Below are 144,179 nucleotides of genomic sequence, written 5' to 3'. Positions count from 1 at the left end.
AGTTATCATCCGGAAACCATTCAATGGACGGAAGGATGGACCGACATATGCAAAACAATATACCCCCTCTTTTTCGAAGGGGGGCATAAAAAGCAGAAGTAAATGCCCTGAAATGCATCTTACCGATTTCACAGTTCTTTCCAGACCAGCCTCGAGCACACTGGCAGGAGTATGTGCCTGCTCCATTGTAGCAGATGCCATTATGGAGGCAAGGGGCGAACAGTCTGCATTCGTTGATGTCTAAAATAGACATCATACAGTGTTATCTACACAGCATGCGTCTGTATTGAAACGCAAGAATATTATGAAAAATCCATGCAATTTAATTGAGAATACACATTTGTTTAAATTGACACATATATATATCAGAGTTAAACGTTAACTCACATTAATAACTTCATCCCAAAATTAACAGCTGAAAGCTTAACTGGGCGTTAAATTGTTATTTTCATTATAATTGTAGCATGCAACTAAAAATTACAAGTTTGGGCTATCACTTTTGTTTTTATTTATTGATTTAACAACTACTAACAGGTCCTCATGGCTCAGTGGATATGGTTTCCATCTTGAGTCCAGGACTACATAGATTCAATACCCAAAGTGGGAGTCTTCTTTGCATTTTCCCAAAAAACACCAAGTACTGGTTCTACCCAGGAAACAGACTCAAGAACATTTCCTTTGGCTTTCGATGCAATCAAGCTAACATAAATAGGTTTTAATTTAAAAGACTACGCACCAATTTGACAGTTGGTTCCCTCCCAACCCTCAGCACATATACACTTGAATGTTCCAGGTAGATTCTGGCATATGGCTCCATTCTGGCACGGGAACCGATCACACTGGTAGGGTTGCCACCAACCTGATGAAATAAAATTCTCTGACTTTTCACTGACTTTTCCCTGACCAAATCTTGGTTTTCACTGACTTGTTTAATTTTGCAACAAATTCGGCCTCCTTCTCCCAATACAGCCGACCAAATCCACCCATTTTATGTTTATTTTAAAGAAGAGAAAATCAATTTGTGATCTGTGATATATGGTAGGTTAATACATGAAAATCGTGCAGTTAGGAGTAGAAGCAGGTCTTCTTGATAACTGAAATAAATAAGTAAAGATAGTATTGCTCTTTCATGCTGTCATCTCTGATTATCCTGCAAAGCATAAAATATAGAATTAATCAGCTCTGGGGGCGAGCGTTGCAGAGCCTTCCTACCTTCAAGGATACAAAAAATTAATCAAAGATAAAAAAAAGAAGATAAACTTACATTTTTGAACATGCTTTACACATGTTAATGTTCTATGTCCATAGAAATAGTCAAAACATTTCAAATAAAAAATATACTGTTGAATCCACTTAAACAAATGATACCCGAAGAATGCCATAGCCACTAAATAACTTATGCGTTGACCCAAAATTTTATTTTTCCTGACTTCAGAAATTTCATTTTTCACTGACCAATTTTTTTTTTAAATATCCTGATTTTTTTCTGACCTTGAAAAAAAATCACATTTTCCCGACTTTTCAAGATAAGTGGCAACCCTGCACACTCATTCACATATGCAATGAAGCCAAATTATAATGACAAACAGCTTTAGATCCTTAAAATAAAACCTGAAAAACCTATTTAAGTACTGTAAAATCCTCACTATTAGAGAGACATAAATTTTCATGAATTTCGTAAGTTGACCGATGCAAATTACTTATATCTTTTGCAAAAATCTAAAATCCACAAATTTACGTGTCCACAAAAAAAGGATTTTTTAAAAACCATGAAATTTCATGCTGATAAGTATCAATGATTTGACAGTATCATAACAAACAAAAAGTGGATAAGTATAGCATCAAAAGCTAAGTATTATTACAACCAAACTAGTGATAAAGGCTATTGTTCACCCTTGACCACTAGAGCTGTAACGATTCACAAATCATTAGATTCGATTCGATTTTGATACCAAATGGTCCGATTCTATTATTTTCAATTTGATTCAAATTAAACTATTTGCAGCTTATTTTGCAAACTATTTCATGTTTGGTTTGTCCAGGGCATGAATAAATATTTTTGGTATTTGTTATTAACTTATTAAGTCATAATGTTGTACATTTAAAGTGTTTAATTTTTTAAATAAAGCTTAAAAACGCACATTGTTTTATAAGAAACAAATTTATTGAACAAAACTACTTGATGAGTTATTTTTAAATAACATAAAATGCACAATCTATCACATGTGTTTAACAGAAAAACCAAACAAAAACAAACATGCAAGTATATAAACAACTTCCAGTTGACTTCTTAACAGAATGAACACAGTTAAGTAAAAACATCAACTGACTGATTTCAACTAACGTCAACAAAACACGTTTTGCAAGTTGCCTTTGCATCAGAACCTCGCGAAACCCATAATGTCCCCATACTTTTTATTTTTATTTTGGCAGTGCGTCTTTCAGCGTGGTTTAAGAAGCCATTTTACCGGCTGATGTAATGCTAAGCATGTTATTCATTCATTCATTGGATGCCATATTGGCTACTGACCAATCACAAGAGGTATTACAAATGATAAGAAAGTTTAGACGACGGATTTGGAAAGTAAGGTTTAAAATGCTGATCAATCAGGATTGCAGTGAATTGAAATTGGCCGTATTGATATCAAAATCGAATCGGCAGCGTTGAACCAGTTTTTTGATGCATCGAACCGAATGGTTTCAGCTCTATTGACCACTCAAATACGCACTATGAAGCCTTGTAGTCCTTTAGAAAACCAAATTAAAAACAAGAGGGCCTGAAAAGCCCAAAGTCGCTCACCTGAGATTCAAAGGAACTGACCTGTTCTGTGCATCCCAAGATGTCATTAGAACAAATGTTCTAACCAACTTTCATGAATAGTCAACACCCTGACGGCCGCGTTTTTCAACACACCAGGACTATTTTTGTACACATCGAGGTAATATTCTGACCAAGTTTCATGAAGATTGGACAATAAATGTGACTTTTAATAGTGTTAACAAGTTTTTACAATAGCCAAATAAGGAAAAATGCCCCGCCCCCTGATGGCCATGTTTTCCAACCAACTGGAACAATTTATGAACTCGTCCAAGATATCATTGGGGCAAATCTTCTGACCAAGTTTAGAAGATCAGACAATAAATGTGGCCTCTAGAGTGTAAACAAGGTTTTACTATAGCCATATAAGGAAATATGCCCCACCCCATGTGTTTTTTAACCAACCAAAACGACTTTTAAACTCATCTAAGATATAATTGGGACAAATCTTCTGACCAAGTTTTATTATGATCGGACAATAAATGTGGCCTCTAGAGCGTTAACAAGGTTTTACTATAGCCATATAAGGAAAAATGCCCCGCCCCCTGGCGGCCATGTTTTTCAACCAACGGGCAATATCATTTTTTTAACTTGTTCAAGGTATTATTAGGATGAATCTTCTGACCAAGTTTCATTAAGATCAGACAATAAATGTGGTCTCTAGAGTGTTAACAAGATTTTACTATAGCCATATATAGCCATAAAAGGAAAAATGCCCCACCCGTTGGCAGCCATGTTTTTCAAGCAAACGTAACCATTTTTCAACTCATCCAAGATATCATTGAGACCAATCTTCTGACAAAATTTCATAAAGATTGAACAATAAATGTAAACTCTAGAGTGTTCACAAGGTTTTACTATAGCCATATATAGCCATATAAGGAAAAATGCCCGCCCCTTTGCAGCCATGTTTTTCAAGCAAACGTATCCATTTTCGAACTCATCCAAGATATCATACAGACCTGCAATCTTCTGACCAAATTTCATGAAGATTGGACAAAAATGTGGCCTCTAGAGTGTTAACAAGGTTTTACTATAGCCATATAAGGAAAACTGCCCCGCCCCCTGGGGGCCATGTTTTTTCACCGATCTGGACCATTTTCGAACTCGTCCGAGATGTCATTTAGACAAACATTTTGACAAAGTTACATGAAGATTGGGCATCAAATGTGACGTCTACAGTGTTCACAAGGTTTTCTTTTTTTTGACCTAGTGACCTAGTTCTTGACCCGGCATGACCCAGTTTCGATCTCAGTTGAGGTATCAATGGGACAAATGTTCTGACCAAATTTCATGAAGATCAGACAAAAAATGTTGCCTCTAGAGTGTTCACAAGGCAAAATGTTGACGACGCACGACGGACAAAAGGCGATCACAAAAGCTCACCATGAGCATGTTGTGCTCAGGTGAGCTAAAAACTAGGATCACTCTGAGATGTGTATTGATTTGTACTGTTATGCATGTGGCTAAATGGGTCAGTGGGAGAAATTAAGAGTGCATTCATGATAGGAGGTCAGAAAATTTAAGTTATAAACAGTTTTTTCTCCCCTTAGTTATCTTCTGCCAAATAATTATTACTACATAAAACTTTTTTTTTTAATTAATAAAGACTACATGTATTCAGATAGCATAAAACATGTTTGTTGCTGTAAATCACCAACCGATCATCCTCAGAAAGGAAAAAACATCACCAATGTTTTTGTCGAAATTGTACTATATTATAATCAGAATTAATTTAAATGCATGAAGATAATGAATGTCATAATATGCATACATTTGATTCGAAGCGTATATTGGTTGTACTTGAGCCATATAAGGAAAACTGCCCTGCCCCCTGGCTGCCATGTTTTTCAACCAACCTCAACTATTTTCGAACTCATCCAAGATATCATTGGGACAAATCTTCTGACCAAAATTCATGAGATTGGACTGTTGTTAAAAACCAACCAATCATCATCAGAATTAAATGTGGCCTCTATAGTGTTAACAAGGTTTTACTATACATATAACGATAAATTCCCCACCCCCGGGGGCCATGTTTTTCAACCAACCGGAATCATTTTCAAACTCATCCAAAATAATATTAGGCAAAATCTTCTGACCAAGTTTCATGAAGATAGGACAATAAATGTGGCCTTTAGAGTGTTAACAAGTTTTACTAAAGCAATGTATAGCCAAATACAGTACAGCTCACGCAAAACCAACAAATTCCGCGATCCGCGGAGTTTGACAACATCAATTGTTCGCGGAGTCGACTGGGCATCGACCATCTGGTCGCCGAGTCGCCGTGTCTGTTCGCCGAGACACGCCGCGGCACGCCTCGGCATGATGCCGAGGAAATTGTTGGTGATATGAAGCTGAGTCACTCGGCGAACAATCTTATAAACTATAATTTACCTGGGATAGAAACTGATTACAAGTTCTGAAATCATGATGTTTATTAAATGTAGATTAACTACGTTCGGACAATTCCTCAAAATAAAATATAATTTAAACACACTGTATCGTTACCGTTACGCTGTTTCAGTTCCTTCATTACTGAAACAATTAGTGTATTGTATACTGACTGCAGCTTCTTGGGAAAACAGGGCTTAATGCATATGCATAAATTGTCAACCCAGTACCAGAGACTGTCTTTAAACGAAAAACACCATAGAATCAGAAAGTGTCGTCCTTGATTAGCTTGTGCGAACTGCACTGGCTAATTAGTGTGCACAGGACACCACTTATTGGACATACATAAGGCCCCGTTTTCCCTGAACGCAGCCAATATGTACAGATTTCAATGACAAACTGGCCAATGTCGGCGCACAGGCTGTTAAACACTATTGATTACATACACACACTCACTGTCTGCAGTGTACCAGTGGTAAAGCATAAACAGGCTAATCAGTGTGCACAAGCAGATGCGGTGGTCATCGTTCTTAGGGTAGTTAAGAGCAGACCGACTTGCAAAACTAGCTCTTAACCTTAATTGTTCGCAAGCGAACAACTAACAAGAGAGGTGTTTGTCAGAAACACAATGCCCCCTTCTGCGCCGCTTTGAAGCCATATATTTGATCTTTGACCTTGGAGGATGACCTTGACCTTTGACCACACAAAAAGTGCAGCTCCATGAGATACACATGCATGCCAAATATCAAGTTTCTATCTTCAATATTGCAAAAGTTATGACCAATGATTAAGTGTTATTACGGACGGACGGACTGACGGACAGACAGACAGACAGACGGACGGCTTGACGGACAGTTAAAAAACTTCATGCCACTCTTCGGGGGGCATAAAAAAAAAGTACGTATGCCAAATACTGCTGTTCACAGAACATTATTGTATTTCAGCTAATGGAACCACATATATCTCAGACACGTGAAGTATCATATGCAAATGATGATGATGATGGTGATGAAAATGACGACGACGACCACGACGCCGCCGCCGCCCCGTCACCGCCGCCGATGCTGCTGCTGCTGATGATGATGATGATGCTGATTATGTTCAATATCACGACCGCATTTGAACATAGATGTAGAAGTGGACCGCTAAACATTAGAACTGACGTGTATACATGTACATCGAACAAGCATAATAGGCTTCAATTTAACCCTTTACCACTTAGATACGTATTTTCACGCATTTGTAGTCCCTTGGAAAGTTATATTTAATTTAAGACCTTTCTTACTCGATTCAAGTTCTTAAGCCTTCATCTACAAACATTAGATACTGATGAGCAGCAAACAGCATTAAACCTGAACAGACTGCGAGTTACTCGCAGGCTGTTCTGGTTTTATGCTGTTTGCACATAGCCATTTCCACTTTGCTGATAGGGAAAGGGTTAAACAAGTGTTCTGATTAAAAATAAGTAGCTTTTCTTCACATGGACTGGGTATTAAAGATAAAGACCGCAGGAGCACATTGGCAATCGAATAGCGCGAATTCTGTACCCCGCAAATTCATGTGTTGAACATTACGTTAAGAAAATAAGAACACTGTCATTACATTATTCTTACAAAATTCCTTGCGTGTCATGAATTACCAAAAGGTTGTAATCGTAACACCATTATACGTTTGCCTTACATATACGTATCGAAGGCAATGATACGTGAAGTTCCGAAAATTGGAATAACAAATATATATCAAGCATTTGCGTTACACACGGAAGTTTTATACATAAAAGTAGTTAATAAGATATCAGCTATGTCTGCCCGACTTAAGTTATTCATTGAAAATAATTGGCATTGCAAATATGTTCTTCCCGTTTCACAAAATCTTAAAACAGCAAGCCCAAAAATTAAAGGACGTACTTGCAAACCTATTTTATCATATACAAAAACAAGCTTTGCAGGGGTATCGATTGCAACAGACCGGGATTTTTCAAAGCCGTATCAGATTTCACAAGTACAATTTAAACTTATGAGGCGTTCGCCATGGGTCTTATAAATATTGGGTGTATTAACATTAACGAAATATCAAGCGCACAAGCCCTCCCGTTCATCATGTTTAAGGTACACGATCTTCAACAATAGACAAATACATACTAGTAATACCCCGGGTGTACTTTGTCCAGGGTTTTCCATGGAAATCCATGGAAAATATGAGGCTGGAGTATTCGGACTAAGTTTCCAGCCTTTTCCAGCGTCAATGTTTAAAAAAAAAGGGTGGAAAATTGTCCATGGTATGTGGAAATAGCCTGGAATAGTTTCCATGGTTTTCCAGGCTCCCTGGAATAATTACCATGGAACAATTTCCAGGGTTTTCCAGCCAGCATGGAATAAATACCGTCCGAATACTCCATGTAATCTGGAAAACCATGGAAAACCATGGATTTTTTTCCAGGGTTTTCCAGATTACATGGAGTATTCGGACGGTATTTTTTCCATGCTGGCTGGAAAACCCTGGAAAATGTTCCAGGGTTTTTCTTTGTTTAATATTCCATGGATGCCTGGTATAACATGGAAAATTGTCCAGCGTTTACCATGGTCACTGAATAGAAAAAGAAATTTCTGGTCTAAAAACAATATTCATGTATTAAATGAATACAATACTCACAGCTTAAATAAATCATAATTTAAGGTTAGATTAAAACAAAACAAAAAATCAACATAATGCCTTAGTTTCTTCGATGTATTATTTTGTTCACAATTCATCAAAATATAACATCAGATTACAAATTGTGTTACATTTATTTAACAAATTATTCAGATCAAACAAGTGTTGTTTAATACATGCTTACAAAGCCTCTAGGTCCATTATCATAAATCAAGCCCTTACATAACAGAACAGGCGCTACTTTAAAAGTTAAAAAGTATAATGCAACCTTAACAACATGTATTCAAAGTAACAAAATACAAGCAAGTCAAGTAATATACAGTAACAATTCACGAACCCTGTACAAACGATATACAAGAAACAAAATGAAAAATTTAAGTTATTTTAGCTACTTTATGTTTGTCACAATATATGTAGCTGCCCATGAGCACAAGGATACTATTTTTCTCAGCTACTTTCACTTTAATGCAATTTAGGTGCTCAATTTCATTAAAATACTTTTATATAATTTTATTGTTCAAAGAAATTCAGAACATAATGCATGTACATGTATTACTTTCCAAGTGACAGTTTAAAATATAATTTTAAGTCTAAAACTTGTGAAGGCAGCTTAGTAAATTATAAGTACCCAGGTGGGATAAAATTACAGTTTTTAAAAACTTTTTTGTTAATTAGCTGGGCTTCAGTAGGTCGTGGATCTTTTATAGAACTTGTACTGCTGTTATACTGTACGGCTCCTGCATGATCTCTGAAAGAAAAACAAAGCAAACAATATTACAAGAAAGTCATAAGTTTTTTACATTCATCTGTAAAAGTAAATGTGCAGCAATCATATGATTGAATATCTATACTTCAATGCTCATTCATATTTTAATCTATTTTAGATATTTCATATCACTGCTCAATTCGGTACATCTGGCTTTTTTGTATTTGAGCGAACATTTACGATCCTAAGTAGTTAGCAATTATTTCTTTTTCATTTACTGAAATTTATTCTCTTAAAGTTTGCAAGCGGGCTTTAATCTACTTGCAAACAGGCAACCACACAGGAAAACTGAGACTTTCAAGTGAATAAATTGGTGATTTAACTTATATTTTTATATGACTCTCTTTTATTTTGAAATTTATATTGTTGTTTTCTTAAATGCCCCAAAACGGGGTACACTAGCATGTATCTGGAAACTCAAACATATATAGGAATTTTATATTCAGATATTGCTATATGAAAGATATGCTAATTTGCTAATTCATATAAAAATAACCTGTAATTGAAACTAGACCAAAATATTGGATACCAAAAAGACAAAATACTTTCAGGTGGTTAAAACTTAATTACTTAATGAGCCCGGGGCATAACAATATTTACCATGAATTTGTGGCCATGTTAGTCCTCTTGGTAAATGCGCCAAAAGAGCCGCTTTGCTGTCTTGGGTTATTTCCCTGCCAAACTCTGCAGTATCTTCCATCAACTGGTCAGCTACAGTTAAAGCACATAATGAAAATGTATATAGAAAATAATTCAAGTATTGTTTTAAATATTTAGTAAAATTGTCTTTAAATAATAACTTACAATGAAGTTAATACATCACAAAGCATAGCATAACAAAATTTGTAGGTATGATTAGTACAAATTTATTATTGCTATAATTAGAATGATGTGTAATTCTATTGGTATGAAAATGCACAGTGAAACCTAAAAAACAATGCTATTGGTTTAATTAATTTATTTATAAACATTAACAGCATTAATGAGCATTGAGTTCTCATCATGCACAGCACATAACTCCCTTAGCCTCAGTTCCCTAGCCATGCATTATAAACTTCCGATACTACATTCAAGCTTATTAATATCTCCACATAGGACTTCCTTAATCAAGCTGCAAACTGCACTTAGTGAAAATGTGTGTGACAGCTGCTTTTAAACTTCTATATTTGCCATACTTTTACCTAAAATGTCACATAAAAAAGGTCTACAATGATGACATAAGAAGAATAAATTTAAAGGAATATTTAGAAATAATGAAAAGCACAAACCTTCAGTTGTTGTTCTATTCCTAGACAGACTTCTGAAACACTTGTATGCATCACTTTTTAACAACATTTCATGTCACTTTCCAAATGATATCCATACATTATTATTTTAAGAAATTCTTGTTAATGGAAAAACTCATTAACTCTACTGTTTGTGAAATTACATTAACTTCATTTTAACAACAAGTTTAACCTGCAAAACGCCTTCTCCAGAATTTCAATCTAACAGGTAAACTTTCTGTATTTGAACTCAGCCAATCAGAAAAGGCTGTGATATTTTATAACCAATAGATTAGCAGCAGACATATCTGACTCACACACAGGTTTATCAGATAGTTTGTTAATTGCAAACCTGGACTGTAGTTAAATATTGAGTGTGTATACACCTTGAACAGGGTTAAAGAATTTAAACTTGTAGACATTGCTTTGAAAGTTACTACTATTACTTCTACTACTAGTACTACTACTACTACTACTACTTCTGCAAAACTACTACTACTATTACAACAGCCACAACAACAACAACAACAACTACTATTACTACTACTACTACTACTACTACTACTACTACTACTACTACTGCTACTTCTACTTCTACTACTACTACTACTACTACTACTACTACTACTACTACTACTATTACTACTACTACTACTGCTGCTACTACTACTACTACTGCTTCAACTACTACTAGTGCTTCAACTTCTACTACTACTACTGCTGCTACTGCTGCTACTACTCCTGCTGCTGCTGCTACTACTACTGCTACTGCTGCTGCTACTACTACTACAACTCCTGCTGCAGCGACTACAACTACTTCTACTGCTGCTGCTGCTGCTGCTGCTGCTGCTGTTACTACTACTACTACTACTACTACTACCACCACTACTACTACTACTACTACTACTACTACTACTACTACTACTACTACTACTAGTACTTCAACTACTATTGCTACTACTACTGCTACTGATGCTGATGCTGCTACTGCTACTACTGCTGCTGCTGCTACTTCTACTACTACTTCTTCTACTACTACTACTTCTACTACTACTGCTGCTGCTAATGCTACTTCCTTAACTACTACTACTACTGCTGCTACTAGTATTGTTATTATTATTTATACTACTATTGCTACCGTTACTGCTACTATTCCTGTAAATGCTAAAACAACAACACAATAATAACTGCTACTACTGCTACTGTCACTTAAATTTGCACCAATAGTATAATTATCAGTAGTTTAACTGCTTAAACAACTTATACAACAACCACTTTTACTTCTACTCCTACAACATATTCTACTGCCAGCCTCAGCATTACTACTTCTACCACTACTACTACTACTATAACTACTACTATTTCTGCCCAAACTATGCACATTGTTTTATGTTGTATTCATATGTTGTGTAAATTGTTGAACTCTGATTTACTTTGAATAAAATGTGTTGCATTTTTATCAATTATTTTCTCCTCTTATAAAGTCTAAGTTTTTTCCAGGGTCAGCTGAAAATGTTAGAGTCTTTTCCATGCTTAAAAAATTCAATGTTCCACTTTCCATGCTATCTGGAAATATTTTCCATGGTTATCCAGCCTAAATCCAGCGTTTTCCATTCCTTTTCCATGCTTTTCCATCCAAGGCTGGAAAATGCTTGGAAAAAAAGTCCACGTTTCATGGACATTTCTAGAACAAAACCCTGGAAAACCCTGGAAACTGTTTCAAATTCCAGGGATTTCCATGGAATTCCATGTTATACCATGGATTTCCAGCCTAAGTTCCATGATTACCCTGGACAATGTACACCCGGGACATGCCATGGCCAATGCGTCCCAACATTATATACCAGAGTGCAAGCTTCATTTTTATATTATAACGGGTATTTGAACATAACATACATACTTTGGACTTTTTACAAGTTTAAGATTTATAAAAATAGGTTATGTTAAAGGTTTTATAATCGTACGGTCAAATAAAACATTATATCAAATCGCTGAAGGCACTGAAGTTGTTCGCTATTGCATAATCTTAGTTTTCAAAATTATGTTATAGCTTTTTATACCGCAAGTTTGAAATGCACACAACCCATTCAAATTTATAAAGAGTGTGTCGCAAAGCACAGGTTGAGATATGGGTGCACTTTTTATCCTCATATTAATGTTATAGAGATAACTTAGACAAAGCAACAACAATATATCTTTCTTTTTTCGCAGATGGTTGCTGCACTGGCAGCCATCTTTAGAATTTTGGTTGCCTTGCTAAAGAATAATAGGCCTAGAATCATGTACATGTTGTAAAATGTGTATCTAATACTACATTTATTTTCTTTAAATTATTAAGCAACAATTTTCGTTCCCGAAATAATCTACGTGATTTAACAGTGTAAACTTTAACTCAATATAGATCTAGTTATCGACATACACAATAATTGTTTTGACAGATGACATCCGATTGATAATTTAATTAAATGTATGCAGATATAGAGAAATGTTAACAATCGCACAGCGTATTTTCTGTGTATGTTTCTATATTTCGATAACACGTGTTATAGATTCGTATACAATCAATATTTGTAAATAGTTATACTCGGCGAATCGCCGCATCTACGCGGCGTTACTCCGCGAATCGATGCCGAGGCAAAAACAGACGCGGCGTCACTCCGCGAAATTTCGCCGAGTGCCTCGGCATCATGCCGAGTAAATACGCGGCGAAAATACGTTAACAGAAGAATCTTTGTTGGTTTTGCATGAGCTGTACTGTAAGGAAAAATGCCCCTGGTGGCCATGATTTTCAAGCGACTGGAACCATTTTCGAACTCTTCTGACCAAGTTTCATGATGGTCAGACAATAAATGTGGCATCTAGAGAGTGCCCTGCCCCCTGGGCCCTTAGTTGTACATGTTTTTCAACCAACCCGAACCATTTTCAACTCGTCCAACATATAATTAGGATGAATCTTTTGACCAAGTTTCATGAAGATCGGACTATAACTGTGGCCTTTAGAATTTTACTAAAGCCATATAAAGCCATAAAAGGAAAAATGCCCCGCCCCTGGTGGCCATGTTTTTCAAGAAACGGGAACCATTTTCGAACTTGTCCAAGATATTATTTCGACAAATCTTCTGACCAAGTTTCATAAATGAGGCCTCTAGAGAGTTAACAAGGTTTTACTATAGCTATATAAGGAAAAATGCCCCTCCCCCATGGCAGCCATGTTTTTCAACCAATCAGAACCATTTTGGAACTAATCCAAGATATCATTGGAAAAAATCTCCTGACCAAGTTTCATGAAGATCGGACAATAAATGTGGCCACTGGAATGTTAACAAGGTTTTACAAAAGCCATATGTAGCCATATTAGGAAAAATGCTACGCCCCCTGGTGGCCATGTTTTTATAACAACCGGAACCATTTTCAAACTCCTCCAAGATATCATTGGGAGAAATCTTCTGACCATGTTTCACGATTATCTGAAAATAAATGTGGCCTCTAGAGTGTTAACAAGGTTTTACTATAGCAATATAGGGAAAAATGCCCTGCCCCCTGGTGGCCATATTTTTCAACAGACTGGCTTCATTTTCGTACTCGTCCAAGAAATTATTAGGATGACCAAGTTTCAAGAAGATCCGACAATAAAGGCTTTACTATAGCCATATATAGCCATAATAAGGAAAAATGCTCCGGCCCCTTGGCAGCCATGTTTTTCAAGCAAATGTAACCATTATCGAACTCTTGCACGATATCATTAAGACCATTATCTTCTGACCATATTCCATGAAGATTGGACAATAAATGTGGCCTCAAGAGTGTTAACAAAGTTTAACTAAAGCTATATAAGGAAAAATTCCCCGCCCCCTTGGTGGCCATGTTTTTCAACCAACCGAAACCATTTTCGAACTCATTTAAGATATCATTGGGACAAATCTTCTGACCAAGTTTCATGAAGATCGGACAATAAATGTGGCCTCTAGAGTATTAACAAGGTTTTACTTAAGCCATTTATAGCCGTTTTAGGAAAAATGCCCCGCACCCTGGTGGCCATGTTTTTTAAGCAACTGGAACCATTTTTCTGACCAAGTTTCATGATGATCGAACAATAAATGTGGCCTCTAGAGTGTTAACAAGGTTTTACTACAGCCATATAAGGAAATATGCCCCGCCCCTTGGCGGCCATGTTTTTCAACCAACTGGCATCATTTTCGAACTCGTCTAAGATATTAATTGGATGAATCTTTTGACCAAGTTTCATACAGATCTGACAATAAATGTTGCCTCTAGAGTGTTAACAAGGTTTTACTATAGCCAGATATAGCCATATAAGGAAAAATGCCCCGCCACTTTGCAGCCATGTTTTTCAAGCAAACGTATCCATTTTGGAAATCATCAAGATATCATAGAGACCAATCTTCTGTCCAAATTTCATTAAGATTGGACAATAAAAGTGGCCTCTAAGGTGTTAACAAGGCAAATGTTGACGCTGCACTACGGACAAAAGGCGATCACAAAAGCTCACCATGAGCACATTGTGCTCAGGTGAGCTAAAAATGTGGCCTCTAGAGTGTTAACAAGGCAAAATGTTGACAACGGACGACGCACGACGCACACAAATTGATTCCAAAAGCTCACCATGTGCACGATGTGCTCAGGTGAGCTAAAAATAATAAAATTAAAGTTAACAAGAAACAAGAGCTGTGTTTGTTAAACAATTGGGACAAATCTTTGGACCCAGTTTCATGAGATCAGACAAAAAATGTGGCCTCTAGAGTGTAGAGGCAAAATGTTGACGACGGATGACGCACGACAGACGACGCACAAAAAGTGATCCCAAAAGCTCGCCATGAGCATGTTGTGCTCAGGTGAGCTAAAAATAACAAAATTAAAGTTAACAAGAAACAACAGCTGTGTTTATGAAACACAATGCCACCTACTGTGCCGCTTTGAAGCCATATATTTGACCTTCGACCTTGAAGGATGACCTTAACCTTGACCTATCACCACTCAAAATGTGCAGCTCCATGAGATACATATGCATGCCAACTATCAAGTTGCTATCTTCAATATTGCAAAAGATATGACCAAGGTTAATGTTTTGGGACAGAATGACAGACAGACAGGCCAAAAACAATATACCCCCGATCATTCGATCCGGGGGCATAAACCCTAACCCTATCTGAATTTTTCCAGAAAACAGCTCAAATGTATGCATGCACTTGCTGTAAAAATGGATTTAGATTGTATCATTAAACATTCTATCAATCTGTCAGTCCTATTCCATGTTAAACTAACAAAGCAGTACTCATAACGTTGAAGTTTGCTAATCCTTGTATAGGATTGGATTATCTACCAAAATAGTTAGCAATGATTATATGGCAATTTACAGCCATAAATGTGAAGCATTTTTTTCATAGACCTTATTACTTTTGCAACCAAAATATAAATTATTAATTACCAGTCAAGAAATAATAAAAACAAGATGTGTTTGTGAAACACTATGTCCCCCCCCCCATATATTTGACCTTTGACCTTGAAGGATAACCTTGACCTTTCACCACTCAAATTGTGCAGCATCATGAGATACACATGCATGCCAAATATCAAGTTGCTATCTTCAATATTGCCAATGTTAAAGTTTGACGCAAACAAACAAACAAACAGATAGTTGAGGGCAAAAACAATATGTCCCCCAGTATAGACTAGGGGACATACAAATAAGTTTGTTGATGGTGTGTTTTTTTCTGAAAAAAAGTAGTATTTAACAAGTTTATATATTGCAGAAGTTGTTGCTGGTTTGGGTTTATATATTCTAAAATATTCCAATGTAATAGGAATTGTTTTACACTTGTAAAAAGGTGTAACAAACTCGTGTAAAATGAAAATTGTTAAATTTAAATCTATTATGAATTTTAGATGTAAAATCTGACAGGTTTTTACACTTTAATAATAAGAAAATTATCACACGCGTTATTAAGAGGTATAAAAAAGATGAACTGAATAAATTGATAATGTTTTAAATTATAAACAAGAGCTGTCTCGATAGGATGACATATTGCCCCCGAAAAAAGCATTGATAGTGCATACCAAATATGAAGGTTAAATGCGGACTCTAAGTTCAAGGTCAAGGTAGAAGGGGTCAAAATTTGGGTTCGTATGGAAAGGCCTTGTCCATATACACATGCATACCAAATATGAAGGTTACATCTGAAGCGACATAGAAGTTATGAGCATTTTTCGAAACCTAAACGCAGATTTTGAAACCTTAACGCGGACCCTAATGTCAAGGTCAAAGTCAAAGGGGTCCAAATTTGTGTGCGTACGGAAAGGCCTTGTCTACACATGCATACCAAATATGAAGGTTACATCTGAAGCGACATAGAAATTATGAGCATTTTTCAAAAAAGTGTGACGGACGGACAGACAGACGGAAATGCGATCACTATATGCCCACCTTCTTGGCATAAAAATTGCGAGCACTTTTGCGAGCAGAGACAGTGTTTTGACAGTCCTCCACTGAAATTACAAATGGAAACAATTTACAAGAAACATATGAATTCCACTAAAAAGCAAATTGTTTAAATGAGTTTGCAATTTTATGACGGAGAAGAGCATTGTCACTTAGAAAACAGCAGTCCTTTATCTGGTGAATGTTGAATTACTTCTGTATCCATAGCAGCCCAAACTATGCATTTCACCATATGGCACTTTAAGTACACAAAGTGTTTCAGCAACCTTGCTAAACGTCTTTTTGATTTGTTACAAGATCCAACTTTAGTTTTCATTTATTTTTGTAGCAACAAAACTTTATTTTTGACAAAGACAATTAAATGATGTCACTAATTCCCAATATTGCCCTATATCCACCTATTGGGTTTGATCAACCTCTCAACACTTTTTTAGTTACTCAGGGATCGAGACGCCAACCCTTTCTATGTCACTTTGCCTATTGGCCTAGTTTAATAGCACAATCAAACAGAAACATGCTCTATTAATACCTTTGGGTGGATTAAAGCACTGTTCAAAATCTCAATTTAATCCATTAACCATAGACAATTCCAATAAAACCCTGCACAGTCCAAAAACTACTAGTAAAGTATATACTTTCTTTTATACCTAATGATAAAATATGACATTTCTGCAGTGAAATAACAGCAGTGAAAAGAACAAATTGTTATTTTCACCGATAAAAAGAACAAATGTTCAGAACTCCTTTTTCTATTTTTAGATTATCATAAAAATGTTATGTATATTTTCGATCATCACAAGTGAATTAAAATCGACATTTCACTGAATCCAACAAATTTTGTTTTTATTTAATGCTTTTTCACCGTTTATTTACATTGTAAATGAGTTTAACTGGAGAATTTCAATAGTATAATGACGTCATTTCGTCACACTTATCACGCCATTTTGTGTATTAAATGTATTGAGGCACGCCACTGGAGAAACTCCGAGAAAGGGTAACTGTTCAGCGAAAGGGAAACAGCTGTTTATTATTTCCTTGAAAAGGGGGCATAAAAGAAACAGAAAATTTGTTCATATCAGTGTAAGATCGTTTGTTATTTCACGAGTGATCATAGAAAAATAATATTTTCACTCGTGGCTGCGCCAGTTGTGAAAATATATTTTCTATGATCACTCGTGAAATAACAAACGATCTTACACTGACATGAACAAGTATCCTCTATGTTATAACCAGTGTTATTTGTGGGACATTATTTTATGTTAATTTCATGGGTTGACAGATCCAATAATTTAACACAAATAAATAACCTTTTGACAGACCATTTTGTTCCATCAAAATCCCAATTCCACACATGTACGTGTTCAAAAAAAGTCCTTTTTTAAAAATGACAACATTTCATGTCAATGAATATTACTGCTTTTACAGTAGCTGATTTTGGCGGGCCTTTTTAACTTTTTCTAAGTAGGACTTTCAAGACTACAGAGACTAGAAGACCGTGATATCAGTCATAAATTGAGTCATATTCTGAGAAAACTTGGCTTAATGCATGTGCATAGTATCAAACAAGATTAGCCAGTGCAACACTTTTTGCGTTAACTGGATTTTTACTAGGAAGAGACTTTTTTCACAAAAATACCATCAACGCAAAAAGTTACCTCCCCTGATGAGCCTGCGCAGACTAATCTGGCTAAACTGGGAAAACACTTTACGCAAACACATTTAGCCATAGTTGCCACAGAACGCGGCTCAATGTATGACTGGGAAAACACTTTACGCAAACGCATTTAGCCATAGTTGTCACAGAACGCGGCTCAATGTATGACTGGGAAAACACTTTACGCAAACGCATTTAGCCATAGTTGTCACAGAACGCGGCTCAATGTATGACTGGGAAAACACTTTACGCAAACGCATTTAGCCATAGTTGTCACAGAACGCGGCTCAATGTATGACTGGGAAAACACTTTACGCAAACGCATTTAGCCATAGTTGTGACATAACACTTTACGCAAATGCATTTAGCCATAGTTGTCACAAAACACCTTACGCAAACGCATTTAGCCATAGTTGTCACATAACACTTTACAAAAACGCATTTAGCCATAGTTGTCACATAAAACTTTACGCAAACGCATTTACTCCCAGCTAGCACATAACGCGACTCAATGTATGACTGCCACAGAGACTGAAAACACTATACGCAAACGCATTTAGCCCCAGCTGTCACAGAACGCGGCTCAATGTATGACTGCCACAGAGACTTAAAACACTTTACGCAAACGTATTTAGCCATAGTTGTCACAGTACACAGCTCAATGTATGACTGGGAAAACACTTTACGCAAACGCATTTAGCCATAGTTGTCACATAACGCGGCTCAATGTATGACTGCCACAGAGACTGAAAGCACTTTACGCAAACGCATTTAGCCATAGTTGTCACATTACGCGGCTCAATGTATGACTGGGAAAACACTTTACGCAAACGCATTTAGTCATAGTTGTCACATAACGCGGCTCAATGTATGACTGGGAAAACACTTTACGCAAACACATTTAGCCATAGTTATCACATAACGCAGCTCAATGTATGACTGCCACTGGGAAAACACTTTACGCAAACGCATGTAGCCATAGTTGTCACATTACGGGGCTCAATGTATGACTGCCACTGGGCAAACACTTTACGCAAACGCATTTAGCCATAGTTGTCACATAACGCGGCTCAATGTATGACTGCCACAGAGACTGGTTTACCTACACTGGCAAAACACTTTAGGCAAACGCATTTAGCCATAGTAGTCACATAACGCAGCTCAATGTATGACTGCCACAGAGACTGGTTCACCTATTTCACATACCAGTTTTGGGTTTAGCCTCTTCGTCCGAGTCTGAACTGGAACTCGAGTCATCGCTGCTGTCCCCACCACCTAGTATATAACAAGTTAACATTAGCTAAAGGAAAATAAGCCTTGCTCTTGGAAAATAGGCCTAAATGTGTTAAGAGTCCCAGATTAGCCTGTGCATTGTGCATTCAGGAACAACACTTTTGGCTTTTATGCACAGGCATTAAACCCTGTTTTCCAGGAGCAAGAAACACAAATAAAATGACATTTAAATGTTTACACATTGTGCAAATTAAGGAATTAAAGAGTAAAACAAGAGCTGTCTCCATAGGATGACATATGCCCCCGAAAAACGCTTTGATCCTGCATACCAAATATGAAGGATTAACGCGGACTCTTAAGTTCAAGGTCAAGGAGAATGCGGTCAAAATTTGTGTGCGTATGGAAAGGCCTTGTCCATATACACATGCATACCAAATATGAAGGTTACATCTGAAACGATATTGAAGTTATGAGCATTTTTTGAAACCTAAACGCTGATTTTGAAACATAAACGCGGACCCTAAGTTCAAGGTCAAGGTGAAAGGTGTCAAAATTTGTGTGCATATGGAAAGGCTTTGTCCATGAACACATGCATACCAAATATGAAGGTTACATCTGCAGATTTTGAAACCTAAACGCTGACCCTAAGTTCAAGGTCAAGGTGAAAGGGGTTAAAACTTGTGTGAGTATGGAAAGGCCTTGTCCATGATACACATGCATACCAAATATGAAGGTTACATCTGAAGCGACATAGAAGTTATGAACATTTTTCGAAACCTTCACGCAGATTTCGAAACCTAAACGCGGACGCTAAGTTCAAGGTCAAGGTGAAAGGGGTCAAAATTTATGTGTGTATCAACCTTTTATTGACAATTTACAAAGATGTCTTAACACTTTTCATTTTGATTATAAATATCATAATGGTCCAATTAGATGATAATGTTTACTAACTGATAAACAAGGATAAATAAAAAATTTGTAAAATGAACAATTTTATGACAAGTCACTTATCAACTATATGTCATCTGATAATTACAAACAATAAACCAACAGGGATACATGTATACAGATATCTTCATGATAAATTGCTTTATGATTAGAAAATAATCAGTGAAAATGACAAGTATATATGAAATATGTTTTTATAATGGAGCCCAAAACCAAGCAAGCCAATAACCTATGATTTACAAAACACCCGCACTAATTTTCTTTGAGGATTAGATAACCTGCATTTGCTGTCAAATGTACAACCTCAGTTTCTGGAATTATCCCCACGCTTTTTTCTCAACTAAAAAAATGGCCCCATTACCAACCCTAGGGCGCCCCGCCCACATAGACCACACCCACCCAAAATTGCCTTTTACTATAATTTCTTCCTTTCTACACCGATTTACTTCTAATTGATACTGAACTTCTATAATGACAATACTGTCAATCTCAATTATGCATGGCCCCATTACCAACCCTGGGGCGCCCCTGGGTCAAACATGCGGTGTGGGGATACGCGTCGGCCTCTGCCGTGCCATTTCTAGTTATGCTTTTTGGGGGCTGTTAAGTCAAAACACTTGATTTGAGCCTCGCTCTGTGAAAAAGAGGTTAAATGCATGTGCCCAAAGTGCACTCTACAGGCTAATCAGGGACGACACTTTCTGCTTTAATGATTTTTTCATTTAAAGAAAGTCTCTCCTTAGCAAAATTCCAGTTTAGGCGGAAATAGTCGTCCCTTATTAGCCTGTGTGAACTGCACAGGCTTATCTGGGACAACACTTTACCCACATTCATCAAACCCCCTTTTCATAGAGCACAGCTCAATAATGTTTATATAATCCAATTGTTTACTGAATCACTGGCAGCCATCATGTGGGACATTAATTAAAAAGACTAATGTCCAAGTGGTATACATGTATGCTATGATTTAGCTTCCGAGAGATTTGGGTTCAAATCTGGTCTAAGTGAGAGAAAATTATCATATTGATTTTCTTGATACTTTAATGTCCTCAGATCAAATCAAATGTTTAATTTTGTCCATAAATCATACTTTCAATGACTGAAAACATGCAACTGTAGTGCAATAAAAACTGAAAATAACAGGGCTACATCAATTTGAAAAGCATGCACACATTTTTGAAAATTATATTTTAAAAGGAAGATATACATTGTGACACATGTTCATGCATTATCATTTTCTAAAACCTAAATGAGGCCGACGAGTATCCCCACGCCGCATGTTTGACCCAAGGGGTGCCTCAGGATTGGTAATGGGGCCATGCATAGTTGAGATTGACTGTATTGTCATAAGAGATGTTCAGTATCAATTTGAAGTAAATCCGTGTAGAAATGAAGAAGTTAATGTAAAATAACATAAAAAAATGAGTGAAAATCTCTGACCCGGCCCCACCCCAACCCCCATAACTGTTGACCCAGGGGTCAGATCAAAGTTCCAAATAGTGCAGGGTCGCACATATGCTCATAGCTACCATGTGTGTAAGTTTCAAGGTTCTAGTGGTTATAGTGTAGGAGAAGATAGTGGTCAGGACAGACGAACGGACAGACGGCGGAGATAACCACAATATCCCCATGCTTTTCTACATTTCCGTGTAGAAATGACGAAGTTAATGGAATATAACATAAAAAAATGAGTGAAAATCTCTGATGCGGCCCCACCCCAACCCCCATAACTTTTGACCCAGGAGTCAGATCAAAATTCCAAATAGAGCAGGGTCGCACATAAGCTCATGGCTTCCATGTGTGTAAGTTTCAAGGTTCTAATGCTTATAGTGTAGAAGGAGATAGTGGCAAGGACGGACGGACAGACGGACGGACGGACAGACGGCGGAGATAACCACAATATCCCCACGCTTTTCAAAAAGCGTGGGGATAATGAATAAATACAGGGTGAGTCATTTTTTTGTTGTAAACCTCAAAACCAGGAAGTGTGAAAAGAAACAATGGTGTAGACTTGTTCCATATTTCAAGAGTCACTTGTTGACAAGTGAGGTTGAGGACTTAAACAAACATAATGACTGTTATTACAATGGAGCCTCAATTGTTATAGGAAAACTTTTGTTAAAGCATGTGTGTCAAGCATCATCCCAGTCAATCAGCAATAAGTGACGACAATTTCTGACAACACTTGATTTTCCTAAGAAACTTCCTGTAAAAAAATCCATTAAAACAGAAAGTCTTCCCTCAGGGATTTCAATTGAAGCAGAATCCTGCATTTTGAAGCAAATTTTGTCACTTTTGACTCCTCCAAATTATCTTCCTTGCATCATTTTGATGCAAATGTTACCATGAAACTAACATAAAATGTATGTTTTATTATACAAAAAGTTGGCTTTAGTTAAGCAAGATAAACTAAAAGTTATACAAAGCAATATTTGTAGAGCTATAAAATAACTAATATCTATAAACAAATTATCTAGATTTAAGTATTTTGACCCCTGAAAAGTTAATTTGACCCCTGAAATTTTCAATCACAGGGTCATTTGACTCCTCGTTTTCAAAAACTATTAAAATCCCTGTTCCCTGATTAGACTGTCTGGACTGTAAGGCTTATCTGGGATGACACTTTCCATGAACACAGCTTGATGGTACATGTAGGTAGAGTGTGGGATTTTTTATGCACTTTTTGACAATATTAAAAACCACTGAAAACTTGTTATTTCTCTTTTCTCAAATTAACTCAATGTGGAGGATACCAGGGCTCACGCTGCTGCCAGACATTATATATTATCCAACTGGCTATTATTTCTTAAAATTGTCGAGAAAAAATGGCTATTATTTTATCCGCCTACATCAAAAAAAAATTGCCTCTGCAAGTTTTCCGAGTGCGAAACGCGTGTAAATCTGGCCATGAAGCAGGAAAAATCGATAACCAGATTACCTGTGTACACACTCGACCCTGTGTCATACACGCATAAATTAACTTTTGCGACATCGTGGCCAGTAGAGCGTTTTTCTTGATCAGTGTCCGACAGAAGTGATATATAATTCGGAAAACTTCTTTAATCTCCCCTTGCGTTACCAATTATCGGTAACTGTAGATCTTCTTTATTTTCTTTACAGTTATTATTTAATTGTCATTATTGAAAATCGCCGCGAATATTGTCGGCTGTTTTTGTTTTTCACGGCAATTTTGTTTCTGCAATTATTTTACGTTGAACATTGATGTTATGATCAGCGGTCTGGCAACGCCTACTGATAAGCCCCGCATACAGCCAGACTCGGCCAATAAGATTTCTCGCTGTATTTCATATGCTTGTTTCGTTAGTAGTTCCTCTTAGATAGTCATTATAAGCAAATAAACGTGTTAAAAACCTATCCCTTTTGGGTCTTGTATAAACTTATCCCTTTACGGGTCCAGGCAATAAATACATACTTAACATTAAGAACAATAGAACATTACAATCGCTTGATGAAATAATTATTTAATCGCCATCAATTAATTATCCCCGTAAATACCGCTATTTGACGTCTGCTTCAACATTTCTTGATGTGTGATAATGATTTCAATTTTTTTGTAATTATTTTGTTAACGTTGCTCAAATGATACCGTAATTGTCGTCTGCTTTAATGTTTCTGTATAATAAAGAAGCCCATTTTGTTATTTCCTATAATTAATGTGTTTTTGTTGCTCAAAATACTAATTAACCTTAAAAACATTCGAAATTCTCAAAGGTAAGTAGTATAGTACATGTACATGACTGTAAGTAACTGTAGCTGAAGTCTAGTTTGTTAAGTCACACCCACAACCTTGGTTGTATTCTTTAGTGTAAAGTCATGATAATATTTTCTAAGAAAATGACATTGATATTATGCTTGTATGTATGTAACTGTAGCTGATGTCTGGTTTGTTAAGTCACACCCACAACCTTGGTTGTATTCTTTCTTGTAAAGTCATGATAATATTTTCTAAGAAAATGACACTGATATAGTTCATGTTTTAAAGTGATATTATGCTTGTTTTAAAGTATATATGTATGTTACTGTTGCTGATGTCTGGTTTGTTAAGTCACACCCACAACCTTGATTGTATTCTTCATTGTAAAGCTATGATAATATTTTATAAGACAAGAGCACCGCATAACGGGTGCCACGCTCCGCAGCGAAAGCTTGTCAGAATTTTTTTTTTTTTTTTTTTTAGAGGTCACAGTGACCTTGACCTTTAACCTAGTGACCCAAAATGGGTGTGGTGTGTAGAACTCATCAAGGTACATTTACATATGAAGTTTCAAAGTTGTGGGTGGAAGCACTTTGATTTTAGAGCAAAGGTATTAGCACGAAGCCAGCGGACGGCGGAAGACGAGCAGGCTATGACAATACCTCGGGTTTTCTCCAAAAACAGCCTCGCTAAAAATGACACTGATATTATGCTTGTTTTTACATATATATTATAACTTAAATCCAATAGATATACATTTAACAAGAGATTGCCAAGCAATATGGTCCCCTATCGTTGAAACTCCACCATTATCAGTATTTTTTATATATATCTGTTGCCAAAGTAACCAGAATTCTTGACGTAGGAAAAAAATGAAATGAAGTGCATCATCTCCATATTGCCATCTATCCATGTTTCAAGTTTCATGAAAAAATATGAAGAACTTTTAAAGTTATCGCAGGATCCAGAAAAGTGTGAAAGACTGACAGACTGACAGACAGAAAGACAGACAGACAGACAGACGGAGTGCAAACCATAAGTCCTCTCCGGTTTCACCGGTAGGGGACAATAAAACAGATAAAATGAGATTCATTGTTTTTTTTCTTTTTGCCTTCAGTACCGTTATGTTGAAAAGTAAATGATGGCTATTATTTTCTGAAGGCCAGTGTGAGCCCAGCTCAGAGGATACACTTTGTTAACTTTGCAAAAAACAAGAAAACATTAACTTATTCTATTAAAGATGTCGACCGTGAAGAGGACAGTTACAGGCTTAATTTGGAAAAACTTATACTTTTTGTTATTGAGCATATGACTTCATACCCTTAATAATTATGAGGAGTTTTATTTTTCATTTACAAATAAACTTTGAAAGGTTTTATCTGCATTAATAATATCTGGAGTATAAAAGATAAACCAAAAGCTATTGAAGAAAATATTGGCTTCATTGAAAGAAAGACAAACAAATTACACAACAGTAACCCATAATGGGAATTAATGTCAACAGATTTCGGCACTTTTAATGTTTGTCCTTAAATGCTAAAAAATTTATAAACATAGAGATTGCAACTAAAGATCTCCAGACCATAAATAAAAAAATAAGATTTCAGAAAATAAACACAGAAAGAAAATTCTGTTCCCACCTGTACATGAAACACTCCTTTGAATTAAAAAAAGAAAAGGATGTCAGCAAAACTGATGGATGCTCCCCGATGATGCTTTGTCGATATATATGGGTTAATTGTGTGGAAAAAAGTGTGACCTTGAGAAAATCTTTTATAAGCCTCTGTGACCTTGACCTTGACCCCAGTGACCTCAAACCTAATCAACAGGTAGATGTCCATGCAAGGTACCTACATGCCAAATATATAAGAGATCGGTCAATTACTGAAGGCGCTATGAGAAACTGTAACCAAAGTATGACCTTCTATCTATTATTAGCCTAGGTGACCTTGACCTTGACCCCAGTGACCTCAAACCTCAGCAAAAGGTAAAATATTGAAGGCGCTATGAGAAACTGTAACAAAAGTGTGACAAAAGTGTGAAATTCAGTTCCAGAACTCATGCCACATCGATACAAATTGTGAACAATTTTTCGAACGAACAAAAAATAGGTTTAGTACACAAAGAAACTGCACTTTCGTTTTGACAATGAAAAATGACGTCAAGGGCACAGTAAAAATAATTCTCGAAATCAGCTGCGCTCTTTTCGTAGGTGTCAGTGCTCTTAGCTAATCGATTAAAAGGGAAAAAAAACAGTTAAATATATTGATCATTCCGTGAATAATAAAATTTCATTTTAATGTAAATATCAATAAACAAGAAGCCCATGAGGGCCTGAATCGCTCTACTGGCTGGAATCAATAGGGCTCAAAATGTGCAGCTCCATTAGATACACATGCATGCCAAATATGAAGTTGCTATCTTCAATATTGCAAAAGTAATGGCAAATTGTTAAAGATTTTCATTCTTTTCTCAAATTCAAGGGGAGATAATTCTGGACTTATAACTCCGATATTGCTCGTTTTCAATAGGGTTTGACTCATCATTCAGATAAAGACACTGTGAAAGTTGGGAAATGATTGGTTGAAAACTGTTGACTTTATTGCGTAAACAAGCCTTATTTCACAATTTTCTCAAATTCAAGGGGAGATAATTCTGGACTTTTTACTCTGATGTAACTAAGGGTAACACGTTTAAAGGGTCGCGTTTCTTGTTTTGCTGAAAAACGTTTACCAAAACAGTAAACATTTAAACGACAGTCAACATCAATAGAATAAATATTGGGGTGAAAATAACGTAGCTGACCAGACGTACGAAGTATATCGATGAAGAACTGCGAAATCCAGGTACTTGCGGTAAATCCGGGCTATTGAATTCGGAAGTAATTTATTTCTGATTGGTTAGCGGATGGCACAAAAATGAACGGAAACTAACGGAAAATCTTCACTACTTTCCGAAAATCATACAACTTGGCAACGAAACAGTGCATATGCCGCCATCTTGAAATATTTAAATTGATTGATTAGAAAAGTAAAACAGAGCGGTAGCATGTTGAAAAGCAAAATTTTAACCAAATAATATATTGTTAACGTTTTTGCTAGTTAACTGGTCGATCATTTTCTGCGGTCAAACAATATGCACATGGTATTTCATGTGCAAAATACGTGTCGTTTTTGGAAACAGTTTTTTTTCATCGACTTTACATTATTTTCGACGTTCTTTAAATTATGTTTATAGAATGACGAATACACATGTGGTGATACGGATGGTCTGTTTTATAATGGTTATGGTTTAAAATTTAAATGACGCGATTGCACGAATGGGATATGCACGGAATATTACTGCCGGAAATAACTATTTTCAGTTTGGAAATGCGATGGTACTGTTGTTTTTTATATGGACATAGGGATTCCATTTAAACAGTACTGTTTCGTTTCTTTCAATTCGTTTAAACGTTTAGAAAAATCTGTAAACGTGACACCCTTAGATGTAACCCATTTTCAATAGGGTTCCAGTCCTTATTAATATAAAGACACTGAACAAGTTTGAAAAGAATCGGATGAAAACTGTGGACTTAATTGCGTAAACAAGCCTTATTTCACAATTTTCTCAAATTCAAGGGGAGATAATTCTGGACTTTTTACTTTGATGTAACCCATTTTCAATAGGGTTCGAGTCCTCATTAATATAAAGACACTAAACAAGTTTGAAAAGAATCGGATGAAAACTGTGCACTTAATCGCGTAAACAAGAAAAAGTCTAACGCATGCACTGACGGACGGACGACGGAAACCACGCCATGACATAAGCTCTTCAGGCCTTCAGCCAGTAGAGCTAAAAAATAATACATAACTGGTTAATTATAATACTTCTTAAATTTAATTTAAAATAAACAGAAAAAATAATTATTAATAAACCGAAAGTTTACAAAAAGGTTCTGGTTGATCATAACTATAAATATAGATATATATATTTTTTAAATGCAGGGCCAGTAAATTAAAGTGAAGTGAAGTGTGACGGAAAATCTATTATTAGCCTCAGTGACCTTGACCTTGACCCCATTAACGTCAAACCACATCAAAAGGTAGAGGTCCGTGCAAGATAACTACATGCCAAATATGTAAGACATCGGTAAAATATTGAAGGCGCTATGAGAAACTGTAACAAAAATGTGACGGGAAAATCTATTATTAGCCTTGTCAACCTTGACCTTGACCCCAGTGACCTCAAACCTCATCAAAAGGTAGAGGTCCATGCAAGGTACCTACATGCCAAATATGTAAGAGATCGGTAAAATATTGAAGGCGCTATGAGAAACTGTAACAAAAGTGTGACGGAAGGAAGTACTGAAGTACAAACTGGCAACTATATGCTTAAAAACTGCCTCAACCATGGAGTCATTACAGCTGTTATATCACATAATGCATGTTCACTTGTACAAGCATCTTCATGCAGTTACATGTACATCATAGAACAAAAACAAAACAAATTCTCAAACTTATTCAAATGCTTTGCATTTGTAATGCTTGATAATTTTATAAATTACTCATAAACCAAAATGTCTCTCAAGTATTAGTATAGGTTAAATTGTTCCCTATTGTACATTGCTCTCTTCTTTTTTAACCCTTTGCATGCTGGGAAATAAGTCGTCTGCAATAATGTCGTCTGCTGAATTTCTAAAATTAGCATTTTCTTTGATTTTTTTTCAAAGAATACTATCAGAATAGCAACCAGTTTGGATCCTGATGAGACGCCATGGAAGAGTTAAAATCTGAGACAAAATGTTAGACATTTATCATTTCAACAATATGTGGAACAGTGACCTTTAAGCACACTGCCTAGTAGAAATGTTATGGTACTGTGGGGCTGATAAATGTACATGTACACAAAAAAAAGTTCCACAATGCACAACAGACTGTAAACAGCTGCAGGGAAATACGACTGCAGACAAGCCTCTGCAGACAAACATCTTGACATTTGGAGGCAGTCAACTTTTCTCCATCTTTCGTCAAGCTCAAAAACCTAAATGTCAGAATGAATGTCACACAACAGAATTCAAACGAAGGCGTTTCATGTATTACCTGATCCACATGATCACTGATCAGATGAATTATATATTGTTTTTTTATGTTTAAACTACATGTAAATGGAGCATTTTATTCTTTAAATCCAATCATGTTTAATGTTTAACAAAAACTAGCTGTCTAATTAATTTAAACAAAAACAGAAACTTATGTCTGTTGCGGTTATGCTTAAGATATAACAAGACTATTGCCAAGCAATATGTGTCCCCTACCGGCTCCACCATTGTCAGAAATAATTTTTATCCCCACGCTTGATATTGTGGTTATCTCTGCTGTCAGTCCGGTTGTTCGTCTGTCTGTCCGCCCTGGCGACTATCTCCTCCTACACTTTTAGCACCAAAACTTTAAAACTTACACACATGGTAGCTATGAGCATATGGACGACCCTGCACTATTTGGAATTTTGATCTGACCCCTGGGCAAAAAGTTATGGGAGTTCGGGTGGGGCCGGGTCAGAGATTTTCACTCGTTCTTTCGGCGTAAGCTGCATAAGCCAGCTTTTCACCTTAGCCTGACCTTTGTAAGTGTCCAATAAAATTCCAATAAAATTTCCCGCGGCTAGGTACGAATGAATACACTTCATTTATTCCATTGGCTGATTTGAGTATACCACCAGAACATTGGAAACATATCCGCCTCTTTGTAACACTGTTTTACTGTATGAAACAATTTTATCTCGAATGAAAAGGCTTAATAGATAGAACAGTTTTACACTCAATTCTCGACATCAATACAGTTTGTGCGTACACCTTTTATTTTCAGAGTATTACCAGCGCAAGAGCGTTTATACTTAAAAGGCTATGTTCTCATATTTAGTACTTACTTCCTTATTCCTGTCAACATGTTAACATGTAAAAGTATAAAGAGCAATGGAAGCGAGGCCTCACTTTAAAGCATTGCATTTCAACCCGCGAGGTATATCGGGTCAATTCGCGAACATTCAGAGTTTATATACAGGTCATCACCGGAGTTGGCGGCCAGTAAAATAATCGTTATATAATAAAGACGCTATCCGTGAACTAGGTGACCTGGAATTTTCTTTAGACCAGAAATATGTTAAATGAAGATATTCAGCAATATAATTATGGTATGTAAATAATAGATTCTTAATGTGTTTTCAACAATACAATGATAAATATTATTGTTGATAAATTTAACAATAATTATTCGTCCATATTGCCTAATGTACTAAAGTGATATTATGAGAATGTAACAGTTTATAGGTGTCTATCGCAACCGTTGATTATTTTTGATGTTTCTACTTCATATACACTTATATTAATTAATGCAGCATCATCATACTAAAACAATATACCAGAAAGAGAAAAATAATGCATTTGAATATCAACCGTACTTTCGTTTGACAACTGATCATGCGTTTACGAGTTGAACCTAAATTTAGTTTTAGTGCAGATTTGTTCATACGACACAAAGACACAAAATTGTTTTACGGATCATTTCAGCTTACAGGACTGGGTGGGTCACGTAAGAATATCGAATATAAAATATATTTTTATAAACAACTGGTAGCAAGGTGAGTTGAAGATAATTAATCAGTAACCACATTTTAACTAACTATTTTGACCTGTTAATTCTTTTCAGCTCAATTCAACAGTGCAAAATGCCCATAATATCACTTTAAGCATTAGCACGATGATAATTGATACTGTTAATAATCGAATCAAATAGCAATGCCCGACAAACCACTAAAACACGTTTGTTCGAAGAACGCGCCTATAAATACGGATACTTCTCGTGTGGCCGGTTGACTCATATGTTTAAATTTCACTTCCATTCTTCTTTTGGTTTTCTGTTTTGTATCTATAGGTTTATGACCAGCAATATGTTATAATGTAAAATAAGCCGCGAAAACTCCCCGTAACATCCCGTACTGCGTGTGATGCAGCTAAGAACTGCACAGAAAAAGACATTCGCTATACTTGATCTCATTCATTAAACTATTTACGCCGTATATCTTTTTTAAAGATATTTCTTGTTTAGGTTATTTTACATTAACTTCTTCATTTCTACACCGATTTACTTCAAATTGATACTGAACCTCTCTTATGACAAAACGGCCAATCTCAAGTATGCATGGCCCCATTACCAACCCTGGGGCGCCACGCCAACATAGACCACATCCACCCAAAATTGCCTTTTACTATAATTTCTTCCTTTCTACACTGATTCACTTCTAATCGATACTGAACTTCTATAATAACCAGGGGTTTTTTTTGCCCAATTTTATAGCCGAAATTCGGCTATGTTCCCAATCCCAAAAAGTATACTTTTTTCCCAAAATATGGCAAAAAATTCCCAATTTCCAAAAAAAAAAAAAAATTTTTTTTTTTTTTTTTTTTTAATAAGAAGTGTCTTATGCGTATTTTATCTCAATTATAGTTCAATTACATCTAACAAAGTATTATATGATTTTCTCCTTTTAATTTGATTGATTATAAAGAGTTATTAAATTTAGTATTTCCCTAATCAGTGGACTTTTCGTTTGGAATAAAAAGGCTTATGAATTTATTTTCCCAATTTCATGAAAATGCCGATAAAATTCCCAATTCCAAAGCCATGGGCTATCGTCCCAAAAAGTGGAAAAAAAACCTGATAACAATATGACAATACGGTCAATCTCAATTATGCATGGCCCCATTACCAACCCTGGGCGCCCCTGGGTCAAACATGCAGCGTAGGGATACGCGTCGGCCTCTGCCGCGCCATTTCTAGTTTTACATTTGTTGCCATAGCAACCAGAATTTTTGACGTAGGAAAAAAATGAAATGACGTGCAGGATCCAGAAAAGTGTGACTGACTCACGGACTGACGGACCAACTGACACACAGAGCGAAAACCATAAGTCCCCTCCGGTGAAACCAGTAGGGGACAATTACAATTTATTGGAGTCAAACGTTTCATTTGATTGCTTCCGCCAACTTAAAATTTATTAACACTTTTTACTAAACTGTGACTATAAATTAACAGCACCAACTTTTAATGTGTTCACATCCAATAGTTTCTTTTATCTTTACCGAATACGCTATATACCTGCAACAAATGTTTATTATAAAGTAATTGTGCATAACAGAATGATAAGATCTAGGAAACGACCAACCCAACAACCTAGCGCATCAAGCAGCGTGCCAGTTGGTTCGACATTAGTTGGTATGATATGCTCTTTTGGAATTTGTCACATGTGCAGACCAGTGCATTCAGCAGTCGGTACCCTTCCGTGGGTAGATGTGGGTAGATGTAGATGTGCCTTGCAAATGGATGCCATCAGAGAACAGAGACCTACTCACAGGCCAAACTACTGGAGGCAAACGGCCTGGCTCCAAGAAATATGGTAGGGCAGCTTTGAGAGATGGGCTCTCTGAAGAAGAGTGCCAGGACCGCAACCTTGAAGAATCTGTACTAGTTGATGAATCAGGAATTTCCTACAAAAAACAGCATCTGGCAGGAAATCCTGACCCCGGAAAACGAGTGAATAATTTACAAAATGTGTGCATTTAAGACAAGAGAGGCTTAAGCATAACGAAAAGGGTAAAAACTGACCATTGTGATCGACTGAAGTCTGCTGTTCTCAATGCTCTGACGATGGTTACCATAGAGGGACCAGATATTGGGTCAGTGGACTTCTTATGAACGGTGTATGCCTGGCTCTAGGAGAAGCCACGTTTTTCTTTATTGACATTGTATATCTGTATTCTTTTGTGAAAGTATGTAACTGAATGATGTTTTATTGAGGATAATAATTAGTGTAGATTTTAATTAAGATTTAGAAAATATAACAATTCAACACGCCGCTGTGCCTGACCAAAATCCTGGGGAAATGCCTGATACATGTACAGTGTTTATTAATTTAATTAAATATATATTTGTCAATGTATTGTGAAATGTATAATACTGTAAATATTTCTTAAACATATGTACAGTGATTCTTGCATTTATCATTATATGTCTCAATGTAAACCATGAATAACATAAACGTTAAAAAATTTCTCTATATTGAAATGTGTTAACAACATGTATCATAAATAAACATCTTCAAATAGGCTGAAATCTGGTATTATCGTTGTACTAAATGAATATCGATTTGTGTATAAACATCAGGTTTTTAAATCAGATGCAAGATTTAAAAGACAATACTATTTGAGTTTTATTCATTTCAGAACTGCTTTTTTATTACGAAAAACCATAAATTTTAATTATGGTCACAACAAATACAACATCACAGTCTGGCATTCTTATTTTATTATCACATCAGTTTTTCCCGCAGTGATAAGGATGGATAACACTTAAAGAAAATCAAACCTAATTTAACAAAGGTCTGACATACCATCAAAAGCAACAATCAATTAAGTTAATATGATTTTAAATAATTTGAATTTAAGACACAAACATATAAATGTAAATTATGTTCACCCACTGTCAATAGTTTCATAAACAAGGGCTGTTTGTAAAACATGCATGCCCCCCATATGGGCTGTCAGTTGTAGTGGAAGCCATTGTGTGAATACGTTTTTTGTCACTGTGACAGTCACCTTGACCTTTGACCTAGTGACCTGAAAATCAATAGGGGTCATCTGCCAGTCATGATCAATGTACCTATAGAGTTTCATCATCCTAGGCCTAATTATTCTTGAGTTATCATCAGGAAACCATTTGACTGTTTCGAGTCACTGTGACCTTGACATTTGACCTAGTCATGTTCAATGCACCTATGAAGTTTCATCATCCTAGGCGTAAGCATTCTTGAGTTATCATCCGGAAACCATTTTACTATTTCCAGTCACTGTTACCTTGACCTTTGACCTAGTGACCTGAAAATCAATAGGGGTCATCTGCCAGTAATTATCAATGTACCTATGAAGTTTCATGATCCTAGGCGTAAGCATTCTTGAGTTATCATCCGGAAACCATTTTACTGTTTCGAGTCATTGTGACCTTGACCTTTGACCTAGTGACCTGAAAATCAATAGGGGTCATCTGCCAGTCATGATCAATGTTCCTATGAAGTTTCATGATTCTAGGCGCAAGCATTCTTAAGTTATCATCCGGAAACCATTTTACTGTTTCGAGTCACTGTGACCTTGACCTTTGACCTAGTGACCAGAAAATCAATAGGGGTCATCTGCCAGTCATGACCAATTTACCTATGAAGTTTCATGATCCTAGGCCTTAGTGTTCTTGAGTTATCATCCGGAAACCATTTTACTATTTTGAGTCACTGTGACCTTGACCTTTGACCTAGTGACCTGAAAATCAATAGGGGTTACAGCACAGAGGTCACAATCAAACGTGCTCAATATGCCTAATATTATTCCCATTATTATTATAGTTCATGCTATTTATTATATTCTTCAGTGAGAAACCCAGAACCCTTTTTTTACGGTATACAGAAAACTAAGTCATGTGACCACACTGCATTTTTTACAAAACATCAATAGTTGCAACAATTCAACTCTCAGATATTGACCCTCAGGGTCGCTGGGAGCCAAACGCTTGTATACTCAAACCCGTTAAATTCTGGGGTCGGGTTAACTCGCTGTATTTCATTAGATCCCACTGGATTTTGCTTATAAACAAAACTGCGTGACCTACTTGTCAAATCTGACAGAAAACATCTCTCGCTGCCAGCATGATCTATTTTTGGAAATAAAGTGTTGAAAAACTCAGACTTAAACAATAATTGAATTTGTATACAGGGTTTTTCTATCTAATTTTGGGGAAAGGGCCTGGCCTTTTTTGAGGGGAAAAAAATCACGCTAAATGCCGGATTTTGGGGAAAAATAAGGAAAGTCAGAAATAAACACTTTAACATATTTTACTGTTTTGAAAACAAATTCAAGGCAACAGATAATTTAATTAAGCAATATTTTTCTATTTTCTACACTGGATCAGGTTAACTTATATAATTAAAGGTTTGTTTTTTTGTTGTTTTTTTTATTTCATTGTTTTGGGGAAAATCTCTTTCAGAGGGGAAAAAATGTCTATGGGAAAGGGCCGATATTCGGCGTGTCTCAAAGAAGGAAAAAAAGCCCTGGTATAGTTAAATTGATAGTCTTAACAAAAAATCCGACAGTGCTTCAAAATAACTGTGATATTTATTTTATTTGATGTCTTAAATTCCATATATTTAAATTGTTCTATGCCTTATGTATTGTTACTTTAAATGGTATGTTAGATCTTTGTTTATTCATGTTTGATTTAATATTAGTGCTGTTAAACCTATTTACCACGAATCTACCGGGCGAAAAAAATAACAACAATGGCGGAAAGTGAAGTTGTTTTTGTTTCTACTGCAGTTATTATTAAAGGATTGTTCTCATATTTAGGGCAATTATCGAATAAAATTAAGTTGAATATGATTGTCATTAAAATCATTTATCTGATATATGAAGATGGTTTCTAGACGCAAGTGAAGTTAAACCTAGCACGAGACTACCGTGATGCAGTTTTCTCATAAAAGCTCAAGAAGAACCATAGCTAAAGAAACTTCAGCGAACAGTTGATTTATGGAGCTTTCGGTCACCAAATAACAAGTGGCGGTAAATTGTATTTATATATTAAATGCCGGGAGGTTTCGGTAAATTGGTATTAATAGGGTTTTTCAAATTTTCACACCTTTAATCGATAAATGTGTACACTAATTGAGTTGTTTGGCAATAATTGAATTATCTGATTAAAAGGTACGGAGCTGATGTAATCAAACACTGTTTGATCTCAAGTTTTGAAATTGTGTATTAGTGATATTATATTTAGTCCAAGCATCTCTATCCTATATAACCGGTCATACTAAATACTATTAAGGACCATTAAGGACCACTAAGGATCGCTAAGTACCGCTAAGTACCACTAAGGACATTTGTGTAATTTGTAGTGATAATTAAGGCCTCAAGGGGCTAATTAGGATATATATTTGTGTTTCTCTTGGCCAGTAACTTCAAATATTAATAATTGAAAAATAAAATTAGTTGGAAAAAAAATGTTTTATTCTGAAAAAAATAATATATATATATATAAACTGTTGCGTTATTAAGTCTAATATGTTTGTATTTCCTATTGTATAATTGAAATGTGATTCTTTGAATGAAGAAAAGAGAGACTCATGACCTTCATTTTCAAACTGTGAATAAAATCACACATCTGAAGTGAGGAATTCAATAACAATTATTAAGGTCATTTAAAAGCAAGACCTCATTTGGGTAGTATTTATTTTTTTAATCAACATTATCTGTAATACGATTTTTAAAGATTTGGTACATTTATTTTTACATTTATTTTTAGATAAAATAATAGTTAAAATATTTAATTAAACACTGAATTTATCTTAGAATCGCAAATTCATAAAAAAAAAAATCAGTGCTACAAGACTTTGAACATTTTTTAATAGCATTAAACATAATAAAGATCTTTTATTAATTCAGTCTTTAAATCAACATTCTTTACTGTAGGCATAGCATTTATTAATCAATTCAAAATTAATCACCAGTTTGCAACTATATGCCCCTGATGTTATTGTAAGTCAATAATAGGTGTCATTAACACCTCATTGTAGGTATACTTCTATAAAGATCCATTTTATCGAAACCTCCACAACATTCACTATATAAATACAATTTACCGAACTTGTTATTTACCGAAACCTCTAGTCCAAATTTTTGACGCTCTTAAATATTAAGCTACTTTTTATATGGGTAATATTTAGTTCCAAAGAATTTAGCCCATATAAAAAGTATCTCTAAATTCTTTGCGCGTCTTATAAATGAAACTACCGAAACCTCCTGTACCCGAACAGTAAATGTATTAACAGACCTGTTGCGCCAGTCAAAAACCATAAAAAGCGACATTACTAAAAGAACCAGAAACACACCCACAACGACTGTCGATGATTCATGTGTTTAAACTGTTATCCAACTGCCAAGACATTTACGTTTTTTAAGACGTTTTTTTAACTCCATACCATAACTATAGAATTTATTAATGCTTACCAGTTGTTTGAAATCCGTTACAAATAAGAATTAAGAATACAAAGTTGTATTTAATCAACAACACCATTTTCTTGTTGATTTGTTGTCCTCTATATTTTAAAACTCGTTTCCTAAGGTATGTTACAATTTCCTTTACTCAACAACACTTATCTCGCGGTATCATTTTGTTTCGCGGTATTTAGTTGTGCGCCACCTAGCCGATGTTTACATTGTAAACAAGCTGACCTACTTTCGTTTTTCATTGGAATACTATTTTCTGGGTGAAAATGAGTGGAATACTGGTAAGTTTGTTCATTTTCTTTGTTATGTGTATGTTTTTAATTAAAATGAAGTAACAAAAAAAGAAAAAATCGGTACTTGTCAACCTTTTCATCAATGTTTACAAGTTCGTCTGCTGTATCAATTAGGTCAGACAACACACTTTATAAAACGGTTAACATTAACTAATTCGTATCAGATTCGTTCATAGGTCAGGCTCAACACTTTCATTTAAATTATGAACAAGATAAGTATTGATGCAAAGCATCAAACGGCGTCGGGAATTTCAGTGTAAAAGGCACTCAATTAAGTTACATGGAACGATTTTTTTCTACTGTAAATATTAATATCTGGCCGATTATTTTAAACAAAATAGAAAAAGATACTGGTATAACCATTTTCTATGATTTTGTGTTATAACCCCCAAATAACCATTATCTATGATGTTGTGTTATAACTCACAAATAACCATTACCGTGTATCTATGATTTTGTGTTGTAACCCCCAAATATTTCATAGTTCATTTTATTTACATTGGTTTCTTTTTTTACTGGCATCCGTGTGCAGTTTTCATTAATGGAACAGAACTGTGTAGGTTTTAAAAAATCTGCTTCATCTTGTAAGCGTAATTTCATATTTTTCTCAACTTCAAGGGGAGATGATTCTGAACTTATTCTTACGTTGCTCATTTACGATAGGGGTTGAGTACTCATTGATATGAAAACACTGTAAAAGTTTTAATGTGTTTACGAACTCCCCCTCCCCCCCCTCTCACACATATATTTCATGGGCATAATAAAAACAAAAAATGGTTACAATAAAACAGCATATTTATTAACACTAAAATGACTACATCAAAACAAAAAGTTAAAATAGAACACAAATAAAATAATTTCAATCTACTGGGGCTCGAACCTTGGACCTCTCACATGTGAAGCGAGCGTGTAACCACTACACTACGGAACCGCTTGAAAAATCACCTTCTAACTAAGATATTAATAAGCTATTAATAGTCGGTTTAAATGTAAACCCGGAAGTTTAAACGCTGGATAGTGAGCGGGGTTAAAGGTCCATACCAAATGGTCCATACCACTGGCAAGATACGGGTCAGGCCTGCGGCCTTCTAAATGTGGTTCTTAAAAAAACAACCCTGTAGGAGCACTTTATAGTAATGAGACTGGGGTGCTGTGATGGTGCTCCTCATTGATAAGCGGCTGCTTGCTTTATCAAGACTCATTATTACAATTAATAATACGTGTCGAGCTTCCCGCTCTATAGCGCCTTTATAAGTAACTAGATGGTTGCTAGGATAGTGGAACAAAGAAGTTTTGTTTTTATACAAAACCAGAAAGTTTCACCGGTTCGCGTATTTGCCCAGTCCCTGTGATCTTTTATTATTGCCCAGTCCCTGTGATCAATTATTAATTAAAAGAATAAGCTATGTTTTATCATTGTGTACACACCGGTCTTACTGACGTGACAATAACGTAGTGACGTCACCATCTATGTATAGAATGATGTTTTATTGGCAATAAATGTTGTAGTAAATGTAATAGGCACAAATGCAGTACTTATTTACACTAATTTACACAAAAAAATCACCACTATGCAAGATGTTCTTAAAACAAAAATATATACATTGATCCGTATAATAACTTCTACCATAAGCGAAAAAAAACGTATTACATACTAGTCGCCGCACTTTAGTGCGACGCCAATAAAAAGTATTAACAATGTTAACAATGAAAGATAATTAACCAGATCTGTTTGATTATTTTCAGAAATTGAAACAATTCATAGACAAGCAGCCATATGACAGAAATAATCTGCAAAGGGCATATGCTGCTACATTGTCCGGGATGTCCGTGTATCGTGCAGCCAGGGTGTATCAGGTGCCTGAATCAACACTGAGGGACAGAACCAGACAAAATGTGTCGATTGACTGCCATTATGAGGCAAACACACTATTCACAGAAGATGAAGAAAGGAAGTCGGTTGACCATATTGTATACATGGCAGACATTAGGTATGGCCACTCACTAATGGACATCCAGTACATGGCATGGGACTATGCAATGTCTCTTCACAAGCCTGTAAAGGCAAAGAACATCTAAGCCAGGGTTGGGTGTATTCTTTTCTCTCCAGGTGGGATGAGCTTAAAGTTGTTAAGCCCCAATGTCTCTCTTTATCAAGGGCTAAGTCTGCAATCAAGGGGAAAATTGACAAGTACTTTCAAGAGTTAAATCTATTCTCACTGAACATGATCTGAAGCAATCTCCACAAATAATTTTTAACATTGATGAGTCTGGATTCTCAACTGAACATAAACCACCCCAAATAGTATGCGGCAACAAGACCAAACCTCAAGCAGTAACGTCAGCCCGAACGAAAAAAGTCACTTTCATTGGGGCTGTGAATGCTCTTGGCAACTACATACCACCCTTTTACATTTTTCATGGGAAAAGGTGGTGTGATGAATTGCTGGAAGGTGCTGCCCCTTGATCACATGGAGGCATGACTGAAAGTGGGTTTGTGAATAGGGACCTGTGAAAGATACATGAAAGGCCATTTTAACAACCATGCGGGACTGGTAAAGGGCACAGGCAAGCCAAAAACATTGATCCTGTATGACGGTCACAAATCACATGTGTCATTGACCCTGACTGATTGGGCTAAGGAACATTCAGCGGTATTGTTTGTATTACCAACCCATTTTAGCCATCTCACCCATCCCCTTGATATTGGTGTGTTTGGACCTCGAAACACCATAACAATAATGAGTGCAAAGCGTACATGCATGCAAACACCGGGGTGACCATCACAAGGTATGAAGTGGCTCGGTTGATTGCAAGACCATACGGTAGAGCTTTTTCCCCAGACAACATCACAAGTGCTTTCAGAAAGGCTGGTATATAACCCTTCAATCCCGATGTGATCACATCAACAGCTACAGCACCATCGTCCATCTACAAACATCCACCAGAAATGCTAAGAGATGATGCAGAAATTACAAGTGCTGAAAACTCAGACAACAAGGCCAATACATCAACTTGTAAAATAATTTAAAATTCTTTGAGTAGAGAACAATAACAAAAATGTGACTGTAAAACCAAGAAAAAAATTCACACCACCATATAAATTTTAAGGAAGTCTTATGCCTGATGAAAACATGGAACAAATAAAACTCCAACATCAAAAGAAAATTCAACTGGAAGAAAACGCCAAGAAAAAGGAGAAAATGCCTAAATCAAAGGAACCAAATAATCAAACAACATGTAAATCCACAAAGGCAACAACATCTGGACTGCAAATCAACCGGGTCAACCAGCATGGGAAAGATGCTAAACCTGAAACTGATGGTGATCATGAGGATCAATCGGATCTATGCTGTGTATGTGGCAGGTCGTCCCCTCCACAGCTGAAGGACATACACACACTGGTCATCATTAAATGGGGCCAGTGTGAAAAATGCCAACACTGGGTCCACTTGACATACTGCTGTGATGTAAGGGTCCTGAGAAGAGACAGCACATTTTTGTGCATTCACTGTTCTGCTGAAGAATGAACGACAAACACTGTTTTATCAAATAAAACAATAAAATGTATGCATAAACGTGAAAAACTATAACATATAAACATTGATATCCCTTTGCAATGAATATGGTAATGAATTGAAAGTTTAGTTTAAGATAACCTCAATTATGTTATAGTGAACATGTTTTACCTAATTACCGCGACTCAAGCGATGTCGTAAACTAGGACAAAATGGTCGATATGTGGCGGTGTTGAATGGTTTCCACATTTTATGATTTTTATGACTTTTTTAAATGCAATGTTTAGACTTTTTATGGTGTAAGTGCTTTTGGTTACAGGTGAACGATAACTGTGGACAACAAACGTATGACGGAACCAAAAACAGTGTGATTCCCCCATACCATTAGGATTTTTTTGATATTTTAATCCTTGTCCTTTGTTCGTCGGTTGTGTTGAAAAACTGTGAAGAAAAAATTTGATATTTTACTGTGTTTTATTGTCTTCCTTTGTGTCTTAATGTGGGCAAACTGTGTTTTATGTAGTCTTTTATACGTGTGCAACGTGTTTATAGACAGATTTTAGAGCACTAGCGTTAATTTAAATAAAATCCTGGAAACAAAAAAAGTTATAGGAAGCAGCCATATTGAAATTGAATGTCGCAAATTTTAACTAAAATCTTTAAGAAACTTTTAAGTCCGTCTGTCTGTCTGACATTTGTTGTGCGTCCCGTGTTGTGTTTTACTAGAGATTTTGTTTTAACTAGCCACTTACTCGTGCTTATCTTAAGACTTAAAATTGTACGAAACGGTTTTAGAAGATTTTACGTTCTTATGACTACTCTAGACTACTCAGCAAAGCTCACGGTGCGCAATTAGGTAGGAGGCACGCTATTAATTAGGAAGCAGCCAAAAAGTCCCCGGTTTCACAAGAAAAACTGAACAATTTGTTCTTATTATTCCCTGTGGCCGTTATATCATGGCTACACTTGTTCCAGTAGGGCCCTCAGTGGGCCTAACCATAGATACGGAAGCACGGCCCTATACCCTCAATGTTGATTCTGCCATTATTAAGAAACTGAAGGCAGCAAGAAGAAATATATCACTTGAAGTCCACTATAAGCAAGAAAGTCTTGTCATTGAGGCAGATCTTGCAACATTCGAACTGTTAAAACGTGTCATGCTTCAATATTACTCTGTTAAAAAACCGAACCGCTCAATAGACATTAAAGAAGAATATGAAAGAGTGTCGCTATCCGTGTACAGTGTGCTGAACATTCCTACACATTAAATATCTACCCCACAACTAGTAGGTATATGGTCAATGGAAAAGGTGTGCTGGGTTTCATTGATACTGACCTCCCTGAACCTCACACCATGGTACAAGATGCACTATCTACATGCGGTTATAGCTTCGAATATATTAACAGAATATTGCAGTTAGAAATAGAGAAGGCCCTGAACAAGAAATCCGAGAAAGCATATGTTATTTGTCTGGGCGGTAATAGGAACTGGAAAACGAAAGGTACCTTCTGCACGTTTGGTAACCACTGGATTCATAACAAATGCGAAAAACTCTCAAAATCTGAAATAGAATATAATGAAGACAAGAACAATCAGGATAAACCATTCAAATACAAGTGTTGTACACTTTCCCAACCTGCATTATGTCCTCCTCCTCCCCGTGTCACAACAAGTGCGCAAGATATCCTCGAAGAGGAATTACACGCTGGTGATCGTTGTGTAGCCTGTGACACCCTTATTGTAGATGATGGTGAGGTATGCGATAGCTGTCTGGGTCCGTGTCACAAATCATGTGTGTACAGAAATGGTGGTGGTGTTGCTTGTAATCTTTTTGCTGCATACCAATCGCAGATTAATGCAACAACAAACATAACTGACAATATCCCTGCTATGTCCGATATCGATAATGATACCTCCGGTGCCATGCCGACTACCTCCAGCAAACAGCAAGTTAGTCCTGCTCACAACGCCATTGCTATCACCAACTTACATCAGGATGGTTCCCCACCCCCTAGTATCCCTGATCCTCTGACGGGCTGGAAATCAGTTTTGAACACAGGTGATCAGCAAACTCCCGTTCAGAGTTGTGAAAAGTGTCTGAGGTCTGATGAAATCCGTGTAAATGAGCTTACCTTAGTAAATGGGTCACTGAACTCAAATCTAAACAACAAAAGTTGGATGCAATTCAGAAAGTTAACTCCAAGCTTGAAGCATTAATATAAAAAAACTTGAAAATAGAAATAATGAAATGAATCTGACTATTAAAACGTTTAACACTAGAATTTCCATGCTTGAAAAGGAAAATCACCCATGTACTCCACGAACGTCTGAAAATCACCCAATGACAAGAGAAACTGTGACACCATCTCTTACATGAACAAGTAATCTCGATAAGTTAAGAGGTGCTAGTAGCAAGTTTGTAGCAAGCTGTCAGACTCTTGATAAAATAAAATCTCAGATATTGTGTTCAGTGAAATACAAAAGAAAGTCGACTTTGTTGCCAGTATATTAACAACAACTAGCAAACAAGCTCTCGAGACGACTCTTGTACATCCAGAACTAGTTCCGCATATACACGGACTCCTGGAACTACTACCTCAAATTCAGGACTGCTAACAGGAGACCCCCTCTTTCATGTCATGTAAAATCCCAATGCCAACTTACCTTATTTCCCCGCAAACCCAGAAATGGCCACCTCCACTACACATGCCTCCACCTGGTTACCCGGTGAGTGGAAGCATCCCAGTGTATCCTCATACAAAGGTACAAACCCAATCAGTAACCAGTGCTGCTCGTACCGTACGAACTGATAACGGTCCAATGCGTCCCCTGGAAGCGTTCATCCGGTTAGCATTTACCCAAGCAAGCTGCCGATTGATAACCGTGGTCATTCTTCACCAGGTAGTGTCCTGCCGGCAAGCAGTGACAGATATGAGCTGCCGGTAGATAATCATATTCATCCTACACCAGGAAGTGTTCAGCCGGTTAGCAGTGCTCTATGTAAGTTGTCGGTTGATGGTCATTCTGTACCTGGAAGTTTTCAGCCGGTAAGCAGTGCCCCATGTAAGCTGCCATTTGATAACAGCCATCATTCCCTGCCTGAAAGTGGTCAGTCGGTAAGCAGTATCCCATGTAAGCTGCCGGTTGATAATCATCAGCATTCCTTATCTCACAGTGTTAAGCCGGTGAGAAGTGCTCCATGTAAGCTGCTTGTTGATGGTCATTCTGTACTTGGAAGTGTTCAGCCGGTAAGCAGTGTCCCATGTAAGCTGCCGGTTGATAATCACCAGCATTCCTTACCTGACAGTGTTCAGCCGGTAAGCAGTGCTCCATGTAAGCTGCCGACTGATAACCGTGATCGTACTCCATTAAGATGTGTTCCGATGGTAGAAAGTCCTCAATGTAGGCAAGCTCAGACAACAGTAAATCGTATGTGGGACAGCATGTGATCGATACTGCTACTTCTGGACCCCAAAATTTTCTGCGATCAGCCTCAAACGACCTGAAATTTTAACAAACAAAGACCACATGTTATTGAGGGTGAGCTCCTTTAACTGTAAAGATGTGAAGGCGTCAACACATGCTATCATATAAATGTCTAAAAAGTGTTAAATAATATTGCTACAAGAACACTGGCTTTTCCAAATACATATTGCACTTCTTGGTGAAATTTCTAATACATGTAAATTGGACTACATAGGTAAAGGAACAGACTTTTGAAGACCCCTTGTTATTAGCAATTCAATTACCCCGCGGCTACGGTGGTGTGGCCATACTATGGGACAAATCGTTATGTAGTTTCGTTAAACCCCTCCAAAAATGAACAGAACGAATTCAGTGTGTGGAAATCTGTGACAGGAACTCTTGTAAGATGAAAACACTTATTGTGTGTGTCTACATGCCCTGTCGGGGATACAGTACTAGTACTGATGATTTCTGTGGAATTGTTGTAGAACTGTTTGAAATTGCCTCCAAGTATAGAAACTCTCATTTTGATAGGGGGGGGATCTAAATATTGACCTTATTGTGCAAGCTTCTGACAGGAAACGCCCCTACTTTAACAATTTCGTTGATGAGTTCGAGTTAGAGTTTTCGTGTGTAGGATCCACTTTTTTCACCCAAGTGGGGAATCTGAATCAGTAATAGACTACTTCTTAACAACAAAGTCAGACAGTTTTCTGTATAAGAAAAAAGAAATCTTCCCAGTAGTGTCAAATGTGTCTGACCATGTGCCAATCTTAGTTACCATAAAACTCTAACTGACAGATAAACTATCAAGTGATACTAAAAGTACCAAAATTTCTACCGTGGCAAGAGTAAAATGGGACAAGTTGGACAAACAAGCCTACGCTGAACTGGTCGCCTCTAAGCTTGATAAAGCGGTCACTGATACGACTATTTCGATAGAGAAGGCATCTACTGAAATTAGTAACATAATACGTGATGCAGCAATAGAAGTACAAGGTGAAAAGAAACGTCCTAGAAATACAAAGCCCAAATTAGCTGTCTCGAAGTCCCTTAAGAATTTGAGAGCAATAAATAAAAGTGGACAGAAACTGGAAGTAAAATCACCCACATGACCCAACATTTGCTGAAAGAAAGCAGGCTAAAAAGGAATTTAGACGTGTGTGTAGAGTTAGTACAGCCAAGAAACTAACTGATTAAAAGCAAGAGGTCATAGACTCTAGATCAACTGATAAGAAACTCTTTTATAAGTTGATAAATAGGCAAAGAGGATCGCTAAAACAGGATGTCGAAGACTTATATGTAGGTGAGACACGATATTTCGGAACAGAGGGCATCTTAAAGGGTTTTAAAGAGCATTTCAAGCAATAAGCAAACAACTCAGAGAATATAGAATTTGATGAAACCTACCAAAATCAGGTGAAAGATGAAATAGCAGCCATAGCCAGCATTGTATCAAACTGCCCAGTGAATCCTGTGACAAAAGATAAATTTGAAAAGGCCTTGAAAACTATACATAAAGGCAAGGCGGCAGACATCTTCGGTGTAAACATTGAGCATATTTCATTTGGCCCAGATACTTTAAAAACTCGTATACTCGCAATCATTAACACTATCTTCAAGAGAAAAGATATACCTACCTGTTTACAAAGAGGTATTCTATCCCCGGTGGTGAAGACGAAGGGTGTTCCTTCGGAGATGGGCAATTATAGGGGAATAACAGTTCTTCCTACTCTGTGTAAAGAAATTGAGACTATCATAAGGAACAGAATTCAAGACTGTATTTTGAATGTGCAAAACCGGATGCAACGAGGTTTAACATATGAGTCCTCACCACTAAATGCTGCCTTTATTCTTGAGGAGTATTACCTCAAGTGTACCGACATGAAAACACCAGCCCATGTTGTGTTCTGGACGCTAAGTCTGCATTCGACGTGGTAGACCACTCTCAACTTTTGCGAAGACTCTACCACGCAGGTATAAGTGACGGACACTGGCTCCTCATGAAATCCCTACACGAAAACTCGTCCAGTGTTAAGTACCAAATTAGCGAACCCTTAAATATATCCCAAGGTGTACGACAAGGAGGGATCCTTTCAACGGACCTCTATTAGCGGACACTGGACGTGGTGGACGCATCGGCACTGTACTTGTCAATAGCTCTACATGCGCAGACGACATATGTCTGATGGGTAGAGACAATGGAGACGTGCAGCTCATGATAGACATGTCCCACACTTTCGCGTTACCTTCTTGAACCCACTAAAACTGTAGCCCTAAATATTAAACATTCTAAAAGAACAGCTGTGTCAGTACAAAACTTCAAACTGGGAGAACAAAACCTCAATTCAGTAGATTCGTCGATTCATCTAGGAATAACTAGGACATCATCAGTATGTGAAACTGCTGAAGTGAATATTGAAGGTACCATTTCGAAGGCAAGGCGAGCACTGTACAGTCTTTTTGGAGCTGAACTGCATGGTCACAATTGATTGGACCACAAGTCAATGCTGGCTATTTACACGTGTTTTGTGCTACCTGTACTCACTTATGGCATAGAACTATTTACCCCCAAAAGTACGTTAATTGACCAGCTTGAACTTTTCCAGAGAAAAACAATTAAACAATTACTGTCTCTCCCAAACAACACTGCTGACCCCTGTGTGTTTATCATGCCAGGACTTCTGCCAGTTGAAGCTATCTACCACTTGAAAATCCATAACTTTTTTAACAACATTTGGTCAAAGTGGGACAAGTACTGAACGCCAAGTTCTTCAAAGGAATGCCAGTATAAATCGTTTCGGAAGAATGTCGCAATATATTAAATATTTTCCTTTTACACTTGGAGACTTTTCCAAAGAAACACTTTTCAAACTTGCATATCTCAGTAATAAGTGGAGGTTTTGATTTAAAATTACACATGTAATCATTTGACTAAGTCTTTGCAAGATAACGATACAATCATTCATCCTATACAATCGGGCGCTTTTGTTAGTGGAGTAGGTGTGGTTTCATCTTTTTGCACGTGGAAATGCTGAATTGCGATATGATTATAATTTTCTTTCAATTTCTTCATTAAAGGTTGCTTGATACACTAGGAAGACATAAAATTAGTTTAAAAATCAAAATGTCTCGTATAAAAATTCAGGGGCGCAACTGCGCAATCGGCATATTGCAGGCTACCTTTCCCACTTGCTAAAGCATTTGATCGTCACGGATGAATGCCTTTATCGTTTGCTTGCACATACTGTAGTATAATGATCACATGTACACTTTTAATTCAAAATATTTACTCATAACTGAGCTATTTCAGTTTGAAAAATGTTGCATTAGTAAAGTAATCAAGTGTAGTACAGCGCTATATAATTCCAATTCAATTTCAATTTCATCATTTAAGGTGGGTTTTTACACCAGGAAAACATAACAAAAATTTAAAAAAAAAATATGAATCGTATGAATATTCAGGAGCGCAATGTTGCAATCCCGTCGGTCATTTAGACTTTTAAGTTAATGCGTTTTACTTTTCACATTGTTTTACGCTGTACGATTCTGAAAATTTTACTTTTGCAGTTATTTTTTTTAAATTTTCAATTTCAATTTAAAAGCTTTAATATCTTCATCAGATAAAACAATAAAACCTATCTAAAGTGTAAAACATGTCTCCGAGTAAAATATATTGATTAATGTAGAGAATACATGACTCAATTACTTATTAAAATGTAGCCAGAATGGCATAAAGTACGCTGTATGTGTCATCTGCTGCGGAGGGTTGTAAGCCGGAAGAAATGCGAGGAGCGTTACCTAAAATATGTTATTGTTGACGCTATTCCAGCGTAGCATCTGTGCGACGTTTGTGGAATGTGGACCAACAGAGTGTCGCTATCGTCTGGCTGTTACTGCTGGTTCGTCGATAGTCTGCGTAAGCGAAGCAGACTGCCATTGTCTTTACCGCTTCGAGTTGTTTTATGTGAAGTGCAGTTTTTGGATCTTTAACTTTAGAGGCGTATTTGAGTATTGGTCTCAACGTAAAAGACTTAAAGCACTGGGACTGAATGGCGTGGGGAAAGAAAGAGATGTTGAGCCACAGTTTAGTGTTCTGGAGAACGTTAAAAAATCATAATAACAATAATCTAATGTTATATCTTTTTCCTTAGGAACCCAGTGTGTATATGTATCTGATTAGCAACAATAGTAGGCTGTTTGCGTGCAGATCCTTCCTCGTTATTGGAACCATCTGTCTCAGAATCACTGTCTTTGCTGGTTGAAATATGTGTGGACTTACCGGATGAGTGTGCCACACTTTTAAGAACCTCTATTTAAAAACCCATAGCATCTTCCATGGTTATGGTTACGGGAAAATCTGATGTATTTGAAGCATGTTCATTTGACTTATTTATTCGTTTCAAAATCGTTACATTTGTTACATTAGGCGGACACAATTTGTTTAAATTATGTACATCAAACAGTTGTCGGGTTATATGCAATTTACCGTAAGTCTTTACTTCCGCCTCTAGCTCATACGTCGGAAGTCGGAACATCTCATCGATATGATTGATACTTTGTAACTTCGTCATTTTTGTAATGTCAGACCATATCTGTATTTGCAAAGCGAATAAAGACAGGGGCTTATCATCGCTGCCGTGGTCTTTAAGTTTGAAAAATTTGCCGTAAAAAGTTATACACGGCACATATATGTCAAATTTCTTGCATTCGTTCAGCACTTTGTCAAATATTCTACTACTTGTCGGAATCATCAAACTATACCCTTTATACAGGTATGCAATGGGTAAACCGTGGCCCAGTTCCCGGTGCAAAAGTCTATTATGTCGCTTAGGAGATACACAAGCACCTCATAAGCTATCAGCTTCTGATTTTGATACGCTTCGTTCAATAGTTGTATTGGTTTATGGGCATGTTCAATCAGATCGTTTATGTCGCTCAAACTGTGTGTTACGTTTGTGTATTCACTTTGCTAGCGTTAGTACATGTCGCGTTCATCAATATCTTGTTCAATTTGCGGAAACGAATTTGCTAATAGAAAAGGAAATTCACCAAGAAATTCGGCTTCGTCAGCAACTTTTTTTCTTTTCGATTTCAACGTTTTAGAACGTCCAGAGAGTGTGTTATTTTGGTTTCATAGACACGCATAACATCAATTACTTCATCAATCACTGACTTGACCAATTTAGGCTAAGGCTTCAAGCGAAACACGGTGGTTGATTCCTTGAACAAAATGTGTGCATCAGCACGTAGAACGTGTGTTTCAAGCAGACACTGGATAATGTGTCTTTCCTTTTGTTGGTAAAAAATACACGGCAAGAACATTTAATTTCTACAGACACTTTCTTGTAATTGAATCGAAGCGCCCCGTCTGGAAAAATTACCTTAATAGGTCTACCTTGTTTATTTTCCAACAATCTTGGTTGCTGTGTTCATATCATTGGTAGGTCCGTGGTAATTTGCCAATTTAGAGGCTTCCGAAAGCTCCTTTGTGTTGGTTTTCGCTCCAAACGTAGACTCAATTAGTGAGCAGCACTTCCAGTTCCCTTTACTGAATCAACAATCTGTTGAAGAAAATGTTTGTATGTCCAATTACAATCAATGTGTTTTCTATTGATGTTGTTATATCAGACGATTTCGGAGGATCGTGCTGGTCTAGCAAATAGACATCTGCTGACTGCGGAACTTTTTCCCATGAAACATCACGTGAATGAACAATCTTTCATTGCACTTCCATATGCATTTATATTATTCTGGAATTCCTGGATCAACCCTAACCTTTACCAATATACCTTTAGGTTGATATTCGTGCAGTTGGAAATCAGATGGTACCGGTAAGTTGATGTCAGACTCCATGGGGTCGTAGTAACCCAAGTCACTATTGCGTTCCTTTACTCTTCCTTCATGGTTAAAACCTCCCATATCTCTAGTAAACGGTCCTCCAAGTGATCGGTCTCCGGTCAAGAACTCCTTTGTTTCTTCGGAATACCGCATGGCAAAGGTATGCGAACAATCGTACCATTTCAGTGTATAGTCAAATACATGGAATTTATATGATAAGCGTTAGGTGGAAACTTCGCTTCTGCTACCACACGCCTGCGTCTTTCAATGTTAATATCTACATATTGATTTTCGAGTTTTACATAACGCGCGTATTTACATTGACATAATGGTATTGATTTTTCTCATGTTTATCGAATTATTATTATAATATATTGTCCTTGCGGTGATGTATGTTGATTTGTTTTTCTGCGCCAAAAGGGAGTTCAGAAAACAATCGCCAGCTTGGTGTTTTGGCGAGACGAAACGTTTCCGCTTTAATTTTTCGATGTACATTTATAGTTTACCTTTTTTTTGCATTCACAACTGGTGTTTTAACAACGCATATAGTCGTTTTGCTGCAGGTGATTTTATAGGCGTTTTATTCGATCAGATTGTACAACATTTCATTTCGACCTTTTTTGTACACGCTTAGTCGACTCTTGGTTTTGTACCGTACCATTCGTCAAAAACGTCCCCTGAAAAGTAAATTGGTAAAGTATTAAGATTTGTTTCTGGTTGCACGACGTGAAAAAATGCTTCGACTTAATACAACTTTCTTTAAGTGATTTGTGCACATTTACTTTGATACCGTCACTTTCACAAATGTCTTATAATATACCTTTTTCACTGTTATGTGTTTTTATCTCAGAGTTAATTATATCATTATAAAATTATTTACGTACCAAGCACCTATCATACCCCTTTTTAAACTAGGAACAAGCAATGATTTTCGCGTTAATAACGGTTCAACGGCGCAAAGCGAAACATCTTGGTAAATTCTTTTCTTAGGTTACACACAAAAAATAAAATAATATTATAAAAATAAATTTAAAAACAACGGCCGAAACACTGACGATATACATTTATTCTACCCAATCCAGAATTTATTTTAAAGTAATATAATAGATAAACATTGAGGTAAAATTAATCTTGTTTTTATGTGTAACTACATGTATATGAGAACATGGAATTTGAAAACAATTAATCTTAAAGTGAACTCAGAATACAAATAAGTAATTGACACGGACGTTATAACGATATTTGCAAAAAACGGCAAACATTTCAAATATATTTGATTTAATATGAACAAACGATATATTCATGGACAATAGATTTGTCTTTATATGAACCAAATAAATACATTTGCATTTTCCTCGACCATTTGACTTTTTCCATAAGTGACTGACATTATAAAGTAATTATAAGTGGTCTTCTTTAATATGAACGACCGTATCTTTGAACGAAGAAAGCTAAATTTTGAGAAATCTGATGGTAACTGCACACACATATCCAAATATTAATACATTAAAGCTTTGCTTATGGTTCAAGATATATATATAATTTATATCCACTTTTCATGCTACCGTTTGAGCCATACAATGATTTAAGGGCTATTGACTTGATCTAAGTATCCTAAGAAAACTAACAAAACATTGTCCTCATTTAACCCATTTATGCCTAGCGTCTATAAAAAAGGCCTTGGCAAACAGCGTAGACCCAGATGAGACGCCGCATGATGCGACGTCTCATCAGTCTCTGCGTTGTTTGCTTAAAGGAGTTTCTGTTAGAAATATTCTAAATATAGAAATAAATATATTAGACATCCCTTATATTGGAAATAAATTGATCCAATTAAGAAGGATGGGAGAGTCCACTAGGCATAAATGGGTTAAAGACTAGCCTTAGCCCGTATTCACTTAAGAATTGAATAGCATTTTTCTGCATTTCATCGTTGTATGAACTGCCGGGAAAATTACGCCTAATTTGCATAAGCGCCAACGGCGTTTATGCATAAATTAGGTGTATTTTTCCTGACAGTTCATACACCGATAAAATGCAGAAAAATGCTATTCAATTCTTATAATTACAACACAAAATGATCTTCAAGCTGAAATTCTATCGTGGTAAGGGTCATACAAGTCCTTTTTAATCTAGCGTATGAATCTATTTTCAGTTTCGGTTTCATCTCCGTGAATTGGGGATATCGTTGAAGTTCGCGCAAAAAATATAACGTCATTTCGCTATTGACCAATAAAAAAACAACGCCATTAAGTTTCGCGCAAACATAACGTCATTTTGGCAACTTGTTTATGACCAGAAAGTAGCGTCAAGAATAGTCATGTTTAAATTTGCATACGAAGTGGGTTCATCGGAAAATGAAAATCCAGTCACGTGAACAAATTATCCAACCAGAATGCAGCATTCATATGAAAGTGACAGAAGATGTAATTATAAACGTGTTAAGTCGAAATTATGGACTCAGACTTAGATTTTCCAAATTCAAAAAATAATTTTCTATAGATATCACATCATGTTAAATGAATAAAAAGTTATGTTTGTGATAATCTCTGTTTATTTAAAGTGAGTGTTTTATCAAGCGAATTATGGATACAACGATATTTCGATTCTTTTTAAAGACGGTGTCTATAATTTAGACGTAAACGTTTGTGAATATGAGCTTTGTTTTCATATACACTTATTAAACACCAATAACTGAAAGCGGGGTTACTGTTTTCACCAGGTATGGAAATGGGGTTTAATTTTCGAATTTTAATGCATACATTGCACATGCAATGAACCTTGTCAATCGTAATCTATCTGGCACTTGCTTATAAGGTCTTCAAAAAAGTCAATATTGATATTTCATCTATATGATTTATATCGAGGTTTAATGGATACCAGTAGATCATCTTGTGCGTAAGAATAATGTCGAATAAGTATGGTAGATGTAGTAACCTTTCAAAAGTTCAGACGAAAACATCGTAAACCCAGCCGTTGGCCGCCATTTTGAATACCAGTTAATATTTTTCTCACTAACGCCACACAAGTTACTTGCGTTCGATCTACCCCCTGTTACTTGTGGTGTTTGCAAACTTAGGAAACGCAAGATATCATGCAAGCTTAGTGTGATTGTACTTCCTTACAACTTGCCACAAAATCGACTTTTCGCACCTACAAACTAGTATATGGGTAAACGGTGTAACATGACGGGTTTGATTTACAAGGTATAATATAGAAACGGTGTAACATGACGGGTTTGATTTACAAGGTATAATATAGAAACGGTGTAACATGACGGGTTTGATTTACAAGGTATAATATAGTTGATGTGTGGTATAGTCTCAAAGTGTTAAGTTAAAGAATACTAGCACCTATGTTTAAACCTATTTTTTAAGGTCGATTGCATTGAAAGCATGAAACTTATTAAACCGCTAGCAAGCCCCGTGTTTCCTGCGTAGATGTACTTGGTATCTTTGGCGGAGATCTAATAAACGATTTAACAAAGGTGATCGAACCCATGACCTCCCAGTCGTATGACTGATACCATACACACTGCATCACGATCACCTCGTACTTGAATTTTGGAAAAATAGCGTGTGACATTGTCGTATATATCATATTGGCGTATATTGATATATATGTTCCCTATAATTGCCTCAAAATAGAACCCGCACGTACTAATTCATCGAATATATTTAAAATGATAATATAAAAATAACTTTTCAATGTAAATATTTATATTATCCAATTATTTAAAATGCCAATATTGTTTTTTCATGAACCTGCCTTAATATGGGAACCCCAATAACATTATTAAATATCACTATCCAATTGTATACGTTTCTTTGGTGGTTAGAGCAGTTTCCGTGTAAATATTAGATTCTCTCTTTAGGTTGCATATGTCTACGTGTAAGTTGTAAAAGTTTTCACTTTTGTTTTAGGGTGTGCCATGGTGGTTGTAGACCTTGTCATCGTGATTGTATCAGTTTCCATGGTGGTTGTCAAAGTTGCCACGGTAGTTTGAGATGTTACCATCTTAGTTGGACACGTCGAATTTGCGATTGTACATGTTTCCGTGATGGTTGTAGACTTCTAAGGGGTGTATTGACAAGTTTCCGTGGTGCATGGTTATTGTAGTTCCCGTGATGGTTGGAGAGATTAAAATGTTGTTTTTACAAGAATTCATGGTGATTACTGATGTCTCCGTTTTGGTTGCAGAAGTGTCCGTGTTGGTTTTTGAGAAGTTTGAATGGTGATTATAGACGTGTTCGTGGCGGATGTAGACGATTTTGTGGTGGCGGTTGCAGTTTTCGTGTTGGTTTGACATTTTCGTAGGTTGTGGCTCAATGTTTGCAGGGATATAACAGGCATATCCGGTTTAAAGGGACATTTTCACGTTTTGAAAATTGACAAAATAAAAAAACTGTTTCAGATTCGCAAATATCTTTGTAATTATTTGTGAGAAAACAGTAATACTGAACATTTACCATGCTCTAAAATATTCATTTTATGCATCTTTTGACGATTTAAAAAAACTGAAAAATATAAAGCGATGCAACGAGAAACGATTGAATAATTTGGAGAGTTCTGTTATTTTCGTCATATTTTGTTACACTATGAGGATTGCTTATGTAAAGTATAAAATACAATAATCATATTATGAGCACGGATGGCAGATTGGTTTAAGCGATTGACTTTTTCTTCAGGGGTCAGTGGTTGAGGGTTACTTTTTCTTCTTTCTTAAATTTCATTCTTGTTTTTTACTAGAGCTTTTTGGATCCAATGTTAACAATTATCAGTATAAAGCATTTACTGACAAACTTCAATACATGCTAAAATCTGTGAGAAGGTCCCTTTAAGGTACCGTGTTTTCCGACTTCAATAGTTTTACCCAACCCACACGACTAAGTTCGTACTTTTGACATGATATAATTCACTCTGTTCAACCGGTATATTTAAAACCAAATCGCCTTTTTTATAGATCACCTCATGAATATGAACACACTCATTATTATCAATTGAAGTAAAAAGCACATTTTTCGGCTTTGTACTTAGAATGTATATAATATTAAATAGGATTCAATGGATGCATTGAAAGCGTTCAATTGAAATCGATTGATTATCCAGTATCTCAACGAATATCTATCGGTGCTTATCGGAATGTGGTTATTTATACGACTTTAATAAAAGGTTTAGATCACACATTTCGGATTGAATGTGATAGGTACCGGTATACTAAATTAAATCTAATAATGATTTTGGAAGATGTACTGCATACTTAATGTACCAGTGTCGTGTATATGTGTTGTTTGTGATAACGTGTATGCAAGTTTATGGTGCAGTGTCTAAACCAGCCACAGTTGGAAGGTACTTTGAAGATAATTTTTTGACAGGTAAACGATAAGCAAAGAAAAACACGCATCTTAAGTTAGGTTCAATAATTTAGATCAATTAGCACCGGAAAATTATCATAAAAAGTAAAGGCTACATATTGTAAAAATGAGTGTAAAAGTGTCGAAATCCGCCACTCATATTTTAAAAGTTCAAACTTTTTAAGAATAATATATGTGCCTGTAATCTTCTTTTTAAACAACTTTATGTGGAGTTAAAAACATTTTAATTTTGAGGTAAGTTTTAAAGTATTTTTTAAAAGAGCGTTGTGTATTATAAAAGGTTGTGAAACGTGATGAGCTTTTTTCCACTTATTTCAAAAGCTAGTTCATTTGGAGGGCTCAGAAACTTAACAAGTAATGCGCATTCTTGAACGCCGTGATATTAACCCATTTATGCCTAGTGGACTCTCCCATCCTTCTAAATTGGATCAATTTATTTCCAAAATTAGGGATGTCTAGTATATTTATTTCTATATTTAGAATATTTCTTACAGAAATTCCTGTAAGCAAACAGCACAGACCCTAATGAGACGCCGCATCATGCGGCATCTCATCTGGGTCTACGCTGTTTGCCAAGGCCTTTATTCTAGACGCTAGGAATAAATGGGTTAATTAAGTGATTTATAAAAAAAAAATGCATGCGTGCTTCTGCAACTGACATGATTGTATTTTATCACCGATACAAGGCAGGACCTCAAAATAGCGCATACGCTTTGTTTCTGGTTAGCTCACCCGTGTAACTTATTGCATCTAGAGAACCATAGGATCAATAAAATTAGGTAATAACATAAACAAATATATTCAATATTAACATAATTGTTTTACTAAGACAACAAATGTTAGGGCTGTTCATGAAAGCGTCTGAATTGGTCGGAACCAACAAAACCATAACCGCCGTGTTTGAACTGCTTATTTGAATGAGATGGCGGAATAAGGCAATTCACCGGATTATTTTTTGTCATTTCTGTCTTACCAAGTGTTTTCACATTTGATCATTTTCAATAAAATGTGAAGAATATTTTTAAACCAGTTGGTCCGAATAAAAAACTTACGAAATCTCAATATTGAAACATTATTAGGATGTTGCGCTCCGTTTTGCAACGATCGAAACCGAGTGTTGAATGTAAACTGAATATCATCCATGTTGATATTGGGCTTTGTATTTACGGATTACTATATTTTATTTCAGTATAAGAGGTGAACAGTGAGAATGCAGCAACCGGCATATAAGTTCGACGAGGATTCAATAAAGTGCCCAATGTGTTCGAAGCATTTCGTGAATCCCCGTTTACTTCCGTGTCTTCATTCTTTCTGCAAGAACTGTCTCATCACGCACATCCAAAATGGCGGACAAAATTCAGACCGGAAGTTGAAAGACCCGCGCGCTAGTCCAACAAAGGTGACTAATACTACGGGTGATCATTCTCCCCAAACCTCTGAAAAAGAAGGGAGCACTTTGAAAGCTGGAAGTAGCGAAAAGGGAAAACCAGGCCCGCGCAGCAAATCTCCGCAGATTTCTGCATCTGGGACGCAGGAAAAGCATGCAAAGGAAGATAAACCCCCTAACCTACTTTCTAAGCCTACCGAAACGCGCGACTCTAACAATAGAGGTTTGCAAAATACAAAAGCCGCTGGTGCGCTGCAGCCAACTGGGACAAAATATACCACGGGCGACAAGGGATTTCCGTGTCCCAGTTGCAAAAAGTTCATGACAACTCCACAGCTCCCGAAGACGAGTCCTGATAAATGGTCTGACTTGTTTCCAGAGAACAATATGTTGGCGGACCTTGTCGATTTACATTCCCTGAAACTCGGTACTCGAGTATGCGATCCGTGCAAGCGGAACCAGACAACCAGCCAGGTGACATCGTATTGCAAGAACTGCCACGATGCCCTGTGTGCCTCCTGCGCGTTGACGCACAAGGGCCTTCGGTCGTGCCGCACTCATAAGGTCCTTAGCACGGCACAATTCGCAGAGGCGATAAACTCGCTGAAAGTTGAAGAAGAGTTTTGTTCGACACACGAAGGGAAATTGCTCGAAAAGTTCTGCCAGAGTCACGCCGTGTTGTGTTGTACCCAGTGCATTACCGACAGCCACCGCCACTGCGAGAAGACGGTCTCTGTCGCAGATGTTGTCCAGAAGGCACACGATATCGGGGAAGTCACGTCTTTACAGACAGCCCTCGATAAGTACAGGGACCATGTGGATGTCGTCTTGAAAGACAGAACGGGACTGGTCAAAAGGTTGGACGCAAAGAAAGGAAAACTGTTGAACGAGTTCGTGAAAGTTAAGAGCCATATTGTATCTCAGCTAGAGAAAATGGAAAAGGACCTAAAAACGATTCTGGATGCTACGCACAAACAAGAGGCGAGGAAAATACAACAGGAGGCCAGCAAATGTCGGGATATACAGTCAGGTATTGTGAACACACGCCGATACCTGCAAATAGCCGACCAGCACGGTTCCAATTCGCAGATCATCGCCACGATTGAAAAGGTCAAGGCCGAATGCGAATACTACGAGGAAAGTATAAACATCCTCTGCTCCCGTCTGCGAGTGGTCGACTATGACATCGCACTAGACAACTCCTTGCAACAGGTCATGAAGAGACTCAACCAGTTTGGGCGCATTGACGTCAATACGACCCCGACTAATCTTCCTGCGCCGCCCAAACTTGCGGCGACACTGGGGCTGCAGAGTTTTAGTACGAAAGCAAAGGCCGTAAAGCCAATGTATACGTTGTCTGGACAAAATGCCAACGAAATTGGGGAGTTCTGCGCTCGCTTTGAAGACGATGATCAAGATTGCTGGTTAACGGGGGCGCTCTTTCTTGCAGACGGCCGTATACTACTGGCGGACAGGACAAACCGGAAGTTGAAATTATTTACGAGTAGTTTTAGCCCTGTGATGCAGCTGGCGTTGTCTTCAAAACCATGGGATGTGACGGGAACGTCCGACAGGGAGGTGGCCGTGTCGCTACCAGCTGAGTGCAGGATCCAGTTTGTAGCCGTCGAAGGCAGCAGCCTGGTTCCTATTCGAACGATATCAACTGACGAGCCGTGTTTCGGAGTTTGCTACGCCGACGGCAAAATCCTCACAGTGACGTATGACGGTGATCCGCCAAATTTAAAGGTTCTGTCCACCACGGGCAAGGAACTTACCTACGTTTGCGTTGACGACGACGGGTTTCCGCTGTTTTCGAAACCCGTTTACGTTACGTGCACGCCAAAAGCGGAACAGATTTACGTCTCGGATGAGCGACTTGGCTGTGTTGTAATCCTAAAGGAAACTGGTGAACTGAATTTCGCTTATTCCGCAATGGACTTGGGGAATGCCGCTGGGTTGGCTATTGACACGGAGGGCAATATTTACGTTTGCGGAGCCAATTCGAACAGCGTTCATGTGGTGTCACCGAGTGGCGAGCGCGTCAAAGTGCTTGTGACGGGCGATAACATTTCGTACCCTCGTGCTGTCGCCTACAACGCGCGAGAAAAGAAACTCCTCGTCACCCAGGGCGACCAAGACTACGTGAAAGTGTATAGTCTTGCTTAACATCAGAAAAATTCGTGTTGATATATTGTAATATGTAAATAACTATCTTTGAACTCATACTAGCTGTGAGCAGCTTTGGCTTCGTGAGCATCAACACACACCGTAGTATTGTTTACATCCGTTGTGTACCGGTAATGCTTCGAAGGGAGATTAAGATACTTAGAAAATACAAATAACGGCCACAGATTGATTGTATATTTATCATATTTATAAAACACACATCAGTATATATATATATATATATATATATATATATATATATATACACACATGCACTTATTATTATTAAAAATAAACTATTAATTTTATTGTCCGTTTAATTTTTGAATTGCAGATAATGTTTGTAGTTAATGGTCGTTATCATGGCAGTGTTCTTTGATGTAAAAGCAAATTAGCATTATAAAGCAATTGCATTAACTTAAATATTGAAGCCTTATAAAATCTCCTAGTCTTACTTTCGAAGTGCATGCCGCATGCACGAGTCAGACATGTCGTTACCGCGACTTTCCATGACGTTCCGACGAATCAGCTATGTCGTTAACATGTGCACAACTGGCTGACTGAAAGTTTTCTCATTCACACGACCTACAACATGTACATTTAAGTCACTGGGACGAAGATGTTAGAAGTATAAAGAGTTAATAAGTCATGTTACTGAGATAAATAAAACATGCACATGCAACATCTGTGCCACCGTATATTTTTGTGTAAATTGGACCGTTAATATGCACAGTTTTCCGTATTAATAAATGTCTGAAAATTTCTCAACTTCAATGACTATGACACCATTTGTTGAAAGACAACAACAAGCAAACACTGTACAGTCAGGCTGTCGTGAGAGTTGGGGCTGTCGGGTTAACGGGTGTTCATACGGAGGAAAATATTTCGGCGAAGCATGACTTCGTTCACAATGGATGGATTTTCAAACACTTAGGTGGAACTGATAAGCATGAATCAGGCTCTATGTCTAAGGTCGCATTCAAGTTCATATGCAAATTAAAAAAAATATTGGTCTTCATCAGTTATTTTAAAGTAAAACGTGGTGTATCATGGATGGGTTTTCAAACCATTTGGTAACAATGATGAGAAAGATATAAAGAATTGTCGCGCGTATTAACCAGGTCCTTAGCTAAAAGGTCTAGGTCGAAAATCAAGGTTAATGGTCAAATTTGTGAAAAGTTTGATTTAACAGTTTTAACGGACCGTAATTGCGTGCAGCGTGTTTAGATAAACCACTGTCTCAGTGCCCAGCGCAAAATTAAAGTTACAGCTCAAGATCACGTATCATGTATATGAAACAAACCCGAACCACTTTGTCGTTGACGTTTAATTCTCCAGCATTGCTGGACTTTGAAATACATCTACAGAAAGAACACAGTTGAGCCTAACTATAGTTACCGGTATATGTTAGAACCTTTACATAATTTACAAGCCTATTGAATCGGAGAAGCACTCACAAGAACTCAGTCGCTATGTCAAAGATAAAGCTCAGATTCAAATTAAAGGGTAAACATGTGATGAATTAATAGAGACTGTATTCAATCTTTACCTGAAAAAAAATAACGGAGTATCTTACTTTATGACAATTTCATACTTAAGTTATCCCCTAATTTCTTAAAGAGCCACAGCTGCGCTTAACACGGACTCATATTTCATTTTCCTTTTAATATTTTCAAATTTTATGCAAAAACGGTCAATTATATATAGCTAATATGGTATTATTTCACACTAAGGATGACAGCGATATTTAAAAATAAGCCATTTGAAAAACTCATAAATTATATAATACAGCTAGAAATTTATATTCAGATTCACTTAAATGAACCTTTTGAAAAAAAAAGCAAAACGAGTGCACATGGGCTGGTGTTATTTTAATATTTATTAGTAGTGTCGTGTAACCGTTAGTATATTTGGCTCCCGCGTCTCGATACTCTTTTATTGGCAATGAGCCGGAACACTGCCATATGAAAACAACACGCCTGTGGTAGGCGACAGTTATTCTGAAATGTCAAACTTCACTGAGTGTCCAATATTTCCTGATAACCCAAGTCGCTGCGTAAGTATTTTTTGTATATAATCCGAATTTATTTATAATGGTTATAATCCATACATTGTTTATTACAATCCCAAAGGTTTCTTTAATAACTCACAAAAAACAATCTCATGTCTATATGTCACTTCCCAGTCAAGTCGGGCTGCATTTGTCATGATTTGAGTCATTTCGTAATTGTTAATTTCGATAGAACCATTTTTTGTCATTATGGCTTGTATTATTTATCAGTTACAAAAGCAGACTGTTATCTGTAGAATTAGACTCGATTTAACATAAAATAAATTGTATCATTCATTGTGACTTCATGCATTACACTTACAGTTAACCCTAATGTCCGGATATTTGTGGGTATTTCCCTACAATTATGGAGGTTTCATTACACTGCAATTATGCCAGACCAATTTTTCTGTATTCATGTGAGGTGGGGAAACTGAGGTTGTTACAGTAGTAATATATAGCATGCATTGTAAAGATGTGAATAATATTGTCATATTAGGAAACACCCGTGATGTACACCTCTGTTCAATTAAAAAAATATTGTTTTTTAAGATTAATTATTTGTAATACTTTAATGTTTTAAATGCATTTGAATAAATATATATATATATAAAGCCAAACACTATAAATAATTAAATTAGTTTGTATTCTACATAACTTAAATGCATTTAAGTTGATAAGACAAATAATAAGTTAAGTTGTACTTCATTTCAATTATTTTGTAATAAATCAATTTTAATGTATTTATTCGTATTTAACATCCATTACATTCATCTTTGTCACATTCAAAATGGATGTTCATATCATGTACACCAATATACTGTATATCAGTGTGACTAAATCTCCAGCCCCCCATTACAAAAACACAAGTTTGAGGAAACTTAAGTCATACATGCCATAATTTTTCAGACCAATTCCGGGACATTGAGTTAAATTGTCCGGGACTTTTGCCGATTTTCCGGGACATGTATAAAATGTAGCGATATTTATAGACATATGCATTTTTGGTACGTTTTTTTTGTTTCGCATCGTTAATTGCAAAAGTTCGAAAAACCTATCCGAAATACACTTGATCTATTAACGTCAAATTAAACATTACTACTTCCGTTACTAGATACAAGCCACGTGTTTTCAGTGTAAGCATTCTAAACATATATGGTGACGTCACTGCGTTATTGTTATTAAGACCGGTGTGTAACGCGTATTTGTTGATACGCCTTTATTCATTTATAACATTTATATAATAAAAAATACAACAATACAGTACCGTTAGATCGTCAACTCAAATCAATTCACAATACATACAACCAATCACAATAAAACAAATACAACAAAACAGTACCGGTAGATCGTCAACTTAAAATCCGGACAGTCACACTTTAGTAACACACTTGTTTCGCTGCTACACACATTACTTTTTTACTCAACTTCTTTGTCGGTTAAACGTGCGAACATAAACTGCTTTTAATTTTTTACTCAGCGATGTTGGACTTCAGATGTGTGAACAACTATCCTTTGCCCTTACGCAGCGGGAAATAATGACGTAGTAGATTAAAGTCAATTAACAACCACATTAAACAATGCCGCCTTTTCGGTTTGACCGCACACGTGAGACAATCGATATGATAACAGGACCCCTGTTTATTAATCGATTTTGACACTTAGCGTAGTCTGCCTATTCGGGTAGGCAATGTCATGGAGACGCTGCAGATAAATACAGATTGGAGGTGCATAAGGTACATGTATATATGGATTTTGTAAATTCCGGGACATTTGACAGATTTCCGGGACAGCGGGACAAGTTCTTCATTTCCGGGACTGTCCCGGACAATCCGGGACGTATGGCATGTATGCTTAAGTGTTACCAAACCTCCATCACACTTTCCCTTTGCTTTATACTGTCCAACAAATACAATTATATATAAATTCTATATGTATCTATTTATACTTATTTATCATTATCAAGATTTACCATGATTTAAATTGAAGCATCTCTTAGTTGCATTGCAAATTAACAAAAGCATCCAACAACCAAGCATATATGTTTTATTTATTGATCTCTTATCCAGTTTTCACTACAAGGTACATGTAGAATGTAAAACTACTTAGATAGTTAAATCTGTGTATATAAGATTTGATAAAAAACTTATTTTCATTAGTACAAATTACAAAAGTGACTTCAGTATGATAATAATTGTGATGTCATGTAGCAGTAATGGCTTTTTTAGGGAAAATTAGAATTCAAATAGCAAACTATCATATTTGTGTGTTTCAGACCAACCTGATTGCTGTGAGAAGAACATCTGCAGCAATATCACTGATAGGATGGTAATCATCGTTGTTGCTGACAATTCTTATTTATCTGATTTTGGGGAAAGGGCCAGGTCTTTTTTGAGGGGAAAAAAAATCATGTGATATGCCGTAATTTGGAGAAAAAAACACTCGAAACGCCGGATTTTGGGGAAAATAAGGAAAGTCTTAAATAATCAATTTAACATATTTTACTGTTTTTTAAACAAATTCAAGGCAACAGATAATTTAATTATGTAATATGTTATATTGTCTACACTGGATCAGGTTAACTTATGTATTTAAAGTTTATAAAAAAAAGGACTTTTTTTTTATTGAGAGGGGGGGAAAATGAAGTCTGGGAGAAAATTTACCTGCTGAGGGGGAAAAAAATCCGAAGGGCCGTTTTTCGGCAGGTCACAAAGAAGGAAAAAAACTGTATACTCAAACTCAGTTAACCCGCGGGTCGGGTTGAGTCGCGGTATTTCATTAGCGCCTCAGGATTTTGTTTATTAACAAACCTGCGTGGCCTACTTGTCAAATCTGACAGAAAACATCTCTCGCTACATGTTGGAATCGATTTTTGGCAATTACATGTCGTAAAACTCAGACTTTAACAATATTTGAATTTTTATAGTTCTTTTAATTGTTGTAACAAAAAAATACGTTGCCTGAAAATAACAGTTTTACTGTGCTATTTATTTTATTTGTTGTCTTAAATTCCATATATTTAAATTGTTATATACTTTATTGATTGTTACTTTGAAGGGTATGTCAGAGCTTTGATAATTCATGTTTAATTTAAAATTGGTGCTGTTTAACCTATTTACCGCGAATCTACCGGGAGAAAAAATAAACAACAATGGCAGACAGTGGTGTTGGATTTGTTTCTACGGCAGTTAATGTTGAAGGATTTTCGCCATAAAAAGGAAGTTGTCCAATAAAGTTAAGTTAAATATGATTGTTAAATAAACTTGTTTCTACATGGCTGGCAACTTTAATTGTTATGTTAATCCTCTTTTGATAACATAGTTTTTGCAAGTTTCCAGCACCACCATATCATGTAAACTTTCAATGCCGCTCAAACAACGAGAACCTGCTTTGGAACCCTTCAGTGTACACCATAAAAAATTAATTCGCCCCTTGATTTGACCATGGTCACGTGACTTATAACAGCAGCCGAATTGTGTAAATTGTCAAGCAAAGTTGAGAACGAAAATAAGACCATGTTTTCATAAGTTTTTTTAATGAAAATCATTACATAATGTAAAAAGCATTAAGGAAAACTATGATTTTTTACGTGTTTTATGATAAATCTACTTATTCTACAGGTTTTTGACACATTTTCATTGATTTGCCACTACGTGTGAGTCGGTGTAAACAAATTACTTATAAAAAAAAAACGGCAAAGAAGTATTTGTGCGCGCAGGCGAATGAAATGTACACAAATGAAGGGTTCGAAAAGAGGTGAGGTTTGAGAAGAGGTACTTTAACGATACTTTTGACTAATGTTTATTGGAACAAAACAAAGGATAGTTATAGTTCAAGATACATGCAGAATCATTCATACATGTTATAAGTTTTCTGGTCAAAATCAAGATATTTCTTGAAAAATATTGTGTCATTTGACCTCATGGAGGGACACCTGAAAACTTGATGTAATTTCAGTCAGTACTGCATGCTCATCATAAAGCACTTAACATTTTTAATCAAATTCTTTCCAATATTGACGATAAATGTGTTCAAGAATTTATTGAACACCAACATTTTCCAGAAGTATACAGTTAAGGGATTTGTTGGATATGATTCTATTTCTATTTTAAGAATTGATGTTATTGATGTCAAATCGGGATGCGGGTAACATCTGTCAACTTGTTACACGATGTACGCACATCAGACACTGTTCTTATTTGATTGTTCATCAAAATTCCAATGAACAAGTGGATTTAAACTTAGATTGAATGCAACATGTACAAACTTTTTTTTTACTGAAAATGTGAAAAAAGTTATTTTAAAGATAAAATGCCTTTGGCTCTATTTAATTAAATACCGGTAACTCATTTAGGAAGCTACTTCAAACTTGACTATCTTAATCACGATTCATGTAATACACAATGTATTACCGTTAGTAACAATTTGAAAGAAAACACAAAAACAATCAGCTTTTGTCAGATGCCATCTGAAACTTATGATAAAGCCTATGACTGCGGTCATACACAGTAGCATGAATGTGTCACACAATAAATAGATCTGGGGGCCGTTTCATAAATGATCATACGACAATTTTAACTTACAAGAGAATGTTGTAATCTTAATAAGTAGACGAACTAGCTCGCCATGCTCGTCAAACATATACGGTGCTTGAGATGCCAATGTAATGAATTAACTACTGCAAATTTATAATCAAATGATAAGGACTTAAGCAATTATGTATCTTCGAAAAATGTATCGTATCGTAAATTTGTACTGCGATGTTTATTGAAACGGTCCCCTGGCTGGTAAGTTGTTAACAACAACAGTTTGGCTAGCATGTTTCATAAGTAGCTGTAATTAGGAATTAGTGCTGGTAAGTTTTGGCCAAGCAAAGCATGAATGGCTGCTTTTACGACAGATTATTGAACAAGCATAGTTTTTTTAATGTCAAGACAATGGCCTTTTTCAACACAGTGGAAATAGTCATTCAAAAAGTTCAACTGCGTAAATAAGGGGTGTATGGCAAGAATGTGTATAATAATGTATACTCAAACTTACTTAACAAGCATAAGTAAATACAAAAAACTGTAGTCCATCTGGTAGAAATACTCACCTCTATTCTATGTAGTGTATATGTACAGTAACTGATGATTATTTTATGCTTATTACTAATACAAATGGTATATACTGCTGTTTTAATGTTTTTAAAATTTCAAAAAATATAATTATTATATATGATGTCAAAATAGTGTACATCCTTTTTTCTTTCAGTATATTCAGCATATTTGTCATCTGGTTGTACAAAAGATACATCGCCTTTTCTCAAGTAAGTTTACTAATACGTTTTACATTTGCCCTCAAGGCTATTGATTGACATCACCTGATCAATCATGCATACGACTACCTCTATCCTGAATTTAACATCCCATGCATGGTACAGGTATACATGACAGAATATTGACAAAATGCATGGAAAGTATCTATGAATGTGTCCAATGCTTAGCTATATTGTATTTACCTCTCTATTACTAGTGACATTTGTTATAAATTCCTGTTGTTGTTTTTTATTATTTGTATTGAACACTTAAAAGATCTGTGTCTGCTACATAGCAACTTAAATTATTGAACTGTTTTTAGCTCACCTGAGCACAACGTGCTCATGGTGAGCTATTGTGATCGCCTTTTGTCCGTCGTGCGTCGTCAACATTTACCTTGTTAACACTCTAAAGGTAACATTTATTGTCGAATCTTCATGAAACTTGGTTAGAACATGTGTCTCAATAATATCTTGGACGCGTTCGAAAATGGTTCCGGTTGGTTGAAAAACATGGCTGCCAGGGGGCGTGGCAGTTTTCCTTATATGGCTATTGTAAAACCTTGTTAACACTCTAGAAATCACATTTTTAGTCCAATCTTCATGAAACTTTGTCAGAACATGTGTCTTAATAATATCTTGGACGAGTTCGAAAATGGTTTCGGTTGGTTGAAAAACATGGCCGCCAGGGGGCGTGGCAGTTTTCCTTATATGGCTATAGTAAAACCTTGTTAACACTCTAGAAGTCACATTTTTAGTCCAATCTTCATGAAACTTTGTCAGAACATGTGTCCCAATAATATCTTAGACGAGTTCGAAAATGGTTCCGGTTGGTTGAAAAACATGGCTGCCAGGGGGCATGGCAGTTTTCCTTATATGGCTATAGTAAAACCTTGTTAACACTCTTGAAGTCACATTTTTAGTCCAATCTTCATGAAACTTGGTCAAAACATGTGTCCCAATAATATCTTAGACGAGTTTGAAAATGGTTCCAGTTGAATGAAAATCATGGCCGCCATGGGGCGGGGCAGTTTTCCTTATATGGCTTTACTGTATGGCAAAACCTTGTTAACACTCTAGAAGTCACATTTTTGGTCCAATGCTCATGAAACTTGGTCAGAATAATTGAACTAATAATAACTGGGCTAAGTTAAAAAAAGGTTGAGATCCTTTAAAAAACATGGCCGCAAGGGGGCGTGGCATTTTTCCTTAAATGGCTATTTACTACAAAACCTTGTTAACACTCTTGAAGTCACATTTATTATCCAATCTTTATGAAACTTGATCAGAACATTTGTTCTAACAATAGCTCGAGTGAGTTTGAAAATGGTTATGGTTCGTTGAAAAACATGGCCGCCAGGGGGGGGGGGGGCAGTTGTCCTTATATGGCTTTAGTGAAAACTTGTTGACACTTTATTAGCCACATTTATTGGCCAATCTTCATGAAACTTGGTCAGAACATTTGTCCCAATGAAATTTTGCCAGAGATTGAAGCTGGGTCATATAAGCTCAAAAACTAGGTCACAAGGTCAAATATAAAAAAACATGTTAAAAGTCACTTTTTTGGTCCAAAATAATCTTCATGAATCATTTTGCATTTTTTTCAGAATAGTCTAGTTCCTTTGGCTTTCAGGTGAGCGCCTTAGGGCCTGATGGCCCTCTTGTTTGCATGATGCTGTTTTTTCAACACAATTTTGTAATTATATTTTAATTTGTAGAATACTGCTACTAGAAATGATGTAACTTAAAATCTGTTGCCTGGAATGCTTATTCTTTTTAGCTCACCTGAACTCAATGTGATCATGCTTGATTTTTGTGATCGCCTCTTGTCTGTCTTGCTAACACTCTAGAGACCCACATTAATTTTATTCTCCAATCATCATGAAACTTGGTACTTACATTTGTCCCTATGATGCCTTAGTTTGAAAAAGGGTCATGTGAGGTCAAAAACTAGGTCACTAGGTCAAATGAAGGAAAAAGGTTGTTAACACTTTAAAAGTCACATTTTTAGTCAAATCTTCACGAAACTTGGTCGGAATTTGTTCTAATGATGTTTTGGCGGAATACAAAAATGGTTTGATTGGTTTAAAAACATGGTAACTAGGTGGGTGGGGCAGTATTAAACCTTGTTTATCGGTCACATTTTGAAGAGAGCATTTGTTCACATAATGACTCAGCTCAGATTAAAAATGGTGTCAGTTCTTTAAAACACATGACCACTAAGGGGTGAGGCACTTTTCTTTATTTGGCTTAAGTGAAACATTGCTAATGATCTAGGGGTCACATTTTTAGTTCAATCACTTGGTCAAAACATTTGTTCTATTGATATCTTGGCCAAGTTCACAAATGGTTCTGGTTTGATGAAAAACGTGGTTGCAAGGGTACATGGCAGTTTTCTTTTGTTGGCTATATGGAAACCTTGTAAACACTATAGCAGTCATAATTGTAGCCCAACCTTCAAGAAGCTCATTCAGAACATTTGTTAAACTGATATATTGGCAAAGTTAGACAATGGTTCCAGTTTAAAAACATTGCCAGGGGTCAGGACAGTTTTCTTTACATGGCTATTGTGTAACCTCTTTAATGCTCTATAGGCCACATTTATTGTACAAGTTTTATGAAACTTGGTCAGAACATTTATCTCATTTAAATCTCAGCTGAGTTTGAAACCAAACCATGTTTAGTAAAAAAACATGGTTACTAAGTCAAATTATGTAACTTGTTTACTATACAAGTCACAATTTTTGTCCAACCTTCCTGAAACTTGGTTGACACATTTGTCCTTATGATACCTCAGCCAAGTTTAGAAATGGTGGTGCAGGGGGTGGTGCAGTTTTCATTTATGGCTAAAGTGTTAACACTCTAGAAGTCTTCATAAAACTATGTCAGATTGTTTGTCCTTATGAGAAATTAGCTTTGAAACTGGGTCATGTGATTTTAAAAGTTGGTCACGAAGTCAAATTAAAGAAAAAGCTTGTTAACACTCATATAGTCAAATCTTCTTGGTCAGAACATTTGTTCTTAGGATATCTCAGTTAAGTTAAAAGACAGAATGTGCCTAGAAATTAAAAAATATTTATGTGGTATTAAGTACTTTTAATATTCAGACTTACTCCTTAACAGAAAAGTTCAGTTGCTTCTGGTAACAGCTGAGCACCTTAGGGTCCATGGCCCTCTTGTTAAAAACATTTTTGCCACAACATCACATGAATGTACACATGGCAAATAATTGAATTCAGGTCACATGGATGCATTTCGTGAATTCCACTTTTTGCCATACTTTTTACCCGCCATTTCTCTTTTACAGCGCCTGATTATGTACATGGGCATTGCTGGATTGGGAATGAGTATCGCCTTTCTCATGGTAAGTGTTTTGTAGACTATAACCCAAGACAATTACATGTATACTAGTCTCACTCTTGAAAAACCCGGGCTTATTGCACGTACTTGAAGAGTCATCCCAGATTATCCTCTGCAGTCCACACACGCTAATCAGGGACAAATGTTTCCGTTTTTATGGTATATTTTGTTTAATGGAAGTCTCTCCTGATTGTAAATTCAGTTAAGTCCTAAAGTTTTGTCCCTGATTAGCCTATGAGGATTGCACAGGCTAATCTGAGTAAAAACTTGACGCTCATGCATTAAGCCCTGTTTTCTCAGAGTAAGGGTCATTTGACTGAATAGAAGAAATACTTTCTTTGGTCTTTAGTTATTTTTTTACCATGTTTTTCTTAAAATATAATGTGACTTTCGTTCAATAACTAAGACGCTGCGCTCCAATATGAAGAATGTAATTGTTGCTTAATCTATGGCTATGCGATATATGTTGTTTGTAATTTACTTTTCACTTCTTGTTTAAAGCAACAATTTGTATTAATACAATATTGGCTGACTTTATGAATTGATAAGGATTAAAACTTAAAATGACCCCATGTGTACATAACTGTGATACTTTATGTTAAATATGTAATAGTAGATAACAACTCTTAGTTTCGTTCAAAATGTGGTTGGAATGTTATCATTGTGACATGCACATGTAAAAAATATTGAGTGACATTCCACTCAATTGAACATCTTAATTGTTCTCTAGTAGTGACATTGAACCTCAATGTATGATTGAATATCTTTATTGTTCTCTATTAGTGACCTTGAACTTAAAGGTATGACTTAACATTTTAATTGTTCTCTAATAGTGACCTTGAACTTCAATGTTTGATCGAACATATTAATTGTTCTCTAGTAGTGACCTTGAACTTCAATGTATGATTGAACATCTTAATTGTTCTCTAGTTGTGACCTTGAACTTAAAGGTATGACTGAACATTTTAATTGTTCTCTAATAGTGACCTTGAACTTCAATGTATGATCGAACATATTAATTGTTCTCTAGTAGTGACCTTGAACTTCAATGTATGATTGAACATCTTAATTGTTCTCTAGTTGTGACCTTGAACTTCAATGTATGATTGAACATCTTAATTGTTCTCTAGTAGTGACCTTTAACCTCAATGTATGATTGAACATCTTAATTGTACTCTATTAGTGACCTTGAACTTCAAGGTATGATTGAACATCTCAATTGTTCTCTAGTAGTGACCTTTAACCTCAATGTATGATTGAACATCTTAATTGTTCTCTATTAGTGACCTTGAACTTCAAGGTATGATTGAACATCTTAATTGTTCTCTAGTAGTGACCTTGAACTTCAAGGTATGATTGAACATCTTAATTGTTCTCTAGTAGTGACCTTAAAATTCAAGGTATGATTGAACATCTTAATTGTTCTCTATTAGTGACCTTGAACTTCAAGGTATGATTGAACATCTTAATTGTTCTCTAGTAGTGACCTTAAACTTCAAGGTATGATTGAACATCTTAATTGTTCTCTAGTAGTGACCTTGAACTTCAATGTATGATTGAACATCTTTATTGTTCTCTAGTAGTGACCTTAAACTTCAAGGTATGATTGAACATCTTAATTGTTCTCTAGTAGTGACCTTGAACTTCAAGGTATGATTGAACATCTTAATTGTTCTCTAGTAGTGACCTTGAACTTTAATGTATGATTGAACATCTTAATTGTTCTCTATTAGTGACCTTGAACTTCAATGTATGATTGAACATCTTAATTGTTCTCTAGTAGTGACCTTGAACTTCAATGTATGATTGAACATCTTAATTGTTCTCTATTAGTGACCTTGAACTTCAGTGTATGATTGAATATCTTGATTGTTCTCTAGTAGTGACATTGAACTTCAAGGTATGATTGAACATCTTGATTGTTCGCTGTAAGTAACCTTGAACTTCAAGGTATGATTGAACATCTTAATTGTTCTCTAGTAGTGACCTTTAACTTCAAGGTATGATTGAACATCTTAATTGTTCTCTATTAGTGACCTTGAACTTCAAGGTATGATTGAACATCTTGATTGTTCTCTAGTAGTGACCTTTAACTTCAAGGTATGATTGAACATCTTAATTGTTCTCTAGTAGTAACCTTGAACTTCAATGTATGATTGAACACCTTAATTGTTCTCTAGTAGTGACCTTGAACTTCAGTGTATGATTGAATATCTTGATTGTTCTCTATTAGTGACCTTGAACCTCAATGTATGATTGAACATCTTAATTGTTCTCTAGTAGTGACCTTTAACTTCAATGTATGATTGAACATCTTAATTGTCTCTAGTAGTGACCTTGAACTTCAATGTATGATTGAACATCTTGTCCTCTAGTAGTGACCTTGAACTTCAATGTATGATTGAACATCTTAATTGTTCTCTATTAGTGACCTTGAACTTCAAGGTATGATTGAACATCTTAATTGTTCTCTAGTAGTGACCTTGAACTTCAAGGTATGATTGAACATCTTAATTGTTCTCTATTAGTGACCTTGAACTTCAAGGTATGATTGAACATCTTAATTGTCTCTAGTAGTGACCTTGAACTTCAATGTATGATTGAACATCTTGTCCTCTAGTAGTGACCTTGAACTTCAATGTATGATTGAACACCTTAATTGTTCTCTAGTAGTGACCTTGAACTTCAGTGTATGATTGAATATCTTGATTGTTCTCTATTAGTGACCTTGAACCTCAATGTATGATTGAACATCTTAATTGTTCTCTAGTAGTGACCTTTAACTTCAATGTATGATTGAACATCTTAATTGTCTCTAGTAGTGACCTTGAACTTCAATGTATGATTGAACATCTTGTCCTCTAGTAGTGACCTTGAACTTCAATGTATGATTGAACATCTTAATTGTTCTGTAGTAGTGACCTTGAACTTCAATGTATGATTGAACATCTTAATTTTTCTCTATTAGTGACCTTGAACGTCAAGGTATGATTGAACATCTTAATTGTTCTCTAGTAGTGACCTTGAACTTCAAGGTATGATTGAACATCTTAATTGTCTCTAGTAGTGACCTTGAACTTCAATGTATGATTAAACATCTTGTCCTCTAGTAGTGACCTTGAACTTCAATGTATGATTGAACATCTTAATTGTTCTCTAGTAGTGACCTTGAACTTCAATGTATGATTGAACATCTTAATTGTTCTCTAGTAGTGACCTTGAACTTCAATGTATGATTGAACATCTTAATTGTTCTCTAGTAGTGACCTTGAACTTCAATGTATGATTGAACATCTTAATTGTTCTCTAGTAGTGACCTTGAACTTCAATGTATGATTGAACATCTTAATTGTTCTCTAGTAGTGACCTTGAACTTCAGTGTTTGATTGAACATCTTAATTGTTCTCTATTAGTGACCTTGAACTTCAGTGTATGATTGAACATCTTAATTGTTCTCTAGTAGTGACATTGAACTGCAATATATTTTAATTCATTAATCATTGTCTCTGCATACCACAGATAATGTGTTGTTTAAGATGAGATTTTCTTATGTGTGCCTGTTTGGCAAACACTTATATTATCAATATTGGCCAGACTTATGGAGTTTTTGTAAGAAATAAACTGATTACTGACTAAAGGAAAGGTGGAATGATTGATTTGTTTTTGGTGTCCCGGCAAGACAATCCTGCTTTTTGGTCATATGTTCTGACAGTTTTAATGGAAGGTCCTGATTTGGACCAGAATATTTCTGGCATGTATGCTGTTTGCTCCCTGTATCTTCAGTGATTTATAGAAAAATACTTGCAACATTTATATGTACTACCAGACAACCTGGTCAGTGGGGACCAGTGAATTAGCAACACTTGAATCAATTAAAAACATTATTAATGTGGTCCTCAAATTATAGTTTGTTTTACATGCAACATATAAGTTTCATCCAAAGATAAATTACCATTTCAAGCATGTTTTTGTCCTTACACAGGCTTGTGAAATATTTTATCTCAATTGATACATTAAGTGTTTTTGAAGATAAAAATAGAATCTGTTTTGCTACTTCAGCTCCTAACCGTGGTTTTCCACAGGGGCTGGGGGAGACTCTCCTAACCGTGGTTTTCCACAGGGGCTGGGGGAGACTCTCCTAACCGTGGTTTTCCACAGGGGCTGGGGGAGACTTATGCGACTTAAGCACAATTACACTACCATAGAAGTGGAAAATCCTTATTCAGAATCGGAATAAGGCCATGTCCTTTGGTTATAGATTTGGGAAATATTTGATTTTAAATCCCTTTAATTGCAGACTCATTTAGCTGACTGAAGGGATACAAATTCATAGTCATATTCTGTTCTCATGAGGGGGAAATAGATCTCCCTAACAAACAAAAAATCCCCACCCCTAATTGGAAAATATTGTGTGTATTGTTGCTCAGCTATAAAATGTTAAAGCCATGTCCATGTTACTTGTTCCCAGGGGAGCCTCCACCCAGATGGTGTACTGTGTGACTTCCAGGCCTACTTGATGACCGTGTTTGGTATATGACCTGGTCCCCTTTCAACAATGAACCTTCCTCTGGCAAAAACAGGGCTTTATGCATTTGCGTAAAGTGTCGTCCCAGATTAAGTCTATGCAGTCTCCACAGGCTTATCAGGGACGACACTTACCGCTATCGTGGTATTTTTCGTTTAAAGAAAGTCTTTTTTTACCAAAAATGCAGTCCGTGCTGAAAAATTGTCATTGATAAGCCTGTGCGGACCGCACAGGCTAATCTGGGACGACACTTTATGCTCATGTATTAAGACCTGTTTTTCCAGAGAGGGGCTTATAGATGGATATCTTGTTGCACTCTTTGGCTTTGTCATTTGAGACTACATACTAGCATATTAAATTATTGTTTGCGTTGTATGGTTTGTATTTTAAAAAATCTAAAGGATTGTTATTGTAAGTGTATATAAAAATGAATTTATTAATTTGGAACATAATCCACATTGATTAAAACTCATGTGTCGAAACATTTAACTGCTTTTTGTTCTGCACAAAAAAAGAATGTACATGCTTCAGTTTTGCTACCAGTACTAGTATTGTACGTCTCAAGTGAATGTTTGTGGAATAGAGCTATAAAACACTGTATTTAATTAACCCAGCCAACACCTTGTATGCTCTGTAGTGTGAACACATTCACCTGACTTCACTTATTTAGTGATGATATTTAAATACATCATGATAAATATGTTGTTTTCCAAACTCAATTCGAGTAAAATAGTGTAATAACATTTATGATAATAGTGATAATAGTATCAAAACACTCAAAGCAAGACTGTTATGCTGTCATCTTGTTAAAAAATGAACAAACAAAAAAAGAATGACAAGAATTGTCAGGTGAATGGTAGTGTGCTATATACATGTACATGTATATGTATTGTGATGCTGTGTCATAAAAAGATATATACAGATATTTGATAAATACAAATATTTTATTTGTCCTTTTTGTTAAAAATTATAAATATAACTGTTTACAAAGAGATAATCTTGAAAAACAGATAATCACTTAATATTAATATGAATTATTTTATTAGCATTTATAGAAAATTTATATGGGCAGTGCTCTGTGAAAAGGGGGTTAAATGCATGTGCTTAAAGTGTAGTCCCAGATTAGCCTGTACAGTCTGCACAGGCTAATCTGGAACAACAAACTTCCATTTTATGATATTTTTCTTTAAAAAAAAGTCTCTTAGCAAAAATCCTGTTTATGCGGAAAGTTTTGTCCCTGATAAGCCTGTGCTGACTGCATTAAACCCCTTTTTCATAGGGCGAGGCGCATGTGTACATTGTATGTGCTAGTGTGTCCCAGTTTCCCATAGGATTAACAGTGTTTATTATTCGTCACTAACTCCCCTATAGGAGTTTCACTAAGTTTGAAGTATCATTTAAGCCTAGTTCTGGAAAAAACAACTGTGCCTTATGTCATCGCAGATTAGCCTGTGCAGTCTGCACAAGCTAATCAGGGAAGACACTTTCCGCTTTTATGGTATTTGTTGCTTAAAGGAAATCTCTTTTTAGCAAGAATCCAGTTTAGGGGGATATTGTCATCCCTGATTAGCCTGTCGGGATTACACAGGCTAATCTGTTATGACACTTAAGCTCATGCATTTAGCCCTGTTTTCCCAGAACGAGGCCAATTAGGTTAAGGAATCATTCTTTACTGGTAAAGGGTTCACAAATGATATTAGTGTATGTCTGTTCACGTTGGTTTTCAAAGCTGGCCTGACAACAACTTTGTATGTTGTGAGTTCCAAAGTTTATATTAACTTAATATTAACCAACGCAATTCAAGACAATTTTTTTTGTTTGCATGTAGTGTGGTGTTGTTTTGTGTGCCATGCATACCATTCTTCTGTATATAATGGTGAGCCCTGTGTTTACATGCGGGATGATTTTTACCCTGGCGGTTTTGCATGCTATATTTCTGGCCTTCTCATGCAGTAAAAACGTATTTAGATGTACCACTCTTTGCACCAGTGTATAGTGGTTGTGCCAGCAGTTACAATGGGTGTTTGTAGAAGTTCTAACATAGGCTTTAATGTGTTTCTTTGATACTTAAACTTTCTAAAATATGATTCTCAATAAATAGTGACTGAAACAAATATGTGCTTTCAGAGGTTCTGTAAGTGTTTAATGTATTTATTAGATAATTTTAGGAATATGAACGTAAATTTATATTAAATTAACTGAAAACATGTTTGTTTGTAAAAGTACTAACACAGGCTTCAATGTGTTCTGTAGGTACCCACACTTATTGAATATGACTTGATATTCAATAAACTAAAAAAAGTGTGTTTGCAAATTCTGACACATGCTTTAATGTTTTTTTATTATTGGACATAATGATTGGATATTCTCGGAATAATTTGGCAGTCTGCCCAGGCTAATCAGGGATGACACTTTCCGCTCTTATGTTATTTTTCATTTAAACAAAGTCAGTTTATAGTGAAAATCTAGTTTAGACAGAAAGTATCTTCCCTGATTAGCTTTTGCGGATGGCACAAGCAAGACTGAGAAAAAACTTTACACACATGCATTAAGCCCCATTTTCTCAAAATGATGCTTAATTCTAGTATATTGTAACCTGTTTCAGAGTGGGGTGTGCTCCTGTGGATCTCATGCGTTACCTTCAATCTGACCATCAACGTGCTGTGGAAGAAAACTACTGAAAAATATGAATGGTGTGTAGACATTTTCTTAGTTTGAACTATCAAAACTATAGATAATATTTTTCCAGCTTAAGCTTAAGCATTTCTATTATGCCAGGGCCCGTATTCACCAAACAATTCTTAGACTTAAGTCTAAGAATAAAGAAAATTCTTTAAATTAGAATATTCAAGAATTTCTTTAATTTTGAGTCAAACTCTGCAGTAAACATCTCTATCTATATTATTCTTCATATAGAACATTTTGTTAATGACATAATCACCAGTGGAGGCCTGTATATATTCAAACACTGAACACATATTTCTTGGTTCTAAGTCTATTCTTTATTCTTAAGTCTAAGGATCGGTTGGTGAATACGGGCCCAGGCCATTTCACTTTGCAAGATTGTTGTGTATTGTAAACCCTATTGGAGTATTTCACATAATTTTAAACCACTTGTGAAATACTCAGTGTGAGCTTTTGGGATGGTCTTTAATTCTTCATCCATCTTGCATTCGCACTTAATTGTTTAATTGCACCTAATCTGCTCTGTAGATTTGAGCGAAATTTGTCAGGAATGATCCTAGTGACCTTCTTTAATAGTTGTTCAAATTTTTCTATTTTGCTGCACTTGTAGGTCACCAGAAATAAACAATATATTTAAAATTCTTCTTGTATGAAACCACAAAGCTGAGAGGTTGAATATTTCGTACAGTGGTTCTCTTCAAAGTTTTTTCAACTTTTGCGTTAGGAGTCACATGGTTTATGTAGACTTGTAAAGAAAAATAACTGCAGCTTTAATATGCCCCTTGTTTTATATACTGGTCATGCCAGGGGTTACATTGCTATAAAGTCTTCTATACGAAAATAACATTTTAAAATATGGTCTTAAAATCTAGTGCAAGGCCCATATGTTATATATAAGGTATGTGAATTTCGTTTAGATCATGCTCTGTCTGGGGTGTAACAATTGGCCTTATCCAGTGGATGGGTAGGGCAAAGGTTAATAAGGACTTTAAAAGCAATAAACATTTAAAAACTTTTCCTCAAAATACATAACACAGGTGAGCTATCTAGTTCAAATTGCTGGTGAAAAGTTAGACACTTTTCAAGACCAAGATTTAAAACCATATACATGTATTGATATGAATTACTTGAAATATTTTGATTTAATTAGTATTATTATTATCATTTTTATGTTTATTTTTCAATGTTAATTAACATTTCATATTTCCCCATGATGATTATTATTATTATCAACAGTAGATATTTCCCCATACAGGCTCTACCATGTGGTGTGTTGGGGACTGGCCCTTTCCATAGCCTGCGTGCCTTTCATAGGCAACCACTATGGACCCGCAGGAGCCTGGTGGTATGTTGAAAACATGAGCTGCAGTCAGGGAAAACAGGGTTTAATGCATGTGCGTAATGTGTCGTCCCAGATTAGCCTGTGCAGTCCACACAGGCTGACCAATGACGACACTCTTTGTCTCAACTGGATTTTTGCTAACAAGAGACTTCCTTTAAATGACAAATACAATAAAAAGCGTTAAGTGTCATCCCTGATTAGCCTGTGTGAATGCAACAGAGTAGTCTGGGACGAGACTTAACGTAATAGCATTAAACCCTGTTTTCCCAGAGCACGCCTCAAATATGATACAAAGTAAAACTTCAGTTGAACAAGCTTACGAGATACATCTTTAAAACAGGGTCTTTTATTCAAGGCAAGTGACCTATGCCTTACAGCATGACAAAGTACCATTGCGTATGACACAGCAAATAAACAAACACATACAAATTCACAGAAATGAAGAAAACTGGGTTTATCTACAAAAAGCAACAAATGAAGAATATGAGAACAGCAGAATCCTAACAACAGAATCCTAATCAAAATGGACATATGTCTAGTATTTCAACGGCTTACATACACTTAACTTTTTGCTTCTAAGAGTATTGAGCAATGACAACAATTTTGACGCATCAACTAAGGAAAACTAATTAACCAATCTCATTATATTATAAATTTTAATATTTTGTGTATACTGAAAGGAATGTGTACAAACAAGTTATAGTTTTACAAGTATGAGTACTAAATTCAATGCATTCATTTTTAGCTCACCTACGCACAACGTGCTCATGGTGAGCTTTTGTGATTGCCTTATGTCCGTCGTCCGTTGTGTGGCATCAAATTTTGCCTTAATAACTCTCTAGAGGCCACATTTATTTCCAATCTTCATGAAATTCAGTCAGAAGATTGTTCTCAATGATATCTTGGATGAGTTCGAAAATAGTTACGTTTGCTTGAAAAACATGGCTGCCAAGGGGCGGGGCATTTTTCCTTATATGGCTATTATAAAATCTTGTTAACACTCTAGAGGCCACATTTATTGTCTGATCGTCATGAAACTTGGTCAGAAGATTCATCCCAATAATATCTTGGACGAGTTCAAAAATGATTCCAGTAGGTTGAAATACATGGCCGCCAGGGGGCGGGGCATTTTTCCTTATAATGCTATAGTAAAACCTTGTTAAGACTCTAGAGGCCACATTTATTTTCCGATCTTCATGAAACTTGGTCAGAAGATTTGTTCTAATGATATCTTGGATGAGTTCGAAAATTGTTTTTGTTTCTTTCAAAACATGGCCACCGGGGCGGGGCATTTTTCCTTATAAGGCTATATATTGCTTTTGTAAAGCCTTGTAAACACTCTAGAGGCCACATTTGTTGTCCAATCTTCATGAAATATGGTCAGAAGATTTGTTTTATTGATATCTTGGATGAGTTCGAAAATGATTATGTTTGCTTGAAAAACATGGTTGCCAAGGGGCGGGGCATTTTTCCTTATATGGCTATATATGGCTATAGTAAAATCTTGTTAACACTCTAGAGGCTACATTTATTTTCCGATCTTCATGAAACTTGGTTGGAAAATTTGTTCCAATTATATCTTGTTATCTCAGGTGAGCGACTTTGGGCTTTTCAGGCCCTCTTGTTTAATCTGTTGCATGTTCAAAAACTACAATTTGACAATACTATGTACTAATATTTATAGATATAGTCAAACTTCAAGTAGTTATTTAATTGAATTAAAGCTATGTACATGTATGTTTTATTTACAGCTGGGTAGTGGAAGACTGGCGATGGAGATTGGGCATGTAAGCTGTTCTTACTTTCTTTAAGAGCTGCTTTCTGAGAAAATGGGGCTTGAAGCATGTACATAAAGTTAAGTCTCTGACAAGCTAATCAGGGATTAAACGTTTCTCATTTTGGTGTTTTTTTGTTTAAAGTAAGTATATTCCTATCAGAAATCCAGTTTAGGCCGGAAAGTTAAGTCCATGATTAGCCTGTGCTACTGCCTTGTTTGATCAGAGGGCTGCTCATGTTTGTGAAGGTATTCTTTTATTACCGGTAAACATTGAGTTATATAGATTTAGGTATTGATCTGCATATTAAATTCTGAATCAAATTAATACCTTACTATCACTTTTGTGTTTAAAAAATCATTAATTGCAGACATTGAGTAAGAAACTCTTAGGTCAGATTATTTTACTTTATTCTTTTTAAATACACGTCCACAAGCCAACTTGAAATTTCAGTTCCTCTGATTATGGCGGCTACAGAATGAAGATTGCCATGCTTTTCATCCCCGTAATCATGCATCCTAATATTACTGCTGAGATGATTGTTGAATATTTAAACTCACAACACCTTGATGTGTATACCTCATGAGCTTTCCTGTTAGCACAGTGGTTGGTAGATGTGCCTCTTTCCTCACCTGAAACCGAGGTTTACTTCTCATGGAGTTATTTTGGTAGGCACCATACCAGACATGTGGGGTTTCTTCCGGGTCCCAGGTTCACCCCTTTAACCGTACAAGACCACTCCAAAATAAAATATCTTTCCAAATGAAACAAATTGCTTGAAATTGGAGCTATGATTCAAAAGTATTACCATCTGTTGCAAGTTTAATAAGTTAAGCAGGTTGAAGTGCTTGGACATGCTCCAAGTCCTTTCATAATGCAGCTTCTTGCACGAACGGACCTCACAGACTTGCTAAATACGTACACATTATGTGTCTGTTGTAACCAGGCAGAAAACACCTAATCAAAAATTAAACGGCACAATAATTTTAATTTGAGTAGCAGACAGCATTTTGCACAGAAATATAACAGCAACACAATTTTTTGCAAGGAGAACCCTTATTTGTAAGCACATGTGAGTGCTTGTGTTAGTTCTGAAGTATTGACAGTCATGATTCAGTTGTCTAAAAAGTAATTAATAACAAATAAAAATGGCCGTGAGTATTGCACACTCAAGAATAGGTCCAGGGGCTTTATTCCTTCTAAATAATGGCAGTTTTTCACAATCTAAAAAAGTTTGCTACTCAAATTTTTTACAAATTTGAGAAGTTGGTGATAAATAGTTTTACGGTCACATTTTCACAATTTTGAGAAGTTAACTACCCTTTTTTTCATAATGTTGACAAGTTTTTAACTCATTTTCCACAAATTGAGCGGCCAAATGGCATTTCACAAAGATTGGGGAAAAAAGCCCCGTGGTCTATCTCTCTATTTCTAAGTACATGTAAACTGCTGGGGAGTCGTCTGACACATGCCTCTGATTTCAGATGGTATGGTCCACAGATTGTCGCCCTGTTCATCCTGATGATTGTGTACATCTACATATCTTGTGTACTAAGCAGGAAGGTAGGTTTCAATTGTAATGCGTAAATTATAAAGCGTATCTGTTTATACACCAAATGAACAGCAGGAAGGTTTGTTTCCATGGTGATGATTAAAGCTTGTACTGTATTTCAACTACATTTCCATTCACTGAATGGTCAGCTGGTCAGCTTTAAATGCAATTAACAGAATGTTTATTGTATTCCACATTTATTCTCATACACTCTATATATTTGATTATATAAGTTCAATGTATACTTCCCTCTTTAAAAACAATAAAATGCATGTTAAGGCTTTGAAAACCTTTCACACATAAAATAAAAAAATATTATTCTTATTTATACAGTAACAGCTCATACACAACTTGTTATATACAGTATTATTATTTCCATAATGCACATACTAAGAATGTCTTGTTTGTTGTTTCCAGGTGTCCACGTGGGAAGGCACATATGACCCTAACACAGAACGAACAAAGGTGAAAATACATGTACCATAAATACTTACACTACTATGTACACCCTTGAAACTACTATTTACATACTCTAGAAACAAGGTTTACACTGAGGTGAAAGTACATGTATGAGGAGTACTTGCAATACTTTTAAAACACTCTAAGATGAAAGTATATATAATCATGAATACTTCCAATACTATTTACACACCCCAGAAACAACGTTTACTCGCCAATGATAATAAATGTATCAGGAATATGTGCCTTACTATTTACACATCCTTGAAAGTAGGTTTACACTAAGATGAAAGAAAATGTGTCATTAATACTTGCATTACTATTTACACACCTTAGAAACAAGGTTAACACTAAAATGAAAGTATATGTACATGCATCATATTACGTGCACTTCTATTTGGTCCTTTCTCTGTGAAAAGGGGGTTTAATGCATTTGCGTAAAGTTTCTTCCAAGATTAGCCTGTGCAGTCCACACAGGCTAATCAAGGACAACGCTTTCCGCTTTTATGATATTTTTATGCTCCCGGATTGAATGATCGGGGGTATATTGTTTTGGCCTGTCTGTCTGTCATTCTGTGTGTCTGTCACAAAACTTTAACCTTGGTCATAGCTTTTGCTATATTGAAGATAGCAACTTGATATTTGGTATGCATGTGTTTCTCATGGAGCTGCACATTTTGAGTGGTGAAAGGTCAAAGTCATCCTTCAAGGTCAAAGGTCAAATATATGGCCTCAAAGCGGCACAATAGGGGGCATTGTGTTTCTGACAAACACATCTCTTGTTCGTTTAAAAAAAGTCTCTTCTCAAAACCAGTATAGGCGAAAAGTGTCATCCATGATTAGCTTGTGCGGACTGCGCAGGCTAAACTGGGTCGACACTTAACACACATGCATAAAATCCTTTTTTCACAGGGCACGGCCCATTTACATAACACAGAAACAAGAATTAACTAAGAATAATTGATATGCATAATAATATTTGCGCTACTATTTACACACCAAAAAAATTGTTTACATGTACGTGAAAAAAAAAGCATCATGAATACTTGCACTTCTATTTATACACCCTAGAAACTAGGTTTACACTAAGATTAAAGTAGATGCATAATGAATACTTGCAATACTATTTATACACCCTAGAAACTAGGTTTACACTAAGATTAAAGTAGATGCATAATGAATACTTGCAATACTATTTATACACCCTAGAAACTAGGTTTACACTATTAAAGTAGATGCATAATGAATACTTGCAATACTATTTAAACACCCTAGAAACTAGGTTTACACTAAGATTAAAGTAGATGCATAATGAATACTTGCAATACTATTTATAAACTCTAGAAACTAGGTTTACACTAAGATTAAAGTAGATGCATAATGAATGCTTGCAATACTATTTATACACCCTAGAAACTAGGTTTACACTAAGATTAAAGTCGATGCATAATGAATACTTGCAATACTATTTATACACCACTGAAACAAGGTTTACACGTAGATGAAAATAAAGGTATTAGGAATACTTGCACTTCTACACTATTTACACAGTCTACAAACAAGGTTTACGCTAAAATGAAAGTACATGTTTCATGAATACCTGCACTAATATTTACACTCAGCAGGAATAAGTTTTACACTAAGATAAAAGTTATCATGAACACATGCATTTCTATTTACACAACACAGAAGCAAGGTTTACAAGAATATGAAAATACATAGATTTAGTTTAAAAATAGGTATGAAATTAAATCACTGTATAAGATATTATTCTTTATTATTCTTTAAAAGTAATTTATGTTATTATGCTTAGTTACCGGCAATGATCCTTTGTTTTACACTTAAAGCGAACAACTGGGTGGGGTAACGACGTAGCAAAACTACCAACTGACCAACCATCTAAAAATTTGGTAACCCGAGAACAGCAGTTGTTTGTCATCAACGGTCATATTGCCCATTTCCCTTGACTGACCACTGTTCTCAGTTTTTACTGTATACCATGTATTCCTTGAGTACTGTTTACACACCACAAAAACAAGGTTTACACTAAGGTTTAAGATCATATATCGTGCATCACAACACAAACCATTTTAAAACAGAGCAGAAACAATGGAAAAATATGACAGAAACTTTGGTAAAACACAACATAGACAATGTTAACTTGCAAGACCAAAACATAAAACTACCTTTGAAACATCTAGTTTTGGCTACCATAACATAAAATGTCACTCCTAATATTTTCTGACGTTAAGCAACATAAAGTAATAGGAAAGTCCCTCAAAGCACAGTCTACTAGGATATGACAGATGCTTGACAGTTACCATAAAATCACATGTGGTAGTCAAATACATCATGAAAGTATCAATATGTTTTGAACGCAGGTTATTGCATATTGAGTTTATTGTTGTTAAACTATATGCAGAGTCTTTTTCTTTGTTTGCCGCATCTTCACTGTAATCGTTCCAAAAACATGCCATGATACTAAGCATCATTTCCATAATCTGTCAGAAAAGGACATAAATATATGCTTGTTACATTATACTTCAGCAACTATTAAAGGAGGACATTCGGCCACTGAGGCTGTACCCATTTGTGTACCTGGCAATCTCCATATTTCCCATTATAAACAGGTGAGGCACAGTTTGCAACGGTCAGTGTTAGATCTGAAAAATTAGAACCACAGGTATATTTTTTCTTGATATTTTGTATGAGGACCTCTGGACAAATTGGGATTTGTTCATTGATTTTTTTTATGCATATTTAAGTGTAGACACTCATTTCAAAGTTTAAGATAATTTTGTTTGTTTATAAATGAATATGTTTGTTATGTACAACAATTGGCTGTTAAACCATTAATTAAAGCAATAGTAACACTAATTTTATCACTAATAGCGTTAAGTTGAGTTTACAATATCAGTCATTTTTTTTTTCAATTATACTGAAAGATTAAGGGGCGTACACCATAAAAATACACTCTTATTGTAGTTCTATGATACTAATTAACTATTTATATTTTGTTAATTTACATAAAGTAAAGTAGTATATTAAGTTTCATTTTAAGGTAAGTTGAAGTAACTGTTTTGTCACGACAAGTGAAATTCTATGGCACTAGTCCGACTGGACAAGTGGATTAAAAAGTAAATATCCTGGTTCAAGTGTGGTGAAAAACTATATCACCAAGCGTACTTTTTAGTTGCTGTAAAGCCATCGTGGCCCTCTTGTGTCTGTTTATGTATGAATAATTTATTTAAATACGCATGTTACAGGATACAGAATGCAGTGGATGTCCACAATCCAGTGTACGCCCTGATGATACTACAGGCTATATTCTCACCATCGCAAGGTATACATATTGTATTGATTTCAGCTCAAGTTCAAACAGACCAACCTGTTGTTCAACCTTCTTTATCCTGTATATATCAAACCCTTAAGCTTTGCTGTTGTACAATTTGATTGGTAGACTTAAGATTTATACAAAGTGGGTCCTCATGGCATTTTTTGATACTCAAAAGGCTATGAACATTCGTTAATTTACTTCTTTTCCTTGCAAGATTGTGTAGAGATTTATTTCCTACCATGCCATGGTAGCTTACCTGTTTTACATGTAACTGTTCTACCTGTTCTACAAGCATTTGTGTTTGTAATTAAATCAATTAGTATCAATCGAATTAAAACATATTTAGAAAATGTTGAGTGTCATGTTTTATTGCTTACTTTATTCATTTCATTACAGGGTTGGAATTGGAGGGTGAAAAGTTCTGTTAACTGCACCTGGTTTTGTTAAATTGTTAATCTAGCAATTTTATTTTGTTAATTTACAGGGTTTCTAAATGCCATTGTGTTTGCGATGGATCGTGAAACATTCCGTAAACTGCACCCCGTCTATCTCAAGGTGATAAGTCACTTGTTTGTGGTATATATGACATAACCCTTAAAAACATGAAACGTTATGATATAACTATTTATATAATAACTAGCAGAGTTTTGAAGTTTTACAATTGGAATATAAATAAAAGTTACATGTAATGCCTTATTACATGTATAGCATTAATGGAAACAAATTACATTAATTACATATAATCTTCAAATAAAAATCAATATAATACATACTTTTCCATTAAAACATTATCAGACAATTATAAAAAAATAAGGACACCTGTAGCATCTGTGTTTGCAGACAGTTAAATGCCCATTTTTAGCTGGACTATTATATATGAAATATATATAGTGGAGCTATCCTACTCACCCCGGCGTCGGCGTTGCCGTTCCCGTATCTGTTCCCGTACGCAAATGTTAAAGTTTGCGTACTACCCCAAATATTTTCATTGTCCTTTGACATATTGCTTTTATATTTTGCATACTTGTTTCCCATCATGACCCCAACCTATAAACAAGAGCAGACAACTGTATCAAGCATTTTGACAGAATTATCGCCCCTTTTATACTTAGAATATGCATATTATTGATAAATCTATGTTAAAGTTTGCGTACTACCCCAAATATTTCCTATGTCCCTTGACATATTGCTTTCATATTTTGCATACTTGTTAACCAGCATGACCCCAACCTATAAACAAGAGCAGACAACTGTATCAAGAATTTTGACAGAATTATGGTCCCTTTTATACTTAGGTAATTGAACATTTTGCTTAAATTGCCATAACTTCTTTATTTATGATCAGATTTTATTAATACTTTGACAAAACAACACTTACCTGAATACCACAATGGATTCCGCCCAAACAATACCCCATGCCCCAACCCAGAATCCCTGCCCCCCCCCCCCCCACCTCCCCCCCCAAAATTTTGTTTTTCCTTTTTTTATTTTTGAAAGATCATCTAATAAATGACCACACCCCACATTATACCCCCTCTCACCCCCCCCCCCCAAATATTTTTTTTCCTTTTATGTTTGAAAGATCGTCTAATAAATGACCACACCCCACATTATACCCCCCTCTCAACCCCCCCCTAACCCCCCCCCAAAAAAAAATAAATATTTTTTTTTCCTTTTTTTTATTTTTGAAAGATCTTCTAATAAATTATTGAATATGAACAATTTCCCCATCATGGCTTACGTTATACTGTCAAGCACTCGAATAGTCGAGCAGGCTGTCCTCTGACAGCTCTTGTTTAATGGCTTATCAAATTTTTAAATCATAATAAAGTAATGCTTTTGAAGGGTATAATAAATGTTTGGTATCGTCTTTAATAGTAACTGTAGTGTTGCCTATCTGTAGTTTACTAATGCCTTAGAATACCTGTGCATGTGTCTTTAATAAATCAATGCACAGATTTCACACTACAAATTTCCACAACTTTTAACACTAATGTATCTAACATATTTTAGAGGTTTGGCTTTGTCTCTTGTTGTAGTGTATTTTTCTTCTTTTAATTATGTTTGTTGCTTTAACAATTATCAATATTGATAGCTCACCTGAGTACAAGTGCTTATGGGCAGCTTTTGGAATATCATGTTGTCTGTCGTAGGCGAGTGTGTGAATAAACTTTTTCTTCTAATGACTTCTAGTCCAGAACCCTTGACAGTTTTTTTTACGAAACTTCACTGGAATGGTTGTTGTATGATCCTTTTTCAAACTTCTTCACATTGTTATGTTTCATTACATATGTAAGTAATGGAGGTAAAAATATAAATTTAATGTTTATGTCCCCCACTATAGTAGTGGGGGACATATTGTTTTTGCCCTGTCTATCTGTTGGTCTGTTGGTCAGTCTGTTGGTCTGCTTGCGCCAACTTTAACATTTTGCAATAACTTTTGCTATATTGAAGTTAGCAACTTCATATTTGGCATGCATGTGTATCTCATGAAGCTGCACATTTTGAGTGGTGAAAGGTCAAGGTCATCCTTTAATGTCAGAGGTCAAATATATGTGGCCAAAATCGCTCATTTTATGAAAACTTTTGCAATATTGAAGATAGCAACTTGATATTTGGCATGCATGTGTATCTCATGGAGCTGCACATTTTGAGTGGTGAAAGGTCAAGGTCAAGGTCATCCTTCAAGGTCAGAGGTCAATTATATGTGACCAAAATCGCTCATTTTATGAATACTTTTGCAATATTGAAGATAGCAACTTGATATTTGGCATGCATGTGCATCTCATGGAGCTGCTCATTTTGAGTGGTGAAAGGTCAAGGTCAAGGTCATCCTTCAAGGTCAGAGGTCAAATATATGTGGCCCAAATCGCTTATTTTATGAATACTTTTGCAATATTGAAGATAGCAACTTGATATTTGGCATGCATGTGTATCTCATAGAGCTGCACATTTTGAGTGGTGAAAGGTCAAGGTCAAGGTCATCCTTCACAAGGTCAAGGTCATCCTACAATGTCAAACATCATATAGGGGGACATTGTGTTTCACAAACACATCTTGTTTTTATTGAAAACCACAAGGATCAGAACTTTAATGTTTGATGTGCAAATCTTCTAGTTGTCCTCTACTAAGTTTGTTCAAATCATAACCCTGGGGTCAAAACAAGCCACTCCCAATAGGGTCACATTATTTCTATTTATTATAATAATGTATATATAATATCTTTAAATATCTTCTCTGAACCCACTAGGGTCAGGGATTTGATGTTTAACATTATATGTTTGTCTGGTAAGGGTTACTAGTTTTTCTTATATGGGTCGTTCTCTGTGAATAGGGGGCTTATATAAATTTATGTGCATAAAATGTCGTCCCAGATAAGCCTGTGCAGTCCGCAAATGGTAATCAGGGACAACACTCCTCTTTTATTATATTTTTTTGTGTTAAGAAAGTCTGTTCTTAGCAAAATCAAGTTTTGGCGGAAAGTGTCATCCCTGATAAGCATGTGCAGACTGCACAGGCTAATCTGGGATGACACTTTACACACATGCATTAAACCCCCTTTTCACAGAGCGTGCCTCATATGTTTATTGTGAAAACTTTTAAAATCTCTGAAATATCAAGGCCAAGAGGTATGTTATATGGCATGTAATGTCATTTTGTGGTCCTCCATCAAGTTTGTTTAAATCATAATCCTAGGAACACAAATTTCAACTCCCAGGGGTCAAATGACATGTAAACATTTGTACAGTAAATAGTGATAAACATCAAATGAGCCTGGCTCTGTGAAAAGAGGGTTTAATGCATGTGCGTAAAGTGTCGTCCCAGATTAGCCTGTGAAGTTTGCAGGGAACACTTTTCGCCTAAATTGCATTTTCGTCAAGAAGGGTCTTCCTTTAAACAAAAAATACCATAAAAGCAGAAAGTGTCGTCCCTTATTAGTCTGTGCTGACTTCACTGGCTCATCTTGGACGACTTTTTATGCATATGCATTAAACACCCTTTTCACAGAGCAAGGCTCAAATATGTATAAGTTTCAAGGCTCAAATATGTATAAGTTTCAAGGCTCAAATATGTATAGTTTTCAAGGCTCAAATATGTATAGTTTTCAAGGCTAAAATATGTATAAGTTTCAATGCTCAAATATGTATAGTTTTCAAGGCTCAAATATGTATAGTTTTCAAGGCTCAAATATGTATAGTTTTCAAGGCTCAAATATGTATAAGTTTCAAGGCTCAAATATATATAGTTTTCAAGGTTCAAATATGTATAGTTTTCAAGGCTCAAATATGTATAGTTTTCAAGGCTCAAATATGTATAGTTTTCAAGGCTCAAATGTGTATAGGTTTCAAGGCTCAAATATGTATAGTTTTCAAGGCTCAAATATGTATAGGTTTCAAGGCTCAAATATGTATAATTTTCAAGGCTTAAATATGTAAAGTTTTCAAGGCTCAAATATGTATAGTTTTCTTCTCCTAACCATGACCCTGGAATCAAAGCTTACCATGCCACAAGGATCACAAGATGTATATAGACTTATATGGTAAATGAAAATCATTTTCTCTGAAACTGCAAAGGTTTGGGTTTTATATTTGGTTTGCAACATTTAGTCATGGTCTTCTACTAAGTTTGTTCAAATCATGCCCAGGGGGTTCAAAATTGGACATACGTACTCTAGGTGTTACTTGTTGTTGTTTGTATTAATATATTGTTCTATGACTTTCTTAGACCCCATAAAGTTTGTGTCATACAGATATAAAACCTAGATAAAAACCACCATTATACACAAATATCACACAATCTACTCATAACAAATTAAATGTCACAGATGAGCGACTCAATATTATTTATCATTATTAACTATTCCTTATTCTTTATTTATTGTTTGCTGCAAATATCATTTTCCAATTGTCTTGTTTTAATGTAGTCTAAATTGTGGTATGTTATAACAATGATGCATCGTAGAGCATGTTTAGTAAATAAGTGCTATATATTCATTATGATTTGACCAAATGAGAGCTCTTCATTATGATTGGACTAAATGAGAGCTCTTCATTATGATTTGACCAAATGAGAGCTCTTCATTATGATTGGACTAAATGAGAGCTCTTCATTATGATTGGACTAAATGAGAGCTCTTCATTATGATTGGACTAAATGAGAGCTCTTCATTATGATTGGACTAAATGAGAGCTCTTTATTATAATTGGACTAAATCAGAGCTCTTCATTATGATTGGACTAAATGAGAGCTCTTTATTATAATTGGACGAAATCAGAGCTTTTCATAATGATAGGACTAAATGCAAAGACTACTAGGCCTATTGTCATTTAACACGAAAATGATTACAATATCTTAACAGTAAATTAATGTTCACTTCTCTATGTTTATTATTTAAAGTTAAAAAACAGTCTGATTTCATCTCTGAGTAGGAAATATTATTATGTACAACACATGAAAATAGTAGCTATCTCAATGAATACAATTTACCAACACATTTTGTTGTTATTTTCTGCCCTGCATCTTGTAACTATGGTAATCTGCAACCACCTCTATGGTCATGTGCCTTTTGCAGTATATGTTGTCTTTGTACATGCTCTTGTGGGGGTTATCTAGTTTGCACGTATTTGGGTATTAGACTTGTCTTGAAAATTATAATGAAACAATTAGTTTTCTCCAATTTGCAAACTTTGAGGAAAATGAAATGATAAAACTGTGTCATATGAACCAAATCATACCATATATGTTGTTAATGTATTAAATTTGTTGTAAATTATTTCAAATCCACATGCCAGAGACGTAGATTTTATGGACTGGTTTTTTATAAGCATATTTTATGGAGTGTTCTTGTGAGCACTGTAATTTGGACTGTTCTAGGTTTTTAGTATGAGAAAGTTTCTTTATTTCCTAGATAATCCCTTCTTGCAATGGACTGTTACATACCTATCTCTGTCTGTATTGTCAGTTGTATACTAACTCTGCACTGTTTTAGATGGCTTGGCAGAGTCATCGCCGGGATAATGGCATTCATGAATACCCTCTGCCCAAAGCTACCAGTGTGAATGAACAGGATACTCCACTGTTAAGTTGATATTGGCCACTGGTAGACACATTTTTCAATTATTTGGTTCTTATGTATTCATAAATACATATCTGCCATGTACATAGAGTTCCTGTTTTATACCGGTGATCGTTTACACATAAGGTTTGCTTGAGCATGAGATATGGAAGTATGTTTGACTAGGATGCATGATATGCCAATATGTTGCTATACTATATTTGATAATTTGAAAAAACAACAACACATTTTATTACAATTCCTTTAATTGTGCTGCTTACTTCTATTTTTTGTGTAGTATATGCCCTATTTGCTGTGCTTGTGTAATTATCGTGATATAACATACTTATATATTAACCATTAATTACTACTTCACTTTGCTTTTTTTTCGTAAGCAGGTTTTTTGCTTGATCATCGGGATCATATAGTGCATATTGAAATGTTTCAGCACCATTGCAATACAGGTGGTGTGTTTCATATTTCTTCTGAATCTTTGAAATAAATAGTATTGCCTGTTGTGGAATAATGTTTATTTTATAATTATTTTAAAATTAAAAGCAGCTTTTTGTCAAAAATGAAATCATGTTTAACTACGGTTTACATTGTATTTGCCTGCTTTATTATAAAGATGTACTACAATTTAAAGTGTGCTTTCTTTGAAATTTTGACCCATTTTTATTTGCAAAAAAATAAAATAAAATCTAACGATAATAAAAAATGAAAATTACTTGAACAAAATGAAACATGAGAAATCTTGTATTTGATCATGATTTAAGAGTGTTGTGATGCTTTAACCCACTGTTGAGTTATTAACATATATTATTTGTGTTATTAACAAATATTCTAGTATACATTTATAAGAATGATAATATTTTAAAACCAATATTTTTACTTACATGTAGCTTATATTCCATTTTAAATAGAAATGTATGTTCATTTCACTTGAGATTTTTGTATTTAAGTTACGAAATCTATCATAAGATTTAACATACTTGCCAAAATGCAGGGATGGACATTAGCACACATCAATTGCCAGTTCAGTGCGCAGTCAGTTCATGGATTTTCTTAAACTCTCGTTGTTTATTAAGGAAGTACTGACAAAACATGCGTGGGCAAATGTTGGTAAAGACAACAGTCTTTATTTTTGTCCACAGGTTGCCCTGTTAAATCGCTTCAGTAAGAAGGCAATCATACAAGAGTATCCAGAGTCGCGGGATGAGATTGAAGAGGAAGTAGCAGTAGTAGTAGGAGGAGGAGGGGGAGGGGCAGGAGGAGGGGCAGGAGGAGGGGGAGGATATGGAGGGGGAGGAGAAGGCGTATAGAGAGATGTTTCCATGGTGATTTTATTCATAATAATACTCTTAGATGCTTCAGAAATTTATGTTTACTTTACTTGAGTTTTTTGTATCATAACTCATGGAATTTGATGAAAGATTTTTAAATGCGCACCAAATGCAGGGATGGACAATAAGCAACACCAAGAGAAGAACGAAGAGGAAGTAGTTGTAGGAGGAGGTGGTGGTGGAGGTGTAGTGAGAGTTGTGTCTGTTGTTATTCTCATAATTATAATACTGTTACATACTTTATTAATCACCTAAATGAGACTTTTACTGTGGCAAATAGTGAGGAAAGTATTTGGAAGAGGATGAATAGAGTGGTGTCGAAATTTATTTTCTTCATTGCAATACTCTTAAAAATTTCATAATATGTATGTTTTATAAGGAGGTGCTTATGGGGAATAAAGTGCCATTTTGGACCTCATTCCCTTCATCAAAATACTTTCATGTTTTTACAATATTGGTTGAATGTAACACTGGTAAAGTGTAATTGATTATCTTTATACTTTAATGTGCTTTATATCATGTTGATCGTGTACAGTGCTGAATAAGAGTTGGTAGGTGCGACATTCTTTAATCACTACTTAGTGATAAAGATTGTTGTGTGATTTCAAATACATATATATTGTATTACAATTGCTTCATTTAAAGTTCCACATGTACGATTATCATAATATTTTAGCTCACTGTCAAGATAATAATGCCCACATAACCTGTTCTGTGTTTTAGCTCAATTGAGCACAATATGCCCATGGTGAGCTTTTTTTATCGCTTTTTGTCTGTTGTTTGTTGCACGTCGCGCATCATCGACATTTGCCTTGGGTACACCATTAACGCAACATGTATTGCCCAATCTTTTGGAAATTTAGTCAGACCATTTTGTCCAAAAAGTATGTTGGCTATGGTTGGAATTTGGTAACATGAGGTAAAAAACTTTGTCAGATTAAAGAAAAGCTTATGAACACTCCAGAGGCCGCAAGTATGCCCAATCTGCATGAAATTTGGTCAGAACATTTATCCTTATGATATCTTGGCCAAGTTAAAAACTTGGTGTTTGATTTAAAAAGTAGATCACTTGATAAAAATAAAGAAAAAGCTTGTGAAGCCACTAGAGGCAACATTTATTGATCGATCTTCTTGAAACATGTTCAAAATATTTGTCTGAATAATATCTCAGATGAGTTTGACTTTTAGTCATGTGGCGTCAAAAACAAGGTAACTAGTTAATGTTAAAGAAAAAGCTTGTGAACGCTCCAAAAGTCACTTTTTAGCTCACCTGAGCACAACGTGCTCATGGTGAGCTTTTGTGATCGCTTTTTGTCTGTCGTGCGTTGTCCGTCGTGAGTTGTCAACATTTGCCTTGTTAACTCACTAGAGGCCATATTTATTGTCAAATCTTCATGAAATTTGGTCAGAAGATTGGTCTCGATGATATCTTGGATGAGTTCGAAAATAGTTACGTTTACTTGAAAAACATGGCTGCAAAGGGGCGGGGCATTTTTCCTTAAATGGCTTTATATGGCTATAGTAAAATCTTGTTAACACTCTAGAGGCCACATTTATTGTCTGATCTTCATGAAACTTGGTCAGAAGATTCATCCCAATTTTATCTTGGATGAGTTCGAAAATGATGCCAGCTTGTTGAAAAACATGGCCGCCAGGGGGCGGGGCATTTTTCCTGATATGGCTATAGTAAAACCTTGTTAACACTCTAGAGGCCACATTTATTTTCCGATCTTTTTCTCAGAAGATTTGTCCCAATGATATCTTGGATGAGTTCAGAAATGGTAACCTTTGCTTCAAAAACATGGCTGCCAAGGGGCGGGGCATTTTTCCTTATATGGCTATATATGGCTAAAGTAAAATCTTGTTAACACTCTAGAGACCACATTTATTGTCCAATCTTCATGAAACTTGGTCAGAAGATTCATCCCAATAATATCTTGGTAGAGTTCGAAAAGGATGCCGATTGGTTGAAAAACATGGCCACCAGGGGGCGGGGCATTTTTCCTTATATGGCTATAGTAAAACCTTAATAACACTCTAGAGGCCACATTTATTTTCCAATCTTCATGAAACTTGGTCAGAAGATTTGTCCCAATAATATTTTGGATGAGTTTTTAAATGGTAAACTTTGCTTGAAAAACATGGCTGCCAAGGGGCGGGGCATTTTTCCTTATATGTCTATATATTGCTATGGTAAAGTCTTGTTAACACTCTAGAGGCCACATTTATTGTCTGATCTTCATGAAACTTGGTCAGAAGATTCATCCCAATAATATCTTGGATGAGTTTGAAAATGATGCCAACTTGTTGAAAAACATGGCCCCCAGGGGGCGGGGCATTTTTCCTGATATGGCTATATTAAAACTTTGTTAACACTCTAGAGGCCACATTTATTTTCCGATCTTCATGAAACTTGGTCAGAAGATTTGTCCCAATGATATCTTGGATGAGATCAGAAATGCTAACCTTTGCTTGAAAAACATGGCCACCAGGGGGGGGGGAATTTTTTACTTATATGGCTATATATGGCTTTGGTAAAACCTTATTAACACTCTAGAGGCCACATTTATTGTCCAATCTTCATGAAATTTGGTCAAGAGATTGGTCTTATTAGTATCTTTAATGAGTTCAAAAATAATTATGTTTGCTTGAAAAACATGGCTTCCAAGGAGCGGGGCATTTTTCCTCATATGGCTTTAGTAAAATCTTGTTAACACTCTAAAGGCCACATTTACTGTCAGATCTTCATAAAACTTGGTCAGAAGATTCATCCCGATAATATCTTGCACGAGTTCAATAATGATGCCGGTTGGTTGAAAAACATGGCTGCAAGGGGGCGGGGCATTTTTCCTAATATGGATATAGTAAAACCTTGTTTACACTCTAGAGGCCACATTTATTTTCCGATCTTCATGAAACTAGGTCAGAAGATTTGTCCCAATAATATCTTGTTATCTCAAGTGAGCGACTTTGGGCCTTTTTAGGCCCTCTTGTTTTCTCATATCTTCATGACATTTGCTTTGAACATTTGTGTTTTCTGAGACGAGTGAGATACTATTCCTGACCATTGAAAAACATGGCTGCCATGAGGTGGAGCACTTTTACTTATGTGGCTTAGTAAAACATTTGAACCCATGTAAGTCACATTTTAACCTACTCATTGTTAATTTCGCTCAAAACATTATTCTAAGCTCATTTTTGTGGGCTGAGCTTGAAAATGATAGTAGGTTCTTGAAAACATGGCCAACAGGTTCTCCTTATAAGTATATTGTGAAACCTTGTAAACATTACCAGCTCAGAACAGGTGTGTATCTTGGTCTCAGGTGAGCGCCGTAGGACTTTGGTCTCTCTTGGTTCTTATTCATGTGTGCATACTGGATAAATAATAATATTAGTCGTGTTCTGAGAAAATTGGGCATAATGCATGTGCGTAAAGTGTTGTCCCAGATTAGCCTGTGCAGTCCGCACAGGCTAATCAGGGACGACACTTTCCGCCTAAACTTAATTTTCGGTAAGGAGGGACTTCCTTGAAACTCAAAAGACCATAAAGCGGAAAGTGTCGTCCCTGATTAGCCTGTGCAGACTGCACAGGCTAATCTGGGATGACACTTTACGCACATGCATAAAGCCCAGTTTTCTCAGAACACGGCTCATATATTGTTCATGTGATGTTTTTGCTCATCTCTGAAATTAATCTCAAATTTTTAACACATGCATTTAAATACCTTTTGTTCAATGTAGTAAGCTGTGATCAATATGCTAACACTTGGTGGGTGATTTTCAAATGATATCTTTGTACAACCGTTCAATATGATGGCTTAAATTTGTATTGTATATAATGTTCCTGTATCTATGATTGTACACATGTATTGTTTTAAAAATGATCATTCTTTGTGGGTTTGTTTTAAATAATAACATATATAATTTGTACACTTTTTTAAAGATGGTAAATGTTTACCTACCCTGTGATAGTTAATATATTTTTTAATAAAATGTGTATATCCCTGATTTAAACGATTTAAGTTTTATAATATTTTAGTACTGGGAACATACTTGTATTTTCTGTGATGTTGTTTTAGAGTTATGTACGTTTTAACTTATTTTAAAGTTTGGATATTAACATCATTTTACATGTGTACTTTGTGTTGTGAAATTAGTTTCCTTTGTTGCAGAATGAAACTTAAATTGAATATTGTTTATACTATGTAGAAGTGCAAGACTTTATATTTATGTTTGTAATGATATTCTTTGCCGATTTATGTGCTCTTGCATCATAGACATTGTACTTTTGAAATTTGTATTGAGAACAGTTGTATTTCAATCAAAACTGTATAGGAATGTTGTTTATAGTATGTACACGTGCAAGACATTTTTTATGTATAATTTGTTAATCGCTATTTGTTGTGTGCCCTTGAACTTAGATAATTTTCATGATCACTTATTTGTACATGCGAACTTCGTGATATGAACAGTTGTTTGTGTATAAAATACAACTTTATTGGAGTGAATTTTATACAATGTAAAAGCGCAAAACAGGTGTGTTTGTGTATGTCACTCGATTGGTAGCAGAGTTATGTCTTTGAAATTGAGTCGATAAATGAACTTAAAGTTGTTTGTGTGTGATCATTGTGAAGTTGCGAACGACAAAATATCAAGATTAGATTAACTACTTCTCAAATTTTGCTCGTGGTTGAAATGAATGTTCTTATTAATTATGTAAACAATGGTGAATCAGTTTAAATTGCTAGCATTACATGTATGTATATATATATATATATATATATATATATATATATATATATATATATATATATATATATATTGCCAGCTTTCACTTAGTCAAAAATGTATACTTGCTATGTACATGATGCCCGCAAGTACGTAAATTATCCACCATCCTTCAACAAGCGTAGTATGTCTTCAATTACGGTTATTTCCTCTATGCCAATTTGATAAAAAAAAACACAACATACTGATTTTGAGTTCAGGTTTATTGTTGCGTAGATACATTTTGTCAAGTACTCTACAAGGTAAGTTCTTAAAAGAAAATCCGAAACAATGGCCGGAACTACGTGTAACAAGTTGTCACTAGGGTCATTTTCATAAATTTGTGGTAATTTTTGATGTGCTTAAACATTTAATATGTTTGCGTTTATTCTCACTTCAAGAGCCAAGAGAGTTTTCGATGTTTTATATTGCTATTTTACTTTTAATGCAGTATACAAGAAATAGATAAATGTTGTTCATACATGTATATTGATTTATTTATTAAAATTATTACAACTGTCCTTACCTCTATTTTGTGCCTTCAGTCTCCGTCTAATTTTGTCAATATAATTATTGAACAAATTTCGTCTAAACAACATGGTAGGCATGGATCAAAGTTGGCATGAATATTTCGGTGTGGTCGATACACCGATTTTTTTTACCCCAAATAAGTCTCTTTTAAAAATATGATTGCCATGCATGGCCACAAAGGCTTAACAAACTAGAAAACTGTGCAAACGTCATTGTCAGGGAATGAAGGCTGTATTTGAAAATAGTTATTACTGCCCTGCAATTTTGATAACAGCTTGTACTTAAATGAGCGCTTTAAGTTTTCATGGCCCTCTTAATTTTTCCCTCGTACATAGGTGAGCATTATAATGTCTTCATTGCTCTGGTGTTGTTCCACTCGTACTTAAAGAGGGCAATAAGGTCTTCGTGGCCCTCTTGATGTTCCACTCGTACTTAAAGAGCGCAATAAGGTCTTCGTGGCCCTCTTGATGTTCCACTCGTACTTAAAGAGGGCAATAAGGTCTTCGTGGCCCTCTTGTTGTTCCACTCGTACTTAAAGAGCGCAATAAGGTCTTTGTGGTCCTCTTGTTGTTTTACTTGTACTTAAAGAGGGCAATAAGGTCTTCGTGGCCCTCTTGATGTTACACTCGTACTTAAAGAGCGCAATAAGGTCTTCGTGGCCCTCTTGTAGTTTCCACTCGTACTTTAAGAGGGCAATAAGGTCTTCGTGGCCCTTTTGTTGTTCCACTCGTACTTAAAGAGTGCAATAAGGTCTTCGTGGCCCTCTTGTTGTTCCACTCGTACTTAAAGAGCGCAATAAGGTCTTCGTGGTCCTCTTGATATTCCACTCGTACTTAAAGAGGGCAATAAGGTCTTCGTGGCCCTCTTGATGTTCCACTCTTACTTAAAGAGCGCAATAAGGTCTTTGTGGCCCTCTTGTAGTTTCCACTCGTACTTAAAGAGGGCAATAAGGTCTTCATGGCCCTTTTGTTGTTCCACTCGTACTTTAAGAGTGCAATAAGGTCTTCGTGGCCCTCTTGTTGTTCCACTCGTACTTAAAGAGGGCAATAAGGTCTTCATGGCCGTCTTGTTGTTTTACTCGTACTGAGGTGAGCGCTATAAGGTCTATATGGCCCTCTTGTTGTTTTACTCGTTCTTAAAGAGGGCAATAAGGTCTTCATGGCTCTCTTGTTGTTCCACTGGTACTTAAAGAGCGCTATATGGTCTTCATGGCTCTCTTGTTGTTCCACTCGTACTTAAAGAGCGTTATAAGGTCTTCATGGCTCTCTTGTTGTTCCACTAGTACTTAAAGAGGGCAATAAGGTCTTCATGGCTCTCTTGTTGTTCCACTCGTACTTAAGGAGCGCAATAAGGTCTTTGTGGCTCTCTTGTTGTTCCACTCATACTTAAGGAGCGCAATAAGGTCTTCATGGCTCTCTTGTTGTTACACTCGTACTTAAAGAGCGCAATAAGGTCTTTGTGGCTCTCTTGTTGTTCCACTCGTACTTAAGGAGCGAAATAAGGTCTTCATGGCTCTCTTGTTGTTACACTCGTACTTAAAGAGCGCTATAAGGTCTTCGGGGCCCTTTTGTTGTTCCACTCGTACTTAAAGAGCGCTATAAGGTCTTCGTGGCCCTCTTGATATTCCACTCGTACTTAAAGAGGGCAATAAGGTCTTCGTGGCCCTCTTGATGTTCCACTCGTACTTAAAGAGCGCAATAAGGTATTCGTGGCCCTCTTGTAGTTTCCACTCGTACTTAAAGAGGGCAATAAGGTCTTCATGGCCCTTTTGTTGTTCCACTCGTACTTAAAGAGTGCAATAAGGTCTTCGTGGCCCTCTTGTTGTTCCACTCGTACTTAAAGAGCGCAATAAGGTCTTCATGGCCGTCTTGTTGTTTTACTCGTACTGAGGTGAGCGCTATAAGGTCTTCATGGCCCTCTTGTTGTTTTACTCGTTCTTAAAGAGGGCAATAAGGTCTTCATGGCTCTCTTGTTGTTCCACTGGTACTTAAAGAGCGCTATAAGGTCTTCATGGCTCTCTTGTTGTTCCACTCGTACTTAAAGAGCGTTATAAGGTCTTCATGGCTCTCTTGTTGTTCCACTAGTACTTAAAGAGGGCAATAAGGTCTTCATGACTCTCTTGTTGTTCCACTCGTACTTAAGGAGCGCAATAAGGTCTTTGTGGCTCTCTTGTTGTTCGACTCATACTTAAGGAGCGCAATAAGGTCTTCATGGCTCTCTTGTTGTTACACTCGTACTTGAAGAGCGCAATAAGGTCTTTGTGGCTCTCTTGTTGTTCCACTCGTACTTAAGGAGCGCAATAAGGTCTTCATGGGTCTCTTGTTGTTACACTCGTACTTAAAGAGCGCTATAAGGTCTTCGGGGCCCTTTTGTTGTTCCACTCGTACTTAAAGAGCGCTATAAGGTCTTTGTGGCCCTCTTATTGTTTCACTCGTACTTAAAGAGGGCAATAAAGTCTTCGTGGCCCTCTTGTTGTTTTACTCGTACTTAAAGAGCGCAATAAGGTCTTCGTGGCCCTCTTGTTGTTTTACTCATACTGAGGTGAGCGCTTTAAGGTCTTCATGGCTGTCTTGTTGTTCCACTCATACTTAAGGAGCGCAATATGGTCTTCATGGCCCTCTTGTTGTTCCACTCGTACTTAAAGAGCGAAATAAGGTCTTAATGGCTCTCTTGTTGTTTTACTCGTACTGAGGTGAGCGCTATAAGGTCTTCATGGCCCTCTTGTTGTTTAACTCGTTCTTAAAGAGTGCTATAAGGTCTTCATGGCTCTCTTGGAGTTCCACTCGTTCTTAAAGAGCGCAATAAGGTCTGTGTGGCCCCTTTGTTGTTTTACTCGTACTTAAAGAGCGCTATAAGGTCTTTGTGGCCCTCTTGTTGTTACACTCGTACTTAAAGAGCGCTATAAGGTTTTCATGGCTCTCTTGTTTTTCCACTCGTAGGTAAGGAGCGCAATAAGGACTTCATGGCTCTCTTGTTGTTCTACTCGTACTTAAAGAGCGTTATAAGGTCTTCATGGCTCTCTTGTTGTCCACTCGTACTTTAAGAGCGCTATTATGTCTTCGTTGCCCTCTTGTTGTTTTACTCGTACTTAAAGAGCGATATTATGTCTTTGTGGCTCTCTTGTTGTTCCACTCCTACTTAAGGGGCGCAATAAGGTCTTTGTGGCCCTCTTGTTGTTACACTCGTACTTAAAGAGCGCTATAAGGTCTTCATGGCTCTCTTGTTGTTCCACTCGTTCTTTAAGAGCGCAATAAGGTCTTTGTGGCCCTCTTGTTGTTTTACTCGTACATAAAGAGCGCTATAAGGTCTTTGTGGCCCTCTTGTTTTTACACTCATACTTAAAGAGCGCTATAAGGTCTTCATGGCTCTCTTGTTGTTTTACTCGTACTTAAAGAGCGCAATTAGGTCTTTGTGGCCCTCTTGTTGTTCCACTCGTACTTAAGGAGCGCAATAAGGTCTTCATGGCTCTCTTGTTGTTCCACTCGTACTTAAAGAGCACAATTAGGTCTTTGTGGCCCTCTTGTTGTTTTACTCGTACTTAAAGAGCACAATTAGGTCTTTGTGGCCCTCTTGTTGTTTTACTCGTACTTTAAGAGCGCTATAAGGTCTTCATGGCTCTCTTGTTGTTCCACTCGTACTTAAGGAGCGCAATAAGGTCTTTGTGGCCCTCTTGTTGTTTTACTCGTACTTAAAGAGCGCTATAAGGTCTTTGTGGCCCTCTTGTTGTTTTACTCGTACTTAAAGAGCGCTATGAGGTCTTTGTGGCCCTCCTGTTGTTACACTCGTACTTAAAGAGCGCTATAAGGTCTTCATGGCTCTCTTGTTGTTCCACTCGTACTTTAAGAGCGCTATAAGATCTTTGTGGCCCTCTTGTTGTTTTACTCGTACTTAAAGAGCGCAATAAGGTCTTTGTGGCCCTCTTGTTGTTTTACTCGTACTTTAAGAGCGCTATAAGGTCTTCATGGCTCTCTTGTTGTTCCACTCGTACTTAAGGAGCGCAATAAGGTCTTTGTGGCCCTCTTATTGTTACACTCGTACTTAAAGAGCGCTATAAGGTCTTTGTGGCCCTCTTGTTGTTTTACTCGTACTTTAAGAGCGCTATAAGGTCTTCATGGCTCTCTTGTTGTTTTACTCATTCTTAAAGAGCGATATAAGGTCTTCGTGGCTCTCTTGTTGTTTTACTCGTTCTTAAAGAGCGCTATAAGGTCTTCGTGGCCCTTTTGTTGTTCCACTCGTTCTTGAAGAGCGCTATAAGGTCTTCATGGCTCTCTTGTTGTTCCACTCGTACTTAAATGAGCGCAATACGGTCTTCATGGCCCTTTTGTTGTTCCACTCGTTATTAAAGAGTGCTATAAGGTCTTCGTGGCCCCTTTTGTTGTTCCACTCGTTCTTAAAGAGCGCTATAATATCAATGTGGCTCTCTTTTTGTTCCACTCGTACTTAAAGAGCGCAATAAGGTCTTCTTGGCTCTGTTGTTGTTTTACTCATTCTTAAAAAGCGCTATAAGGTCTTCGTGGCCCTCTTGTTGTTCCACTCGTTCTTAAAGAGCGCTATAAGGTCTTTGTGGCCCTTTTGTTGTTCCACTCGTACTTAAAGAGCGCTATAAAGTCTGCGTGGCTCTCTTGTTGTTTTACTCGTACTTAAAGAGCGCTATAAGGTCTTCGTGGCTCTCTTGTTGTTCCACTCGTACTTAAAGAGCGCTATAAGGTCTTCATGGCCCTCTTGTTGTTTTACTCATTCTTAAAGAGCGATATAAGGTCTTCGTGGCTCTCTTGTTGTTTTACTCGTTCTTAAAGAGCGCTATAAGGTCTTCGTGGCCCTTTTGTTGTTCCACTCGTACTTAAAGAGCGCTTTAAGGTCTTCGTGGCTCTCTTGTTGTTCCACTCGTACTTAAAGAGCGCTATAAGGTCTTCATGGCCCTCTTGTTGTTCCACTCGTTCTTGAAGAGGGCTATAAGGTCTTCATGGCTCTCTTGTTGTTCCACTCGTACTTAAATGAGCGCAATAAGGTCTTCATGGCCCTTTTGTTGTTCCACTCGTTATTAAAGAGCGCTATAAGGTCTTCGTGGCCCCTTTTGTTGTTCCACTCGTACTTAAAGAGCGCTATAATATCTTCGTGGCTCTCTTTTTGTTCCACTCGTACTTAAAGAGCGCAATTAGGTCTTCGTGGCTCTCTTGTTGTTCTACTCATTCTTAAAGAGCGCTATAAGGTCTTCGTGGCCCTCTTGTTGTTCCACTTATTCTTAAAGAGCGCTATAAGGTCTTCATGGCCCTCTTGTTGTTTTACTCGTTCTTAAAGAGCACTATAAGGTCTTCGTGGTCCTCTTGTTGTTCCACTCGTACTTAAAGAGCGCTATAAGGTCTTCATGGCCCTCTTGTTGTTCCACTCGTACTCAAAGAGCGCTATAAAGTCTGCGTGGCTCTCTTGTTGTTTTACTCGTACTCAAAGAGCGCTATAAGGTCTTCATGGCTCTCTTGTTGTTTCACTCGTACTTAAAGAGTGCTATAAGGTCTTCATGGCCCTCTTGTTGTTTTACTCATTCTTAAAGAGCGATATAAGGTCTTCGTGGCCCTCTTGTTGTTTTACTCGTTCTTAAAGAGCGCTATAAGGTCTTCTTGGCCCTTTTGTTGTTCCACAATGTACTTAAAGAGCGCTTTAAGGTCTTCGTGGCTCGCTTGTTGTTTTACTCGTACTTAAAGAGCGATATTATGTCTTTGTGGCTCTCTTGTTGTTCCACTCGTACTTAAGGAGCGCAATAAGGTCTTTGTGGCCCTCTTGTTGTTACACTCGTACTTAAAGAGCGCTATAAGGTCTTCATGGCTCTCTTGTTGTTCCACTCGTTCTTTAAGAGCGCAATAAGTTCTTTGTGGCCCTCTTGTTGTTTTACTCGAACATAAAGAGCGCTATAAGGTCTTTGTGGCCCTCTTGTTTTTACACTCGTACTTAAAGAGCGCTATAAGGTCTTCATGGCTCTCTTGTTGTTTTACTCGTACTTAAAGAGCGCAATTAGGTCTTTGTGGCCCTCTTGTTGTTCCACTCGTACTTAAGGAGCGCAATAAGGTCTTCATGGCTCTCTTGTTGTTCCACTCGTACTTAAAGAGCGCAATTAGGTCTTTGTGGCCCTCTTGTTGTTTTACTCGTACTTTAAGAGCGCTATAAGGTCTTCATGGCTCTCTTGTTGTTCCACTCGTACTTAAGGAGCGCAATAAGGTCTTGGTGGCCCTCTTGTTGTTTTACTCGTACTTAAAGAGCGCTATAAGGTCTTTGTGGCCCTCTTGTTGTTTTACTCGTACTTAAAGAGCGCTATGAGATCTTTGTGGCCCTCCTGTTGTTACACTCGTACTTAAATAGCGCTATAAGGTCTTCATGGCTCTCTTGTTGTTCCACTCGTACTTTAAGAGCGCTATAAGATCTTTGTGGCCCTCTTGTTGTTTTACTCGTATTTAAAGAGCGCAATAAGGTCTTTGTGGCCCTCTTGTTGTTTTACTCGTACTTTAAGAGCGCTATAAGGTCTTCATGGCTCTCTTGTTGTTCCACTCGTACTTAAGGAGCGCAATAAGGTCTTTGTGGCCCTCTTATTGTTACACTCGTACTTAAAGAGCGCTATAAGGTCTTTGTGGCCCTCTTGTTGTTTTACTCGTACTTTAAGAGCGCTATAAGGTCTTCATGGCTCTCTTGTTGTTTTACTCATTCTTAAAGAGCGATATAAGGTCTTCGTGGCTCTCTTGTTGTTTTACTCGTTCTTAAAGAGCGCTTTAAGGTCTTCGTGGCCCTTTTGTTGTTCCACTCGTTCTTGAAGAGCGCTATAAGGTCTTCATGGCTCTCTTGTTGTTCCACTCGTACTTAAATGAGCGCAATACGGTCTTCATGGCCCTTTTGTTGTTCAACTCGTTATTAAAGAGTGCTATAAGGTCTTCGTGGCCCCTTTTGTTGTTCCACTCGTTCTTAAAGAGCGCTATAATATCAATGTGGATCTCTTTTTGTTCCACTCGTACTTAAAGAGCGCAATAAGGTCTTCTTGGCTCTGTTGTTGTTTTACTCATTCTTAAAGAGCGCTATAAGGTCTTCGTGGCCCTCTTGTTGTTCCACTCGTTCTTAAAGAGCGCTATAAGGTCTTTGTGGCCCTTTTGTTGTTCCACTCGTACTTAAAGAGCGCTATAAAGTCTGCGTGGCTCTCTTGTTGTTTTACTCGTACTTAAAGAGCGCTCTAAGGTCTTCGTGGCTCTCTTGTTGTTCCACTCGTACTTAAAGAGCGCTATAAGGTCTTCATGGCCCTCTTGTTGTTTTACTCATTCTTAAAGAGCGATATAAGGTCTTCGTGGCTCTCTTGTTGTTTTACTCGTTCTTAAAGAGCGCTATAAGGTCTTCGTGGCCCTTTTGTTGTTCCACTCGTACTTAAAGAGCGCTTTAAGGTCTTCGTGGCTGTCTTGTTGTTCCACTCGTACTTAAAGAGCGCTATAAGGTCTTCGTGGCCCTCTTGTTGTTCCACTCGTTCTTGAAGAGGGCTATAAGGTCTTCATGGCTCTCTTGTTGTTCCACTCGTACATAAATGAGCGCAATAAGGTCTTCATGGCCCTTTTGTTGTTCCACTCGTTATTAAAGAGCGCTATAAGGTCTTCGTGGCCCCTTTTGTTGTTCCACTCGTACTTAAAGAGCGCTATAATATCTTCGTGGCTCTCTTTTTGTTCCACTCGTACTTAAAGAGCGCAATTAGGTCTTCGTGGCTCTCTTGTTGTTCTACTCATTCTTAAAGAGCGCTATAAGGTCTTCGTGGCCCTCTTGTTGTTCCACTCATTCTTAAAGAGCGCTATAAGGTCTTCATGGCCCTCTTGTTGTTTTACTCGTTCTTAAAGAGCACTATAAGGTCTTCGTGGTCCTCTTGTTGTTCCACTCGTACTTAAAGAGCGCTATAAGGTCTTCATGGCCCTCTTGCTGTTCCACTCGTACTCAAAGAGCGCTATAAAGTCTGCGTGGCTCTCTTGTTGTTTTACTCGTACTCAAAGAGCGCTATAAGGTCTTCATAGCTCTCTTGTTGTTCCACTCGTACTTAAAGAGTGCTATAAGGTCTTCATGGCCCTCTTGTTGTTTTACTCATTCTTAAAGAGCGATATAAGGTCTTCGTGGCCCTCTTGTTGTTTTACTCGTTCTTAAAGAGCGCTATAAGGTCTTCTTGGCCCTCTTGTTGTTCCACAATGTACTTAAAGAGCGCTTTAAGGTCTTCGTGGCTCGCTTGTTGTTCCACTCGTACTTAAAGAGCGCTATAAGGTCTTCATGGCCCTCTTGTTGTTCCACTCGTTCTTGAAGAGGGCTATAAGGTCTTCATGGCTCTCTTGTTGTTCCACTCGTACATAAATGAGCGTTATAAGGTCTTCATGGCCCTTTTGTTGTTCCACTCGTTATTAAAGAGCGCTATAAGGTCTTCGTGGCCCCTTTTGTTGTTCCACTCGTACTTAAAGAGCGCTATAATATCTTCGTGGCTCACTTTTTGTTCCACTCGTACTTAAAGAGCGCAATAAGGTCTTCGTGGCTCTCTTGTTGTTTTACTCATTCTTAAAGAGCGCTATAGGGTCTACGTGGCCCTCTTGTTGTTCCACTCGTTCTTAAAGAGCGCTATAAAGTCTTCGTGGCCCTCTTGTTGTTTACTCGTTCTTAAAGAGCACTATAAGGTCTTCGTGGCCCTCTTGTTGTTCCACTCGTACTTTAAGAGCGCTATAAGGTCTTCATGGCCCTCTTGTTGTTCCACTCGTACTTAAATGAGCGCAATAAGGTCTCTATGGCCCTTTTGTTGTTCCACTCGTTATTAAAGAGCGCTATAAGGTCTTCGTGGCCCCTTTTGTTGTTCCACTCGTACTTAAAGAGCGCTATAATTTCTTCGTGGCTCTCTTTTTGTTCCACTCGTACTTAAAGAGCGCAATAAGGTCTTCGTGGCTCTCTTGTTGTTTTACTCATTCTTAAAGAGCGCTATAAGGTCTTCGGGGCCCTCTTGTTGTTCCACTCGTTCTAAAAGAGCGCTATAAGGTCTTCGTGGCCCTTTTGTTGTTCCACTCGTACTTAAAGAGCGCTATAAAGTCTGCGTGGCTCTCTTGTTGTTCCACTCGTACTTAAAGAGCGCTATAAGGTCTTCATGGCCCTCTTGTTGTTCCACTCGTTCTTAAAGAGCGTTATAAGGTCTTCATGGCTCTCTTGTTGTTCCACTCGTACTTAAATGAGCACAATAAGGTCTTCATGGCCGCCCTTTTGTTGTTCCACTCGTTCTTAAAGAGCGCTATAAGGTCTTCGTGGCCCTCTTGTTGTTTTACTTGTACTTAAAGAGCGATATTATGTCTTCGTGGCTCTCTTGTTGTTCCACTCGTACTTAAAGATCGCTATAAAGTCTTCATGGTCCTCTTGTTGTTCCACTCGTTCTTAAAGAGCGCTATAAGGTCTTCGTGGCCCTCTTGTTGTTTTACTCGTACTTAAAGAGCGCTATAAGGTCTTCGTGGCTCTCTTGTTGTTTTACTCATTCTTAAAGAGCGCTATAAGGCCTTCGTGGCCCTCTTGTTGTTTTACTCGTTCTTAAAGAGGGCTATAAGGTCTTCGTGCGCCTTTTGTTGTTCCACTCGTACTTAAAGAGCGCTATAAGGTCTTCGTGGCTCTCTTGTTGTTCTACTCGTACTTAAAGAGCGCTATAAGGTCTTCATGGCCCTCTTGTTGTTCCACTCGTTCTTAAAGAGCGCAATAGGGTCTTCATGGCTCTCTTGTTGTTCCACTCGTGCTTAAATGAGCGCAATAAGGTCTTCATGGCCCTTTTGTTGTTCCACTCGTTCTTAAAGAGCGCTATAAGGTCTTCGTGGCCCTCTTGTTGTTTTACTCGTACTTAAAGAGTGCTATTATGTCTTCGTGGCTCTCTTGTTGTTCCACTCGTTCTTAAAGAGCGCAATATGGTCTTCGTGGCCTTCATGTTGTTTTACTCGTACATTAAGAGCGCTGTAAGGTCTTCATGGCCCTCTTGTTGTTTTACTCGTACTTAAAGAGCGCTATTATGTCTTCATGGCTCTCTTGTTGTTCCACTCGTACTTAAATGAGCGCAACAATGTTTTCGTGACCCTCTTGTTGTTCCACTTGTACTTAAATGAGCGCAATAAGGTCTTCATGGCTCTCTTGTTGTTCCACTCGAACTTAAAGAGCGCAGTAAGGTCTTCATGGCCCTCTTGTTGTTTTACTCGTAGTAAAAGAGCGCAATATGGTCTTCATGGCCCTCTTGTTGTTTTACTCGTACTTAAAGAGCGCAATAAGGTCTTCATGGCCCTCTTGTTGATTTACTCGTACTTAAAGAGCGGTACTATGTCTTCGTGGCTCTCTTGTTGTTCCACTCGTACTTAAAGAGCGCTATAAGGTCTTCATGGGCCTCTTGTTGTTCCACTCGTTCTTAAAGAGCGCTATAAGGTCTTTGTGGCCCTCTTGTTGTTTTACTCGTACTTAAAGAGCGCTATTATTCTTCGTGGCTCTCTTGTTGTTCCACTCGTTCTTAAAGAGCGCAATATGGTCTTCGTGGCCTTCTTGTTGTTTTACTCGTACTTTAAGAGCGTTATAAGGTCTTCGTGGCCCTCTTGTTGTTTTACTAGTACTTAAAGAGCGCTATTATGTCTTCATGGCTCTCTTGTTGTGCCACTCGTACTTAAATGCGCGCAATAATGTTTTCGTGGCCCTCTTGTTGTTCCACTTGTACTTAAATGAGCGCAATAAGGTCTTCGTGGCCCTTTTGTTGTTCCACGCGTACTTAAATGAGCGCAATAAGGTCTTCGTGGCCCTTTTTTTGTTCCACTCGTACTTTAATGAGCGCAATAAGGTCTTCGTGGCCCTTTTGTTGTTCCACTCGTACTTAAATGAGCGCTATAAGGACTTCATGGCCCTCTTGTTGTTTTACTCGTTGGTTTAATTCATCTGTGTTATGATCATTTTTTCTCTTTAACAACAACAGTTGTTGGTAGGGAACTAAATGCATTTGATACTCACTTTCATCTTATCGTGCATTCGTGGTATTATTTGATTTTAACATATAGTGAATCGTTTGTTTGATGCGGTATTTCATCATTCACTCCAAGATGCAATGTGAGAAAAAAACGTAAAATGAATGTATAGAATCTAGACTCTAGACTACATTGTCTTTAGAATAGGTGTTTATAAATGACACGAGTTAAGAGGATCATGCAGCCGTATTTCTTCTGCTGTTGAAATGTTTGATAAATCGTTTCATGTTGCAAACGTAATTGTGTCTATTTCGGTTCTAAATCAAGCTGAATGGCAATGAGTCACCTTCAAAATTAATGCATACGGATAACTCCGAGCAAAAGAATGCTATCTCAATTGATATACGCGATAAAGTAGTACATTTGTGAATGGTATATTGAGAAGCTGGCTGTTCATGAGAATACACCCTGTCTATCTGGACTGAAAAAAAGTTTTCGTGTAGGTGAAAAATGCATAATGTGATGTTAAACTTGTCTGTGAGAGATAGCCCGTATTAAATAAACACCGAACGAAATTAACGTCTTTATAAATATTCCCCGATGTGGCTTATGTCACGTAAGCACCTTTTCTGGCAGTGCGACATCAAATCTGACCAAAAAAAACGTAAGTGGGTGGTGTCGTTTATTGGGCACGCTGCATTACGTATTCGGCTCATGTTCGTTGTCATCAAACGGCATCTCCTAAACCGCAGGGCAGAACAACTTCACATGATTGTTCCTTGGGTAGTCATCTTTAAAAATAATAAAATCGTTCTGGTCCGTTGATTTATTTGGTGACGTGGCTCAAAAATTGGTTTTAAAACTTGAACACTCAATAATCTATGAAACAGCATGGCACATGATGGCACAGAGCTTTAATATTTTTGTATGTAAACTCGTATTGTGGTCTTGTAAAAAGTCTGTTCAAATTATGCCCATGGGGACCAAAACTGGCCTCGCCCCAGTGGTCACCATTTTTGAGTAGAATAATACACGTATAGGGAAAGCCTTTAAGATATTATTTCTGTCCCAGCTAAGACCATTGCTTTCATTTTTGGTATGCATCATCATATTCAGGTCCTCTACAGATATGTTTAAATTGCCCCTCCCCCCCACCCCCCGAGGTAAAAACCGGTCTCACCTCAGAGATCCTCATGTTTTACACATACTATCGAAACAAACCTTTTAAATCTTCTCGTTTGAAATCGCGATACCATTGCTGTTATTTTTCATGTAGCATCAACTAAAGGTCCTTTTCAAAGTTTGTTCAAATCATGCTCATTGATTCATAGCTAGAATCGCCGCGGGAGTCCGCTGCAATACAAATATATGTAGGACAAATCTTAAAAATATTTGTATTTACTTGTTTGTAATTTTAAAGCTAAGGCTTTCTTGTTTGTAATATAGCATTGTCTAGAGATGCTGTGTATTTTTTTTATAACTATTCCCATGGGGTCAAAACAATTCCTGCCAAGTTGGGTCACCATTAAACACATAAACATGTAGAAAAAAAGCTAAAATATTGTCTGAAACCGCAAATCCCAATGCTATAATGTTTAGTGTTAAGCCTCATACAAATGTCATCGACATTTTTTTCAAAATATGCCCGTTGTTTCGCCCCGATGGTCACCAGTTTAACCGTGACTTCTATAGAGTAAGCCTTCACAATTATTCTTTTGTGGAACTGTGTAGCCACTTTCTTCAATATCTGGCATCATCTACGCCATATTCTACGCACCTCCCCTCCCCCCCCCACACACACACGGTTACTTGCGATAACCACTGCGATCACAGGAAAATCCTTCCAGATCTGGACGGATTTTACTTTATTTTTGTTGTTTGAAAAATGTTGTATTAGATTAGGTTCATTATAAAAAAATTACATAAATTTAAAAACGTAAAATAATAACGGGAAAATTGTATCAATGCCGTTGATTCTGTCAGACGTCATCTATCATCACGTGTTTGGTTAAAACGTCAGGGATTTGATAGCGAGCTATGCAAGGAACTAGTCAAATCTCTGCTCGGAAGATGCATCTAGGGGTCTTCACAATTGTTTTTATTAAAATCATTATCTTATGTGAACGCTTACCACGAGCCAGGGGTCACGTTTTTAATATGGGCACGAAGCAAAATATCATAAAAGCTTTTAGCTTTATGTAAACATGTATTTAGTACGTATCATAAGACTCTGCAGAGTTTGCTCAAATTATTTCCTTTTGGTACAAACTGGCCACGTCACAGACATCGCATTTTAGTATAGACTTTATTAGTTAAAATAACTTCAAAAATTGTATTATCCTAATGGACAAGTTCCATATGTACAGAATAAGTAATGGCATTTTAGATAGTGGTCCTGTACTAAGTGTGTGAAAATCATGTCTCTGTTGTCAAAATTTGGCAATAACCGTATGGTGATGTGAATTTGTTTACATACAGATGAAGACAAAGTAAAGTTTTCAGACCATTTTTGTTCGATGTTTAATGAAGCAAATGGATAGTAAATTACACTCCTTAATAGCGTTCTATACTCTGACTTCAAGTTGATAAAAAGTTGCTCAGTGGCGTATATGTGAATAGTTGACGTCAAGATTTTATCCCCGCAATCGGGTAACTTACCATCTCTGTCTTGGAATTAACAATTCAAAATAGACTAAAATACTTCAATAGCTGAATTTGCAAATATTGTGGTTACCAATACATCTAATATCTGGAACAATTTGTTCAAAATAAAAATAAAAATGGTGTAGATCTTTGTAATAAGAATATCAGAATACCTGGTTAAATATAAATAAACGATTTTTAACAAAAAGCGTTTTTTTCTAACTTTTAGTCTCAATAACGAGCAAAGCTTGATGCAAACGGGTCCTTGTTGAGGCTAAAGATCTCTAGACAGCGTTTTCTCCACAACGCATGAACGTCCGTAAAAGTGTTTTAACTTTGTCACCAATGAATTTTCGTAAAATTTCAATTTATTCCATGTGATTTATATCTTATGTATGGCATGTTCGTGTAATTGTTTGAAAAAATCTACTTTATTAATAAAAGATAATGTTTTCAAGCGGGTTTTTGTTTATTATATAATTAACACAACACATACAGTTTTCAAGAAGTTTTATATCTACTGTCAATAGACCATAATAGGAAGAATCCGTCAATCAATTGTACGTACGTAAGGCCTAATAAAAACGAGCTTTGTGTTTAACCAGATATGCAAGGAATGCCTTAAATCGCATTTAGATTCACATCAAAACTCACTAAACGTTGCGGAATGCTCTTAACAGAGTGCATCCTCTTAAACCATAAATCTGCCCATAAATTTATGTAAACCATTTTGATCCTTGGATATATAATTGTCGATATGGGATATTTACGACAATTTGGGGTCATTTTTAAATTTATTCGTGTCGAACCTGTCGGGGAAAAAACTCCACATATGCCATGCAGTTTCTATTCTCCATAACAAAAACGGTAATTTACGAGCCCCTGAAATAGTCGGGGATCAAATGCTGTCGAAAAAGCGCTCACGATTTTTACTTCAACCAGAGAAACGATATCGTAACGTCTATATCTGGCAATGGGCAATGGCAGATACGGATATATAAATTGCAATCTAAATAAGAATTAACCAAACTGGGAGGTAGTGACGAATTAATTGCCGTTTTATTCTTTAAACACTGTTATCAGCAATTTATTCAAATTTGCAAATTTAGATTCTTTTAATTCTCTCTTAGGCAAATACGTGATGGCAGGATTACCATATTAATGATCATACCTTATTTCGCTAATCGCTGATAGACTATATTCGGGTTTACAAAGCTTTTCAAAGAGACGATAACGTATAATGTAATGTGTTTAGATTTTCACTAATTGTCAACATCAATAACTTATTTTTATTTGTAAGTTTTTGTCCACGTGAACTAAGGTTACCTATTTAACCGGCGGCTCGGTAAATCTTTATCAAAACGTACACAAATCTTGTGACAGAAATGTTTTCGACGCAAGCTTCAAATATGATATTATGTTTGGCGCTGATTTTTCAGGTAATATTTTTTACTGTTTAAATTGGACAAAACAGAGAATAAGTATTAAATCGTTTCATTGAATTTATTATTGCTTTACAAACGACGGCTAATTTCGAATGTTGTTTGATACATGTATTTGACCATTTTATTTTATTTTTTTTTTTAATTGCAAAACGCTTTACGATGGCCGTCTTTTATTACATGGGATTGACTGTATCATATATGACTTTCTTTTAATTGACCGTTTGAGGTGTTTTTAACTTTTTTTATTATGAAATATTAGGATATTTGAAAACAGATACATGGTGTTTTTAATGTAGCGATCAATATTTTGTTCGATCATTTTAAAAATTTAAAAAATTCATTGAGAAAACAAAAAACGCCATAGCAATTATTTACAGATAGACAATAAATATTCACGAAAAATTAAACAAATAGAATACAATTTTGTTTAAAAAAAAACAACAACATATGGACTTGACCCTGTCACTTAACATTATACCACTAAACTAATCGCTTTCCAATGGTGCGCAGGGAGAAAATATTGCTGTATCCAATACGCTGCTTAACCCATTTATGCCTAGCGTCTAGAAAAAAGTCCTTGGCAAACAGCGTAGACCCAGATGAGATGCCGCATAATGCGGCGTCTCATCAGGGTCTGCGCTGTTTGCTGAAAGGAATGTCTGTAAGAAATATTCTGAATATATTAGACATCCCTAATTTTGGAAATAAATTGATTTGATTTAGAAGGATGGGAGGGTCCACTAGGCAAATATGGGTTAAATATTACACATTGCATGATGTACTGTCTACCCGGAACACGAAGTACTTAATCGAGAAATAACTAAATCTTGTCGAGAAAGTAAACACCGCATTCAACCGCCCTGATTTTTTTATAACAATTAACTGTTGAGAAATCACTATAAAACCTTTATAAACAGTGTCTTGTTTATGTTCTAGTGTGGCGAATTTCAAATGTTCCATGTTTTTCATAAAGAGCCTCTTACCTACATATGACTTAAAATTCGAGGTTGCCTAGTAAGCATTCTGTACAACGTTTGTCATTTATCCATTGCTTGCTTGTTGTTGTTGTTCAGACGCTGCTGTATTGCGGGAAGTCATGGCAGATCATCACTTCCCGTCCCGTGGAGGATGTACTCAACGGGGTAGACGAATCCCAAGCCCGCATTTCAGACAAGACAAAGGTGTGATATTTTTTGTTGAAGTCCCATACAACAGATATTTAATTGAATGCAGAGTTCGTTTTTAATATACATCTTACTGGACAAAATTTAAAAAAAAACGCGGAGACATCAGTAAATAATAAAGACTGTTTTTTTTTTATAAATGTTATAGTTTCTATCTAAGCAACAAGAGAGGCATTAAGGTGTGAAGAGTATTATATTTACTTCAGGGTGCGGGATCACGTGACTTTGTCGTGTTCCCAATTAAACGTTAATGGATGTAAACACAACGGTAAAACAATTTTCTTAAGAATTTCAACTGGTACATATAAAGCAGATTTTATGCTGCTTATGACAATGTGAAAACATCAGAATTACTTTATTTAATAAGCATGTGTTCTTGTTCAAAATTATATTTTTACTGCATTCATGTATACGGTTTTGCGTCACTCAACGTGAAATGTTGTCACCGATGTCAGACGTTTTGAAGGATTTTTCCTTATACGTTAAGATATCGGTACAAACTGCAAGAAAAACTGTCTTTGATGCACGAAATATGTTTGCACATGCATTTCAATAATTTGAGATATTTGCAAAAAAATAAAGTTCTTAACGGTGTGTTTACATTCTGTCCAGCCCGTGTGTAACGCCCTGAAAACCCCGTTGATTCTACACCCTGACTTATCCACTGATTCAACACTGTTCAAGTGCCTTTTGTAATCGGTCTCTTTCTTATGTAAAATTGTTTTGTTTTTTATTAAAAAGACAATCATGCATCTAGCTGATTTTAGTATTACGTTTTGGCAAAAAATCTTTTAATCAGCTTTAATTAGATTTCTACAAACAGTGATACGTAAAATTTTAAATTATAACTTATTATAATTCGTTATCCATTAGTAACACGGGATATATTATATTTAATGTAAAACATCATGGTTTCAAATGCCGAAAATATTTTACAGCTAAAATGTAATACTATAAATAATAAAATAATGGAGATGACGAATGCTTGTCGAGACGATGAATTGAAAAATTATTTAACATCGTTTAAAGAAACTGGGCTAATCGAATGTGCGTCAAGTGTCATCCTAGAATAGCCAGTGCAGTCCTAGAATAGCCAGTGCAGTCCTAGAATAGCCAGTGCAGTCCTAGAATAGCCAGTGCAGTCCTTGAATAGCCAGTGCAGTCCTAGAATAGCCAGTGCAGTCCTAGAATAGCCAGTGCAGTCCGCGAAGGCTTATCATGGACTACACTTTATGCTTTTATGGATTTGTATGTTTGATGGATGTCTCATCTCAACGAAGATAAAGTTTAGACGGAAATTGTCGTCCCTGATAAGCCTTGTGCGTACTGTACGGTCTGATCTGGGACGACACTTTAAACAGATGCATTAAGCACCGTTTTCTCAAAACGAGACTCAATAGTGCTTCTTATGCGCAGAAATTGACCGCGCTGAGGGATAGCAAGATACGTGCCTGCTTCATCAACGACTACGACCCGTTCTGGGAACTGGAGCAACATGAGAGAGAAGAGTTTCTCAGAATGGCAAGTGTAAGTAGCCACATGTCCCTATGTCGTATTGTAGATAACTTTGTAGCCATAAGTCCCTATGTCATAAACGTAAATACCGTAATCACTGTATGTTTTCGGACACCCCCTTTTTAGCCAAAATAATTATTTTGCAAGACTCTATATTTTCGGACATACGGGGCTTCGTACATAATTAATGACTCCAATTTTTCGGACAGTATATTTTACAGCGCCATTTAACTATATTTCTGCCCTGTTTTCGCTTATCTGAGACACTTCGATCACATAATTGTACAACCGGATTATCCCGGTAAGGTCATAAAACCTGGCACAGAATGCACTGAGCGCAATCGACCATATCAATTGCGTTATTGGGTAGATTACCAAGTATACCGGTAATAAACAATAGTTTCACCCAACAGCATTTTAAATGATATCGTATTCAGGAAGCAGAATGTTTTTATAACGTTTTAAATACCATATCAGGTAAGAGATTGCAAATTAGTGAAGATGTATTTTATTTAAAGCAGAGAAATGAGAGTACGACGCTATACAATTATAGCACATTTATTAATTGGTGTTATTTAAATATGATAATTGACAAACAAACATAACAAATATGTCTTTAAATTTTCGGACACTTGTATTTTTTAAATATTTTTCGTATCTAAATATTCGGACACGAAAAAAAAATATTTTAAATTGTCCGAAAACTTAGAGTTATTACGGTACCTACGATTACACCTATGTATTCAAGCTCGAATGCATCGAACGCCAAAGGCATATTGAAACGCTTCCGTTTTCTTGGAATAACCAGTACTTTCTGTCTTTGGTGGGAGGGGGGGGGGGGTCGAAAGAACGCTCCCATGCTGGAGATCAAACTCATGACCCCGCTATCGCTAAACGGACACCATTTCCAATACGCCTCGATTAAACATATACGATAACTACATATATAACTTAGTTGCAACTTCTTCATCTGTCATAACTGTAGAATACTTTAGTAACCTAGTAACCTTTCCTTTCTTTGTCTACAGTGTATGATGCAACGCGGATAGGGGAGTAAATGATTATAATGCGTATAACTGGAAGTACTGCTGATGTCCATTATTTCCCCATGCGTATGGAAGTATTGTGTTGATCGCAATAGATAGTATAACTATTTCAGAAATGTTCGCCAATTCAAATCGAAAAGCTCAAAGCGAAGGCAGGCGAACAAATTACTGATTACTGCAAAAGGCGCCTCAACATCATCTGGTTGAACCAGTTAGACGATTCCCCGCCGCCGGCCCTTGGCTCGCCCCGAATTCCACAGCCAAGCCCACTGTGCGAGTATACTGAGGACGACGACTCTTCCACCAATCACCGAAATCCTGTGCCTCCCGGGGCGTTGAACAACGGCTTCCTTGAACCACCTACACGACTTCCGCCAGGGCCAATGGGTGATCCGAGCCACCACACCATCAATACGGACAACGGCCCACCGCCGCTTGGGAACACAGATGATGGTTTGATTCCCCCACCGCTGTCGAACAATTTACCCCAGGCACAACTCGTTGCAGCGCCACGTCTCCTTGACATTTCTCTGGATCATGGCCCTCCATCCATTAACACCGGCAAGGACGAATTACTACCACCCCCAAAAGAAGTTAACACAGACCGTGATGCTCCGCTAGAACGAAACGCGCTGGTTCCAATAGTCTCTCAGGCACCTAAAACCGGCGATAAACCATTGCTTCTAGGAAATCCCGAAGGACAGCTGCAGGGGACGCCGCGTCCGATGCAGATCCGAATGCAGGAAACAGTTGAGGGTGTAGAAGGTCGCTATTTTGTGCCGCAAATCGGAAACACGGCAACCCCACCACCGCCACCGGAACTTCTGCGTCTGTTACTGATGAACGGCGCGCAGAGAAACGCCGCCGCTCCACGAGTTGAACCTGGTTACCCGGTTCCGGAAGACCCTGACATGCGCACGCCGCCCGCTCCAGCGGCGCTCAACAGGTCTTAAAAGTGCGGCGTTTCCACTCGCCGGTGTTTAGTACTGGCTGTCTTGTAATGTTATATAATCGCGGATGCAATGAGTATAGTATCCTTTTTGTTCTATGCTGTGAGAATACACTTATGTTTTATATTGCGAACAGTCAGCTTGCATGATTACGAACAATGAGCTTTTTTTTAAATAAGCACCATTATTCAGTATCTTACGCAAAATTCAAGTTCAATGCTACCATGGCATTCCTGTTTGACCAGCAGTTTACCTGATTGAAATTGTATATAAACTCATTGTTTTGTGGTTATTTTTTTGTTGCTTTATATTTTTCAAAGTAAAAGGACTTTGTTGATTCGTTATGTTCCTATTTATTCACATCAAATGTATGACGTCATAATTGGAATGTGTGTTTAACAATAAAATACAGTGTCTTTTATTGTGTCTTACATGTACTTGAAGTGTCCGCGTGTGATGATGAACGAATAATGGTTAATTGTGTTGTATTGTTGATGTTGCTTTTTATGTTATTTTTGTTACAAATGTTTAATTTAATTTATTTAATCATCCGTAATAAAGCAGAAGAGTTTTGTGTTATAGATAAGTCGTTTTGTACAAAGTATGCTATTCCTGATAATTGACCCGCGAATATTCAACTACTACCGTAATCACCTGTAGTGGTTGATTCATCAGTCACGTTCCCCAAAATTAAATGCCACAAAGCTCTGGACAGATTATTATTTACGTAATGAAAACGAGTCAGAAACACGTATAAATAAACAGTCTCACAAAATATACACACACGTATGGGCATTTAAAAAAATATATTAAAAATTATAAATAACTTATAATTTGATTGAGTTCTTTGAATAAGTTTGTTTGGGCCGTTTTAAACCATGTTTAATTTCAGTGAAATCATTGCAGATAGTGAATCAACCCACAATTATCATGCGGTGTTCAGTCCAGGGTGCACATATTAACCCATTTTTGCCTAGCGTCTAGAAAAAAGGCATTGGCAAACATTGTAGACCCATGATGCGGCGTCTCATCAGGGTATGCGCTGTTTGCTTCAAGGAATTTCTGTAAGAAATTTTCTAAATATAGAAATAAATGTACTAGACATCCCTAATTTTGGAAATAAATTGATCCAATTTAGCAGGATGGGAGAGTCCAGTAGGCATAAATGGGTTAATGCAAGTAACTGACAACTGACCCACTGAAATCAGACGCAGATCAGAAATCCGATATACGACTTGAAATTCTTGACATTACATAAATGTTAAAACGAATCTTCATTCCTATGAAGAAGTGTCAAATGTATATCAATTACACAGATGTAAACGGATATTATATTGCACAACAAGAATAAATAAACCTCAGGTAAATTACCTTTTGTAACCGGTGTTGAGGCCATAACGAATTGATTAATGTTCGTCGGATTTGCCGCACCTTAAAATATTAAAACGAAATAAAAATACTTTTATTTTTATATTGCGTCCGCAGCAATAATTTTGCTGCTCAAATATTTATTAAGTGATTTAGTTTATTTTAGCCTACGTATTTTACGACATAGACTGTTATAACTCTTTACGTTATGAGATTGATTTTTGTTAAAAAAAAAGGCAGCGTTCGTCTGTCTTGTCGTGTCGGCCAAAGACACAAATGGAAATGTTAACTTGCACCCGGGGCATTTTTTCCAAAATGTCTGGCCAAAATTTCAACAGCAAAAAAAAAGAATTAAGCCAAACTGTTTAAATAAACTTTATTGGTTTATTGAGTTAATCATACAGCAGTTTAATTCTCTAGCAGTTTTATAATATAAATTTTACACAGCAGTTGAGCATGCACTTAGTAACAATTGGTTAACTGTTATTTATAATCATAATAATACTGATTCAATTTTCCCAATTTCATGGTTTATCGCACTCTATCCCCAATCAAAAAGATAAAGGCTGTAATGTATAACGCGAAGAAAACTCACTGCTTATGCTTGTTATTTATTGTATTATTTATTGTTTCATGTTGTAACTACAGTGTACCGTGTTAAATTTAAGTAATCACTACCTGGTGTGAGTAAGCAGAACAGCTATTGGAGATTTCTTTATTTATTTTTACAAAGATTTGATAAGGGCTAAACTCACTTATTACTACTAAATGATCTTGTACTGGTATTTTGAAGATATCGTGCATTTATTTGGCAAAACACATCATTTTACATAGACAATATATGTATTTTTTATTTTCCGCCCGTGATTAAACCAAAAATATAATACAAATAAATTTATTTTTATTTCTCTAGCTCGCTCCATTTTTTAGGGGGGTGGGGGGTCGGCAAAAATCCGTAGAACAAATGTTCAATTCGTTGTGGCCAAAGCGCTTGCAAAAAAGGATTTTGGCGTGTGTCATCTATAATGTATATAGAAACGTGTTGACAACATTTTATTAAGTAGGGGTTGACCGAGTACATTATGATAAATTCCTGTGACTATATTATAGTTTGGTTATTGTTAATATAACTTCAACAAAGAAAAACTCGTTTGAAATGAAAAGGTGGAATGGAAAACACGATTTCAAACTCGGATTAGCACACATTTTTATTGCATATACTCAGGACTTTAACATGCATTTTGTACTATGATGATCAGCTCTAATGCCACGTGGGTTTAATCAGCAGCATCCAGATATTGTCTCATAGGTAAGGCATTTCAAAATTTAAAATTAATTAAATGTAACGATTTCAATTTGAATATTACTATAAATTAGTTAGCACTAACGGTAGAATTAACATTAATCTGCCATTCATATTCAATTCTGTTTGATGATTTTCTATTATACACGTGACATGACACGTGACATGACAAAGAAATTCAGATCAATCAAGCATTTTCAAAAAGGAAGTCTCTATTTACGCTTTTGAGAAAAGTAATCAGGAATTATTTCTCCGGTAATTTTAAATATTTTATCTAATAAAGAAAATATTTATATAAATAAATGCCTAATAAAATATACCTTTCAAACATTTGCGCAAGTAAAATAGTTCTTGATATCCTTGTCAATCCGTTACAATTATTATTGTTTCATGCTCGATACGTTTTTTTTACTCTGCAATGTTCACGGTGAAAGTTGTTACGAGAATGAACGAATTTTTTTTCAAAACAGATAAAACGTTGATAAATGAAAAACTATAATAAAAGTTCAGAATAAGTGGTATCAGATACGCCGTTTAAAAGCCGAGCCTCAAAACATCACAAGTGTTTAATATCATAAGCGCATTACATAATTAAAAACAAGAGCTGTCACCATAGGATGACTTATGCCCCCATAAACGCTTGATAGAAGTTATGAGCTTTTCGAAACCTAAACACGGACCCTAAGTTCAAGGCCAATGTCACATGGGTCAAAATGTGTGTGCGTATGGAAAGACATTGTCCATATACACATGCATACCAAAAATGAAGGTTATATCTCAAGGGACATAGAAGTTATGAGCATTTTTCGAAACCTAAACACAGATTTCGAAACCTAAACGCCGACCCTAAGTTCAACGTCAAGGTCAGAGGGGTCAAAATTTGTGTGCGTATGGAAAGGCCTTGTCCATATACACATGCATACCAAATATGAAGGTAACATCTCAAGAGACATAGAAGTTATGAGCATTTTTCGAAGCCTCAACGCAAAGTGTGACGGAAAGACGGACAGACGGACGGACAGTCCGATCACTATATGCCCTCCTACCGGGGGCATAACTAATAGAAGAACACAAAACATATCCGACAATTTAATCGACATTTAGCTTGTTTTAAGATATTTGGTCAAACTATTTTGTGATCCAAAAATAACACCAACCAAGTTGATGATCTTTGAAATGACGTCCGTCAAATTGATATTCTGATAATGACGACAATCAATTAAATATCCTACTATAATGCTATGTTCGGAAATTGTTCGTGGTCGATCGGGCACCAGAAAATAAGCCCAATTATTACGCATAAGCGAAATTTTCCTGGATCAAGGAAATTTCATTCAGATTGGTGATCGGTCTTGTCAGCCCAGGCCACTTCTGGTGAAGCACTAGGTTGCGTTCCCGCATAAATATCCGGAAACCCGCCTCGTATAGCTGTCTAAGGGCAGACAACTGCATGTTTCCGGGTATTTGATCATTTCCGAACATCTCCGACAAGTGCGGATGCTTGGACAGGAAGTGCGTTTCCATGGCGATCTGTTTGACGTTTCGAAGCGACCCCGCCGGGACCATCTGAAGAAGTGAAGCCCATTCATCGCCCTCTATATCGACCTTAAGGATGTCTATGGTTTTCTGAAAGGGTACGGTGAAAAGCGGTATTAATACATCATATAATTCTTTGACTCTAATTATACATAACACACTTATAAACTAAAGTGTTAACTTATATGTCTAAACATAAGTCTTCAAGCTGTTGTTGTTATTTTGGTGTTGATTATTATTATGACGATTGTGATGGGGATGGCGACGACGATCATTATGATATAAATAATAATCATAATATTAGTAAGACATACATAACTAAATTAAATAAGATATAACATCATCAATATTTCGCATGGTTTTTACAATCGGAATTCCACACAAAGCCATGGGATGGGATAATTTGTGTTTTATATTTTATTTAATGGGGTTTCTTTTCAATTACATAATGACACAAATACATATATACATATAATTATTGGATATGTTCAATAGTTTTAAGAAGATATTGTTTGGTGAGAAAATTTGACATTTGAAGGGGAAAATGACGCCGGATTTGAAAAGCGGAATCAGCCTTAAAATGACAGATGACGGTCTCTGTTTGGGGTTATTGCTAAATCTTCTATAAAGGTATTATAAAACATGTCCACATTATAAATCCCTTATAATAGACTATTTTAAAATAATTTTACGTACGTTTAATGTGTCTAGCTAGTACTTGATAAAAATTTAACCATGATCACTCAAGTAACTACATTTACCGAACCAAATGGAAAGGTCATCATCATACGTTCCTAAAATATGAGTTCTTCTACTATCAAAATGTTGAATGGATTGTTCCTACACTTTTATGCTATTTTTTAAGTACGTGTCCAAAAACAAGCAAAGCAGGCTCTATCCAGATTCCACATCACTTTAGATTACGTACCATGTTTATTCTGCTTAATGCATATACCGGAAAAATTGGATCTGGATACATTAAACAAATAAGTTAACTAAAAAAGTATTTAACCATATTATTCATAAAATGATTTCGTCTTACGTTCGAGTGTCCAAGCATTTGTTTAATGGCGTCCAGTGTTTTTAGACTCCATCCTTTCGAATTCACTTTATTTTCTCCCGCTAGGCCCAACTTATAGAACCAGACGTGTTCCGAGACACGACCAGAGCTATTCGTCATGCTGGAAATAAGCAAACATTTTTGCGTGGAATTAGGTCGATTTGTGTCAGTTATGTTTTGATTGTTAAAATATTGAAAATGTGTGCCATTTATATAGTTTAAATCGGTCCTAATTGTTTCCTAATTACTTGTATAATACAAATACTAGTAGTTGTCGATACATACATTTGTTAACCAGTTTATCAACTCTTTAGTCCCAATACATGCTGTCTAGAACGGCGCATAGTTACTAGTCAAATCACAAATAAAGCCCGAACATTGCTTATTTTTTACTTGATCTGACAACATAGTTTGCAGTGTTTTGTTTGTTTTATATTACAATCTAAACATAAAGATCTATTCCACAATTTTGTTATAGCTATATGAAAATGTATGATCTAGGTTTCCATTAATAATGTAGACAATAACGTTGAGATTAGAACACGCATTTGAGCTTTAATTATAAATGTAAATTTTAATTAGTGGAAATATTATGTTGCGTTACTTGATGAATATGGTTTTTAGCCTAAAAACCGATCCATGCCGGAAGTTACATCAACAGTTGACTAAAAGTCGGGTAAACCGTCAGTCTAATATTTTAGTATTAACTTCAAAATTGCAAGCGATCGATGTCATTGTAATCGAATGTATATTAATAAGGCTCGATTGGCCACTGTCGACTCGCGTACTACTTACATGTATCCCGCGTACTCTTAAGTATACAAAAATGTGCACCGGGCACGGAAAATATACTTAAACTTACCCGGCCATTTTAGACTGTACTCGAGTTTAATTTTTCGCCCAAAATATTATGTCGTAACACGCGCTACTGAATACGAAACACAATTCTTGAAAAAAAAACTGCCTCGATATTCTTTATTGAGTATGAGTTTCGCTAATACAGAGGCAATTTTACATAATATTTTAATACATATGAACATAAATAATTTGTAAAAAATAGCCCACAACGACAAATTTAGCGTTAGAATTCCTGGGTCTGTTTAAGTACATTTTCCGCACCCAGGGTACATTTAAGTATTCTTAAGAGGGTACGTTTTAGTAGTAACCAAGCCGACCATGACTAATCGAGCATTAACAAGCCATGGGCCATCAATAAGCACTAACTTTTTCCTTTATCTGAATGTCAGAAATAAACATCCGTAAGTCGGATTGTTAAAAAAAAACTATACGGGACATCTTTCTGAGCACACTACAAAGGTGAGTGAAAGATAGCAGATGTGAAAGAGATTGATTTAGATCAACGATAGTTCACATACCTGGGATCAAAGCAATACACGTCACAACCGAACAAGTCCACGGCAGCATTGTCAAACAGAAAGTTATTATTTATCCTGAAAGGAAAGCATAACAAAATTAATATTTGTACATTGTTTATCAAACCAAATTATGTATACCATGCAAACGAGTGCATAATGCATACCAAGCATAATTATGTACACCCAGTCGAGTGTGTTTATAATGCCAACTTCTATAAATTGCACGAAGGGGTATAAAGTGTGCAAAAAGTCAATGTACTAAAAGCCAACTTATATACACTTTGGGAAGGTGTATATAGTGTTCACCAAGCCAACTTCTATACATAACCCGCAGAGGTATATAGTGTGCAATAAGCCAATGTGCTCAAAGCAAACTTATGTACACCCTTGGAAGATGCATATAATGTGCACCAATCCAAATTATTTACACTCAATCGAATAATTCTATTATATATTACAAGTCAATTTAAATATACACACCTTCAAACAAGTATTTGATGTGCAACTAACCAGATAATGTAAACCAACCCGTAGGGATAAAGTACATCAAGCCAAATACATGTAGTGTGAACCCTCCCAAACGGTTATTAATGTGCTACTAGCCTTAATGAGAAAACACCTAGATAATATTTGATGTTCCTAAGCACAATTATGTACATCTGTAAGATCAATACAATCACAATGTAAAAACATGTCCACCCACCCAAGTAAGTATACATATAAATTATAAATATATACACTCAATTTTGTGGGTGGCAATATTTTCGCATTTTGCACTTACATAATAAACGTACTTAAACATAATCGCCAAGGTTTCTGCCAACCGTATACATGTTAAGTTATATATTTTGTACACCTCAAACAGGAATGTAATGTCGACGTGCACTTACCCGAACGAGTATATGATGCAAGGAGCCCGCGGTCTGTAAGGCTCGTCTACACATATCTCTTTACCCCCGTCATTTAGAGTCCCCACCCTAATCACGTCCTTGCACAGCGCCTGAAGGCGGTTGATGTACCTGCATCATATTTCGCATGAGTTCCTTCGTTAAAAGGTGTTCAAGAAATAGGCTATCACAAGATGATAGGGCTTCTACCATTGGGAAAAGTAACAAATATCTATTTACATATTTCCACTAAGATTTTTGCAATATGTAGATTGTCGCTTAAGATGTGTTTGTTTCACATGTCAACAAAGGGTTGATCTAGCATTCTTATTAAATTGTTATAAGAATAATTCTTTAGTAGTTTAAGTAACTACTATTCATTTATATACTTCCACAAATAACTTTGCTAGCATTTTATACAGATATATAAGGAATACTTCTACGATTCGGGAAAGTTAATTCTATATATTCTCGTACTTCCATTAGGATCTAAACCATTATTGGAATATAATAAAACACACATTTAATACGAATACATTTGGAATAGGTCACACGACAAAACGAAACACGAAAGTCAACACATCGTAATCCGATATTCAAATCACCAAAACAAAAACAAGATACGGAAAATAAATCTGCTTACTTTAAAGGGTCCTTTTCGCAGATTTTGGCATGTATTGAAGATTGTCATTACATTGATACTTTATATTGATACATTTAAACATTTGGATCTAAAAATCTCTAGTAATAAAAAACAAGAAAACAAGAATACAATTTAAAATAGTAGTGACTTTCAACTGGGCTCGAACCACTGACTCCTAGTGTCCTAGAGTAAAAAGGCCGCCGCATACACCACTCGGCCATCCGTGCTCATGCTGTGAGATGTATTTTTTACTTTATATAAGCAAGGATCGAGTTTGTAACAAAACTCAAACCGCAGATTTTTTAGTATTGATTGTGTCGTTGTCACGAGTTAATAATCTCGTTCACACGCATTATTATATTAATTTCTATAATTTATCTAGATATAATTTAAAACGATTACAAAGTCGTTCCCACATGTTGGTTAACTCTTGGTTACCACAGCTAAATAAGTCATTGCCACGAGTCGGTTTTATCACGGAAAAGTTATTTTAAACTTATCAAAATAACCAAGTGTTATCATAAAGTCACCATTGTTAGTTGAGGACATCCTTGTCAAAAAAAAAAAACAAAAAAAAAAAAACAAAAAAAAAACCTTAAAGCCATGAATACATTATTGTTTAAATGCAAAGAATTTGACATAAAACCTTCAAGTCAGATGATATTGAACGTATACATTTGAAATTCTGTAAACGATTGCTGCAGGTGAAAATAAATACATGTAATGTTACTGTTTATGGAGAATTAGGTAGATTCCCAATGTATGTAAACAGATTTGTTAAAATTGTTAAATATTGGTTTAAGGTTCTCAACAATGAGAATATCATAATGCAAACTGTATACAAACAAGCCTTGAATGATTGTAATAAAGGTTGTACAAACTGGGTCTCAAATGTAAAGAATTTGTTAAATAATTATGGATTTAGTTATGTTTTTGAAAATCCAAACGTTGTACAAGTTAATAGCTTTATCAGCGAATTCAAATGTAGACTTGTTGATAATTTTAAACAAGAGTGGTACGGTAAATTGAATAATAGTTCTGTTTTAGTGATGTACAAAGTTATTAAAAGCTGTTTGGATTATGAAGCATATTTAGACTTAGTTCCCAGACGTTTGCGATTATTTTTTGTAAGATTAAGAGTCTCTGCGCATCCGTTGAGAATCCAAACGGGCAGATACGCCCAAAATAACATACCACGAAATGAGCGTTATTGTTTATGTTGTAATGACTTGGATTTAGAGGATGAATACCATTTTATATGTATATGCCGTTGTTACACGGATTTAAGAAAAAAATATTTAAACCGTATATTTTATATTAACCCATCAGTATATAAATTCCAAAAGTTATTAATTTCCTGTGATAAATCATTTATTTTCAATGTATGTAAATATATCAAAGAAGCTCTTGTTATTAGAAATACGATTTTAAATAATACTGTTTAATACAATTTATTACCGCCTTGATAGTTTATAAGTATTTGTACTCGTTAATGTGTATTTTATGTTATTTAATATTGTGTTGTTATACCTAGTTACGTGACAGAAAAAATGTATATACTTTAGTATGAAGACGATGTACTTGTGTATAAGTCGGAATAAACTGTCTGTCTGTCTGTCTGTCTGTCTGTCTGTCTGTCTTGTTTTGATTCATAAGACACTTTTACTGATGGACTTTTGTACTCACGATTCCAATCCTTTATGTCAAGCGCTTAGCAGGATGGCAATAGGCGCCTTCGATTAAGCAAGAAGCAAACTATCATGTATCCGACCCGAAGCGTTTTAGTCGATTTTACTTTTGCAAATGACAAATGTATCAAAACTGAAGTACCGGTACCCCAAGTTTCTGTTAGGTCTTCTACCTTCATGTTGTGTATGTTAACGACATTTCTGACATATTGATACGTTGTATACGCTTATTTGCCGAAGGCAGTTATATTTCGGTTACATCAAATAACCACATGGTTATTTGAATTACCCTTAATAACGACTAAATGCATATATAAATCTATGCCAAACAATGGGTTGTTATTTCTATCATAGTTCAAAACCGAAGTTGTCTTTTTTCACTATCGGTAATACGAAAACGACATTTACTAAATGCTGGAAAACCTGTATCGTTATAAGCACTTAGGTCTTTTACTTAGCCATCGATAAAGCAGTGCCTTCCCAGGAATTTGTTCAGGCGGCCCGGGGGTGGGTTCGGGAGGGGTGTCCCCTGCCGACGTTGATTTTTTTTTAATTTAACGTGTCAATTCACGTTCTGTGGTGCGTTATAACTAAAAAAAAACAGCGTCAAAAGACGTCATTTGGTGCGCTATGACTCTTCAAAAAAAATCCCCCAGTCATATAAAAAATATATTTTTTTTATATTGTTTAATTGTTTTAAAACTTTTCCGCACAGATAGTAAAATCCCGACTCGAACGATTCCCCAATACATCCGTTTCAATCCGACTCTATTACTGTATACTAACTATTTTTCAAGCTTCTATTTATTACCCGATAATCCCATTTATTCCGTTTTTATCAATCTCTTTCTGGTAAATATTTACGATAAAAGCTTTCAGTTATTTCTTTAACACAAACCTTGCCATTTTTTAAGTGACTATTTATAGATTTGATGAAATATTGCCTCTGAATATGCTTCAATCCCCTGACCTGTTGTGTGCTTGTTAAAACGCTCAATACACGCCATTTGTATGCAATAGACGCGACGTTGTACATGCTGCATAATTTTCGCGCTCTTTTTAATTGAGAAAAAGATTCGACACAAAATAAATTTGCACTGCTAATTTGAAGCAAAAATATTTAACGTTGCGGTAACATTTACATTCGGAAGTGTGTTTCGGATTAAAAACGCGTTAACATCGACTTACGGTAATGGGTTTCGGATTACAAATTTAATTATTCCCATTTGAGATTTCAACAAATATTAACCGTTGCGTTATAAATTCAACGATAATTTGTTTACACACTTTACGAGTCGATAAATGTTTTGACGGAATTATGCATGAAATTCACGTTGTCCACGAGGATCACGGCCGGTTGCCATCATCAGTCTTCTAACTATCGAGTATCGGACGAAACATTTACAAGTGTGCGTAATTAATTCAACGAAAATTTGTTAAAGCGCATTACGTGTCGAATAAATGTCAGAAAAACGAGGTGAATCAGTTCTATAAATGGACATGTTGAAATAAACATGTACTGGAATTAAATTAATTGTTATCACATAATTGTAACTGGGAGTCATTTGCACAACTTACTCGCTATAATAATTAATTGTTTACCACTTGCAATTAATTTCTCGTATTAATTATGAGTCATAGGTAACACTTGTTTACAGTAAAAAGGTGTGATGATGATGCCCGAAACCGTCTTTAATGTTCTGTACTGTACTAATTACCGGTTTTATATTACTCAAATGGTACAACTTCTTGCTAATCAAGCTGCGATAAACTCTTACTTCATGCCCGACGTCAATCAAAAATAATGGTCGATAGTTAACCCCGCCCTCATAAGCATTCGCGTAACCAATTGGACGACGAACTTCACAGTTTGACGACTGGAAAGTTACCAGATACATCCTTGTCAGCATTTAAATGACCGTGTAATGTGGCTAGAATAATCGATACGCGCCTCATGCTATTCTCTTATCAGTGGATTATTCATTACCCCATGTGGTGTTTATGGCGATTACTTGTGAAAGTAGGTACCGAGTGCTCTTTTAAAACAGGGAATAATGATACACTGATAGGGAAACCTTGATTTTTTTGGACAATCTCCACTTTCTTTTACTGAAAAATACACTGATCGGAAAATTTCAAGCGCCCCGGGGACTCTGATTTCGAAATTCAAGCGCCCCGGCAAGGGGCGCTTAAATGGCCTGGGGAAGACCCTGATAAAGATATTATAATTAAACAAATATTATGATACAAAGTTTTCCTCTACTATGTATCTATGTATACATGCATACATTGTACATTGCTAAATATAAACTTGCATCCGCTGTTTATAAACGTGCAAATCATTTAGTTGTATACTAACACAGGCTGTATTTAATTGCTACTAACACATAATGTGTGTAAGGTATGGAGTAGGATGGCCTCGACCTACACATACCTATTGACGAGGTAAATAAAGTTTTCTTATTAATTTTTTTTTATATATAATGATTTGGAGTTATATTTAAATCGTTAAAACCGAGTTGAAAAAAGTACTTGGTTGCATATATGAGTCGTATTCTGAGAAAACTGGGCATAATGCATGTGTGTAAAGTGTCGTCCCAGATTAGCCTGTGCAGTCCGCACAGGCTAATCAGGGACGACACTTTCCGCTTTTATGACATTTTTCGTTTAAATGAAGTCTCTTCTTAGCAAAAATCCTTTTAAGGCGGAAAGTGTCGTCGCTCATTAGCCTGTGCTCACTGCACAGGCTAATCTTGGACGACACTTAACGCACATGCATTATGCCCAGTTTTCTCACAACACGACTCATATGTGTAAAGGCTAATTCGTAGAAACGGGAGAGAAGTGCACAAGAACGTCAATCAGGATTTATCTCTCGAAACCGCAGCCCACTCGTTTCAGATTAATCAAACACAACACGGTAAACAGGAACACACAATTCACAATTTCATACATTTATTATGCCCCCCTTCGAAGAAGAGGGGGTATATTGTTTTGCTCATGTCGGTCGGTCCGTCGGTCGGTCGGTTGGTTGGTCGGTCGGTCGGTCCGTCGGTCCGTCCACCAGATGGTTTCCGGATGATAACTCAAGAACGCTTACGCCTAGAATCATGAAACTTTATAGGTACATTGATCATGACTCGCAAATGAACCCTATTGATTTTCAGGTCACTAGGTCAAAGGTCAAGGTCACGGTGACCCGAAATATTTAAATTGTTTCCGGATGATAACTCCAGAACGCTTATGCCTAGGATCATGAAACTTCATAGGTACTTTGAACATGACTCGCAGATGACCCCTATTGATTTTCAGGTTACTAGGTCAAAGGTCAAGGTCACGGTGATCCGAAATAGTAAAATAGTTTCTGGATGATAACTCAAGAACGCTTATGCCAAGGATCATGAAACTTCATTGGCACATTGAACATGACTCGCAGATGATCCCTATTGATTTTCAGATCACTAGGTCAAAGGTCAAGGTCACAGTGACTCGAAACAGAAAAATGGTTTCCGGATGATAACTCAAGAACGCTTACGCCTAGGATCATGAAACTTCATAGGTACATTGATCATGACTCGCAGATAACCCCTATTGATTTTCAGGTCACTTGGTCAAAGGTCAAGGTCACGGTGACTCGACACAGTAAAATGGTTTCCGGATGATAACTCAAAAAGGCTTACACCTCGGATCATCAAACTTCATAGGTACAATGATCATGACTTGCAGGTGACCCCTATTAATTCTAAGGTCACTAAGTCAAAGGTAAAGGTCACAGTGACTCAAAACAGTAAAATTGTTTCCTTATGATAACTCAAGAATACTTAGGCCTATGATCATGAAACTTCATAGGTACATTGATCATGACTGGCAGATGACCCCAATTGATTTTCAAGTCACTAGGTCAAAGGTCAAGTTCAAAGTGACAAAAAACGTAATCACACAATGGCTGTCACTATAACTGACAGCCCATATGGGGGGCATGCATGTTTTACAAACAGCCCTTGTTTTCTTAGTTTTGCATTGAAACGGTGTATGAAACGATAAATACGTTTCGTACATTTTGTATTATAATAAGTCCAGCGAAAACGCTATACCAAAAACAATACGTTTTTCTGTATTTCTTTTTTTTTGGTTATTTGAAAATCGGAAAAAGAACTGATATGAGTGTATTTTCGATTTTCGTTTTGTCAAACACGAAAACACACACACGAAAATGCTATATAAACACGAATTATGTATCTATGCTCTTACTTCCAGAATACGTTTAGCCAGTCCGCTCTAGTCATGTTGGCCAACACGTCATCGCTGGGGATCGTAAAATCCGCCGCTTCAAGCCGCTGTATGTGTTGCCCCTTTAAAATCATATGAAATGTGTCGCGTTTTGCGAAACCTGTACTCAATGCATGCGCGCAAAGCGTTGTCTAAGATACCTATGCAATCCGTAAAGGGACGACACTTTCCTTTTAATCGGGTTTTTTGTTCAAGAGAAGTCTCTTCTAATCGAAATTCTAGTTAGGTGGAAAGTGTCGTCCCTGATTTTCCCTTGAGGACTGCACAGGCTAATCTGGGACGACACTTTACGCACATACATTAAAGAGACCTTTTCACAGAAAGTGGCATGTAATGAAGTTTGTCATTAAATGATTTATATTGATTTGATATAAAAAGCTCCAGTAAAAAATTAATAACATTAAAGAAAGAAAAAAGTAACCCTAAACTGGGCTCAAACCACTGACCCCTGAAGTAAAACGAAATTAAACCGATATCGCGACCTGTACTGAACGAAATGTCGCCCACACACAGTCTTAGCCAACGGTGATACCCATAGTATACAATTCAGCAAAAAAATCAACGAACATTCGAAAAAAGGGGAACGTAAGACACAATGGGGAAAATAGATAAATCCATTAACCCATGTATGCCTAGTGGACTCTCCCATCCTTCTAAATTGGATCAATTTATTTTCAAAATTTCTAGTATATTTATTTCTATATTTAGAATATTTCTTACAGAAATTCATTAAAGCAAACATCGCAGATTCTGATGAGACGCCGCATTATGCGGCGTCTCATCTGGGTCTACGCTGTTTGCCAAGGCCTTTTTTCTAGACGCTAGGCATAAATGGGTTAAAATTGAAACTGTAGATTATATCGATGAAACTATTTGAGCTTTAAAAGGAGTCATCACACTAAATTAAATAAACAACATGCTTACCTCAATGACAACTTAAATCCAATACTTGTAACAATAGAACAATTGTAACGATAGACACTTCCTTTCATACATTGATCTGAACCTAGTTTAACCCATTTATGCCTAGCGTCTAGAACAAAAGGCCTTGGCAAACAGCGTAGACCCAGATGAGACACCGCATAATGCGGCGTCTCATCATGACCTGCGCTGTTTGCTTATATGACTTTCTGTAAGAAATATTCTAAATATAGAAATAAATATACTAGACATCCCTAACTTTGGAAATAAATTTATCCAATTTAGAAGGATGGGAGAGTCCACTAGGCATAAATGGGTTAAACCTTTTAGAAACGTTTGTATCGAATGCTCAACATGCTCACCAAAACACTATTGATTAAATCTGATGACTGGTCAGAGCGATGCATTTTATTCCGATCGAAGTTTCAAATTATGAATGGCAGACACACAATCCAAAATATGTTTTGGATTCGCTCGCTAATTTTTTATTTATTTTTTTAAATAACATTGCACTATAAAAAACCAAGAAGTATAGCGGAAATTGGTGTTTTTCGTCACAGATATTAAATCACAAGAGGCACGTCGTAAATTTTATATCAGTAAGAAAAACTTATTTGATAATACATTTAAGTGAAGTTACCAATCTAATCATATGTATTATAAAAGATAACATACGCCAGAGAGATTTGCCGGACGTCTACCATCGTCTTCATCATTATTGCCTTAAAAATTCTCTTGGAAAAAGGGCGGGGAGGCATAAATAGCTTTAAAATGTAATTTAAATAAATTAAAATATGTATTTTATTTGTTTTTATTCAACCATACTTAGGATGTTTGAACTTCCACACGATATCCCTAGGAAATTTGCATGTTATTTAAATATGTTCATAAATATATTTTATTTAATAATAACACACTATACTTACGTTGTTTGAACCTTCACACGATATTTCTGTGTAATATCCATACAAAGACAATACGGTCAAAACACACATAGCACTTACGGCGGTGAATAAAATACGTTTCTTCGAAAATTCAGCCATTTTAACCAACACGATAATTTGTTTAAATTATTGCATATGTGTTCATGACAATTAATTAAGGTACCAGTTTTGTACGCTTAGCCTTTGTGTTGTCCAAATGCTGTACTATTATTTGTTTAAGGTGACGATGACACTACAGAAGCCTGCGGCACGAGGAAGTAAAATTAAAAATTAATGACAGTTTTAGATTTGGTAAATAGACACCCCTCAAGCGTTTTCTGTTCGAGAACTTATATTAACCCATTTATGACAGACAGACAGTTTATTTTGACTTATACAATGTACATCGTCAACAACACATTATGAACACAGTACAATGTCAATTGTGATAGGTACAAACTTTTACACGTATTTACAAATGATCTACTTAGCTAACAAAGTAAATTAAATATAAAAACAACAAAGACAGAAAAAAGAAAAAAGAACAAAGAAAAGAGGATGAACATCTAAAGAATTATTGCGTTAATAATAGATGTTCGAACTTTAAGTGATTCTTTAACAAAGAGACATACTTTTATAAGTTCTATTTTATTATTCGATTGCAGTAAACTTAAATATTTATACATAGATGGCCTTTTGTAATAACATGGTTTTATGTATTTTTTTCTAATGTTTCTAAACGCCGGGCAAATGCAAATAAAATGAAATTCATCTTCAATATCGGTCGAATTGCAACACATGCAGTGACGCTGATTTCTAGCGACGTCTCTTGCATAACGACCGGTTTGAATATGCAGTGGATGGGCTGACAATCTTAATCTGGTAAAAAAGTATCTTGAACTTCTTGGTAAAATGTCTAAGTACGACTCATATTCAAAATTGATTTTAAAATTTTGATAAACATCTAACATCGAACTATTATTTAAGGTTCTATACCAGTCCTGTGTGAAGTTATCATAAACTCTCCGTTTAAATTCCTCTACAAATGAGTTAATCTCAATATTAATAGTGTTTATATCATCAAATGCATAACTAAAACCAAAGTCATCAAACATTTTTTTAACATTAAATATCCAATTATGACAGCCTTTATGATAATCTGAGACGGCCAAATTATATATGGTTTTAATAATGATATTTTCAGATCTACATATCTTAAACCAATATTTAATTACACGTACATATCTATGTATATACATGGGATATCTACCCAGCTCACCATAAACACAAGCATTACATGTGTTAAGTTTTACCTTTAGTAATCGTTTGCAAAATTTCAAATGGATTCTTTCAAGTTCCTTACTTTTAGTATAGCCCCAGACTTCCGAAGCATAATTTAAAATGGATCCAACAAATGCGTCAAATAATTGACAAAGTATCTTGGGTTTTAAATCGTAGTCATTACATTTAGACAATAAAATATTCATTGCTTTTAAAGCTTTACCCGTTAGGTGTTCCTGATTCAATGTGAAACTCCCAGTATAATTAAAAACAACCCCAAGATAATTAAAATCATTCACAACTTGTATGCCATGGCCATTGTAGGTCCATTTTTCATTTGGCAATAATCCGCCTCTTTTCCGAAATACTGTAATTTTTGTTTTCTCTGTATTTACTTTCAATCCCCATAAATTACAATAATAATATAGATTATCTAAGTGGTTTTGAATTTCATTGGGTGTTTTACCTACAATAGCCATATCATCAGCAAATAACAGTAAAATCAATACAATGTCGTCAATATTCAATCCGGATTGTAAATCATTTTGTAAAAACAACTCAAGATCTTCTACAAACAAAGAAAATAATAAGGGGGACATAACTTCGCCCTGTCTGAGCCCCACTGCGTAAGAAAAATAGTCAGAATATGAAGACAATGACTTAACACAAGATTTAACTTTTTGATACATGTCCCTAACAATTCTAAGAATTTTACCCTGTATGCCACATTTATACATTTTTAACCATAATGCATTTCTATATATAGTATCAAAACATTTCATCATGTCCACAAAAATTACATATAATCTCTTATTTTCAAATAAAAAGTTTTGAACAAGAGAATGAAGAATAAATATTGCATCTGTCGTAGACCGCCCTTTCCGAAATCCGAATTGGACGTCCGAAATAGTATTATTTTCGTAACAAATATTTTCAATGCGATTGTTTAAAACGGTTGTAAAGAGCTTAGATAAACAGCTAACTAAAGTAATCCCTCTATAATTATTTACATCTTCTTTTGAACCTTTCTTGTGTAGAGGGACAATAATTCCCTCGGTCCACTTTTCAGGATAATATCCTGAGTTCAATACACAATTAAATAAATCACATATATGTAAGGCTAATATATCAACACTTTCAATAAAATACTCGTTCAAAAGATTATCACTGCCACAAGATTTGTTCCGCTTCAGTAGCTTAACAGCATTTATTATTTCTTGAACTGTAATTGGATCATCAAGCTCCGGGTAAACAGTATTAGGATTATCAAAGTTATAAAAACTATTAAAACTTTCAGCATCATTATTCTTATCCGTAGCAATGTCTGCGCTTAAATTTTCAAAATAATGTTTAAATTCATCTAGAGAAATTTTGGAAGATGTTTTGGAAGATCTAGATTTAAAATGTTTCCAAAAGTCTCTTGGCCTACTTTTGCGTAAATTAGCTAACTCGGACATACGTTTATTATAATCGGCGTGCTTTTTCTTTCTAACAATATTTTTGTAATTAGTTTTTGCATCACACAAAATAGACCTGTTTGTATTACTTTTGTCTACATTAAACAACCTTAGCGCTTCTAAATACATATTACGCGCAACTCTACAATCATGATCAAACCAATCTTTCTCTTTTACTGTAACCCTCAAAATAAACATCATTTGAATAAAAACATTCTTTGGCAAACAATGGATCCGCAACATCGCGGATAGTATTTGAAAACTTATCAATCAAAACATTAATTGAGTCCCTGTCAGGGCAGTTGGTATTACGCACAATATCATTAAAAGTTGGTAAAATTCGAATAATCCCTGATCGAAATTGTTCCCGCAGGGAATCATTCCATTTATATTTAATACCTGATTGGCTTTCTTCGCTATGAAATCTATTATTGCATAACAATGAAAAGCAGAGCGGTGCATGGTCACTCCATTCATTAAAACTTTGTATACAAAATTGTTGTATGTGTGAAAAGTAGTTTTCTTTTGTTAAAAGATAATCGATCACTGAACAGCCGTTATTTGACAAAAATGTATACTGATCACTATTACCAATGCGACCATTTACAGACAGACAGACAGACAGACAGACAGTTTATTCCGACTTATACACAAGTACATCGTCTTCATACTAAAGTATATACATTTTTTCTGTCACGTAACTATTTAACAACACAATATTAAATAACATAAAATACACATTAACGAGTACAAATACTTATAAACTATCAAGGCGGTAATAAATTGTATTAAACAGTATTATTTAAAATCGTATTTCTAATAACAAGAGCTTCTTTGATATATTTACATACATTGAAAATAACTGATTTATCACAGGAAATTAATAACTTTTGGAATTTATATACTGATGGGTTAATATAAAATATACGGTTTAAATATTTTTTTCTTAAATCCGTGTAACAACGGCATATACATATAAAATGGTATTCATCCTCTAAATCCAAGTCATTACAACATAAACAATAACGCTCATTTCGTGGTATGTTATTTTGGGCGTATCTGCCCGTTTGGATTCTCAACGGATGCGCAGAGACTCTTAATCTTACAAAAAATAATCGCAAACGTCTGGGAACTAAGTCTAAATATGCTTCATAATCCAAACAGCTTTTAATAACTTTGTACATCACTAAAACAGAACTATTATTCAATTTACCGTACCACTCTTGTTTAAAATTATCAACAAGTCTACATTTGAATTCGCTGATAAAACTATTAACTTGTACAACGTTTGGATTTTCAAAAACATAACTAAATCCATAATTATTTAACAAATTCTTTACATTTGAGACCCAGTTTGTACAACCTTTATTACAATCATTCAAGGCTTGTTTGTATACAGTTTGCATTATGATATTCTCATTGTTGAGAACCTTAGACCAATATTTAACAATTTTAACAAATCTGTTTACATACAATGGGAATCTACCTAATTCTCCATAAACAGCAACATTACATGTATTTATTTTCACCTGCAGCAATCGTTTACAGAATTTCAAATGTATACGTTCAATATCATCTGACTTGGTGAAGCCCCATACTTCTGAAGCATAATTTAATATAGAACCCACAAATGAGTCAAACAACTGACAAAATATTTTTGGTTTTATGTCAAATTCTTTGCATTTAAACAATAATGTATTCATGGCTTTAAGGGCTTTACCAACCAAATGCTCCTGAGTAAGTTTAAAACTTCCGGTATAATTTAACACTGTGCCTAAATAATTAAAGTTGTCAACCACTTCAATAATATTACCATTGTATGTCCAGTTTTCGTTATCTTTTAGTCCGCCCCTCTTCCGAAAAACCATTATTTTTGTTTTATCAGTGTTTACATTTAACCCCCAAGAATTGCAATATAAGTATAAGTTATCTAAATGAGTTTGCACTTCAGCTGGTGATTTGCCTAAAATAGCCATGTCATCCGCAAATAATAATAAAATTAACACAATATCTTCTATATTCAAGCCAGAGTTAATGCTATCTTGTAGGTAGAGTTCAAGGTCTTCAACAAATAAAGAAAACAAAATCGGTGACATTACCTCCCCTTGTCTCAGGCCAACAGCATAACTAAAATAATCTGAGTAAGATGAACATGATTTAACACGAGACTTGACATTTGAATACATATCCTTAACTATTCTAAGCAATTTGCCTTGAATACCAGACTTAAACATTTTCAACCATAATGCATTACGGTATATACTATCGAAACATTTTAACATGTCGACGTAAATTACATACAAACGTTTATTTTCATTTAAATAATTTTGAACAATTGACATCAGTATAAAAATAGCATCAACAGTCGAATATCCTTTCCGAAATCCGAACTGCGCATCCGAAATAATAGTATTTTCATTGCAAAAACTTTCGATGCGCTTATTTAAAATCGTGGAAAATAATTTTGAAAAACAACTTACTAGAGTAATCCCTCTATAGTTATTGACATCGTTCACAGAACCTTTTTTATGCAAAGGGATTATAACGCCTTCTGTACACTTATCAATACGACGAGCCTTTACAAATATCGAGCAATTTTATCCCGTGACTGTTGAGTGATTTATATAATGAGGCCCTGTCAGGGATACAATCTGAAGTATAATCGTTGCTATCGATACAACTATTAAATTTGTCACAAACAATATAATCTTTCTTATCACCAACTCTACTGTTAAAATCTCCACATATATACACACAACCAAGATTATCATATAAACATATATCATGCTCTAAAATCTCAAATAAATCAACGTTAAAAATATTATATATAGGCGAATCATCACCCCAAATATATGATCCACATAAATATATATCTTTTGCAGTATTAAAAAAGGAACGATCTAATTTCAACCAAATTATAGTGTCGTAATGGTTTTTTATTATATGTATTCCATTCTTTAAATATTCTTTGTAAAGTAAAACAATTCCACCACTATTACGTTTGGCATTTTTATGTTTGAATGTACGATAAAAATTGTGAGATAAATATCCGTTAAACTGAACATTACTTGTCGAGTCACACCAAGATTCATACAGAAAACATATGTCATAATTTTTAAGAATATTTACAAAATCGTCAGATTCTTTTTTGTCTCTCGTCAGTCCATGTACGTTCCACGAAAGTATCGATAGCTCACCCTCGCCGTGTTCCTAGGGACGTACCGGCTTGCCATCGACGTACAGGGTATCGTATGCGATCCACGCACGTTTACCCTCCTTTCTGGCATCTTTCATGTGGGGAACCAGTTTGCGCCGTTTCTCTAGCACTTCCGGTGGAAACTGTTCGTGCATTTGGTAGTTTGTACCTGAAAGATGTTTCCACTGTTTTCTTACTAATTCCCTGTCCTTAAAAAACGTAAACTTTGCGATTATATTTCGCACTTTACCATGGACCGGATGTGATGGTTTATGCCTAGTGGACTCTCCCATCCTTCTAAATTGGATCAATTTATTTCCAATATAAGGGATGTGTAGTATATTTATCACTATATTAAGCACATTTCTTACAAAAAAATCTTTAAGCAAACAGCGCAGACCCTGATGAGACGCCGCATGACGCTAGGAATAAATGTGTTAAAGTATTAGTCAACATCATCTATATAAAATCAAGTATACTCAGTGTGGACATTACAAACAAATTTACAATTTTACATGCGTTTACAATTATATATTTAACATTTATTTTCTTCAAATAATTCGTATCCAGAATGAAAATGTAATGTTTTGTTCATTTATTTATTTTCAAGATTATCATACAGCATGTATAATCGTGTAACTATGTACTGATTTCCTAATTTGTTATACAAAAAAGAAACAATTACAAATCGGTACCTTTTTCCTTTTTACGGTCTGCATTAACGAAAACGAAAAAGGAAAATAAACATATATAAGTTCGTGTTCCAATTCTCAAATTGCTTAAACACAAACAAAATACAGAACACCAAGCTGTTTTCTTTATAGCGTTTTTCAACACATAATAGATCGTTTTCCGAATTTTAAATAACCGAAACAAGAACAAAATACGGATAACCAAACTCGTTTATTATTTGTTTATTTATATATTTTTAACACACCAATAAACTTATTTAACGTTTAGTTGTTAATATGACGGAACTGGTTTATGTATAGTATATTTCATTGAACACATTATTAAACACACCACAGGGCCGTACGCAGGATATTTTGACTGGCAAGTGGGGAGGGTGCGGGAGGGGTCTCCCCTTCCGATTTTTTTAATGTGGCACGTTTTAAGGTCAATTTTTATGCTTGAAAAAAACTTATTTTGTGACATAAATTAATGGAATTATAAAACATGTAAATCATCAACTTTCTGAAGTTTAAAGCTTTAAAGATTGGTGTGAAATTCACACCAATGTTTAAAGCTTTAGATTTAAGAAATGCATGATTTTTGATGAAAAAGGAAAGCAAACTTTGAAAATCAAACAATTTTATTAAGAAATGTATAACCAAGTATGTCTGGCATATTATCATAATAGGATTTTCGCTTTGAATTCAAACCTCCTCTAAAGTTTAAAAATAAATTCCTAATAACATGTTTGTCATCTACTACACATTTTAACTTTCACCATCATCAACACAGATAAACCATCACAATCTCTACAACTCCAACATTTGATAAGAATTTTCTCTATAATAACCGTTTTGCGGAGGTTTTTGACGCAACGCTTTCAGATATTGATCAGAATTTTGGTATGTGAGTCTGCCTACATAACCAACAGATGAAGTGTGAAATTCGTTCCGGTCCAATACTGTTTGGCGTAGTTATGGGCTTTGGACTTTAAACAAATCTCTATAATAACGCTCGATTGGTCCCGGGATACATTAAAGTATGCTTAAGAGTACTAGGAGTACATTTCAAGAGTACCCGAGCCGACAATGACCAATCGAACTGTAATAACCGTTGTCATGAGGTTTTAACGCAACTTTTTAAAATATAGAGCTGATGTTGATGCTCCCGGTAGGATGGCATATAGCATTCGGACCGTCCGTCCGTCCGTCCGGCATTTCATTGTCCGGCCTTTTTTCAAATAGCCTTAAGATATTTACCCGATATTGGGTGTGTGAGTCTACCTACATGACTTACGGATGAAGTATCAGTTTCGTTCCGGTTCATTAATTTTTGACGAAGTAATGGGTCTTTGACTTGGACAAAGACGATTATCCACATCACCTCTCTTATTGCTTCCAATATTGTTTGTTTTTCACCAATTATTAACGTCAGCAATTTCAAGACCTACGGACTTTTGTATCAGTTGTTTCCATTCGCTGCTTTTGTTTCCTTGGCCAATCAAAAGACCTGTTAAATCAATCATCGATAGATGAAGCATTCAGGATCACAAGGGGTAATTGACTGATAGGTGATGTGTGTACAAGGCGATAAGGAAACATTGCCTAGGGGCTTATCTCCACTGGCGAGTAAATTTGCGCTTTTCCCTTTGTTTAACCAAAGACCTATAGATAGGTCTTTGGTTTAACAGGGACAATAAAACACGTCTGCTCTTTTCTATTGAGTGAAACTGTACTTTAGGCCCTTTCATGAGATAAAATGTTGCAGTAGGCCCATTTAAAAAAAAAATAACTCGACAGCCAGCTGGGGGGGGGGGGGGCGGGCCCCTGGGCCCACCACCTTGATACGAGCCTGCACCAAGAAACGTACTTTGCTATTCGAATAACGTCAAAAATTTATATGACGAAACTCAAGATAAAAATAATAATAAAAGAAGTGTGAGTTCCCTTTCCCCTTCCCCTTCACCTTTTAAGTTTGATAAAACGGTATACAACAGTGGTCTTGAGTGATAACTTTTGTGTTGCTTTCGCGCGCATTTCTCTCCCTTAGGTACGAATATAATTATATCCGCATCGCATCCAATCTCCACGCAGTGTTGTCGTTCCATGCACTCACATACAATCTTTCAATCTCCACGCTACGGAATCGGGATAGTGCCATCTATAATCTCGCCCTTCTTTCATCAAGGGCGACACTAGACACACGAAGCGATTCATGATATACTGCGCGACAGTCCCGGCGACGCACGATATTTTGCGCAACAGTCGCGGCGACGTTCGACATACACGATATATCGCCCTTGTGTGGGTAGCCCAAAAGGCGATATATCGTGTTAAATATATCGTTTGTCGCCGCGACTGTCGCGCAAAATGTCGTGCGTTGCCGCGACTGTCGCGAAAAATATCGTGCATCGCCGCGACTGTAGCGCAAAATATCGTGGATCGCTTCGTGTGTCTAGTGTCGCCCTTGATGAAAGTAGGGCGAGATTATAAATGGCATTATCCGGATTCCGTACCACACAGAGTTGTCGTTCCTTGATCTCACAAACAATCTCTGCAATCAAAAGAAAATCCTACCAGATTTGCAGGGGGGAGGTCATGCGGATACCGGAGCTTACCGGGTTAAGTGAGGTTAGTTGGAACTTACTTCCAAGATGGCGTCATTTTCGCGTTTTTTCGTGAAAGAGTAGCGGATATTTTCACCAGGTAAGCCACTTCTTATTTATACTTCTTTTTAATGGTTACACCATTTCGGCTCTACAATGTTTGCGCGTCCCTCGTTTTTTGTTTGTTTCAAGATCGTAGTCGTCTGAACAAAAAAGTTAATGAAGAAAAATCGTCCACAAATATGTTGTCTACTAACGTAACATTCGCGAAATCGGATTAAAATACACAGTTTTGTAGCTCGTTTACCAACAAATATAACTTAAATTACGATTATTTTATGTTCCGTACGCCGTTTCATCTCTATTTAATTTATTGCCCCAAAAACTTGGTTTACGCCCCCTTTTTTGAACTGACTTCCTTTTATGCATATTTTGGGACCTGACTTCCAAATGACACTTGATTTGATCGAGCTGTGCTGATTTCAGTCAAGTCAAATCTCTGCGCGGAGGTTGCATCTAATCGTTTAAGTTAAGTTATTACCCCTTTTTATGACATTGGAACAGCAATTGCCGAAGTTTCTTTGCAGAGTTTAATCGATTTCACATTAAAATGCTCGTGTATTTTGAGTGCATTAAGCATAAAGATAATGCTGATTACTGTCGGAGTCATTAGAACTGGACAACTTACTCTTGCAAATGACTTATTTTGTTGTCCGAATGAGATGTTAGTTCATAACTTTTGGTTACGGCTTATTAAGTCAGGCGTGATAGCAAATTGACGCACTATGGAGTCAACGACATAATATAATGTCGACAGCCCCTTAGACCTATTGAATAGGAGATTGGCTTACGGAGCGGGATATCGATGGTTCGAACCTCACTCGATGTTCTGACGCGGCCTGTTGCCTACTCAACAGCTGGTAACATCGAGGGGTCCGCTTGCCTCCCTGTCAATCGACCAGCATTAACCCATTTATGCCTAGTTGACTTTCCCATCCTTCTAAAATCGATCAATTTATTTCCAAAATTAGGGATGCCTAGTATTTTTATTTGTATATTTAGAATATTTCTTACAGAAATTCCTTTAAGCAAACAGCGCAGACCCTGATGAGACGCCGCATCATGCGGCGTCTCA

At 36.2% G+C, this 144,179-nt stretch overlaps 5 protein-coding genes and 1 long non-coding RNA gene across 10 annotated transcripts in view; 3 read left to right on the top strand and 3 right to left on the bottom strand.

The window, feature by feature from the left end:
* Positions 1–37,151, bottom strand: part of LOC127834104 (protein jagged-1-like) — a 77,277-nt gene extending 40,126 nt beyond the window's left edge. For all 4 annotated transcript variants that reach the window (XR_008027812.1, XM_052359713.1, XM_052359714.1 and 1 more), the window contains exons 1-4: positions 36,984–37,151; positions 19,213–19,281; positions 737–859; positions 124–240 (exon numbers count right to left, since the gene is read on the bottom strand). Coding sequence is in view for 3 of the 4 variants with exons in the window: in XM_052359713.1 (XP_052215673.1) it covers positions 124–240; positions 737–859; positions 19,213–19,281; positions 36,984–37,050 (376 nt within the window). In the remaining variant the exon portion in view is untranslated. The remainder of the gene's footprint in view (positions 1–123; positions 241–736; positions 860–19,212; positions 19,282–36,983) is intronic.
* LOC127834106 (uncharacterized) lies at positions 7,926–10,085 on the bottom strand. 2 transcript variants are annotated; one of them, XR_008027814.1, is made up of 3 exons: positions 9,899–10,085; positions 9,231–9,341; positions 7,926–8,612 (listed from the first exon to the last, which is right to left on the bottom strand). It is a non-coding gene; the product is annotated as an uncharacterized LOC127834106 (long non-coding RNA). The 2 variants fall into 2 exon arrangements; XR_008027813.1 differs by lacking the exon at positions 9,899–10,085 and having other exon boundaries at positions 9,231–9,816.
* A 19,535-nt stretch (positions 37,152–56,686) lies between the features above and the next one.
* LOC127835736 (uncharacterized) lies at positions 56,687–59,029 on the top strand. The gene has a single exon (XM_052362173.1). It carries the CDS (start codon positions 56,687–56,689, stop codon positions 59,027–59,029), a length of 2,343 nt encoding a protein of 780 aa, XP_052218133.1.
* A 1,955-nt stretch (positions 59,030–60,984) lies between these two features.
* Positions 60,985–92,787, top strand: LOC127835735 (cyclic AMP receptor-like protein A). Its single transcript, XM_052362171.1, has 14 exons — positions 60,985–61,085; positions 63,355–63,407; positions 66,333–66,387; positions 69,683–69,739; positions 74,204–74,264; positions 76,866–76,953; positions 78,201–78,290; positions 80,039–80,074; positions 81,547–81,625; positions 82,032–82,079; positions 84,621–84,703; positions 85,340–85,416; positions 85,895–85,965; positions 92,620–92,787. Exons 1-14 carry the CDS (start codon positions 61,035–61,037, stop codon positions 92,785–92,787), a joined length of 1,017 nt encoding a protein of 338 aa, XP_052218131.1. The 5' UTR covers positions 60,985–61,034.
* A 20,144-nt stretch (positions 92,788–112,931) lies between these two features.
* Positions 112,932–118,412, top strand: LOC127835245 (basic salivary proline-rich protein 2-like). The gene is made up of 4 exons (XM_052361579.1): positions 112,932–113,137; positions 114,217–114,324; positions 115,744–115,854; positions 117,002–118,412. Exons 1-4 carry the CDS (start codon positions 113,084–113,086, stop codon positions 117,839–117,841), a joined length of 1,113 nt encoding a protein of 370 aa, XP_052217539.1. The 5' UTR covers positions 112,932–113,083; the 3' UTR covers positions 117,842–118,412.
* A 1,181-nt stretch (positions 118,413–119,593) lies between these two features.
* Positions 119,594–139,922, bottom strand: LOC127835734 (probable methyltransferase-like protein 24). The gene is made up of 6 exons (XM_052362170.1): positions 139,794–139,922; positions 131,951–132,051; positions 125,372–125,500; positions 124,482–124,556; positions 123,088–123,226; positions 119,594–122,135 (listed from the first exon to the last, which is right to left on the bottom strand). The coding sequence occupies exons 1-6, from the start codon at positions 139,920–139,922 to the stop codon at positions 121,803–121,805; spliced, it is 906 nt and encodes a 301-aa protein (XP_052218130.1). The 3' UTR covers positions 119,594–121,802.
* Between the last annotated feature and the right edge of the window lie 4,257 nt (positions 139,923–144,179).

Source organism: Dreissena polymorpha, chromosome 6 (assembly GCF_020536995.1).
Source record: "Dreissena polymorpha isolate Duluth1 chromosome 6, UMN_Dpol_1.0, whole genome shotgun sequence".
In the NCBI taxonomy this organism is placed as follows: Eukaryota; Metazoa; Mollusca; class Bivalvia; order Myida; family Dreissenidae; genus Dreissena; species Dreissena polymorpha.
This window is presented reverse-complemented; position numbering and strand designations above follow the sequence as displayed.

Excerpts from the sequence above, each read along its gene's own strand:
- LOC127835734 (XM_052362170.1), bottom strand. The coding sequence starts at position 139,922 with ATGCACGAACAGTTTCCACCGGAAGTGCTAGAGAAACGGCGCAAACTG. Across the intron at positions 132,052-139,793 it reads TGTACGTCGATGGCAAGCCG|GGGCAACACATACAGCGGCT; the intron begins GTACGTCCCTAG and ends ATGATTTTAAAG. Across the intron at positions 123,227-124,481 it reads GTGTATTGCTTTGATCCCAG|CATGACGAATAGCTCTGGTC; the intron begins GTATGTGAACTA and ends GCTTATTTCCAG.
- LOC127835245 (XM_052361579.1), top strand. The coding sequence starts at position 113,084 with ATGTTTTCGACGCAAGCTTCAAATATGATATTATGTTTGGCGCTGATT. Across the intron at positions 113,138-114,216 it reads GTTTGGCGCTGATTTTTCAG|ACGCTGCTGTATTGCGGGAA; the intron begins GTAATATTTTTT and ends GTTGTTGTTCAG. Across the intron at positions 115,855-117,001 it reads AGTTTCTCAGAATGGCAAGT|AAATGTTCGCCAATTCAAAT; the intron begins GTAAGTAGCCAC and ends TAACTATTTCAG.
- LOC127835736 (XM_052362173.1), top strand. The coding sequence starts at position 56,687 with ATGCAGCAACCGGCATATAAGTTCGACGAGGATTCAATAAAGTGCCCA.
- LOC127835735 (XM_052362171.1), top strand. The coding sequence starts at position 61,035 with ATGTCAAACTTCACTGAGTGTCCAATATTTCCTGATAACCCAAGTCGC. Across the intron at positions 66,388-69,682 it reads GATACATCGCCTTTTCTCAA|CGCCTGATTATGTACATGGG; the intron begins GTAAGTTTACTA and ends TCTCTTTTACAG. Across the intron at positions 85,966-92,619 it reads TGCACCCCGTCTATCTCAAG|GTTGCCCTGTTAAATCGCTT; the intron begins GTGATAAGTCAC and ends TTTTGTCCACAG.